The 144179-nt window shown below is 38.3% G+C and overlaps 1 pseudogene; it reads right to left on the bottom strand.

The window, feature by feature from the left end:
- Positions 1-47354: 47354 nt before the first annotated feature.
- Positions 47355-140978, bottom strand: LOC128052210 (late histone H2B.L4-like; annotated as a pseudogene).
- Between the last annotated feature and the right edge of the window lie 3201 nt (positions 140979-144179).

The raw sequence follows: 144179 nt of genomic DNA, 5'->3' as shown, positions 1-144179 counted from the left end.
CTGCACTAGAGAAGGTTAATATTTACAGGTTTTTTAAAAATTTAACTTAATTTCAATTAACTTATCAAGATTCACTTCAAGACCCTGCCCTTTTAAGTCCACCAAAGTTAAACTTTTATGTCATAAATGTTAGCAGAGACCAAACAGTTCCCCACCATGTATCACCTGCCCGAAGACCCAGACTCCAAACCCTGTAAATATCCTGTCCTAACATTTGGCTTCTTAAGACACTTTAAAGACCAAATAAGGTATTGTTCTCCCTTCGTCTGTGCTCTGCTTAGTTGCTCAGTCATGTCTGACTCTTTGTGATCCCATGGACTATAGCCTGCCAGCCTCCTCTGTCCGTTGGGATTCTCCAGGCAAAAATACTGGAGTGGGTTGCAGTGCCCTCTTCCAGGAGATCTTCCCAAGCCAGGGATCATATGCTGGTCTCCCGCATTGCAGATGGATTCTTTACTATCTGAGCCACCAGGGAAGACTTTAGTCTAGTAGATTAATAAACTTAGCCTCATTTGTCAACATATTTGATAGGGTTTTTTTGGTTTGTTTGTTTTAGAGTTTATTACTGGATAATTGATTTAAGGACTACCACAAAACAACAGGGACACATTCATGAAACTGAGAACCCTTGGTTGAGAACTGAGTTGTCCCTTTCTTGTTCTTCAAAGACATATAATTTCAACAGATACTTTTTAAAGCAACATGACATTTTTGCACTTCTACAACACAGGAAAAAGAAGGCCATCAGCCTTAGTTACTGTGACTATCAAGCACACAAGTCCAGCTGATTCAAGAATCCAATCATGCAGGGGTTTTCAGACCATGATGTATATAAGAATATCAGAGGGGTTTGTCTAAATGCTGATAAAAGCTCAATTCCCATGGCTTATTCAAAGGTCTTATTCAAAGACTTATTCAGCTTGGATCAGACATCTCCATATCAACTAAGCTGGCAAGTGATTCGAAGTCAAGAAGATTTTTATCTATTTCTTAGAATCCACAGTAGTATCCAAAATCCAGTCACCTAAAATCGTTGCTATCACTGGTCAGTTCCCTCAATGGATATTTCTTGTAACATTCAACTTTCTTTTGGCTATTTTTGTATTTATCTGGTTTTCTTTTTGTTTTTCATCTTTTTAATACATTAAGGATTTCAAATACAGTGGAGGAAGGAAGGGCGGGAAAGAGAGACAGAAACAAAAAGAGAGAACTAGAGGTGGAGAAAGATTCATCTTCAGTTTAATTCAGTCACTCAGTCGTGTCTGACTCTTTGCGAACCCATGGACGCCAGGCTTTTCTGTCCATCACCGACTCCTGGAGCCTGCTCAAACTCATGTCTAGTTAGTCGGTGATGGACTCCAACCATCTCATCCTCTGTCGTCCCCTTCTGCTGCCTTCAATCTTTCCCAGCACCAGGGTCTTTTCTAATGAATCAGTTCTTTGCATCAGGTGCCCAAAGAATTGGAGCTTCAGGTTTAGCATCAGTCCTTCCAACAAATATTCAGTGTTGGTTTCCTTTAGGATTCACTGGTTTGACCTCCTTGCAGTCCAAGGGACTCTCAAGAGTCTTCTCCAACACCACAGTTCAAAAGCATCAATTCTTGGAGGTCAGCTTTCTTTATGGTCCAACTCTCACATCCATACATGACTACTGGAAAAACCATAGCTTTAACTATACGGACTTTTGTTGTCAAAGTAATGTCTCTGCTTTTTAATATGCTGTGTAGGTTTGTCACAGATTTTCTTCCAAGGAGCAAGTGTCTTTCAATTTCATGGCTGCAGTCGCCATCTGCAGTGATTTTGGAGCCCAAGAAATTAAAGTCTGCCACTCTTTCCATTGTTTCCCCATCTATTTGCCAAGAAGTGATGGGGCCAGATGCCATGATCTTCATTTTTTAAATGCTGAGTTTTAAGCCAGCTTTTTCATTCTTCTCTTTCACTTTCATCAAGAGGCTCTTCAGTTCCTCTTTGTTTTCTGCCATTAAGGTGGTATCATCTGCATGTCTGAGATTACTGATATTTCTCCCTTCAATCTTGATTCCAGCTTGTGCTTCATCCCCAGGCCAGCATTTTGCATGATGTAGTCTGGATATAAATTAAATAAGCAGGGTGACAATATACAGCCTTGACCTACTCCTTTCCCAACTTGGAACCAGTCCATTGCTCCTTGTCCAATTCTGACTGTTGTTTCTTGACCTGCATACAGATTTCTCAGGAGGCAAGTAAGGTGGTCTGATATTCCCATCTCTTGAAGAATTTTCCACAGTTTGTTGTGATCCATGCAGTCAAAGGCTTTGGCACAGTCAATAAAGCAGAAGTGATGTTTTTCTGGAACTCTCTTGCTTTTTTGGTGATCCAATGGATGTTGGCAATTTGATCTCTGGTTCCGCTGCCTTTACTAAAACTAGCTTGAACATCTGGAGGTTAACGGTTCACATACTCTTGAAGCTTTGCTTAAACAATTTTGAACATTAATTTGCTAGCATGTGAGATGAGAGCAGTTGTGTGGTAGTTTGAACATTCTTTGTTATTGCCTTTCTTTGGGATTGGAATGAAAGCTGGCCTTTTCCAGTCCTGTGGCCAGTGTTGAGTTTTCCAAATTTGCTGGCATATTGAGTGCAGCACTTTAACAGCATCATCTTTTAGGATTTGAAATAGCTCCACTGGAATTCCATCACCTCCACTAGCTCTGTTCATAGTGAGGCTTCTTAAGGCCCACTTGACTTCACATTCCAGGATGTCTGGCCCTAGGTGAATGATCACACTGTCGTGGTTATCTGTGTCATGAATATCTTTTTTGTATAGTTCTTCTGTGCATTTTTACCACCTTTTCTTAATATCTTCTGCTTCTGTTAGGTCCACACTGTTTCTGTCCTTTATTGTGCCCACCTTGGCATGAAAATTTCCCTTGGTATCTCTAATTTTCTTGAAGAGATCTCTAGTCTTTCCTATTCTATTGTTTTCCTCTATTTCTTTGCATCGATCACAGATTCATCTTGCCTAATTTTATTTTTCTGTTATTACATGTTCTGTATTTTACAAATTATAGTGACTTATTTTCATCTTGTATATTTAACTTTTGTGTTTGTATTGAAAACGTTTAAACCAGGCTCTGAAAAATACTTCCTTAAATTACAGTTTTTCTAGCAATATAAATTACTAGCAATATAAAATTACTAATATTGTTCTTGAAAATAGTTGATACTATGTTATGTATAATGTTTCTAATAAAAGTTGTGTTATAAGCTGTAAAAATAAATAAATAAATACATTTACTAGTAATACATAAAAAATAAATTATAATCAATTGTCCGGAAATGATAATCAATTATATTTGAAAAATGTAGTAAATTTATTAGGCATTTATTTGGTTTTAGGAAATGTATTCTGTTAACTAGCTTATTATAAGGATGTCAGCAATCATTTTTCCTTTCACATCACAAAACTTCTGATTTTGTACAAGAAATAAAGAAAAATAGATTCCCTCTCTTAGACATACACTGAGGGCTAAAAAGACAGTACAGAGGAGAGAAAACATGGAGAAGCATTGCAAGCTATTGAACAGGACTCCTTCCTTCTTGAATCTGCCTGAGGCCAACTCTGAAAGCCCTGTTTGCACTCGACTTTTCAAAGCAGTTCTTCTGGACAAACGATAAGAAATGATGAAATAACTCCAGGAACATTGTAATCAATGTTTTATTTATATCTATATGACTAAAGCATCTGTTAACAACTTTTTTCTTGCAAAAGCCAATGCCTTATGTAGTTCATCCAGTGCAAAGAAGAAAAATGAAAATATTTACACATCAAAGATAGCACCTTTCTTGCAAAGCAATATGCTTCCCCACATTTTTTAACCCCTTTGGATGAGATTTTATTGTTAAATTTATTTGACACCAGCTTTTCTGGGAGCATGCTTTATTTGATTCATTTAGCAGGAACTGTACTAAACTTGCAATGCAACTTTTTGCATTATGGTTGTATTAGGTGATTGGTTTAAAGTATATATACCTACTAGCTTTTATAATGTGTAAGCCAGATAAACTGTTAATGCTTTAGAACTCTCTACACTGTATAAATGATGGAGATTTCTGCGTTATCCCTGATAAAGTTGAGGATACAAAAAACAGTTTTAATCCTTTTTATACCATGACTGTCTGTCTGAAACAAGTTCAGAGAATGGCTATACAGCACGAACAGCCATGGGACTAATTTCCAAAGCCGGGTAATATTACTTGGTCACATACTTTGTATTTATTTAAAATGTAAAATAACTAAATAAGCTGATACAGATCAAGTGACTGTTACACGAAATGAAAAGGAGTTTTTTTTTATAGGCTGAATTCAAGCCAGGTAAGATTTCTGTTTGTTAGCATTGTGGCTGTTCAAAGTGTCAACATTAAGGAAAATTCTAATCTTTCATTAAAAATAAACCAGTACTTTTTATGCTAGAAGTGACAATGATAAATATAGCCAGAGACAATCTTTTAATTGCACCTTTAAGTGTTCTGTCACCTAGATCTAATGTCTTCACTTCAGCTTTATGCTTTGCATTATATTCACCAGATGCATTTCTTCTTCTAATTACAATCAAGATGTGTCTATATGAAGTGGAAAATGTGAGCAATTATTTAGATTGTCCAAAATATAAAAGCGAGTTCCGCTGAAGATACGCAGTAAGCGGTGCAGAATATTTGAGGTGAGGATTCTATTAAGTCACCCCCAGCTCTCTGTCTTACTTCTATAAATAGTTTCTCTCTATTTTTATTTTCTTCCAGTTTATGGATTTGTCAGTCTGGCTGCAGATCCTCTTTAAATCATCTTGAGGCATTTTTCTTATAAACTAATGATAGCAAGGTTATCTGTTTTCAGACCCTACCCTCAGAAAAGTGAAGACTTCTGTGAGTGCTTGCTGGCAAGGATGCCCTGTATAACTTGTTAGCAAGATTTATATAAATAAAGCATCTCTTAAAGGAACCAGCTTCTCTTTGCCATATGAAAATATTAGTCACTCGTCGTGTCTGACTCTGCAACCCCAAGGATTGTATATGGAATTCTCCAGGCAAGAGTACTGGAGTGGGTAGCCATTCCCTTCTCCAGGGATCTTCCCAACCCAGGGACCAAATCCAAGTCTCCTGCATTGCAGGAAGATTCTTTATGTCTGAGCCACCAGAGAATATAAATGAGTGGTATTAAGAGATATTCTTTATGAGAAGACAGTATGAAGGCAAATAACTCCTACCCACACCACCCTCACCACATTCCAGATTACATACCCTGGGTCTCATTCTTTCAGGGTTCTGGGAGGTAATTGATTTCTTAACTTCCAGTCATCTTTACTCCTCACTTCCTGGCATTTTGTTTTAAGCCAGTGTTTGCAACATGACATCACTGGGAGCTCTCAGAAAACACATCTCTTGTTGAGATAGATCCCATTTCAAACTTACTGAATCAAAGTCTGCATTTTAATAAGATTCTCAGATCTTTGAAAGGACATTAATATTTGAGAAAATCTGAGTTAGATCTCATTAAGCCATAGTCTAACTCAGTTCAGTTCAGTCACTCAGTTGTGTCCAACTCTTTGCGACCCCATAAACTGCAGCATACCAGGCCTCCCTGTCCATCACCAACTCCTGGAGTGTATGCAAACCCATGTCCATCGAGTCAGTGATGCCATCCAGCCATCTCATCCTCTGTTGTCCCCTTCTCCTCCTGCCCTCAATCTTTCCTAGCATCAGGGTCTTTCCAAATGAGTCAGCTCTTCGCATTAGGTGGCCAGCGTATTGGAGTCTCAGCTTCAGCATGAGTCCTTCCAATGAACACCCAGGACTGATCTCCTTTAGGATGGACTGGTTGGATTTCCTTGCAGTCCAAGGAACTCTCAAGAGTCTTCTCCAACTCCACAGTTCAAAAGCATCCATTCTTCTGCGCTCAGCTTTCTTTATAGTCCAACTCTCACATCCATAGATGACCACTGGAAAAACCATGGCCTTGACTAGACAGACCTTTGTTGGCAAAGTAATGTCTCTGCTTTTTAATATGCTGTCTATGTTGGTCATAATTTTCCTTCCAAGGAGTAAGCGTCTTTTAATTTCATAGCTGCAATCACCATCTGCAGTGATTTTGGAGCCCCCAAAAATAAAGTCAACTACTGTTTCCCCATCTATTTCCCATGAAGTGATGGGATCAAATGCCATGATCTTAGTTTTCTGAATGTTGAGCCTTAAGCCAACTTTTTCACTCTCCTCTTTCACTTTCATCAAGAGGCTTTTGAGTTCCTGTTCACTTTCTGCCATAAGGGTGGTGTCATCTGCATATCTGAGGTTATTGATATTTCTCCTGGCAATCTTGATTCCAGCTTGTGCTTCCTCCAGCCCAGCGTTCCTCATGATGCACTCTACTGTCCTCTATTTAAACCACAGTCTAACTGGAAATACAGAGAAAGGAGCTCTGGTACTCAGGTACATTTCTGTAAATCCACATGAAATCTGTGTTCACGTTTCCTGATCCTCTACTGTGTCTCAACAGCATGGGAATATTTTAAGTGTTTTCTACTGACATGGACAACTTCTTACTCCTAATACCTGGTTCTTCTACAATGATGAGAATTTGGGATGCAAGTAAGGAAACAGGCAGGCAAGGCTTTTGAAGTTGTTCCTTAAATCATAACATAAAAGCAATAACAGAACCTACCTACATTTGAGGAAAATCTTGTTCATATTTGCATTTTTTGCAAAGGACATAAATCAATCATAACAACCAATGGTCTACTATTGTGGACTGGTCTTGACAGTGTATGCCAAGATAATGTCTCTGCATAGATGTTCATAAAAAGTCCCTCAGTTCAGTTCAGTTCAATCACTCAGTCCTGTCTGACTCTTTGCAACCCCATGAATTGCAGCACACCAGGCCTCCCTGTCCATCACCAACTCCCGGAGTTCACTCAGACTCAAGTCCATCGATTTGGTGATGCCATCCAGCCATCTCATTCTCTGTCATCCCCTTCTTCTCCTGCCCCCAATCCCTCCCAGCGTCAGAGTCTTTTCCAATGAGTCAACTCTATGTCTCCCCATTTTTTGTTGAATCTGAAATTCTTGATATTATCCTCTGAGTTCCTAGACCACACATAGATTTGATCCTCAGAAGACCATTAGTTCTTTTTACTTTATGAAAATGATGAGGAATTACTCATTCCAGCATTGAAAATAATTCTGCCAAGAGCAATTCACTTTGACTTTGCCAAAGCTGAAAAAATACAGGCAACTCTATAGTCCTTCTCACCATTATGCTGCCTGAGAGAAGTTCTTTTCCTTCCCTCTCTCTCTTTTCATTGTCACAGTCCATGTTCATCTTTTTAAAAGTAGACTATTGCTATTTTCTCCTAATATGTTTCTGTAACTCTGATTGCAAGCCATCCTCTTCACTTTCCACACTTTCTAAAATATACATCTGATCATGTCACATTCTGTTCCAAAACTTTTCAGTGGCTCTCACGTGGCCTGCTCAGTTATAATCAGACCTGATGGTAAGTCATGCAAGGGTTTGCTTGTCCAGGCCATTGTCTTTCTGTGCAGTCTTGTGTCCCTTCTCACCCTTTCTGCATAAACACCAGAAGTTTATCTTATAATTCTCTTACATCTGATCCTTTGTCTAGAATGCTCTCAAACTTTTTAAAGTACTTACTCATCTGTTAAGTTTCAATTCAAATACTGTTTCTGCAAAGCCATTCTTGGTATGTTCCAGAAATATTAGATTATCTTCCTATTACACTTTATGTATCTTTATATGACAGCATATTTCTGTAACTGCCCACAAACTGGACTATAAACACCTTGGAAGCAAGGAAAATCTCTTTTCATTATTTAGTTCCAGTTTTTGGCAAAGGGAATAGTTGTAGAGCTTAATAAATATTACAGATTGACTGCATGAGGCATTTATATGCAGTCAATAGCATATTCTGCATATAGAGATAGCTCTATATTTGATGCTGTGCAGGCCACATAAACTTATTGATCATGAATTTATTTAGTGTATGTCATCATTGGTCTGGGCATTTAGGAAACAAATATAATCTGAGATACATATAATAATTTCTGGAGAGATACAATCCTTATCCTAAATTGCCTGCATTGTTTTGAAAATAAGACTTCATTAAACCATATTCTGATTAATGTGCCCCAATTAATCTGAACCCAAATTAAGAACATATAGCACAGGGAATTTTACTCAATACTCTGTAATAATCTAAGATTCTGAAAATGAATATATTAGTATGTGTATTTATGTATAGTTGAATCACTTTCTATACACTTGAAACTAATACAAACCTAGATGTCCATCAGCAGATGAATGGATAAGAAAGCTGTGGTACATATACACAATGGAGTATTACCCAGCCATTAAAAAGAATGCATTTGAATCAGTTCTAATGAGGTGGATGAAACTGGAGCCTATTATACAGAGTGAAGTAAGCCAGAAAGAAAAACACCAATATAGTACACTAACACATATATATGAAATTTAGAAAGATGGTAATGATAACCCTCTATGCGAGACAGCAAAAGAGACACAGATGTATAGAATGGACTTTTGGACTCTGTGGGAGAGGGAAAGGGTGGGATGATTTGGGAGAATGGCATTGTAACATGTATACTGTCATGTAAGAAACGAATCACCAGTCTATGTTCGATACAGGATACAGGATGCTTGGGGCTGGTGCACGGGGATGATCCAGAGAGATGATATAGGGTGGGAGGTGGGAGGGGGTTTCAGGATTGGGAACTCATGTACACCCGTGGCTGATTCATGTCAATGTATGGCAAAACCAATACAGTATTGTAAAGCAAAATAAAGTAAAAATAAAAATTTAACAAATAAATGAAAACTCAAAAGAAAATTAAATTAAGAAAGAATGTAAAATAGAGTTCTTTCAATTCCTTTATCTTTTGGTAGTTTATCTGTGCTCACACCTCAAGTTGTATGAATGAAGATTTTGATCAATTACATCTCAGTGCAACCTCAGATACTGCTTTTGTAAGAGGCTTTCAAGTGATACCCATACTACTGGTCTATGGACCACATTTTTTTAAGCAAGGATTTAAGTTTTAAAGACAATCTTGAACCCTCCTAGGAATGAACCCTTCTCATATTACCGAAGCTCCAGAGTATTCTCATTGTGTTCTTCAGATCCATGGATCAGAATGTAGTAAAGATGGAACAAAGCTGACTGAGTGAGGTGCTGTGCTAAGGAGATGTAGAGACAATGTTTTCAAAGAAGTACTTTGGTCCATCCACCCCTGAGCAGGTGCAAGGAGGCAAAGAAAAAAGGGCAGCTGGATGATAATGAAAGTTGCTTCAGAAAGCTGCAGGGGCAGCATTCTAGAAATTAAAGCTGGTTCCAACTTAGTCTAAGCAACAGACAAAACAAGTACCCCTGGATAGCAATAAACTTATTTTAAATAGACATATCATTGTCCACCTTCTGCAGGACAATATTTTACATATATTTTTCTGCATTCCTCTCAGCACTAAAGATAGTGTCCTCCCTAAAATAGAGGTTAAATATACTTTGGCCACCTGATGTGAAGAGCTGACTCTTTAGAAAAGACCCTACTGTTGGAAAAGATTCAGGTCAGGAAGGAAAGAGGGCAACAAAGGATGAAATGGTTAGATAGCATCACAGACTCAAAGAACCTGAGTTTGAGCAAACTCGGGGAGACTGTGAAGGACAGGGAAGCCAGCCGTGCTGCAGTTCATAGGTTCGCAAAGAGTCGGACATGACTTAGCAAGTGAACAACAACAACAAATATGTGAAATGAATGAATGAATGAATTTTCTTTATTTTATAAGATAATTGGAAGCTTTCAGGGTTGAAGTGTTTTGATTGACTTATTAGCTGTGGAAGACAGTCTAGACATTATTCAAATGCTATTGATAAGCACTGTGTTATGCTGGCTTATAAGAAAATTCAAGAAAAGTACACATCATATAAACTGCCTTTTAACTGAGTGGGATGGCTGACATTTAAGCACTGTGGTTTTTATGTTCTGTTTGGCTTGTCTGCCACAGTCAAACTGAAGTTTAACGCTTAATAATGTATGTGAATTGAGATAGAATTTGCATTTATATTTCATATGGTTTGTTACCCAAATAGAACTGAGTGGCTACATTTTTCCTTTTTTGTTGTTGTTGCCTTATTTTGTTAATCATTCCAAACACATTTGTTCCATTACATAAAAGTGAGCAGCTTACCTTCCACTTTTGTGAAATCACTGTTAATCATTCTGTAATGTCTGCATTATCCCATTTAAACTGTTCCCCTGTGGTTTTACAATTCCTTCTGCTCGCTAATCCAGCAGGAGGAAAGATGTGAAAACAAGCAAATATAGAAAAACAAATGGGTCTTCCTTGTGAATCATCATTATAAGCCTCGTCAGCAAGATTAGAGTTTCTTAAATTGTTTTTTAAGAGTCAAATTATTGATACAGCATCTGAGCCAATGGACTTGAAATTTGTCCAAGGGGTGATATAAACCTGATAGAAGATAGCAGATCATTTTATATTCATGATTCATACCCACTTCCTGCACCCAACCATAATCTTGACTAATAAGATATTAATATTAAAACTTGATCATGGTTAAAGAATAATTGCAAACATATCAGACATATAATGGAAAAAGAAAATGCATATAATTTTCTAAGGCCCTCTAACTACCCAAACTCATCTCAGATGAGAAAGGATTGCACACATCTGTGTAACTGCTTCATGAGCAAATACATCAATAAATATTGCCAAATATCTGCATGGAGTATAGAAACACATAATCAGTTAGCTGGATATTTCTAAAATGATGCATCTGGATGTTTGGTATCACATAAGCCAAATATCTGATTATTTAACTAGAATTTATGATTCCATATGAGTGTTTCATATTTTGTTCACAAAAATCTGAATATGTATTTTGGACCAAAATTTGATCTGGTTTTTGGAATATATAGCTGTAACATTATGTATCATGCCACTTTTATTTTATGAATAAATGTGACAATTTACTCGATTGGTAAATTAAAGATAAGAGCATTCAGGTCGACCCTGACATATAGATGCTAATACAGTAACTCAGTTAAGTTCAGTTCAGTCACTCAGTCATGCCCGAATCTTTGCAACCCCATGGACCACAGCACGCCAGGCCTCCCTGTCCATTACCAACTCCTGGAGTTTACTCAAATTCACGTCCACTGAGTCAGTGATGCCATCCAACCATCTCATCCTTTGTTGTCCCCTTCTCGTCTCGCCTTTAATCTTTCCCAGCATCAGGGTCTTTTCCAATCAGTCAGCTCTTTGCCTCAGGTGGCCAAAGTATTGGAGCTTCAGCTTCAACACCAGTCCTTCCAATGAACATTCAGGACTGATTTCCTTTAGGATGGGCTGGTTGGATCTCCTTGAAATCCAAGGGACTCTCAAGAATCTTTTCCAACACCACAGTTCAAAAACATCAATTCTCCGGTGTTCAGCTTTCTTTATAGTCCAACTCACATCCATACATGACCACTGGAAAAACCATAGCCTTGACTAGACCAGTAATATCTATAACAAGTCCCTGGGGCTAGGGAAGAAGGAAGAACAAGAACCCTAAATAGGGATACATCCCATTTGTGCAGTTTCTTTCTAATAATCATCTGAGATATAAATATTAAAAAAAGTATTCAAGGATAGTAATAAAATAAGAAGCTGACTAAATACCAAGAGTATCAATACTACACTTAAATTCTGAAATGAAATCCTTCTCCAAGTTAAGGCAACTTTTTCATCTAAATAAAGCTTACTTTCTTTTTGCCACAATTTCAAACTCTCCTTTTCTGTTTTATGTGACTATGGTCCTTACAGTGATGTCATGCTATAATTATCCTCAAGTGTGGGTGAGTATGAAGGGGAAATATTCCCCTACCTTTTTCTTCATGCTTTGTGGGAAGTCACAGGAGGATGTCAAAGATTATCATGTATATTATGCCATGCCTCTGTCATTGACAATCATAGGAGATATTGATCCAAATATGAAATATACCACTGTTAATTTTCACTGTCACTGTATATTGAATATGGAGATAGGATACACACATAAAGTGAAGTTCTCTCAATCTCTGATGGTATCCTGAATTCTCACATTCCTTTTCAGCCTACAGCACCACTGGCATACTCATACACCTGTTCTTATATCAGTTGAAGTCTTTTATAGACAACCCTTTTCTAGGATTTACACCTCATTATAAAAATCAAATTTCTTGACTGTCAGAAAGAAATGGAGTGTGGCAAGCTGGGAACTAGTCCTCTGACATACTGAGATGGCAGATCAGCCTGGAGGTGGAACTCCCAAAACAGAAATTTGGAATTATAGATACCACCTACATTCTTTCATAAATAGAAGAAATAATGACAGTACAGAACAGTGATTTTTCAAATCATGGTGCAAACGATCCTAAGTAGTGTTTTAATTTTAAAAAATGATGTGTGATTAGAGATATCAAAATTCACTAGGATTCATTTCCCTCTTGAACCATAAATTAATTTCACATTTACCTTATTGGAAAAAAAGTATTAATGATTTAATAAAATGAGATACCATGGTTCAACTCTTCAGGAGAATCTGCCAAGTTTCTTTAAAGCTCTACTAATCATGATAACCTCATTATTCTCATTATTTAAACTTTAATCTGCCTTTTTGGCCAGTTTGAAAAGATATGTAATGTAGGCATAGCTTGTAATTGTGATTTTTAACTAGTTATGATTTAAAGTTTCTACGTAAATTGGGATCAGTGAAAAGAACTACACATTTGACTTACACCTTCATAAGTCGTGTCCTCTGCATTCATTATCTATTAACGTGCTCATTTTTTAAAAGAATCAACGGATTCTATTGTTTTTCTTCTCCTTCTACTCTTCGTTCTCTCACCATCAGCATTTAACATGCTGCTTTCTCATGAACAGTAAATGTATGTAATGAATTTATGTGTCAGTTAGAATATGTGTGTGTGTTTCTATCTCATTAATGAGAAAGGGTATGGAGTGTCCATTCCTGAAAAGCTTCAAGAAGAGAAAAAAAAAAAACCCTATGTTGTCTATGATGCATTATACCCCCAAGGATCCTGGGCCAGATGATCTCTTAAAGTCAGGTTTTGATCTATAACTAAATGATCAGTGAGCCAGCTTCAGGTCGCCCTATACTATTTAGTACATAGAGCCGCTGCTCAAGAGTACTAAATGGTGTCCCTGGGCTCTGAACAAAAATTAATGTACAACCCTTAGGGTCCAAATTACTGCCAGGGAGTGATTTAGGTATGGGAAATAAATTCCATTAATATCTAGTTAGGTGGTTAATCAGTAAAATAATAATAATAAAAAGGAGTTAAATCTGTTTTCTCATTTTGTCCTCCATGAACAGAAAATAATAACTGTTAGTCGTGCTCCTCATAAAATCTTCAATAAATTTTAAAGTAGTGCTCAAGACTTCCCTTGAGTTCTTCATCTCTAAACTAAATATGCCCTATTCCTTTAATATTTACACATAAGATCTGTTTTCACATCTTTAATCACCTTTATTGCCCTTTTCAATTTCATTTTCAGTTTATCCACATCTTTACCAATGTGATGATCCATAATATTAATCCAATGAAGGATTAGAAGATGCTGTAAAAAGTGCTTGTTTTTGCTTATATTTTTAAATGTTACATTAATCTCAGGGCAAACACCAATGTTATAAAGGCAGATCTGTAGTTTTTGCAATGATCTATTGCAATCATGAGTAGACCTTCCAACCAGTTATGATAGTACCTAAAATATCTCTGGTTTATGTGTCTAGCTTATGAACTAGCACTGTTAAAGATAATAGTTTTGGCAACAAAACATTTCACTAACCACAGGAAGGTAAGAAGATGTATGCAGTCATATGAGATGACCTACTGTAGTATAAATACATATAACACACATACACTCTTCCAAACCAATAGTAACTCTTGATGCCCAGATAAGCTCAAAGTCTTATGTCCTATCTTACTATGTTCAATCTTTTTTCCAAATGAGAGAGTTAGAGTTGAATGTATCACTTGATACAGCTATTTTGAAAGATAGTTCACCAAAATATGGACACTAGGAATTTTGTCATTGGTAAGAAGAGAGGGAAGGAAGAACAGTCAGTGAAGAAAAAAAGCAGATGGCCCTGTCCTTCTTCCTAGTTCATGTCTCCTTACTACTGTGATACAATGTCACCTATTCCTCAATGTAATTGTATCCTATTGAGACATCGTACTTCCAATCACTTCAATAGTTCCTTTTGGTTTTGAAGTTACCATCATCCTCCAAGTAAGAAAGGATTTGAAGAAAGGTGGTCAGTGAGGAGAAAATGTCAAATTATCAGGCCTACCTCCATAATTCTGTGCATGACACCAACAGCTTTATGCACATGAGGACAGCTGATTCTTCTGAGCATACTAGTAGAGAACACTTTGGACTTCCATGATGGCTCAGTTGGTAAAGAATCTGCCTGCAATGCAAGAGATCCGGGTTCAATCCTTGGGTCAGGAAGATCTCCTGGAGAAGGAAATGGCAACCCACTTCGGTATTCTTGCCTGGGAAATCCCATGGACAAAAGAGCCTGGTATGTTACAGTCCATGGGGTCACAAGAGTTGGACATGACTTAGTGACTAAATCACCATCAGAAAACACTTTGGAGAACATCTTATTGTAAAAAAAGAGCAGATAAAATCAGTCCTAACCCCATGAAGAGGGTAACTCGGGTAATAGGTGAAAAATCAGAGGGATTGACCTTCCTTCAGGGGCAAGAGTTGTGGTCAGTCCATTGCGGTTAGACGTCACTGAGGAAAGATACAAATGTACATATGTAATTAGGTCAAATAGAATCAGTTCAGTTCAGTTCAGTCACTCAGTCGTGTCTGACTCTTTGCGACCCCATGAATTGCAGCACGCCAGGCCTCCCTGTCCATCACCATCTCCCGGAGTTCACTCAGACTCACGCCCATTGAGTCCGTGATGCCATCCAGCCATCTCATCCTCGGTCATCCCTTTCTCCTCCTGCCCCCAATCCCTCCCAGCATCAGAGTCTTTTCCAATGAGTCAACTCTTCGCATGAGGTGGCCAAAGTACTGGAGCTTCAGCTTTAGCATCATTCCTTCCAAAGAAATCCCAGGGTTGATCTCCTTCAGAATGGACTGGTTGGATCTCCTTGCAGTCCAAGGGACTCTCAAGAGTCTTCTCCAACACCACAGTTCAAAAGCATCAATTCTTCGGCGCTCAGCCTTCTTCACAGTCCAACTCTCACATCCATACATGACCACAGGAAAAACCCTAGCCTTGACTAGATGGACCTTAGTCGGCAAAGTAATGTCTGTGCTTTGGAATATGCTGTTTAGGTTGGTCATAACTTTTCTTCCAAGGAGGAACGTCTTTTAATTTTATGGTTGCAATCACCATCTGCAGTGATTTGGGAGCCCCCAAAAATAAAGTCTGACACTGTTTTCACTGTTTCCCCATCTATTTCCCATGAAGTGATGGGACCAGATGCCATGATGTTCGTTTTCTGAATGTTGAGCTTTAAGCCAACTTTTTCACTCTCCTCTTTCACTTTCATCAGAGGCTTTTTAGCTCCTCTTCACTTTCTGCCATAAAGGTGGTGTCATCTGCATATCTGAGGTTATTGATATTTTTCTCGGCATTCAAATAGAATACAAGGTTAATATTTGAGAGACTTATTAAAAGAATTTGGACTATTGGTAACGGGCTTAATTTCCACAGTAAAATCAGTAAAGTCAACACAAGTATCATTGACAATATTAGACATACACACCAAGATATAGAATAATCAAATTGTTGAAAGCCAAGAGATTTTTGAAGCAACAAGAAAGAAATAACTTAATGTGTATAAGAGATCTTCAGTAAATTAGCAGCTAACTTCTTGTCAGAAGCCATTAAGGCCAGAAAACCATGAATATTGACATATTCAAAGTGCAAAAGAAAAATACTTTCAACCAAGAATTCTATATCCAACAAAACTACCCTTTAAAAATAAGACATTACCACTTTCTGTATGATGCAGGGAGCTCAACCCCGTGCTCTGTAACAACCTAGAGGTGTGGGATGGAGTGAGGGGTGGGAGGGAGGCTCAAGAGAGAGGTGACATATGTATTCCTATGACTGATCTGTATTGAAGTATGTATGGCATGTAAAGCAATTATCCTCCAGTTAGAAATAATTTTAAAAATAAGACATTCCCAGATAAGTAAAAAGTGAGATAATTTACTACTGCCAGAAGAAATACCACAGGGAATACTTCAGACTGAAATGAAAGCATACTAGACAGTAACGTTGATCCACATAAAACAATAAAGAAAAAAAAAGCTCATAAAAGCTGATTTTAAAAACTCATAAAAAGGGATAGGAAGGCTGTGGATTGAAGATCTTTATATATTCCCCTTTTTGTTAATAACCATAAAGAAATTAAACTGGATTAAAATGGCAAAATGTTCTTAGAACAATTCCCACAAATGCCAGTTTTGATTCTCATGGCTTGTTACAATGCATAACAGGTTTCCCTGGTAGCTCAGCTGATAAAAAATCTGCCTGCAGTGCAGGAGACCACAGTTCAATTCCTGGGTTGGGAAGATCCCCTGGAGAATGGATAGGCTGCCCACTCCAATATTCTTGAACTTCCCTGGTGGCTCAGACAGTAGAGAATCTACTTGCTATGCGAGAGACCTGGGTTCAATCCCTGGGTTGGGAAGATTCCCCAGAGGAGGGCAGTATTCTTGCCTGGAGAATCCTCATGGACAGAGGAGCCTGGTGGGCCACAGTCCGTGGGGTTGCAAAGAGTCAGACATGACTGAGCAACTAAGCATGCAGGCACAATGCACAACACAGCTGTCTACAAGAGATATACTTTAGGTTCAAAGACAAAAATAGATCAAAATGAAAGGATAGAAAAAGATGTACAAGGTGAACAGCAAGTAAAAGAAAGTCAGAATAGCTATACTAATATTAGACAAGATAGATTTTATTTTGAGACCATTCAAAGTAAAGGAGAAGAAGCATGAGATATGTTTTCTAAGTCATTGATTGTCTCACCCCAGGGTAGTGGCTAAGAGAGTGAAGAGCATCTGTCACCAGTTTCTACCTCTTCATTATTGTCCCCTCTGTTTCTGTGGCTTTGGGAAGCAAGAATTTCATAAAAAACTAAAATTGATTGCAAATCCTATCTAACATATAGGTGTTTTATTTGGTTTTATCTTTATTAAAATTCTGTTATATGTGAAAATATAGTCATACTTTTATCAAATAACATATACAAAAAAGAACACAATATGTAAATGTAAGCTCAATTGATTTTCACAAATGTAAGTACCCTTATATAACCAGAATCTGAATCAATAAAGGGAACATTAATAACATTTCAGAGTAACCACTTTTGTTTCCTCTCCTAGGTACTTTCTCCTTCAAAGGATCACTATCCAGACTTCTGACACTATAGATAAGTTTGATCTGTTTGCAAACTTTACCGAATGTAACCAGAGAGTGTATACATTTTTGTGTATGGCTTCTTACACTTGACGCCATATTTATGCAGGACATCCATACTGTGGTTATAATTGTAGTTAACTCATTCATACTGTAGTATTGGATTCCACTATCTGATTAACTATAGTGTATTTATTAATTCTACAATTGATAGATATTTGGTTAGTTTCCAGTTTGAAGTTATTTGTGTAGAGCTGTAATAAAAATTTTTTTATATATTGCAGTGAATATGTATAAATATTTTTCTTAAATATATAAATGAGATTAAAACTGTTGGGATAGGATAAATCGATGTTCAACTTTAATAAGAATAGTCAAAATTTTTCCAAACTTGTTGTATGTATGGACACTCCCTCCAGCAATAAATGAGGGTTTATTAACTCTATATTCACACCAATATTTGATACTGTGTGTTTTTTACTTTAGCTATTCTGGTGAGCATGCAGTTGTATTGATGGTGATTTTAATTTGCATTTTTCTAAAAAGTAAAAAAGCTTAATATTTTACCATACATTTATTGGTCATTTTGACATCCTCTTTTCTGGATACTTGCTTATTTTTTTGCTTGGGTTTTCTGTATTTTTCTTATTGATTCACAAGCATTTTCTCTCAATCTACAGACTGATATTCTCTAAATGGTATTGTTTGATGGACATTCTTAACAGTTTAATAACTTTTCTTTTATGGTTCTTGATTCTGAAGCCATATTTAGGAAATATTTCCCTATTTTCAGAAAGTGAAGATATTTTTCTATGCTTCGTCCAAAAGATTTATTATTTTCCCTTTTACATGCAGATCTGTAGTTCATCTAGAGTTGACTTTTATGTGTAGTGAGAGATATGAGTTGAGATACATGCATTTTCCTATGGAAGGATAGTCAATTGACCCAGCACCATTTATTAAAATAACCACCCTTTCTCATTGCTTTCTAGGACTACTTTCATTGTGATTTTAGAGGTCTATTATCTTTTTGAACTGTTAATGAGAATTCTGATGGTGTTATCCAGTAAGTATTGATGCACAGGAAGCCATGAATCCAGTTCTTAAAATAAAAAATGTTGATACTATTATTTCTACTATTCTCTAGTGACTTATAGTCTAGCCATGCTTAATACATGTCTTGTTCTCATGCTTCTTTTTTCTTCTTTGGTCAATAACAGTTTCTTAATAAATAATATCATTCATAGATTTAAGAAAGTAGAAAATACAAAAAATAATAGAGAAGAAAATAAGGATGACCCATAATCTTATCAACCAAAAGAAAATCACTACATATTTTTGATGTTTTTTCTTATTTTTTCTAATAAATTTACTCTTCATATTTAATAAAGTTACTAAGTACATAAAGAGCCCTAGGTTCAAATGGTAAAGAATCTGCCTGCAGTGTGGGAGACCTGGGTTTGGTCCCTGGATCAGGAAGATCCCCTGGAGAAAGATTTGGCAACCCACTCCAGTGTTCTTGCCAGGAGAATTCCATGGATAGAGGAACTTGGTGGGCCCCAGTCCATGGGGTCTCAAAGAGTTGGACACGACTGAACAACAATCACACAAAAGTATACAAAAGCCCAGGGATTTATAGTGACAACATAGAAGATTACATCTTACTTATCAAAATATATTTTCAAAAAACATTGTTTGTTGTCCCTAAGTCATACCTGACTCTTTTGCCACCCCATGGACTGTAGCCCACTAGACTCCTATGTCTGTGGGATTTCTCAGGCAAGAATACTGGAGTGGGTTACCATTTCTTCCTCCAGGGAATCTTCCCAACCTGGGGATCAAGCCTGTGTCTCCTGCATTTTCTTGCATGTTCTTTACTGTTGAGCCCCCAGGGCAGTCCTGAAAATATATATTCACTTAAAAATGCAAAAGGGAAACAAAATGATGTAAGACGTCATTCTTTCTTCCTCCCTTGCTAAATACAGGTTAAAACTCTGAAAATAATCCAACAGGGAGCCCTGAAAGGTAAAAAGAAGATAGACTAGCTAGAGACCCCAGGAATGAATAGACGACACAGAGGCCTAGGATCTTCTCACGTCCTCCTGCCCCTTACTGTTCCAGCAGAAGGTAAACTAGATCTAACTTCTGCTGATCCCTAACCTAAGAGATGAATATGGTTCAGGTAAGTTGATTCCTTCTCCAGATTGAAAAGGTGTACCACCAAACACAATTCACCTGGAGAATTGTTCTCTGCCCCTATGGCTAAGACTCCTCCCTACCCCCAAGCTCAAAGTCACAGGGCAGTCTTTTCAAGCAAGGAATGAGTGGGATTCCTGCCAACAATAGGAGACACATGGAACTTTCTCAATCCCATGAGCAAGAGTCTTCCTTCTCTCTCCTAAAGACTCGGGGGTGTTGATACAGTAGCTGGTATCAAAAAGAATCATGAGGATAGCAATGGCACTAAGCAAACCAAAGAAATTAAATAGACTGAAAATACTCAGAAAACTAAATTGGCAGTGCAACTATAGCCCACAAAATGTAGGTCTTGAGCTACATGATAAACCTGAGAATAAGATATAAGATAAAGAAAACCACAGACGGCAACAGACATGATAAGGATGACTGATAGAGCAGAAAACTTCATTAGGACCCAGAATATCCCAAAATAATAACAAAAATTTCCAGGGTACATTTGAAAATCATTTGCCATAACAAAAAACAGAAAAATCACAACTTGAATGAGAAAAGACATCAGATGACAACACTAAAATAAATAGGATACTGGAATTATTTGACAAGGATTTTACCATAGGTATCATAAAAATGCTTCTATAAGCAATTGTGAATGCCCTTGAAACAGCAGGGGAAAAGTAAAATTTCATCAAAAATTAAAAAGACCAAATGGAAATTGTGGAAATGAAAAATACAATAACAAATTAAAAATTCAGTGGAGGGGCTCAATAGCAGAATGAGTAGGACAAAGGAAAAATTCAGTAAACTTCAAGATAGAATAAGCTAATCTGAACAACAAACAAAACAGACCACACACATACACACGCATATAAATCTTCATAAATTTGTGGGACAATAATAAAAGATCAAATATTTATGTCATCAGAGTCCCAGAAGAAGAGGAGAAAGAGAATGGATCTGAAGAAATATTTGAAGAAATAATGGTTAAAATCTTCTAAATTTGGTGGAAGAAATAGATTCAAGAAGCTGAGCAAATTTCAAATATTAAGAGAAGAAACTCAAAAAGCTCTATACCAAGATACATTAAAATTAAAGTTTTATTTATTTTTGATAAAACTTTGAAAGCAAACACAGAAAAAGTAGCCAAACAACATATTATTTATGGGGAGACTACAGATATTTTTCTCATCTGAAACCATAGAGACTAGGAAGAAGTTAAACGACATTTTGCAATCACTTAAAGAAAAGAACTATTAATCTCAACTATGTCCTTTCAGTATGAAGAGAAAACCAAGTCATTTTCAGACAGAGGAGTTTTAAGAGAATTTATTAATTAGCAGAAGTACCTTTAAAGAATGGCTAAAGAGATTTCTAAATAGAATGAAAATGACAAGATGAGATTAGGAATTCCAAGAAGAGAAAGATAAACAAAGGGCAAAAATATGGTAAGACTATTTTCCTCAGCATAATTTTTAAAGATGTTTGATCACTGAAGCAAAGACCCTATATTCAATATATAGAGAGAAAATATTCAAGATACTTGTATTTTCAAAGTTGGAGGATTAAGAGACTGAAATGAAAACAATATTTCTATACCTCACTGGAAGTAGTAAAACCATGAAGACTAGTACACTGTTGATAACTTATATGTATATTATATCTAGAACAACCACTAAGAAAACTATATAAAGACATATATTCAAAGTCATTAAAAATCAAAGTGGTATCTTAAAAAAATGGTCAAGTAACTCAGAGAAGGCAAAAAAAGAGAGAGAGATGGAAAAACAGAGAGAAGCAAAAACAGCAAACAAGTAATATGGAAGACTTAAGCCCTATCATATCAAAAATTCTCTGTAATATAATTGATCTAAGTACAGCCATTAGAAGAAAGAATTGGCGGAGCAGAGAGAAAAGCATGACCCAAATATATGTTGTCTGTAAGAAATTAACTTCTGAAACAACCTAGGCAGGTTGAAAGTAAAAGGATGGGAAAAAGATATTTCACACAGACATGAGTTTAAAATAAAGATTTAGAGAGAGTTCTTTATGTGTTTATTAACATACTCAACAGTGCTCAAATAGTCTAATATATTGTGGAGCTCAGACTTTGTGTAACTGATTGATGATTACAGATTTGCAGAGTTTTTTTAGTTCTTCCTGAACCAAATTACTCAAGTATTACGTCTAGATCTTACCAATATTAAACAGAAGAGTAATAACTCTTAGTAGAAAATCATCTAGATGAACATACTGATAAGAAATTGCTGGCAGGAGGTTGCTGGTCCAAAGAGCAGCTAAAGCTAAAGGAAACACGTATGCAAGATCAGTTAGATAAATAAGAGCTCAGCTTCATATTTTGCACTTGAAAGAGAGCTTTGATGCATTACAAAAATAGCAAGAGAGGAGAGACAAGCAGGAAGATAATTTTCATCCTCAGTTCTGCGGTGTGGCTTGTGGTTCTACTCTTTTCAATATCTGTTCATTTCCATCAATATATGCCTGCGTTAAAAATTCAGGAAATTATCATTTGAAAGGCTATAAAATTGTCCACACAATGAAATTCACCTTCCCACTTGTAGTTTTGACAGCCTGGTTGATAAGTTATATCCAAATAAAATTAGTCTTCTGTAAGATGCTTTCAGGCTTCCCAGGTGGCGCTAGTGGAAAAGAACCTGCCTGCCAATGCAGGAGACCTAAGAGACAGGGGTTGGATCCCTGGGTTGGGAAGGTTCCCCTGTAGGAGGGCATGGCAACCCATTTCAGTGTTCTTGCCTGGAGAGTCCCATGGACAGAGGAGTCTGGCAGGGTACAGTCCATAGGGTGGCAAAGAGTTGGACAGCACTGAAGCCACTTAGCGCCACACGCACACATGCAAGATGCTTTCACATTACTGTAATATACTTCCTGGCACATAGGATGGTCTTCTCTGGGGCTCAGACAGCAAACCATCTGCCTGCAATGCGGGAGACCTGGGTTTGATCCCTGAGTCGGGAAGATCCCCTGGAGAAGGAAATGGCGACCCACTCCAGTACTCTTGCCTGGAAAATTCCATGGACAGAGGGAGCCTGGCAGGCTACAGTTCATGGGATTACAAAGAGTTGGACATGACCGAGCAATTTCACTTCACATAAGATATTGTTTGGAGGACAAGAAGCTTTACCCAAATGGACCTGCAAAAACTGTTGACTGAACTTTCCAGCATACAGTCCACTGAAGTGCTGGAAATCTTGGCATGAAAAATAAATGTGTCCCTTGCCTTCTCCTTTTCTCCCCTAGACCATTGTAGAAAAATGAAGCTTTTCTCTAAGCATAAGTGGAAATAGTCTAGACTTTCTATATTTCAGTCCATTCTAGGATGCCCTATGGAATCTAGAACTCATGACAGATACATTGAACCTACAGAGAAATCCAGGGGATTGCCCCCCAACTCATAAACTCCTGTATGAAAACTGCCATAGATCTATAAATGGATCAGGATTAAGTCTTCCATAATTTTATAAGAGGAGACACAAGAAAGCTTGACATGACATTAAAGAGGAAGTATGACCCTCCACAACCCTCCTGTAATCTTTCATGACCAATCATCAATCTCATTAGAAATAACTAATTTAGATGTTTAGTCTGAGAGCAATCTTTTTTTCTCTCAATTACATTCTCTCCCTAACCAGATGCAGTAAATGGACATGCGCTATGAACAGTACGATAAGCTAAACTGATTTTATATTTCTAACTCTGGATTATGCTATGAGCTTGTGGGGGGATGGGAGAGAGAGGATGATAGAGTTGGATCATCTTTTCCAGTACTTGAAATTTTCTTCTTTCAATTCAGTAAAGTTCAATTCAATTTTATAAACATTAATTGGGCATTTGACATGACAGATTCAGAGTTAATAAACCAGAAGACAGAAGTAGGGGGTCAGTCTCATAAAGGAGGACATTGAAAACAACAGTATTGCAAGATATGTCCCTCTCTCCTCTTCCTTCCTTGTTTTTTTTCTTCCTTTCCTTCATTCTTTCCTTCTTTCTTTTCTTCTGCACACCCTAGCTTTACTGAGATATGATTGACATATAACATTGTGTAAGTTTAAGGTATACGGTGTGATTTGATACTGGTAGCTCAGATGGTAAAGAAACTCCCTTAAACACACAAGACCTGGGTTTGATCCCTGGGTCAGGAAGATCTCTTGGAGAAGGGATAGGCTACCTACTCCAGTATTCTTGCCTGGAGAATTACATGGACAGAGGAGCCTGGCGGGCTACAGTCTATGGGATCCCAAAGAGTCAGACACGACTGAGTGACTTAACACACACACACACACACACATATGTAAAAGAATTATCCCAATAGGGTTGGTAAATACATACACTATCTCTCAAAACTACCATTATATGTGTGTGAGTTTGGTGATAACATTTCTTCCTGGGGCATGGTCTTCTCAAAGAGACATTAGCAAATTCAAGTAAATATTGATTTCCACCAATATCATTTTCTCTAGCATCTTCTCTAGCATTCACCAACTGACACCAATGCCCTCTTACAATAGGCATCATAAAAGCAGTCACTCCCTTTGCAGAGATCTGGAGAGCACGGAGGACTTTTCTCAAGGTCACCTTGTACTTTCCTGATGCACACAAAGCAAACACTAGCACCTCTGTTCTTGGGTAAAGGCATCTCTCATACTGCAGTTTTCTGTCACCAACTATAATGCACTACTGGTGATTTTCATCTACTTCTATATGAAAACATGATAGAATGCCCCTCTTCCCTGGGTTATTTTCATAGCTACTGTATTTATTATATTAATGTTTATCACTTGGATGTCATTTAATGAATGTCGGCAGAGGGGAGGGAGAAGAGATAGAATGTTCACTGAAAGAAGCTGTGCCATTAATTCAAACGGATGGTAAAGACAAGCACACACATTCACACGGCCATATGGGGGCTGTTTTAGAGCACTGAAGCAGTTAATTTTGCTTTAAAGACACAAGCTTAGATAAAATAGATCTTTTTGACTTTGTTGAGAATTGAAATTATAAAGCATGCAAGGCTTCAGATCAAAATGCTGTTTTATTCTCCCTCCCCACTTTATCTGAGGAGTGTAATGCCCTTACAATGGGCCACTTCTTGAACTCTTTCCAATTTCAGATATTTCCTATCTCTTTTAATACCTCATTGCTTTTGCATCAATTACAGCCTGACCTAAGGCTGCACTGGAAGTGGAAGTGATATATAGTGGAATCCATTTAAATGAATTTCTGATGAAAGAATAAAACTGTTAAAAGAATAAATTTACTGCACACAAATTTATACAAATCCCATATATGCTGTGAAATCCTCTTAAATGAAAAACTGATGAAAGATTAAAACGTTAAATGAATTAAAATCCACCATACTGGTGAAATATAATGATGATTTGACCTACTAAATGAATGGTTGAAATGAAGATATAAATTTGAAGTGCTCTAATGTATGTCAATTTTAAATGTGTAGCGAGCCAGCATAAGACAAAAATATGGCTCTCACTATTAAAGGAACACATTCTTTGTTAAACTAAACATCATTTAGAAACACCTGTGCTGGTTCTTTGCATGATTATAAAAACAGGGTAAATATCCTATTTCTTGCTGAAGGTAACATTATATATTAAACTCCCTCTCTCTTTCCTAATATTTTATCACTTTGTCTCGTTATAGTTCAGCTTACATAAAGTATGCAAGGGGTCAATAAGAATTGGACCCTCCCGTGGCCATTTCTACCATTCAGTATGGGCCCTTATAAAAACACAACTTATATCTCATTCATAGAATAAACATTAGCCCAAAGCTGATATTAGGGTATAAATTTTCAGTGAGACACGGAGTTAGCCAAGTAGTTCCTTCTAAGAATTACTACTCTACCCATCTAATTCCAAGTTTAATATTTAAAAAAACTTTGTTGTCAAGTTCCTAGCAATTAAAATAAGTTTGCAAACTCGTTTCCTACCCAGAAGAATTATAGGTCCCAACTCAGTTTAGGTCACAGGTGATATGTGTTTTGTTAGTAATAATCTTAAAACTTACTCAAACCTTGATCACTCAAAAATCACATTCTCTAGTTAGGTACAATTGGAAAGTTTTGATCATTGCCAGGAAAAGAAAATTACCCTATGAAAACTTCACCCAGAAATCTTTTGACCTATGTTCAGATTATGTTACAGACACTTGCAATTAGAATCCATGGCCAGAAAGGGGTCATTATTGCAACATAGTGCCCAAATTTCAGGGCATATAGCCAAATACATATGACCATTATTTCAAATGCAGCTCCTGACCATCAAATGATATAGAACCTGTCCTAAAGGCTTAAAAGGAATAGTGCTTGTATATCAGTTAGGTCTGGCCAATCCTGAACCTGCATCTAGGGAGAATAGAAAGTTGCTTGTAGAAAAGTTTTGAATTTTTTCACCAACTCTAGATATTCTTGAGTAGGGAATTATCCCAAGCATTGTGGTAGAATGCCTAAGGGGGAGAGAGTTCTGGGTATGGTTGCAAATGATCTGGGATAGTCTGTGGTAACAGTTCAAATAGCCTTGAAATAACTGTTGTAGCCACTGCAGCATCATTTAATTTACTGCACCTAAGAGGCCAGGTATTTTCCCTTAGTAGATAATCCTGATGTAATTTTCTGCTACATTAGTCACTACACCAGCTTGTAAAATACCTCAAGAGAGGGAGCAAGTCTCAGTTATCTTTGCAATTCTATGGAAACCCAAAACTCTCAATAAATGTTTTAAATAAATACATTTACTTAAATGGAGACTATACAGAGCAATTTTACTCTGTTTGAAGTCATAAGCAAGCAAGACTCAGGGATTCAGCACCCCTGGGGGATGCCACAGTTGACTCCCGTTTACATTTTCTCATTATTTCCTGAATATTTATGGACAGTCTCTTATGAGGTGGTCCATACAGTACTAGAAATGGAATACCTGTCCTCAAGGAGCTTGCTGTCAGAAGTGCTGAAAGGCCCTGACTTACTGTTGTCCAGGGACTATTTATACAGCAGCAGTTACTACCACAGCCTGTAGGAGGCACATAGATAGAGCAGTCAGTTCAGTTCAGTCGTTCAGTTGTGTCCTACGCTGCCACCCCATTGACTGCTGCGCTCCAGGCTTCCCTGCCCATCACCAACTCCCGGAGTTTGCTCAAACTCATGCCCATCGAGATCCTCCCAACCCCAGGGATCGAAACTGTCTCCTGTATCTCCTGCATTGGTAGGGAGATTCTTTACCACTGAGCCACTTGGGAAGCACCTACAACGGGGTGTTTAAAATGTGTGACCTAATCTACCAACTTACTTTATCTTGCAGTTTCATATGTTCTAATATCTAGATTTGGTAGTTCATTAACAATCATTTTCATTTTTTCAGATAAATAATAATACTTAGATTTACCAAGTGTTTGACACCTTTTGAATAGCTGAAGAATATCCATAACTTTGGGCTTCCCTGGAGGGCAGTGTAGAGAAGTGTTCTCCAGATATTTGTAACTGCTATCACTTCATTTTGTACCAAGTACAGAGTCCATCTGCCAAGCAGGAGGTGCAGGTTTGATCCCTGGGTCAGGAAGATCCCCTGGAGAAGGAAATGGCAACCCATTCCAACATTCTTGCCTGGGAAAATTCCATGGGCAGAGGACCCTGGAGTGCTACAGTCCCCAGAATTATAAAAGAATCGGACACAGCTTAGTAACTAAACAATAACAATGCATAGCTTATGCTTATGATTTCTTTTTGTCCATGTATCTACCAGATAGGTCAGGTGTTTCATACAAAAATTCAATAATTATTGATATTATTATCATAGTGTCATCGGAGGACTTAAAGATTTCAAGTACTTATTAGATTCAAAGTGAAAAAAAGTATTGACTTAACTAAGCTAAGTAAAGCATAGTGGAAGTGTATTAAATTACTAAAGGTAAAAAAAATCTATATTATTTACATTATAAGTAAATATTTTAAAAAACTGTTTTTTAGGTTTTCATTGAAATGAGTATTTTCTCTCAATTTTAATTGAAAATCTAGAAGTTAATTAGAATTATAGACTTGTAAAATAACATATTTTATTATTTCAAAGACTTCCTTTTCTCAAGTCATTCTTTCTTTACTTCTAGTAAATATATTGAGAATTGGAAAATGATGCAAATCTTAATTCCACATTACAGATCGCACTGTCAAACTTCCATTTGTGTGTGCACTTCATCTTTTCTACACTGAGATTGATACAAAGTGAAATGATAGAAGTTCCAAATATCTATCTGGTTCACTTGATGGTGACTCAGACGTCTCCGTTTGTGTGAGCTATCTGCTGATTCATCTTGGAACCATCTACTGCGGAGTACCTAAAAGACGGAGTTTCCTAAAGAGTAAATCCTTGACCACCTTTGTCAGAATCACCTGGAGGGCTTCAATTCAGTTCAGTTCAATTGCTCAGTTGTGTCCAACTCTCTACGACCCCATGGACTGAAGCACGCCAGGCTTCCCTGTTCATCACTAACTCCCTGAGCCTGTTAAAACTCATGACCATTGTGTCAGTGATGCCATCCAACCGTCTCATCCTCTGTCATCCCCTTCTCCTCCTGCCTTCAATCTTTCCCAGCATCAGGATCTTTTCCAATGAGTCAGTTCTTCACATCAGGTGGCCAAAGTATTAGAGTTTCAGCTTCAACATCAGTCCTTCCAATGAATATTCAGGACTGATTTACTTTAGGATGGACTCGTTGGATCTCCCAGCAGTTCAACGGACTCTCAAGAGTCTTCTCCAACATCACAGCTCAGAAGCATCGATTCTTCCACACTTAGCTTTCTTTATAGTCCAACTCTCACATCCATACATGACTACTTGGAAAATCCATACCTTTGACTAGATGGACCCTGCTGGTAAAGTAATGCCTTTGCTTTTTAATATGCTGTCTAGTTTGGTCATAGCTTTTCTTCCAAGGACCAAGCATCTTTTATTTTCATAGATGCAGTCACCATCTGCAGTGATTTTGGAGCCCCCAAAAATAAAGTCTCTCACTGTTTCCATTGTTTCCCTATCTATTTGCCATGAAATGATAGGACCAGATGCCATGATCTTATTTTTCTGAATGTTGAGTTTTAAGCCAACTTTTTCACTCTCCTCTTTCACTTTCATTAAGAAGCTCTTTAGTACTTCTTCACTTTCTGCCATAAGGGTGGTGTCATCTGCATATCTGAGGTTATTGATATTTCTCCCGGCAATCTCGATTCCAGCTTGTGTTTCTTCCAGCCCGGCATTTCTCATGATGTACTCTGCATATAAGTTAAATAAGCAGGGTGACAATATACAGCCTTGACCAACTTCTTTCCTGATTTGGAACAGGTCTGTTGTTTCATGTCCAGTTCTAACCGTTGCTTCTTGACCTGCATACAGATTTCTCAGGAGGCAGGTCAGGTGGTCTGGTATTCCCATCTCTTGAAGAATTTTCCATAATTCGTTGTGATCCACACAGTCAAAGACTTTGGCTTAGTCAATATAGCAGAAGTGATGTTTTTCTGCAATTCTTTTGCTTTCTTGATGATCCAACCGATGTTGGCAATTTGATCTCTGGTTCCTCTGCCTTTTCGAAAACCAGCTTGAACATCTGGAAGTTCACTGTTCACAAACTGTTGAAGCCTGGATTGGAGAATTTTAAGCATTACTTTGCTAGCGTGTGAGATGAGTGCAATTGTGTGGTAGTTTGAGCATTCTTTGGCATTGCCTTTCTTTGGGATTGGAATGAAAACTGACCTTTTCCAGTCCTGTGGCCACTGCTGAGTTTTCCAAATTTGCTGGCATATTGAGTGCAACAGTTTCAGAGCATCATCTTTTAGGATTTGCAATAGTTCAACTGGAATGCCATCACCTCCACTAGCTTTGTTCATAGTGATGCTTTCTAAGGCCCACTTGACTTCACATTTCAGGATGTCTGGCTCTAGGTGAGTGATCACACCATCATGGTAGCTTTACAAAATGTGTCATCCTTGTCCCACGCCAGGTCTATCAGATCAGCATTGGGGAAATGCCTGGAAAACTGAGTCTTCATGGCAACAACAAAAATGTTACTTTTGTGTACATTTCAATTTTTAATGGTGAAACTTGATAGAAGGTAAATCGCCAAATCACAGAGCCTTGAAGAAGAGTCCAGAAATTCAGTTCCCTGTTCGCCAGGAATGTGACTGAGAATAATTGAAAGATTGAAAAGAAAAAAATATAATATATATATATTATTTATATAATTATAAATTTATACAATATATAATATATTATTATATATTATATTATATATAAATGTAAACATATATGTGATTAGTTATATATATATATATATGTGTGTGTGTGTATATCCTTGGTAGCAAAGAAGCCTAGTGTGCTGCAGTCCTTGGGGATGCAAATAGTCAGGCATGACTTAGCAACTGAACCATGAAAACAACAATCCCTGGCAGCACCTAGAGAGATTGGAAGGGATTATAATGGTGACCAGAAAGAAGAGAGATTGTTTCCCAGCTAAGATGCAGCTGCAAGCAGGAAGAATTACAGTTCTTTAAAATATAAGAGAGAGTCAACATCCTGTGAGAAATCATTATCAGAAAATAGAAAAGGGACTGGAGTTCTGAAATCACACATTCCCTGGGTCAGATACAGTGTAGGAAGTGGAAGTGTTAACCTCTCAGTCGTGTCTGACTCTTTGTGACCCCATGGACTGGAGCCTGTCAGGCTCCTCTGTCCATGGAATTCTCCTGGCAAGAATACTGGAATGAGTTGCCATTCCCTTCTCCAGGGGATCTTCCCAACCCAGGGATCGAACCTAGGTCTCCCACATTGCAAGCAGATTCTTTACAGTCTGAAAAACCTAGGGGAAGCCCATACAATGTAGGGTACAGTGTAGGTCCTCAACAAATTTTTGTTGGATGGATGGATGGATGGATGGATGGAAATTCTGTCTCCTTTTTACTGTGTACTGGGAATGACAACTATAGAGATTCCAGGAAAATGGGACTTGATGTGCTTCCATCACAAAGATATCCTGCAAGTTGAATTGAAAATTCTATTAGATCACAGTTATCAATATGTCAACCACACTGACTCATATGCTGTTTTCCTAGATACCTATAGTAAACAGATAAAGTAATATGAATGCTCTGTGCCAGGACCAATCGAAAGCAAGTTTTCCCAGTATAAATAGATAATTGTGATTAATTCCTGCTTTATTTGACAGTAAATATTGGCAGAATTGATCAGATAGGCATCCTTTCACCTATGGCTTCATCCTGAACTTGATACATAGGTCAAGAGTTTGGGGATTTAAAACAGGCAGCAGATAATTTCCCTGGCAAAGTGTTAAAGTGAAAAGCTCTTGGCCTATGATTCAGAGGACAAGATTATAGTACTAATTCTGCTATTAATTCACTGTGAGAACTTGAACAGATTATTGTATGCTTATTTGCAAAAAAAGAAAATTAGACTATTATTCCAAAGGCTTATGCCAGTCATAATTGGTAATATAGTGAAGAGTAGTTAACAACTGGATTTCTATGGGGGAAAAGGTCCTTCTATTAGCATTTTCAAATTTATATGGAGTGAATACTCCCATTGTAACTGATTTCAGGCTATCAATATGATGCCACAAAATGCAGAGTTGGAAATAGATGCATGCACACAATATTACAAGCTGAAAGGAGGCAATATTCTATGGTAACATCATAATATTTCATGCACTTATCCTTCAATCTGGACGTTTACTTTTTTAAGCTCTTTGGCCCTTCTTCAAAAACTCCCAGCAGTGAAGTTTCAAAGGACTTGTGTGAACACTTTAAGGCTCTTGACTGCTGTTGAGTCCCTAAGTCATGTTTCACTCTTTGCAACCCCATGGACTGCAGCATACCAGGCTTCCCTGTCCTTCACTATCTCCCAGAGTTTGTTCAACTCATGGGTTTGCTCCTGGAGTTTTCTCAAACTCATGACAATAATTATTAAGGCTCTTGATAAATATTGCTGAATTATATTTTGAAATATTGTTAACAATTTATATACCCACAAACAGCGGGGAATGAATATTTTGCCATATGATTGCCAACTTGTTTAGTCTCAAAGTCATGTCCAACTCTCTTATGATCCCAAGGACCATAGCCCACTAGACTCCTTTGTCCATGGCATTTTTCAGGTGAGAGTACTGGAGTGGGTTGCCATTTCCATCTCCAGGGGAATCTTCCTGACCAGGGATCAAATCTGCATCTTCTGCGTTGGCAGGATAATTCTTTTATCACTGAGCTACCTGAAGGTGAAAACGAAAGTGAAGTTGCTCAGTCGTGTCTGACTCTTTGAGACCACATGGACTGTAGCCCACCAGGCTCCTCCATCCATGGGATTCTCCAGGCAAGAAGACGGGAGTGGGTTGCCATTCCCTTCTCCAGGGGATCTTCTGGATCCAGGGACTGAACCCAGGCTGACCACATTACATGCAGACTCTACCATCTGAGCCACAAGGGAAATCCCATATTACATATATTTGCTGTATCTCAATTGCTCAGTCATGTCTGACTCTTTGCAACTCCATGAACTACAGCACGTCTGGCTTCGCTATCCTTCACCGTCTCCCAGAGCTTGTTCAAACTCATGTCCATTGAGCCGGTGATGCCATCCAAACATCTCATCCTCTATATATTAATATATAGGTAGATATATTTGGCCTCTAAGTTGTGTCCAACTCTTTACAACCCCTACAGCACAGCAGGCCTCCCCATCCTTCACTGTCTCCTACAGTTTGCTCAAAATCATGTATATTGAGTCAGTGATGCTATATATATAAACTCCAATACTTTGGTCACCTGATGCAAAGAGCCAGCTCATCAGAAAAGACCCTCATGCTGGGCCAGACTGAAGGCAAAAGCAGAAGTGGGTAGCAGAGGATGAGATGGTTAGATAGAATCACCAACTCAATGGACATGAATTTGGCTAGACTCCAGGAGATAGACAGAGGAGCCTGGCAAGATGCAGTCCATGACACTTAGGTTATTTCTATATCTTGGCTATTATAAATAGTACTGCAGGCAGCATGGGGGTACATATATCTTTTGACTTAATGTTTTTGTTTTCTTCAGATCAATAACCAGAGATATAATTGCTGGATCATATAGTAGTTCTTTAAAAAAAAAAAAATTGAGGAGATTACACACTGTTTTCCATAATGGCTGCATCAATTTAAATTCTCACCAATAGTGTATAAGATTTGCCTTTTTACCATGTCCTGGCTAAAATGTGTTATTTCTTGTTTTTTGATAAAACTGTAATTTGTATTATACTTTTAAAAACTTAATCTGTGGACAATTTTCCCTTGTATTTGCCAACTTTTCTGGATTTTATTTTACATTTAATTATTTAAACCACTTGAATTTACTTTGATACATAGTATATGAAAATGTACCCTCAAATTTTGCCAATTTCTACCTATCTCTTTTGAAATATCTCTCTCCTCCCAAACTAATTTATGATATCATCTTCAGCAAATGTTAAATTTTAATATATTTAGGCATCTGTTTTTGTCCATATAAGCTTTTCTATTAAACTGTCTACTCTTACATCAGTACTTTCCTATTGTAATACATGCCATATTATAATCAATTTCAATATCTATTAGGTAAGCTCTAGAGTTAAAAAGTCCATAGTTAAAAGGAGATTTCAAAGAACTAAACTTTGTAAGGAGTAATTGATCCTGAAATGTATTTACAAAACTCGTTTATTCCATTGGGGATGTGGTGGTACTGGTGTGGTGGTGGTGGTGATGGTGATGATGGTAGGGAATCAATTTTATTTTCTTTAGACAAATGCCTATATTCAATAGTTTTCTGCTTGGTAGCAGTTATCTGCAATTTATTGAGTTGTTAAAACACAATGAAACTCAATGAAACCTGAAAAAAAATGCTATAGAATCTGGTGACCTGAAAGAATGTGTTTAGGCAACACTTAGTTTTTAGCCCATTTCAGTCTTTCATACTTTTTCCTATAGTCTCTATGGTAGGCAGAATAATGGCCCTTACTCCCCAGAGCTAATGAATATGTTACTTTGCATGGTAAAAGAGATTATACAGATATGACTACGATGTGGATCTTGAGATTGGGAGATTGTTCTGGATTATACCAATAGGTTCAATGTAAACACAAGGATCTTTATAATAAAAGAGAGAGGCAGGAGAATCTGAAACAGAGAAGGAGCTGTGATGATGGAAGCAGAGGTCCAATCAATGCAGTCGTTGGCTCTAAAAATGATATAAGGAGGCCATGAGCTAACAAATGAAAAAGGCCTCTGGTTATTGTTTGGTTGCTTAGTCATGTCTGGCTTTTTGTGATCCCAAGGACTGTAGCCTGCCAGGTTCCTCCATCTATGGGAATCTTAGGCAAGAATACTGGGGTGTGCTGCCACTTCTTTCTCCAGGGGACCTTCCAGACCCAGGGATTTAACACACGTTTCCTACATTACAGGCCGATATTTTACCTCTGAGCTACCAGGGAAGGTAGCTCTAGAGGCCCAAAGAAGGCCTCTAGAAGCTGGAAAAGGGAAAGAAACAGATTCTCCCCAGGACATCCAGTAGAAAGGCAGTCTGCTGACATCTTGCTTTTAGCCTTCTGAGACCCATTTCTGACTTTCAATCTTAGAACTATAGGATAATAAATTTGTGTTGTTTTAAGCCACTAAATTTATGATAATATTTTTATAGAAGCAATAAGACATTAATACACTCTCCAATCGTCTTCCACTTTAAGATCATAATAATCTCAAAGGATTATTCTTGATCACAAAAAAGACTGGTCCCACTATTTTTGACTTGCTGATTAACGTAGGCCCTGCAAGAATGTTAATGAACCTCTGAGATTATTTTGCAAATCTACAGCTGCACAGTATTAAACAACAGTACCTTATAAAGTTGAGTGAATTCTTCTATTCTGAGGGTCTCCAAATTTTTAAGACACCTGTACTGTAAGGAAGAGACCATCATATCACCTATAAGACCAGAATTTTGTAAGCCAATATTCCTGGGAGAGTTTTGTAGTCATGGGTTCTATAGTAATATCAACTTCTGAAAACTGACTTGTCATACTTGATTAAGCTACATTCTTTTTTAAAATGACATTTCAGGCAAATGTTGTTGTTACAAAAAATATTTGTTACAAAGTTGGTTTATCTAATTGTAATCTGGTAAAATAAAGGGCAAAGTCTTATTGAACTTAGACATAACTATACCACCATCAAAAGTGAAGATACTTCAGAGCTTTGGAATTCTAGAAAGTCAGTGAGAATCAACTATCATTTAAAAATTTTAGTTTCTAAAAAAAGCGTTTACTAAATTGTCATGGGTTACAAATAGCTTTAAAAAAAGAATGGACTTCTTCATCTACCCAGAAAATAGAAAAATAAAACAACAATATTCTAAAAAAATTACTACAATAAAAATTCCATATTGGTTCACCTTGATCTATTTAATTAATTCTTGATATACTGGATATTGGGCTACCAGTTTCATGAAACCATCTACTTTTCAACAAAAAACAGTCGTGAAAATCCACAGCAGTTCTCTGGTAGATTCTGAGAGCAAACTTTTACTGTAAGATCTCAGATAGTAAATATTTTAAGATTTTCAAGCCAGATGTTCTCTGTTGCAATGTTCAGCTCCACAGTTATAGCATGAAATTGGCCAGAGGGAACATGTAAATAACTGGGCATGACTAAGTTTCAATAAAATTTTATTTACAAAAGCAAGCAGTGGGTATTTTTGGCAAAAAGTTCATAGATCACTGAATCTTGCTATAAAAAATGTAAGATCATCCTTGATATGTGAATACTTTGAAGTACAGGCCTTTTCCTTGAGGCTCTGAAACTCTCTTTTGTTGAAGACACAAGCTCTTCCTTGTTTTTTTTTATAGCAAAGCCCCCGTGCATGCACCAGAATAAAATAAATACTACCTAAAGATGACAGAGAATTGATGGCTGTGGTTAATTTATTACTAATAATTTTCAAATGTGGAAATTTGATGAGGTTTCTGATATGAATAATGCAATTGAGAGGAGTAGATGATTGTTTCTGTGACATGAAAAATAAAGATAATAAAGCCATTCCAAAAAATACTTCCTGAGTAATGATTAAGTCTATTTTCAAAGATGTCTTTGGATGTTGTATCTGCTTTATAAAAATGGAAGAGCAATTTTAAGAGAAGAAATCTTGAGATACAGCATGCGATAATTCTAAGAGATAATATACATGATATACCAAGAATATGGGCTTCCCTAGGGGCTCAGACACTAAACAATCTGCCTGCCAATGCAGTAGACCCAGGATCGATCCCTGAGTCAGGAAGATCCCCTGGAGAAGGGAATGGCTACCCACTCCAATATTCTTGCCTAGAGAATTCCATGGACAGAGGAGCCTGGTGGGCTACAGTCCATGGAGTTGAAAAGAGTTGGATACGACTGAGTGACAAACACTTTCACTTTTCACCAAGAATACAGCAAGAATGCAAAGTAAAGGGACTCAGCGAGTCTGGAGTAGGGCCTCAACATGTGCGATATCCCTTGGCCCTGTCTTATGTTCATCTACAGTTGAGAACAGCTGGCCTAGAAGATGCTAACTTTTGTTGGGTGTGGGATTTGATTTACAAGCTGCTGAGATACGCTGTGAATGGTTTAATGGATTCTGGCAGAAGACATGAGACTCCTTGGTCAGAGACATGGGACTTTATTACTCATGTCACAGAAAACAGCATGAGCATAAAAAGTCACATGAGTTTCCTTTGTCCCAGTGTCCCACAGAGGTGACAGAAAGAGCCCAGAGGGATGCTATACATGCAGAGGATTTATGTCACAGCCAGAAGAACACTGAATTGGGGGAAATCCATTTTCTTCATAGCGAGTAGTAAGCAGGTTAATCTTGTCTCAGAGAAGAGGAACTCATTCCTCAACATTACTCATGAGAGCACAGCCCCAAGGAGGACCCAGGTGATAGAGCAGTCAAGGCCTTGAAATCTTTATGTTTACAGCAACCCACATAAGAGCACAAGCAACCTATGTCTCTTTCAACAGATTCAAATGAAAAAAGGAAGGCTATGGGGCAATAGCTGAAATTGTGACAGACGATGCTGTATTGTGGCTTAACATGATCACATAAAACACTCTAGGACTCATAAATATATGACAGATTATTCCATAAGAATTTTGATCAGTGTTTCACCAGAGGTAAAAATATATTATGGTAATCCAGGCAATGACAAAACTCTAGGGATCTGATATAAAGCACAAAATGGCTATAATATTTATATAAGCAACAATTACCTTTACAAAGTTAAACTAGTGTCTCTTCTAATCTGAAAACTTTCCCCATGCAACTCATAATAATAGCATATGAAACAAAACTAATTAGTCCTAGCATCTTTTTTTATAAGCTAAAGAACAAATCTGTGTGATTTTTCAAGGACCTGTGAAATTCCAAAGATAGTTTTGGAGCAAAAGAAATGCTGAAAATTTCATTTTGTTTTTTCTTATATTTAAGACCTGAATTTGGGAAGGTTAAAATCAAAACATTTTAAGAGGAGACTTGGAGCATGATTAAAATAAGATCATGAATGCCTGAGAAATAATACTTAGTTACCTATTTAAGTAAAGCAACAATAAAATATTTAAAAGTACATGTGGAAAATAACATGATTGTAGAAACCTTAGTTTTTTCATAGATGAAGAACCTTTGTTCTTTTTTTTTGTTTTGCATAATAAGGAAATTGAGTCAACAAAAAGCAAATTATTCTGATAAAATATAGTATTTTTTCTATCAAGTGGATTACTGAGAGGAAGATCAATTATATTTCCACTGGGAAAAATTCATTTGTATATCTGTGGACAAGAATCATTTACATTGCTATTAGTTATCTGTAGCGAAAAGAATTGTAAATAGCTCACAGACAACAAAAGGACAGAGAATTGGTGGAATCATAGAATAAGATAACCCAGGAGGATATGCTTATATACAATCTTCTTAGCCCATTGTAAAGTCTTTCATGATTTCTTCCTATATCCATAAGAGGAAGTTTTAAATTATTTTAATTTTGTTGCATTTTAAAGGCCAAGATGATCTAGAAACTATAAAAAAAAATATATTTACAAAAGAGTATCTGAATAAGAAACTATGACATTTCTGAGAAACAGAAATCAAAACTCTCAGTGAGTGACAAGGTCCCATTTGTGTAAGTGAAATTCATCTTGCACTCTTCTTAAAATGCATTATACTTATGATTTGTTTCAATTTAGCTGTACGAAGAATAATTGAAGTTATATTACTTAAAGAAATCTAAAACTGTAGATCATACAAATAATCTAAATATCTGAGTTTGAATGAAACATATTTGATTGTCATATCATGATAGAAATGCTAGCTGCCCTAATAAACACTCATATCTCAGTGTTAGTAAGTTTTATTTTCTGTTCAAAAAAATTTCTGTGCATTGGACAACTTTCCTGGCAGTCTTCTTCAACTGATGACCCAGGCCTCTGAGTGCCTTCCACTGTGTGATTCAGTCATTTGAGGTCTTTCACTTTCAGACACACGCAGCAAGCAAATGAAGAATCTCATGGGACTTTTAGGGACTAAACCTGGGGTTGACTCCGAACACTTTCACTCATATTGTCTTTGTCTGAACTAGGCACACAGCCCTAACTCAATGGCAGAGAATACAGAAAAATGGATTCATACTGTGTGCATAGAAAAATAAACAGGTTTCTGAATAGCTACCAGTCACTTCCACAGTCACTATGACTGATTTAATTAATTTTCAGCTAAAAACAATTCCTTACAAACTATGGCAATTCATTTGCCATTTTTGAATTCTTTTAATTTTTATCTCTATTATGTTAGATTCAATGGAAAATTGCCCAACTCCCTGACCCCCCTGTTACTCTGAAGACCCCATCTAGAAGACTGTTAACAGAGCCAAAGTTACATGGCATTCAGAAGAGGACAATCAGATGAAAATACACAAGCAATGGAGCCTATAGGAGTATCAACGTGTTTTTCAATGCTTCGTGCATCATCAGCTATTTATGTCAATATTTTGTATGTCATCAGCACTTTGTCTGACAGCTCCATTTGTTCGCTTTTCATACTTCTTTGGGGGTAAACAACACATGTAATAGTTCCGTTTTAGAACAGCACATTAATCTGCCCTTGTTAAGGGAAGAGTTGTCCTTGCACTTATCATCACACCTCTCCTGTGATGTGACATCATCTCCTCATTTGCTGAGATAAATTCCAAACAGCAAAAAAATCACACAGGGCTTTGAATTTCTACATTGGTCTACTTGATTTGCAGCACAACTTGGCAGTAGAGAGGGAGGGAAACTACTCATCGATTTTTTTCTTGGGACTTTTACATTTTCTACAGAGTCTGTACTCAGTGTTGAGTGATGCTGAGAGACCTAAGCTAGTTTTGTGGATCACCCAAAAGGTTAAATCAAGCTGTGCAAGGAAAGCGAAACATGCACCTATCTACAACACGGTAGACTGATGGTAAGTTTTACTTTTCCATCAGCATCCATAGGGAGTCTGTCCTCTGGAGCATTGAGTAATAACAGCCATAAGCTGATGACTGCATTCAAAGCAAGTCTGGGAGTTTTCTTTACAGAAAACAAGTCATAAAAGTTGTGATTCGTTTGTAAAATAACATGAGAAAAGTCTTATCCAAAAGATAACGCAGAGAGACTGCACATTAATAGCGTTTGTGGTTCAGAAGGGGCATTCAGCAGCCATGTTTCACTCTAAGTTAAGCACTATCATTAAGTTCCTACCAGATTCTATTTGGACCTTTAATTTGCTATGGTGACTCTGAAAATTTCAGCTCTATTCCACCTCTCACCCTTCCTGTTTGTGAGCTCAGCTTGGAATCTGACTACTCTAAAATGTAGGGGGAATTTGCTAGGTTTGGCATTGTAATGTATTACTATGAAAGATATTGCAACTGAAAAATATATGGTGAATTAAATGAAGTGAGCTGGTTTCCGAATAAGATGGCAATATAATGGTGACATAAGATAGAATAAAAATCATCTATGTATTTACTGACTACATTTTACCCATAAAACATTATGAGGTATAAAGATTTAGAAGAATAGAAAGTTAAAAAAAAAAAAACCTAAATGTCCATAAATAGAATAAATAAATTGCACTGTGCTCAAACTGTAAAATATTATGTAATACAGAAAAGGAGTAAACTATAACCTATCAACATGAAGGATTCTCATAAATATAAATGTTGAGAGAAAAGACAAGTGAAAACAAAGAACACATTGGTATGAGATTATTTACATAAATTTGACAAAGGTACAAAAGAGAATGTATATTGCCTAAGAGTACATGTGTTAGACTTGAGAGTTTCTTGGACAGCAAAGAGATTAAACAAGTTAATCCTAAAGGAAATCAATCCTGAATATTCATTGGAAGGACTGATGCTGAAACTGAAGCTCCAATACTTTGGCCACCTGATGTGAAGAACAGAATTAATGGAAAAGACCCTGATGCTGGGAAAGACAGAAGGCCAAAAGAAGAGGACAACAGAGCATGAGATGGTTGGATGGCATCACTGACTCAATGGACATGAGTCTGAGCAAACTCCAGGAGATAGTGAAGGACAGGGAAACCTGGAGTGCTGCAGTCCATGGGGTTGCAAAGAGTTGGACACAACTTAGGGACTGAACAATATATGTTGGAAGCATATTGAAAGATAAACACCAGTGGTTCCCTCTAGAGTCAGGAAAGAAGTGAAACATGATCAGAGAAGAGGTCACGAGGACTGCAGATGCATAGGCAGTGTTGCATTTGTTAAGCTATGTGACCGGCAAATGTGCCCCTTTTATTTTCCTTTATACCTTTCTGTGTAGTAAAATTTGCAAAATAAAATTTAATAAAAAAGCATGTGAAGATCTTTCTCCTTAAAAATCTAGTGTGATAATAAGAAATATATATTAGTCCTCAAGTTCTTGACATAGATTTTCTAAAACCCTTGGAATTTCCTGAGTGATAGAGATAATATGATCATATTTTGTTATTCACAAAGGTGTTTTTCAAGCATATGTGAGTTTGTGCTACTAAGGTGACTCTTGGATGGGGGCTGCTTGCCAGAGGGACCAAATATGGGCTTAGAGGAATGGAATTTTCAACCCCATCACACCCTTCTCATCCATACAGGACATAAAGAGATTGGATTCAGTCACCTATGGCCAGTGATTTAGTCTATCATGCCTAGATAATGGGACCTCCATAAGACTCTTAAATGATGGGTGTCAAAGAAACTTCAAGTGAGGTCCTAGGAGTGGGGCACACTCAGAGAGGGCATAGAGGTTCTGTTCCTCTCCCCCTCTTCCTGTCCTATACATCTCTCCCATTTCTTTCTTCCTGAGTTGTATCCTTTATAACAAACTGTTAATAGTAACTGGCTGTTTTCCTGAGTTCTATGAGGCTGGCAAATAAATTATTGAACTTGAGGAGGGAGTTGTGGGAACTCCCTGATCTTATAGCTGATTGGTTGGTTGGTCAGAATCATAGATGGAAATCTGAGACTCACTGGGACAGTCATGAGGGAATGAGCCCTTAACCAATGGGACCTAGGCTAACTCTGTGTAGTTAGTGTTAGAACTGAGGTGAATCCTGAGACACTCTGTTGTATTCAGAGAGTTGGAGAATTGTTTTGGGGGTAAAAAGAAAAACCCCCACATATCTGGTGTCAGAAGTTTTGTGAGTAGAAATGCCATTACATCTAGCTATGCAGAATAAATTTGCACATAAAAAAGCAGAAGATGATACAATATTACAAATGGTTCCAAATAGGAAAAGGAGTACATCAAGTATATTGTCAGGCTGCTTATTTAACTTCTATGCAGAGTACATCATGAAAAACGCTGGGCTGGATGAAACACAAGCTGGAATCAAGATTGCTGGGAGAAATATCAATAACCTCAGATATGCAGATGACACCACCTTTATGGCAGGAAGTGAAGAGGAACTAAAAAGCCTCTTGATGAAAGTGAAAGAGGAGAGTGAAAAAGTTGGCTTAAAGCTCAACATTCAGAAAATGAAGATCATGGCATCTGGTCCCATCACTTCATGGGAAATAGATGGGGAAACAGTGGAAACAGTGTCAGACTTTATTTTTGGGAGTTCTAAAATCACTGCAGATGATGATTGTAGCCATGAAATTAAAAGACATTTACTCCTTGGAAGGAAAGTTATGACCAACCTAGACATATTAAAAAGCAGAGACATTACTTTGTCAACAAAGGTTCATCTAGTCAAGGCTGGTTTTTCCAATGGCCATGTATGGATGTGAGAGTTGGACTGTGAAGAAAGCTGAGCACTGAAGAATTGATGCTTTTGAACTGTGTTGGAGAAGACTCTTGAGAGTCCCTTGGACTGCAAGGAGATCCAACCAGTGCATCCTAAAGGAGATCAGTCCTCAGTGTTCATTGGAAGGACTGATGGTGGAGCTGAAACTCCAATACTTTGGCCACCTGATGCGAAGAGCTGACTCACTGGAAAAGACTCTGATTTTGAGAGGGACTAGGGGCAGGAGGAGAAAGGGATGACAGAGGATGAGATGGCTGGATGGCATCACTGACTCGATGGACATGGGTTTGGGTAGGCTCCGGGAGTTGGTGACGGACAGGGAGGCCTGGTGTGCTGCGATTTATGGGGTCGCAAAGAGTCGGACAGGACTGAGCGACTGAACTATATACTCCAAGCGAATCTTAACAATAGTATTTCTGGATTCTTCAGGGAAATTTTCATGAAGAGGGTAGAAAGTCTTATTATCAAAGAGAAAGAATGAATTTGGAAGAGGACTAAGAAGAATGGCCAAATGTCCATGCAACCATAATGTATATCCTCCCACTAGGCTGCCATCTCCATGAGTGTAGGACCGTCTGTTGTATGAGGTGCTGAATGCCCAGTCCCAAATATATCCTATGTCATCTCCATATAGAATGGCTTTTATGGAAGGAAGACTGGCATTTCCTAACACACAGGACACTAGACATACAGAACACACGCACATATTGACCAGCTAGTCATGCACTTCATACAGTGGTCATCAACCCCATAGAACTCTTTCCTCCAGAGAAGACATACAGTAGATATTTTGGGGTATAACATGTATAGCTGATTTATCAACAGTGCATTAGAAAAGACACTTAAGGGTATATCTAAGAAAGCAAATATTTTGATCATTTAAAATGAACTTTGAGGGACTTCCTTCGTGGCCTATTGGTAAAGAATCCACCTTTCCATGTGTCATTTTATCTTAAATAAATGACATTTCAAATTAAAATTAAAATTATTTTAAATTTAAACTATTAAATAAATGATTTAAATAAAATTTATTTTATTTTAAAATATTTATTTTACTTCCAGTATTATATTAGTTTCAGGTGTACTGTTTACATCTATGTTCCTAGGGAGGAGTGGAGAGAGAACAGAAACAGAAAATATTGATATATTTTAAATATTTCTACGTAATGTAAAGAGAAACAAGCAAGCCTCAAGAGTCATTTGAAGGCTCTACATCACAAAATGAAATAAAAGATAAAAGGTCTAAAGTGATCTACTCAAGATATACGTCTATAGGAGGCCTAAGAAACAAGAAGGTTTGGGTCATTAAATCAAAAACTGCAAATTCAATGAAACTTATTTGTGGATTGTCTTTTCCATCTCATCTAGCTATTACTCTGGCAATAAACAGACTTGAAACTACATACACATGAGAATTAAATGTATTAGATGTATCAAAGCACCTAAAACAGTCTACCATATACTAAGTTCTTAATAAATACCGATGACTGATAAAATAGTAAGTATATTAATACTTTTGGTTTTAGATATCTAAATGTTTTTATTGTATTCATGAAAGCTCCTTCAGTGTTATCACCTGTTCTAACCATGACTTCATATCCCCTATCATGAAATCTTACCATTTACCCAGTATCCCAGGAAAAGTTTCTTGTGCCAGAATGCACTAATACCAAAGAATCTGAAGCCTGCACAATGAAGGCCATTTCTATAGTGATGAGTAAACAGTATTTATGCAATTTGGCCAACACTCAGCTTGCCAGGGTATATTCTTTAGCCTTTGTTGGTCCCACTATCTGCTGCCCTGCTCCTGCTTAGATCATCTCTATCAAATGATAGATCAAGCAAGAGAGTTGGAGTTGGGATGGAGGATGGTGAAGGAAGAAACACAAATGTATGAAACCTTCAGCCTACCACTATGGCTTCACATTACCAGTCCGAGTAGTAGACTTGTGCTAGTTGCTTCAGTCATTGTGCAGAAATACTCATAAAAGAATCAGGAGATCTAAGGCATAGTTCGAATTCTGCCACTTTCTGAATGACCTTAGGACTCATTACTTAACTTCTGTGACTGCAATAATATGTTCTAAGTAGAAAATCTTTCATATCTCTTCCACTTCTAAATTCTCTGATTAATCCCATATTTCCCAAGGTACTCAAGAATAAGCTATAAATAGGAAGGGGCAGGTCTCCCCACCACCACTATCCCATTGCTATTTCCAACATGCACTATTGCCTTGAATTTTTTTTTAATAAAATCCTCCTACAAAGCCAATGATTCCTCCATATTCATGTCCCCAACCTCTAGAAATATTTGAATAAGCGTATGGTATAACAACAAGAATTTTGGTGCTGGAGAAGACTCTTGAGAGTCCCTTGGACTGCAAGGAGATCAAATCAGTCAGTCCTAAAGGAAATTAACCTTAAATGTACTTTGGCCAGCTGATGCAAAAGGCTGACTCATTGGAAAATGAGTCTTACCCTGATGCTGGGAAAGACTGAGGGCAATAGGAGAAGGGGCAGCAGAGGATGAAATGGTTAGATGGCATCACTGACTCAGTGGACATGAATTTGAGCCAACTCTAGGAGATGGTGAGGGACAGAGGAGCCTGGCATGCTGCAGTCCATAGGGTTGCAAAGAGTTGGACATGACTTAACAACCAAACAGCAGCATAACAACCAGTTTCCTGGAACAGAAAGATCTGCATCAACCTCTGATTTTACCACTTATTACCAGTTTTATTCTAAAAATAATAGCAGTTAAAGGATTGCAGTTATATTGGAGATTTTTGTCTTTGATTTCACTAACTTTAGAGAACAAACACATCCTGAGAGATTAATGATGGGAATCTTGTGGATTTTTTTTTCAATACTTCAAAACCAATGGTTAAGAAAAAAATGTTAGTACCAAAAGATATTCTTTAAATAAAAGCCAACATGCAACTTCAATATATGATCAGATCACAATGACACCAGAACCTCAAGTATTACACTAGACCGCTCCATACCTTCCATCCTAGCCTCAAGGCTTACCAACTCAGTCCTAGAACTTGCAAAGACTCTCCTTAAAGTGGCCATCAGCATCACTTGGGATCAGAGTTGAAGAGCAGAATCTCAGATCCCACCCCAGACTCACTGAATAGAGTCTACCACGTGATGTGTGTGGTATGTATGCATAACAATGTGATAAATAATGATCTAGAATAAAATTTTAAAAACACTGAATTACCCCATGGTATCCCCCTAATTAAAGTCTCTGGCTTAGCTTTCTTATTGCCTACCTCATTGTTGAGACCCTGAGTATGAACTCATTTTGAGAGTAGACAGTTTGTAAACAGAAGGTACTCTCATTAGTTCAAGTTCCTAGAAGTTTCTGCTACCTCCCTGTTTGTGTTCTAGCTAAAATCTCCTCAAAATTCCCATTGAAAAGAATAAGTTTACATGATAAACCTATACCCATGCCTTAATTGATATTCCACAAGGAAAAAACCTTATTTGATTGAATTATAGAAGTGAAGTGAAGTGAAAGTCGCTCAGTCATGTCCAGCTCTTTGCAACCCCATAGACTATACGGCCCATGGAATTCTCTAGGCCAGAATACTGGAGTGGGTATCCTTTCCCTTCTCCAGGGGAATCTTCCCAAACCAGGGATCAAACCCAGGTCTCCCACATTGCAGGCGGATTCTTTATCAGCTGAGCCACAAGGGAAGTCCAAGAATACTGGAGTGGGTAGCCTATCCCTTCTGTAGCAGATCTTCCTGACCCAGGAATTGAACCAGGGTCTCCAACTTCTGCTGACCTAAGCCACATTCATTGACTGAAATATTTTATTGCATACCGTTTTCACTGTATACCAGGTGGGCTGAATTTGATAAGTTAACAAGTACACTATCTAGTTAACATACCTAAATTCCCTTTTCAATTAGTACGTCCTACCGCAAATATTTAAAGTCATGAAGTAAAGCCATCTTTTAAAACTCAATATAGCTAACCAAAGGTCTTCCTTTGTGGCTCAGCTGGTAAAGAATCACCCGCTATGTGGGAGGCCTGGGTTCAGTCCCTCGGCTGTGAAGATCCCCTGGAGAAGAGAGAGGCTACCCACTCCAATATCCTGACCTAGAGAATTCCATTGACTGTATAGTCCATGGGGTCGCAAAGAGCTGGACACAATTGAGCGACTTTCTCTTCACTTCACTTTGGGCTTCCCTTGTGCCTCAGCTGGTAAAGAATCCATCTGAAACGTGGGAGACCTGGGTTTGATCCCTGGGTTGGGAAGATCCCCTGGAGAAAGGAAAGGCTATCCACTCCAGTACTGTGGGCTAGAGAAATCCATGGACTGTATAGTCCTTGGGGTCACAAAGAGTCGGACACAACTGAGCGACTTTCACTTCACTTAATTTCATAGCTAAACAAAATATAGAAAAAGAGGTGATTAATTACTGAGGAACACAAATAAATAGATTGAACTACTGAATATAAAACTAAAGAAATAGACTACAAATAGGTTGACCATATCCATTTCCTAATATCATTCTCTTATCCTCTTGTATTTAAATACTTGTTTTTATCTGTAAATTCACTTCAAAAAGGCTATTCCTTAATGTTAGATTTTTCCAGCTGATAATGTGATATGCAGCAATATAGTTATTTTGACGTTTCCAAAAAGCTCAAAATCATGCAGTTAACTTGGTTTGCCACAAGGATATTTGACCCATTATGCTATTCTTGAATGTATTTTCCCTAGTCAATTAATTTAAGGAGAGAACCCACTTATATAACTGAGCTATGAAACGGTTGAATGATCTCATGATTCCCATTTCATTCTCTGATTTTTTTTTTTACTTTATGTAAGCATCATCATTAAAATACTTTAAAACAAAGAGTATTAGAAGGTGGATGGCTTTCTGTCTCTTGCTTTCTCTCCCTCTTTTACTTTCTCTCTCAATAAAACTCTCCAGATACATGCATCTACTGGGAGGAAAAGGAAGAGAGGCTAGGTGACTGATCCCCTATCAGTGTTGAATTTTCCTGGTTAATACAAAATACATGATTTCCAATCACCTGTACATATTATATTGAATCATGCAGTTACAGAATTAGATTATTACACTTACACATCCCATAGTCACACCCTGTTTTCTCAAACCTATTTTCATTTCCTTCCTCTTTTTTATATTATTATTATTAATGAGCTGTTCAGCCTTTATTAAGGTTGGGCCCCTGGGGTCACTTGGAGCTGGTGTACTTGGTCACAGCCTTGGTACCCTCGGACATTGCGTGCTTGGCCAGCTCCCCAGGCAGCCGCAGACGCACGGCCGTCTGGACCTTCCGGGACGTCACTGTGGTTCGGCCGAGTACTGGGCCAGCCAGGCGCCCTCGCCTGCCAGCCGCTCAAACACATCGTTCACAAACGAGTTCATGAAGCTCATGGCCTTGGAGGAGATGCTGATTTGGGGTGCACCTGCTTCAGCACCTTGTAGATGTACATCGAGTAGGTTTCTGTGCGCCGGCTGTGCCTTCTGGACTTCCTGTCTCCAGGACTCCTGCCCCGGGCCCCCTGCTACCGCTGTCCATACGCGGCGCTCACTCTCCTGCTCCTCCTGGCGGCCTATAGTAGTAGTAGTAGTAATAGTAGTAGTAGTAGTAGTAGTAGTAGTAGTAGCAGTAGTAGTATTGGCTTAAGTTTTCTTACTGTCTTTTTTACAGTACTGTAGAATTAAAAAAAAAAAACTACAGTAAAGTAGCATTAAAGTTTGTGAATTTAAAATGCTGGAGATGAGCAGAGACAAAGGTAAGTTTGTTCGAGCAAGATTGTGTAGAATTAACTTTTACAACCTATGTACTTATACATACACACTGTACAGAAGAAGCAAGGAATGAAATACTCACTTTTATATTGTCATTAGAGAGCATTTTAAACAAAACTGTACAAAACTTGTTTCCTATAATTAAGAACCATGAAAAGAGAGTTTATTGTTAAACTCTTAACTGCAATATATATTCTCTTCTTCCATAGATACTTTATCCAAATAATTAACTCAAATACCCAAATTTTATCCAAAATATCCAAGTAATAGATATTCAGTCTACTATGTTAAATGGCTAACATCATCAGACTCAGAGGGAATAAGACCAAAAAATAAATAAAGAAAAGAAAACCGGCCTTCACAGGCATCCATAATTTAAGTTCCTCTTGGCCTCTGGGTATCAGAATACTCTTCCAAGTAGATAACACTGGGTAACTTTGCCACCTATAGTCAGCACAGCTTGAAGAAGAAAATAATACGGAAGTGCTCCATTTGCTTGAGTTTTAAAAATAGTTTTCATTGGAGATATTAAGGATCTATCTATTCTCCAGAACTTGAGAACATAGAGCAACTTGAGGCTGTTTGAAAGTAAACTAAGTGGTCTAATTGGACGAATGCAAAATCAGCTCAAGAAAGCTGCTGAATTTGCCGTTAATGGTTTCTTAATCATATAACATACTCCTTTTCCTATGTGGAGCCAGTCTGTTGTTCCATGTCTAGTTCTGACTGTTGCTTCCTCACCTGCGTATAGGTTTCTCAAGAGGCAGGTCAGGTTGTCTGGTATTCCCATCTCTTTAAGAATTTTCCACAGTTTACTGTGATCCACACAGTCAAAGGCTTTGGCATAGTCAATAAAGCAGAAATAGATGTTTTTCTGGAACTCTCTTACTTTTTCCATGATCCAGCAGATGTTGACAATATGATCTCTGGTTCCTCTGCCTTTTCTAAAACCAGCTTGAACATCTGGAAGTTCACAGTTCACATATTGCCGAAGCCTGGATTGGAGAAATTTGAGCATTACTTTACTAGCATGTGAGATGAATGCAATTATGGCAGAAAGTGAAGAGAAACTAAAAAGCCTCTTGAAGAAAGTGAAAGAGGAGAGTGAAAAAGTTGGCTTAAAGCTCAACATTCAGAAAACGAAGATCATGGCATCTGGTCCCATCACTTCATGGCAAATAGATGGGGAAACAGTGGAAACAGTGACTGAGTTTATTTTGGGGGGCTCCAAAATCACTGCAGATGGTGATTGCAGCCATGAAATTAAAAGATGCTTGCTCCTTGGAAGAAAAGTTAAGACCAACCTAGATAGAATATTCAAAAGCAGAAATATTATTTTGTCAACAAAGGTCCATCTAGTCAAGGCTATGGTTTTTCCAGTGGTCACGTATGGATGTGAGAGTTGGACTGTGAAGAAAGTTGAGCACCAAAGAATTGATGCTTTTGAACTGTGGTATTGGAGAAGACTCTTGAAAGTCCCTTGGACTGCAAGGAGATCCAACCAGTCCATTCTAGAGGAGATCAGCCCTGGGATTTCTTTGGAAGGAATGATGCTGAAGCTGAAACTCCAATACTTTGGCCACCTCATGCAAAGAGTTGACTCTTTGGAAAAGACTCTGATGCTGGAAGGGATTGGGGGCAGGAGAAGAAGGGGATGACAGAGGATGAGAAGGTTGGATGGCATCACTGACTCGATGGCCATGAGTCAGAGTAAACTCTGGGAGTTGGTGATGGGCAGGGAGGCCTGACGTGCTGCGATTCATGGGTCGCAAAGTGTTGGGCACGACTGAGCGACTCAACTGAACTGAACTGACTGAATCATATAACTTGATAAATGCTGGAGAGGGTGTGGAGAAAAGGGAACCCTCCTACACTTTTGGTGGGAATGCAAACTAGTACAGCCACTATGGAGAACAGTGTGGAGATTCCTTAAAAAATTGCAAATAGAACTGCCATATGACCCAGCAATCCCACTGCTGGGCATACACACCGAGGAAACCAGAATTGAAAGAGACACATGTACCCCAATGTTCATCGCAGCACTGTTTATAATAGCCAGGACATGGAGACAACCTAGATGTCCATCAGCAGATGAATGGATAAGAAAGCAGTGGTACATATACACAATGGAGTATTACTCAGCTATTAAAAAGAATAGATTTGAATCAGTTCTGATGAGATGGATGAAACTGGAGCCGATTATACAGAGTGAAGTAAGCCAGAAAGAAAAACACCAATACAGTATACTAACACATATATATGGAATTTAGAAAGATGGCAATGATGACCCTGTATGCAAGACAGCAAAAAAGACACAGATGTGTATAGCAGACTTTTGGACTCTGAGGGAGAGGGAGAGGGTGGGATGATTTGGGAGAATGGCATTGAAACATGTATACTATCACGTAAGAATCGAATCACCAGTCTATGTCCGATGCAGGATACAGCATGCCTGGGGCTGGTGCACGGGGATGACCCAGAGGGATGTTGTGGGGAGGGAGGTGGGAGGGGGGTTCATGTTTGGAATCGCATGTACACCCGTGGTGGATTCATGTCAATATATGGCAAAACCAATACAGTATTGTAAAGCAAAATAAAGTAAAAATAAAGGTCAGGAAAAAAAAATAAAAAAATAAACACAAAAAAAGAAAAAAAAAGAAATTTTGAGAAAAAAAATAGACATGTTACCTATGTCCAATGAGAAGTACAAAATGTATATAAAGAAGAAAAATAAAAATTACTTATAATCCACCACCAGAGATAACCATATGTTAATATGTTGGTATACTTCCATCATTCTTTTTACTACACATCTATGTATGGATATATGGGTACATGTACATACTTACTTATATGCATGGTATATGTGTGTTAGAATTAATATGCATAGGTACTAATGTAAGTACCTAATTTAACAAAGTTGGGATGGTTCTATGTACATAATATTACAACCTTTTATATTCAAAATTGAAAACATCTCCCATATCATAAAATAGTCTCCAAAATTGGTTCTTAATGGTTACATTGTATCACTATATATTTTTTTTAACGATTTAGGCAATTAAATTTTTTTTCCAAACTTTTTGATTACCTTTTAAGGATTTAATTTTAAATGTAAGATCAAAAATTATATACATTCTTAGTTTAGAAGGGCATGGCAATCTTTTTAAAAACTTCATAAATCATCCAAAATTGATTTCTAAGAAGCATTAAATAATTACTGAAGAGAAAATATTCATGAAGTTAAGCAACTAAGTATATTAACAAATAGTCATTATATACATTCTTTAATTGAACTAGGAGTCAAGGCAAATTCATAAATCAGTGTAATAGTTGAGAATGGGCTTGAAGCCATCTTGGATGGGTTTAATTTCTCTCTACTACTTGTAGTTGGACATTATATTAGCCTGCATACCTGCTGTAACAGAATACCACAGGATATTCTGGGTGTTTTAAGCAACAGAAATTTATTTTCTCACCATTCTAGTGGCTGGAAGACCAGGATCATGCTGCCAGTCGGGCTGGTTTCTGGTGAGCTCTCTCTCCGTGGCTTGCTGATGGGCAGCTGCTTGCTGTGCTCTCACATGATCTTTTTTCTGTGTGCATACATCCCCCGGGCTCTCTCCCTCATCTTATAAGGACACCAGTCTTATTGGATGAGGCACCCACCCTTGTTCATCTCCTTAATGAAACTAGCCTTATTCATCTAGCCTTATTCATCTCCTTAATGAAACTATCTCCAAATACAGTCATGTTGAGGTTAAGGCACCAACATGCGAATTTAGGGGAAACACAATTCAGTCCATGACAGGTATGTTTGGCCACTTTACTTGTTGGTTGCATATATGGATTACCACATTTGTAAAATAAAGATAATAACACTTTATTGTCTATGATCAAATTAAAAGAGTTATTAGAGATAAAACTAAGATCATGGCATCCAGTCCAATCCCCAAATAAATGGGGAAACAATAGAAACAGTGAGAGACTTTATTTTCCTGGGCTCCAAAATCACTGCAGATGGTGACTGCAGTCATGAAATTAAAAGATGCTTGCTCCTTGAAAGAAAACCTATGACCAACCTAGACAACATATTAAAAAACAGAGACATTTCTTGGCTGACAAAGGTTCATATAGTCAAAGCTATGGTTTTTTAGTAGCCATATATGGGTGTGAGAGCTGGACCATAAAGAAAGTTAAAAGCCAAAGAATTATGATTTTGAACTGTGGTGTTGGAGAAGACTCTTGAGGGTCCCTTGGACAGCAAGGGGATCCAACCAGTCAGCCCTATAGGAAATCAGTCCTGAATAGTCATTGGAAGGACTGATGCTGAAGCTGAAGTTCCAATACTTTGGCTGACTTATACAAAGAACTGACTTGTTAGAAAAGACCCTGATGCTGTGAAAGATTGAAGGCAGGAGGAGAAGGGGACGACAGAGGATGAGATGGTTGGATGGCATCACTGACTCAATGGACATAAGTTTGAGCAAGCTCCAGGAGTTGGTGATAAGCAGGGAAGCCTGGCATGCTGCAGTCCATGGGGTTGCAATGAGTCAGATATGACTGAGTGACTGAACTGAACTGATAGATAAAAAATTCAAGGACAGTGCTTTGAAGACAACATTTAATAAATAAATAGTATCACATTAAAAATTGAGGGTTTACATACTCACTGTATACATTAATCAGTTCAGTTCAGTTCAGTTCAGTTGCTCAGTCATGTTCAACTCTTTGCGACCCCATGAATCACAGCACGCCAGGCCTCCCTGTCCATCACCAACTCCCGAGTTCACTCAGATTCATGTCCATCGAGTCAGTGATGCCATCCAGTCATCTCATCCTCTGTCGTCCCCTTCTCCTGCCCCCAATCCCTCCCAGCATCAGAGTCTTTTCCAATGAGTCAACTCTTCGCATGAGGTGGCCAAAGTACTGGAGTTTCAGCTTTAGCATCATTCCTTCCAAAGAACACCCAGGGCTAATCTCCTCTAGAATGGACTGGTTGGATCTCCTTGCAGTCCAAGGGACTCTCAAGAGTCTTCTCCAACACCACAGTTCAAAAACATCAATTCTTCAGCGCTCATCTTTCTTCACAATCTGACTCTCACATCCATACATGACCACTGGGAAAACCATAGCCTTGACTAGACGGACCTTAGTCAGCAAAGTAATGTCTCTGCTTTTCAATATGTTATCTAAGTTGGTCATAACTTTTCTTCCAAGGAGTAAGCGTCTTTTAATTTCATGGCTGCAATCACCATCTGCAGTGATTTTGGAGCCTCCCCCCCAAAAAATATGGCACTGTTTCCACTGTTTCCCCATCTATTTCCCATGAAGTGATGGGACCAGATGCCATGATCTTCGTTTTCTGAATGTTGAGCTTTAAGCCAACTTTTTCACTCTCCTCTTTCACTTTCATCAAGAGGCTTTTTAGCTCCTCTTCACTTTCTGCCATAAGGGTGGTGTCATGTGCATATCTGAGGTTATTGATATTTCTCCCTGCAATCTTGATTCCAGCTTGTGTTTCTATCAGCCCAGCATTTCTCATGATGTACTCTGCATAGAAGTTAAATAAGCAGGGTGACAATATACAGCCTTTACATACTCCTTTTTCTACTTGGAACCAGTCTGTTGTTCCACGTCCATTTCTAACTGTTGCTTCCTGACCTGCATACAGATTTCTCAAGAGGCAGGTCAGGTGGTCTGATATTCCCATCTCTTTCAGAATTTTCCACAGTTTATTGTGATCCACACAGTCAAAGGCTTTGGCATAGTCAATAACACAGAAATAGATGTTTTTCTGGAACTCTCTTGCTTTTTCCATGATCCAGCAGATGTTGGCAGTTTGATCTCTGTTCCTCTGCCTTTTCTAAAACCAGCTTGAAAATCAGGAAGTTCTCAGTTCATGTATTGCTGAAGCCTGGCTTGGAGAATTTTGAGCATTACTTTACTAGCATGTGAGATGAGTGCAATTGTGCAGTAGTTTGAGCATTCTTTGGCATTGCCTTTCTTTGGGATTGGAATGAAAACTGACCTTTTCCAGTCCTGTGGCCACTGCTGAGTTGTCCAAATTTGCTGGCATATTGAGTGCAGCACTTTCATAGCATCATCTATATACTATTAAAAACAGCTTCTATTACATAATTTCTAGGTTGGATGTCCTATTAGCCTTAATAATTATTATTAGGAATTAGTAGTTAATAGAAAAGAAATACAAACATTAAGAAAGTTATCCAGTATCAGGATTATGCAATGAATTGGTAGCATGATTAATAATAAAAATAAATATTTCAAGAAAAGTTATATCCTGTTAATTCCTTTGAAATAAAGATAATTTTCAAAAAGAAGATTGTCATCTTTTTGATGACTATTTATTAACTATAGTTGGTGAAAACACAAACTTAGAAAAGAAACAAAATTTATATCATTTGAAAGATTTGATTTTATTCAAAATTTCTAAAACTGTCTTCCATAGCAAAATAAATCTCCCAATACAACTGTTCCCAAAATATTTAGTAAGCTGCTAAACTTACTAAATTTAGTAAAGAATTTAGAAAATTCTAAATTTTCTAAAGAATAGGAAAGAATTTTCTAAAGAATTAATAAAGGATGGGAAAAACTAATGCCACGAGAGTAACAGCATTCATCTTGCCTCTTTAAAGAGCTTACTTGAAAATTGAGCAACATGTAAGTATTTACTGAGCCATGATTCATGATTAGTGGTAAGCCAGGTACCACCAAGAATGCAAAATAAGTTATGACACATAAATAGAAAACTAAGACAATACAGATATGCACACAGTACCTTGGAGTAGAGCTGAAGGACATCTAGCTCAGCATGGCAGGAGGAGGCTGAACAGGAATGCCAGTGTTACAGTGGTTATGCTAGAAGAAATGACATTAAACTGAAGATGAATAGCAGGCGGCTGTCCATGAAGGCAGATAAAAGGGGGAAGCCAGCCAGGTAAGGGAAGGGAAGTCTCCAAGTAAATAGACCACAGGACCAAAGACACAAACATGAGGAAAAAGTTATAGAAAATCACAAGTAATTTGGTCTTGCTGAACCAGAATTCCAGGAAGTGATTGTAAGCAATGAAGCTGGATAGGTAAGATCATGAATAGCTTGTATGTATTATCAAAGGAGTTTGAAATTTAGTCTGTAGATAATGAAGAACAGCCTTACTTAGTGTTATTGACATCTTAAATAGAGTTTTGCATCAGTTCTTTAGAGGATGGGCTTGAAGGTGAAAAATTAGAGGCAGGAAAACGAGTAAGAAGATCATTTCAGTCCTTGGGTTGGGAAGATCCTCTGGAGGAGGAAATGGCAACCGACTCCAGTATTCTTGCCTGGAGCATCCCATGGACAGAGGAGCCTGGCGGGCTACAGTCCATGGGGTCACAAAGAGTCAGACACCACTGAGCAATTAACACTTACCGCTTTCTTTCCACTCTGATGGTCTAGTCAGAATTGAGGTAGTGGAGACAAAAGGAAGGAGCAGAAAATGGCAAGAAGTACTTAGGCATTAAAATTATCAGAACCTATCACTGTGTAGATACAGAACTGTGGAAGAGGATGTTAATTAAACAGGAAGTATAGAAAAAGGAGAAATTTTGAGAGAAGCTGACACATTCAGTTTCTGAAATAGTAGCTTCAAGAAGCTGAAGAGTGGTTGACAGAAAACTGGATATATGAATCTAGAGAATGAGGATTAAGGCTGGGGTGTAGGGGTTGAAATAAAAGAGAGGACAAGATTTGCCACTAGATATTTGAAATGGCAAATGATTCAGGGATAGAATCCTGAGAAACACTGACTTTAAAGGATGAGTCATATGGAAGAAGTCTATGGAAGAAGCAGGCAAGAGAGGAGAACCAGCAAAACACTGGGTTAGAGAAGACAAGCATGCAAAAAAGCAGAACAGACTGGGACCCCTGATGAATGCGCATTGAATATGCCAAATAGAAAGTTATTTGTGATCTTAGAAACGCCAGTGCGTGTATTATGCATGCATGTGTGTGTGCTCAATTGCTTCAGTCATGTGAGACTCTTTGTGACCCTACGGACTGTAGACCACCAGGATCCTCTGTCCATGGGATTCTCCAGGCCAGAATACTGGAGTGGGTTGCCATGCCCTTCTCTGGGGGATCTTTCCAACCCAGGAATCGAACCTGCGTGTCTTATCTCTCCTGCATTGGCAAGCGAGTACTTTACCAATAGCGCCATCTGGAGGGACTGGAAAACCAGCCGATTGTAGTGAGTTGCTTTGAGTAAGTGACAGATCACAGAAAAGATGTTGGAATCTCTCTTGGGTTACACAGGCAGGAAGTACTGTCCCAACACCTGAATGATATCCTATGGGATGAAGTGAACGCAAGACAGAAGTGTCTGAAGTAAGGAATGTGCAGAGAAGTCTGAGCCAGATGTGAAATTATGGTTCAAGGGTAGGATTCTAATGTAGTGTCCTTATCAGAGAGAAAAAACTATTTCAAGTCCAGAACCAGTGACTGGAAGAAGCATTATCATTACAACTTGAAAACAAAGGAATCACAAGCAGAACTAGCAGTAAGCTTGACATTTAACATTGTGTCCTTCCCTGATGACTCAGTTGGTAGAGTCTGCCTGCAATGTGGGAGACTCAAGTTCGATCCCTGGGTCAGGATGAAAATCTTCACTCTAGCAGAGATATGCAAGAACACCATAACTAAATTGCAAGAATACATAAATCAAGAAAGTAAATCATCCAGAAAAGTAAGAAATGGACAAACTAAGAAAGATTAGCACTTCAGAAGTCAAAGAAAGGTGAGAGCTTTCATCTCTAGCACACACAAATTACCCCATAAGGATTTGCTGAATTAAGAACTAAATGGATAAGCAAAACAAGGGGAAAAATTATTTTTTTTACTGTGGATATTGGCAGCAGTTTTATTTTGTTCTACTTTAAAATAAGATGGCTACATAATATATATTTTTCATCTAAAATTTCCACTTTTTAAACTATATATGTATTATGCCACATTTCTATAGACAAGAGTTATTTTATAAAAGTAATCCTTTTTCCCTGGAAAAAGTAAATAGAATCAGTGGATGCCATTGATACAGAGCACTTGTAATCACTAAAAATTAGTGTTTCTCTATGACTGCACTATTTCTCAGTGTTCTCTATTAGCAGGAAGAGTATTAATCTGTTCAGTTTTATCCTAGAACCATGTTTTTACATATAATTAAAGATACAACAGACGCACAAAACATACCCTCACTAAAGGGCATACCTTAATAGAAACAGTATAACATGCTTCTATAATTAGGCAAGGTCAAGAAAAATGAATTAAAAACTGAGTAACTGCTAGAAGAGTTAAGAGAGGAAAGAAGATCTTGTCTGGAGGACAAGACAATAGAAAAATAAGTATAAAATGATGAGGTCACAAGGTGATAATACAGAGAACTGGACTTTGAGTCAGGAAGAAAAAGTTCTAGTTCTGTGATTCACTTTGTAGTCTAGGACAAAGCATTTAAGTGTTCCCAGTTCTTGCTTCCATTCTTTGCCCTTATCATTTGGTATGCAGCAGCCATAAGGATCTTCTTAAGATGCAAGTCAAACCATATCACTTTCCTGCCTAAAACTTTCGAATAGTTTCCTGTTACAGTTGAAATAAAGCCTAACCCATTCCCCACGACCTTCATCACCATATGTGAACGGAACTCTGCCTACCTCTCTGAACTCTGCCTACCTCTCTGAGCTCATGTCCTTTTGCTTTTCCCTCAGTAACTGTTCCTGGATTGTTTTATGCTCCTTACACCCCACAAAAGCTCACAGATGCTGTTTGTATAGAATACCGAGCCCCCAGTCCCACTGTGGTTGGGTGGTTTTTATCATTTAGGTGTCAACTCAAATGCTACCTCCTTAGAGGTGTCTTATTTGACTTTCTAAAGGGAAATAATTATTCCAGTGTCATCCATCTATCTCTGTCACACAACAACTTTTCTCTATAAAACTTACTACTATTAAAAATCAGATCTTTCATTATGCATGTGCTTTTATATGTGTGTCCCATCTATAAAACATTTCCTTGACTATCGTATTCATCATAGAAATTTCTGGGTCACAGTTGATGTTCAGTAAATATGTGTAAATGAAGGAGAATAAGGAAGGAACAATGAAAGGAAGGAGGCAGAGAAACAAACAATTGACAGCAAAATGAGGCAAAACTGTGGAAAAGAATATTGGAAATAACCACCCAGATATTATTTAGATACCATTCTATGCTTGAATATATTTAAATACCATACACTTGCTATGATTTAAAGGAATTACATATACTATTGTTTTCATTCTCTTGACATTTCAGAGAAACCTAAACAATGCAAAAATTTTTATGCATATGTACGGGAGCGAGTATGGATATGTATACTAATTTTCATGCTTTATTTGGGTGAAACTAGGATATACAGAAACATGAGACACCCTCAGAACACACTCAAGATGTCATCATTCACAGATCCATGTGCTACCCCTCTAAATTACACTTCTCCAGCTGGTATGGTTAATTTCGAAGTGGATAAGCTAACAGTGCCATATCACACCCAAGTAGTACAAAACTGTATAAAAACAAAATAAAACAGTGATAAACAATGGATTATTTCAATGGCATATGGCAGATACACCATCGGACCAGCCTCAAATACAACTCTTGGATTCTGTTTAAAAATCAGTGCTTGAATTATAGATTTAGCGTTCAAGGCACTCTTTGTAAGCAGCGAGCAATTATTCCAAAAAGAAGAAAGAGAGGGTCAGATAAAGGAGAAAAGGAAAACACACTGGTCATTGGAGAAGAAAGATAAACTAGAATTAGTGGGTAGTACATGCTTGACAATCTATAGGGAGTAACATAAAATGCATGAAGCATTCAACAGGAAGAGATGGCAACAAATAGACTGCAGTGGGTTGCCATGCCCTCTTCTAGGGGACCTTCCCAACTCAGGGATCGAACCCAGGTCTTCCTCATTGCAGGTGGATTCTTTACCAGCTGAGCCACAAGGGAAGCCCAATAATACTGGAGGGGGTAGCCTATCCCTTCTCCATCGGATCTTTCCAACCCAGGAATCAAACCGGGCGCTCCCGCATTGCAGGCGAATTCTTTACCAAAGAGTCACTTATATGACCATCTAAATTAGTCAAACTCACAGAAACAGAAGGAAAAATGGTGGTTGCCATGGGCTGGTGGCAGGGGAAAATGGGAATTGCTGTTCAATGGATTTAAAGATCCACTATATAACATCATGGGCTTCCCTGATAGCTCAGTTGGTAAGGAATCCACCCGCAATGCAGGAGCACCCTGTTCGATTCCTGGGTTGGCAAGATCTGATGGAGAAGGGATGGGCTACCCACTCCAGTAGGATTCCCTTGTGGCTCAGCTGGTAAAGAATCTGCCTGCAATGCTGGAGACCTGGGTTCAATCCCTAGGTTGGGAAAATCCCTGGAGAAGGGAAAGGCTACCCACTCCAGTATTCTGGCCTGGAGAATTCCATGGACGGTATGTCCATGGGGTCACAAAGAGTCAGACACAACTGAGTGATTTTCACTTTCATATAATATCATGCTTATAGTTAAAATCCTGTATTATACACTTAAAAGTCTGTAAAAAGAATAGATCTCAAGTTCTGTGTTTTTATCACAATAAAAAAAAATGATTTGTAACGTTTGCCAAAAAAGAATTTACTTACTTCATTTATAAATATGAAAGGACCTTTTAGTCTATGGCTTATTTTTATTTGTACACATCATTCAGTGACAAAAAGTAAATATTGTAAAATTAAATTATCTTGGCAAATATGGCTTCTTACAGTAGGAAATATTAACCATCACATGGTGACTGAAAAATAGAGATTCCCTCATCTCAACTCACTGCTCTATAATAATAAAATTATAAATTAAAACTTTCAACTCCTATCTGAAGCATGAAATTCCAGAGCCACTCTATATCAAGGGGAAAATTAAGTGCTTAAAGCTAAGATTCATATATTATCTCCCTGAGGGAGCTTCTGCCCTTAAAAAGAGAACCCACCACAATATAAATCATAACAAAATGATAATGAAAGGGATTTCCACAGATAATGACCTTTATTGCATTATCTCTGAATTGCCGCAGCCTAATGGAGAGTAGCCCCAAAGTTTATGTATACTGCAGATCATTGTATTTAAAAAGTCAAATGTGAGGATTCCTTGGTGGTCCAGTGGTCAAGACTCCATGTTTCCATTACCGAAAGTATGGTTTGATCCCTGGTGCTGCAAGCCACACAGCATGGTCCCCAAAAAAGTCACACATATGATCATGACAAAATGAGATAACACACAATTAACTGGTGAGCCCAATTCAGCAGGGACCCTTAACAAAATTGTGAAGAGGGAGGAGTCTGTGATTCATGGAAAAAATTTGGGATGAGCTCATGGTAAGGCTAAAGAACATATTCATTTATTCATCTCTATGAAGTCAGGAAAAGTATGCCATCCTGGTCTTCACTATGTTCCCCATGCTCTAAAAGTGTCCAGTAAAAGTTCCTTGGAGGAATGAGGGAAGGCATGTCCAAGGTTATATCTGGAAAAGGATGATTAAGCAAAAGTAGATACCTTGACAGTATATTTAAAAACCAAGCAAACAGCTTGTATTGCCATACAAGTCTTCTTTATGTTCAACATTATGAAATCTACATATTCAGAGTCTTTCGGTCTATAAAATCTACTCAAGTATTCACATAGGATTTATTCACTTATGTTTTCTTCATAAAAATGCGTTATTTAAGACTTGTTAGCTGATCCAGTGTTCTTGCCTGGCGAATCCCAGGGATGGGGGAGTCTGATGGGTTGCCACCCATGGGGTCGCACAGAGTCGGACACGACTGAAGCGACTTAGCAGCAGCAGCAGCAGCTGAATCAAAGAATTAAGGATAGGTTTTTTTTTTCCATAATTTTATACAAATGATGAAGTACATTTTAAAAATACACAGTAGTGCTGTGTGTCAATAAAACTGGAAGGGAAAAAGGGTTTATGGAGAAAGACAGTTGTAATATCTGAAATTTTATAATATAATTGCATAATTTTAGAGCAGATAGCCAATTTTGCTCTAAATAATCTGAGAACATATTCATATGCAGGTTTTAAGTTTAAATCTTGATCTTATTAAGATTGAATGTATCCAGTGGTTTATGTTTTGCAAATTTTTCTTTAAAATTCAATGAATTTATTCATTTATTGTTGTTGTTGTTCAGTAATTAATTCATGTCTGACTCTTTGTGACCCAAAGATTGCAGCACACTCTGTCCTCCACTATCTCCCAGAATTTGCTCAAATTGATCTCCACTGTGTTGGTGACACTATCTAACCATCTCATCTTCTGCTGCCCCCTTCTCCTTTTTTTTTCAATCTTTCCCAGCATCAGGATCTTTTCCAATGAGTTGGCTCTCATTAATCTCAAATGAATGAACTTATTCTCACAATTTGTGCCTTGTTAGAATTATCCAGTAATCTCATCTTAAGCAAATAACCGTATTCATTTATACAGTAACTGTTACAAACCTTTATCATTCTTCCTGAAATCACTTAGCTGGACTTGCCCACTCATTTTAAACAGATGGCCTAGCCTCCTACCTTACAGAGAAAATAGCTACCATCAGTCACAAACTCTACCCCCTATATTATCTGCATGTTCTTCATCTTTCCCCCTTCTGATTCCACCCCAGAGGATGCCTTGCCTAATTTCTTCCAAAGATAACACCGCTATCTGTATCCTTGATATCATCTTTCCCTCCCTTCCCTTTTCCTCTCATCATGGGTTCCTTCAATAAATGTTTATTGTGTGCCTTCCAGTGCCAGAATATTCAAAGCCTGGGGTTACAGTGTTAACCAAACAGACACAGCCCCTCTCCTCTTGGATTTTCCATTCTGTTGTGTCCTCCAAGCCCTTTTTAACATTCACTTCCTTTTTTATCTTCAATATATCCTCTCTCAGTGGCTCTTCTCATGCACAAGCTTGTTTAACTCACCCTCTCACTAAAAATGCATCTGCTCATTCTGCTGACCTTGAAGGCATATGTCTCCTTCCTGCGCTGCTACAATTCTAGAATAAGCTGCAGTTTCTGTTTCTACTTGCCCTACCTTTTATTTTACTCCTCACTGCACAGCAATTTTACTTTTGTTCTCTTACTCTAGTGAAACATTATTTATCTGCAGGCTTTGACACAGTCTTCCTTGCTTTGAATTCTCACGAATTCTAGGACAGAGTGTAGTTGATTTTCTTTTTGCTGCCACTTGTTCCTCTGCCTGCACCCTTACTGCTGGACTCTGCAAGATCCCTACTTTGGCTCTCTTTTCTCATTCTATCCATTTTTTCCTGAAGCATCCTACTCTGGTTTCAGCTTCTACCTATGTGCTAATGTCTCCAAAATCCTGTATATTCAGTTCAGTTCAGTTCACTCAGTCGTGTCCAACTCTGCGACCCCATGAATCGCAGCATGCCAGGCCTCCCTGTCCATCACCAATTCCCAGAGTTCACTCAAACTCATGCCCATCGAGTTGGTAATGCCATCCAACCATCTTATCCTCTGTCATCCCCTTCTCCTCCTGCCCCCAATCCCTCCCAGCATCAAAGTCTTTTCCAATGAGTCAACACTTTGCATGAGGTGGCCAAAGTACTGGAGTTTCAGCTTCAGCATCAGTCCTTCCAATGAACACCCAGGACTGATCTCCTTTAAAATGGACTGGTTGGATCTCCTTGCAGTCCAAGGGACTCTCAAGAGTCTCCGCCACAGTTCAAAAGCATCAATTCTTTGGTGCTCAGCTTTCTTCACAGTCAGACCCTCCTAAATTCTGTATCTACAATTTCATGTACCCAGAAGACATCGTCTCTTAAATGTCCACCAGCATCACATGCTAAAGAGATGGTACTTACTATTACAAACTACCATAAAGAAGCCTGGAGTGCTGCAGTCCACGGAGTCTCAAACAGTTGGACATGACTTGGCCACTGGACAACAACAACAAAGCATAAAGAAAGGGGGCTTCCCTGGTGGCTCAGAGGTAACGAATCCACCTGCAATGTAGGAGAGGTAGGTTCAATCCCTGGGTCAGGAAGATCCCCTGGAGAAGGAAATGGCAACCCACTCCTGTATTCTTGCCTGGGAAATCCTATGGAAAGAGGAGCCTGTCAGGCTACAGTTTATGAGATCGCAAAAAAGTCAGACACAATTTAGTGACTACACAACAACAATGACAACAAGCATAAAGAAAAGTATTACCAACTATAGCAACCAAAAAGCTACAAAATGTCAGTGATTTAGTGATTTAAAAGTATTTTTTCTTGCTTATGTAATATTCAGTTGGTAGCGGTGACGGCAGGATGGTATGGGGGTCAAGCTGGTCCCCGGACCTAAGTTCCTTGAGATTCTTTTTTAATATGTGACTTCCAAGCTCATTCAGTAGGACTTTGTCTGGCCAGCAGTTGGGAAAAGAGTTCATTGGATGGTGCGGAAAGTTTTTCTGCACCAGTTCTCGACATGGTATATTTCATCTTTACCTCTGTTCTATGGAACAGAATTCACTAACATGGTCCCATGTAGATGCAAAGGGCCTGGGAATGAGAGTCCAGAGCCAAGCAGCCACTTCTCAGCTGTACCAGGGGCATCAGTTTCCAGTAGACAGCCAGCATTCTCTGCCACAGAAGTCACGGGTGACCTTTACAGAGACAGACTTTTGTTTCCAGTCAGTTGAATAAGGACTGAGAAGTACAGAAGTGGAGACTCTCTGGGCACTTTCTTTCTGGAGGCACAACGGTGATGTCAAGGTGTTAATTTAATGCTTACAGAACTAAAACTTGGTTATTAAGGTAAGGAAGGGCTTAGAAAACACTTGGCCTCTCTGCCTTTTACCTTTATTCCTTTAATCCAAACTGCACATAATTCCCAAAATATCAGAGGCTTCTTTCCTAAGTTTTTCCTCTTTAAATTTATAGAATTGGATTTCTGATAATAATTTCTGGTAAATAATTAGAAATAATTAGAAATCTGGTAATAATTTATGGTAAAAAATTATAACAGATTAATGTGTGTAAACTCAGTTAATCATTTCACTCTGTGTTAAAACATTTAACAATCCTCCCAATGATTCTAAGATAAAGTACGAACACATACTGAGTCATGAAAGCCTTACAGCGGGACACCAATCTCACCTGTCTCACTGAACTGACTTGTCTCCCATCAACTCAGTGGCATTCTAGTCTCCCTAAGGTCAGAAGAAACCAAGAACAAAGAGGATGCTGGGAATATCCTTCCCATGATGCTCAATTCTGAATTAGAATCAGCCATTGAGAGGCATCACACAAGATTTGGAAGGTAAAGAGAAAACAGGGTATTATTCCTCTTTGCAATATTTTCTTACATTGCAAGCAGGTGCTTGAGTGGTTTTGAAATTTGAAGCACCTTCTGAGCAGCTTCTTGAGAATCATTCCATAGAAATTCCATATCATGATAGTCCATCTCCCCAAGGACTTCCAGTGAGTGTAAGCTTCCTAATGCCCTGAATTAAACATTTCAACCCTGCAATATAGAAAGTGCTGGTATTTTCCTGAACAAACATTGACAGATATACTCACCCAAGAGGAGCACACATATATACACAAACACACACCCTACGTACCGGCCAAATCAAAATTGTTGCCATTACTAAAATTCAATTTATTGTTTTGATATTTGCTGCCCTTTCTGCACAGTATGAACATTCCCTGACATTTCTTTTTTTTTTTTTTAGTATTAAGTTTTTTATTTTTTTAATTTTAAAATCTTTAATTCTTACATGTGTTCCCAAACATGAACGCCCCTCCCACCTCCCTCCCCATAACATCTCTGTGGGTCATCCCCATGCACCAGCCCCAAGCATGCTGTATCCTGCATCAGACATAGACTAGTGATTCAATTCTTACATGATAGTATACATGATAGAATGCCATCCTCCCATATCATCCCACCCTCTCCCTCTCCCTCTGAGTCCAAAAGTCCGTTATATTCTTGAAAAATTCCCACTCATCTTTCAAATTCACACATCATCTTCTAAAGGAAACCTTCTCTGTTTCTCCCAATTATTGACACTTTCTCCGTGGAAAGCCCATAACAGCTTGTTCATACCTCTCATAGTGTAGTTGAAACATTGTTTACATGTCCTCAACTTGTAGAGAGGAATCATGTTTTGTTATATCAATACTTAGTGGCCTCAGTTGCTAATGTAGACTGTCAGAGAGTAGGCATTCAATAGCATGGGTTATAGATGCTATTAAAAAAAGATTTGATTTTGAAATAAGATATCATTGATATAAACGAGGGCTTCTCAGGTGGCGCAGTGGTAAAGAATCTGTCTGCCAGTGCAGGAGATGCAGGTTTGATCCCTGGGTCATGAAGATCCCCTGGAGTAGGAAAAGGCAATCCACTCCAGTATGCTTGCCTGGAGAATCCCATGGACGGACTGGTGGGCATGGGATGGCAAAGACTCAGACATGACTGAGAAACTGAGCATGCACACACAATATAAATGAGAATTTTCTGCACAGCATACTCTTAACACAGAAAAAGTAAACCTGTATGTGAGCAATGAATCTAAGGCTCATGGGAACATCCCAGGAGTGGGTAAATGTGAACAGACAGATAAGCAAGTTAGCCTGCCCTGCTTGCCTGTCTCCTTTCAAATTATCACTCACAGATGTAGTTACTCCATCTACTGACATCCTAGAAAGCAAGTTTTATCCCAGTTCCTGACTCTGAGACCCTCATACATTTCACTTCCCCAAGACCTGTGGTGGAGGAAAGGGCTCCTCCATGTTGTTGCCTGAATGACACTGTGACGCTGACCCTCCCATTGGAGATGCCCTGGTTGCCCAGACAAGTGGCACCACCTGCTGTCTCAGCGGCAGCCTGGGTGCAGGGGACCATGCTCCAGCCACACATGCAAGGCCCCAGGACAGCCAGGAGAGGAGCCCCAGCTGCAGTGTCGGTTTTCCCTCATTAACACTGGGTCAACATGACTGCTATTTCAAATGGTCCCTCTTTAATTAAATTGATGCCAGCTTCTGCGTCTTGCTCCATTCTAGGAATTTTCAGTCTGCTACCGAAGGCAAAGAAAGAGAGAAAAAATTAATCTGATGCACCCTTTTGCTTGGTTTTAACTTTCAAGGGAAGCTTTATTCAGATGAAACACTTCTAAACATTTTAAACAAAAGTTAAAACCATGCATTCAATTGATTCAGCAAATATGGAATTTATTGGGCCTTGGCCTGACCAAGGTTGTCTTAGGGCCTGGAGGAGACAGATAAAACAAAATGAGCATGTTCCTTGTCCTCTTGGAGTTTATAGTCTGGGGTTTTATTGGGGGGTGGGGAAATAAATAAAAAATAAATGTGCAATATAAGAGTAAGTGCTAGGGAGTCCAGCCTGGCACTCTGGGATGACCTAGAGGAATGAGATGGGGGGAGGGGAGGGAAGCTCAAGAAGGAAGGGATATATTAATGCATATGATTATGGCTGATTGGCATTGTTGTACAGTGGAAACTAGGGCTTCCCTGGTGGTTTAATGGTAAAGAAACCACCTGCTAATGCAGGAAACTTGGCTTTGATCCCTGGGTTGGGAAACCCCCTGGAGAAGGGAATAGCAACCCACTCCAGTATTCTTGCCTGGAGAATTTCATGGACAGAGGAGCCTGGCAGACTACAGTCCCTGGGGTTGCAAAGTGTCGGACACTACCAAGAGATTAGGCACAGCACAGCACAGCAGAAACTAACATAATGTTCTAAAGCAATTAAAAGTAAATTTAGACACCAAAAGCATTTTATTCTGGGGTTTAGCTGATTAACAATGTTGTGATAGTTCAAGGTAAACAGTGAGGGGACTCAGCTTTAAAAATGAAAGATGAATAAAATTTTTAAAAAGAATTAAAACTTGGGGAATTTAGTCTCAAAAAATAAATTTAGAAAAAGAAGACTAAGTGCTATGAAGAAAACTAGAGCAGAGGAAAAGCATAGAGAGAGCCCGTAGGGGTAGATGGAAGACGCTCTTTAAGCCAGTGTGGTCCAACTCCACTGTGATGAAAAGCCCTTTGTGTGAAGATCAAATAAAGCAAGGGAATAAGCCAGGAAAGTATCTGTGAGCATTCCAGGCAATGAGAAAGGCCTGCGGAAGTAGAGCCTGGAGTGTTCAAGGAACAGTGAGAGGGCCAATGTGGCTTCATCTGAGACTGAGGAGATGAACTGGAGAGGCGGGCAGGGGCCAGGTCATTTAGAGATTTGCAGCCGGAGTCAAGGCTTTATTTAGCGAGGGTCTAAATTACCATGACACTTGTGACAGGGCTTTAATTAGGGCCGTGCTCAACATTCCTCACTTCTCTTGAGGCAAGAAAATAAATTAGCCAATCTGGAAGGAATAAAACCAAGAAAGTTATTCCTGGTGCCAATTGTTCTGTTATTTGTTATGCTATCTGTTTTTTAAAAGTAATTACCTTGTTAAAACAGCTCATTTATTTACACCCAAAGGACTTTGAATAAACTGAAGTTAAATGGGTGTGAGTGTTTTTACAAAGCTGGGGGGAAATTTCTTAGCCTGTGGTAGGAGAGATTTTGCCAATGCCCTTGTGAAATCCTTTTAATTTCCAGGGAATGCAGTCATGTTTTTAGATTTTTTGATTAAACCTTAGAAGATGATCTATTGTTTTACATGTGAGAACACTGTGACTTTTGCAAAAGTCATTCAGGTCATAGTGGCTGTTCCAATCAGATTTTGGCAACACTTCAGTATGTGGAATGGACCTGGGAGCCAGATATACCCAGACTGACACTGCCATTCTGAGTCTCAGTTTCCCCAAATTGGTTGATACTAGAATCAAATGTCTAGTGCCTGGCATACTGCATGCACTTTAATCTAGCATCTGCATTTCTTTAGTGCCAATCATTATACCTCATGAAGTTGGGCAAAGAAAACATGGCTGTACTTCTTCTCAGTAAACTATCCCCCAAGGCCACAGCACATTTTGTTTTTTCCATTAATTTTTTGCTTTCTGGCACCATCCCTCTTAGAAGCCAAGTCAGTGTAGGAAAGCCTTGCCTTTCTTCCTGTATATAACAACCTTCACACTGAAATAGGCCATTGATGTTACCAAGACCTCTACCACACCATGTATACAACAAACAAGTGGATCCCAAACCTACTTGGCAAGATTTTAACTTAAAATCTTGGGTCCTCCTATTCCATCCCACAAGGCAGCATGCTGCTACATTTTGATTTGAAAGATGTTTGTACACATGTAAATTCACTCCTAGTGGATCAGCCACTTAATCTCAAAATATGTCGCATGAGTGTTCTCTGGTTCCAGGATCCATAGAAGCAATTTATAACTCGAAGAAAGAAAATAGTACCACCTAGCAGGTATTTGTCCCTGGCTTTTTATGTGACAAAATCCTCTGGGATTTTCATTGTTGCTTCAAGTTGCTAAGCTCCCAAGGAAGCGTCTTTGAACAGCCACAAACTTGCTGATGTAAGGAAGTATTCTTGAGGTTCTTCTTCCAGATTTCACGAATCATTAAAGATCTGAGATAAACCCAACAGACAATTTTATTCACTTGCTTCCAATTCATTGTTGCTATTATGTAAAAATGACCCATCTTACAAAGGATTCAGAGCTATCTGCCTCTTTGGTCATGAGCTTCTCCAGACAACTAGAGCCTCAGCCCTGAACTGGGCTATAATATTAAATTTTGGCATTGCTCCTAGGTCTATCCTTGTCACAACTCATAAATCATTTTTAGTTTATTAAAATGTAAAACACTTATATAAAGAATTGAGTATAAAAATTTCATGTAGACACTAGAAATTTCTTAACAATGTCATTGTGTAAAACCCATTTGCTCTGTGGTGATTCCGAAGGATGGGATGGATGGGGTGGGAAGGAGGACCAAGAGGGAGGAGATATATGTCTACATAATGTCTGATGCCTGGTGGCTCAGTGGTAAAGAATCTGCCTGCCAATGCAGGAGACATGAGTCTGATCCCTGGGTCAGGAAGATCCCTTGGAGAAATTAATGGCCACCAACCTCAGCATTCTTGCCTGGGAAATCCCATGAACAAGGGAGTGTGGCAGGTTACAGTCCATGGGGTCCCAAAAGAGCAGGACGTGACTTAGTGTTTAAACAGCAGCAACAATGACTGATTCACTTTGTTGTGCAGCAGAAACCAACACAACATTGTAAAACATCTATGCCTCAATTTTTTAAAAATGTGACAAGTACAAAAACAAACAAACAGAAAAGACCATTTGCTATCTCCCATGGCCTTTGGTGCTTTATTTCTAAGCAGGGCTGCTCAGAGGGAATTTCTTCGGAATCAAATTTTCTGGACTTCAAAAGACTCCATGTAGAATATTGGAGGTATTGAGGAATATATTTTCATGCCTTCCCCAATAGGGTTCTAAGAAACTAGCAGACTGGCTACAGCTGTATTGAAGGAAACAGGTCAGAAAAAAGAGTTAGAAATTCACTGTGACATCATCGAGAAAAAGGAAAGTAACCATTTTCATGATCATCTTTTTCCCTCTTCTTTGATTAGAATTCTTTTCATCCCTTCTGAAACTTCCACTTGCTTCTATGCTTTCAAAACTCATGTCTATTGTATTTTATATGTAACTTCACCACATTTCTCACTTTTACTGAATTGAACTGAGAATGTTTTTTCAATGTCTTCATTTACAGATTCAAGCTTTGACCTTTCTCTTTTATAGCAATCAGTTCAGTTCAGTTCAGTCGTTCAGTCGTGTCCAACTCTTTGCAACCCCATGAATCACAGCACGCCAGGCCTCCCTGTCCATCACCAACTCCCAGAATTCACTCAGACTCATGTCCATCGAGTCAGTGATGCCATCCAGCCATCTCATCCTCGGTCGTCCCCTTCTCCTCCTGCCCTCAATCCCTCCCAGTATCAGTCTTTTCCAATGAGTCAACTCTATGCATGAGGTGGCCAAAGTATTAGTTTCAGCTTTAGCATCAGTCCTTCCAATGAACACACAGGACTGATCTCCTTTAGAATGGACTGATTGAATCTCCTTGCAGTCCAAGGGACTCTCAAGAGTCTTCTCCAATGCCACAGTTCAAAAGCATCAATTCTTCGGAACTCAGCTTTCTTCACAGTCCAACTCTCACATCCATACATGACTACCGGAAAAACCATAGCCTTGACTAGATGGACCTTTGTTGGCAAAGTAATGTCTCTGCTTTTGAATATGCTGTCTAGGTTGGTCATAACTTTCCTTCCAAGGAGTAAATGTCTTTTAAGTTCATGGCTGCAGTCACCATCTGCAGTGATTTTGGAGCCCCCCAAAATAAAGTCTGACACTGTTTCCACTGTTTCCCCATCTATTTCCCATGAAGTGATGGGATATCTGGTATTATAAACTAGATGTTAATAGTAACCACTGTTATAATTCATCTATAAGAAACAATAGCCTACTTGGCTGAAAAATTTCCCACCTTCACAATGTAATATTTTATATTTCTCTTTCCCCATGAAAAGGAGATAGCAAATATTTTTGGATAGACATAGGCCTATTCAATGGGGACAATTACACCACTGACAAAAGTACTTGAATACATTTTGAGATAAAGTTTTAGCAAGTATTTCCTATTTGGTTCAGTAGATTAAGCATGAGTATTTGGTACAGTAGATGAAGCATGAGATTTAAATCAGGATTTAAAAAAATTTCCCAAAACATTTTACATGCAAAAGAAACATTTGAATATTAACAATTCACTTTCTTCTTTGGCTCTCCATTGTCACCAAACCCTCTTACTGTGTTATGCTTAATGTTTATAGGGTCATATTTAGATAAAGCTAGAAAGTAAATGAGATTTGAAACAAACTTACTTGTCATTGCATTGCACACATAAGGAAATGTCCTAAATATCATTAATGACCAGGCTCCTTTCTTTCCATGCCACTTTTTTTCCCATCAGCTTTCCATTCCATGCTCATTATTTGATGGGGTAATTATAAAATAATTATAGTAATATGTATGTTACAGGTATCCCTAGAGACATGAAGCAGCAAGTCTGTGATTTTTCATAAATGAAAAAAAAATATCTAAAGAACTGGTTTCCAAAGAACGGACCCTGAAGTGGTAGTATTAACATTATTAGAAACTTATCAAAATGCAAACTATCAACCCTCCATTTCATAGAAACTAAATCAGAAACTCAAGAGTTGGCCCAGCAATTTCTGTTTTATCGAGCTCTCCAGGTGATTCTGATGCAGCTGAAAATTTGAGAACCACTGACAAAGCTTATTTAACTTAAACGCAGAGTACATCATGAGAAACGCTGGGCTGGAAGAAGCACAAGCTGGAATCAAGATTGCCGGGAGAAATATCAATAACCTCAGATATGCAGATGACACCACCCTTATGGAAGAAAGTGAAGAGGAACTAAAAAGCCTCTTGATGAAAGTGAAAGAGGAGAGTGAAAAAGTTGACTTAAAGCTCAACATTCAGAAAGCTAAGATCATGGCATCTGGTCCCATCACTTCATGGGAAATAGATGGAGAAACAGAGGAAACAGTTTATTTTGGGGGGCTCCAAAATCACTGCAGATGGTGACTGCAGCCATGAAATTAAAAGATGCTTACTCCCTGGAAGGAAAGTTATGACCAACCTAGATAGCATACTGAAAAGCAGAGACATTACTTTGCCAACAAAGGTTGTCTAGTCAAGGCTATGGTTTTTCCAGTGGCCATGTATGGATGTGAGAGTTGGACTATGAAGAAAGCTGAGCACTGAAGAATTGATGCTTTTGAACTGTGGCATTGGAGAAGACTCTTGAGATTCCCTTGGACTGCAAGGAGGTCCAACCAGTCCAACCTAAAGGAAATCAGTCCTGGGTGTTCTTTGGAAGGACTGATGCTAAAGCTGAAACTAATACTTTGGCCACCTCATGTGAAGAGTTGACTCAATGGAAAAGACCCTGATGCTGGGAGGGATTGGGGGCAGGAGGAGAAGGGGACGACAGAGGATGAGATGGCTGGATGGGATCACCGACTCGATGGGCATGAGTTTGAGTGAACTCCGGGAGTTGGTGATGGACTGGGAGGCCTAGCGTACTGCGATTCATGGGGTAGCAAAGAGTTGGACACGACTGAGCGACTGAACTGAACTGAACAAAGCACCGTTTGTTTGTTTTTTCTTTCAATTAGAATTAGTGTATTTTTCCTTACCTTTATGCATACCTGGAAGTCTTTCAAAAGTCCTATTTCATGACTAAGACCAAAGTAATAGACTTGCTATGCAAGTGGTCCAAAGATAAGTGTGGCAGTCGTCCATCAGTATAAAATATTTCAGTTGAACCTGAGTTTGTAAGTCAGAGAGGAAAATGAAGATGTCATCATAAAAAAAAAGAAAAAGAAAAATGGAAAAACAAGTGCATTTGCAGAAGTCAAAATGCCATTATTTAGATACTACTTAAAGGGCCAACTGGGCTTCCCCAGTGGTTCAGCAGTAAAGAATATACCTGCCACTCAGGAGACATGGGTTCAGTCCCTGGGTCAGGAATATCCCTGGAGGAGGAAACGACAACCCAGTCCAGTATTTTTGCCAAGAAAATCCCATGGACAGAGAAGCATGGTGGGCTATAGTCCATCGGGTCACAAAGAGTCAGATAGGACTTAGCGACTAAACAACAGCAACAAAGAGCCGGTTTGCTCAGTGGTTAGAGTGTGGAGGTACTAAATGCTACTTACATGTTCATAATTATTCCAAAATGAAACAAAAAATCACTTAGGCAAATAAAGAGAATATCACTTAAAAGATGGGTGGTAAGCAGAATTCTAGCTCTTATAATATTTGTTCATGACTCCCAGGAATATATTAGATTATATACTGAAAGGAACTTGGAAGAAGTAATTAAAATCACTAACCAGCTGACATGAAAATAGGGATATGTCCAGGTGGATCTACCCTAATCATGCTGCTTCTACTGCTGCTGCTGCTAAGTCGCTTCAGTTGTGTCTGACTCTGTGCGACCCCATAGACGGCAGCCCACCAGGCTCCCCCATCCCTGGGATTCTCCAGGCAAGAACACTGGAGTGGGTTGCCATTCTCCAATGTATGAAAGTGAAAAGGGAAAGTGAAGTCGCCCAGTCGTGTCTGACTCTTCACAACCCCATGGACTGTATGTAGCCCACCAGGCTCCTCCATCCATGGGATTTTCCAGGCAAGAGTACTGGAGTGGGGTCCCAATGCCTTCTCCAAACCTAATCATATGAGCCCTTAAAATTACAGATCTTTCTCCACCTGGTAGCGGAAGTCAGAGAGTCAAAGCAGGAGAAAGATTTGACCTACTGCTGCTGCTGCTGCTAAGTTGCTTCAGTCGTGTCTGACTCTTTGCAACCCCATGGACTGCAGCCTACCAGTCTCCTCCATCCATGAGATTTTCCAGGCAAGAGTACTGGAGTGGGCTGCCATTGCCTTCTCTGCATTTGACCTACTACTGTTGGCTTAAAAACCAAGAAGGCTATAGAAATGTGCAGAATTGAGGGTAGGAGAAGAGGGTGTCAGAGGATGAGATGACTGGATGGTATCACCGATGCAATGGACTTGAACTTGGGCAAACTTTGGGAGATAGCGAGGCACAGAAAGGCCTGGTGTGCTGCAGTCCATGGGGTCACAAAGAGTCGGAAATGACTGAGTTACTGAAAAACAATATAGAAATGGGGACCTCAGTCCTACAACGGGATTCTGAAAACTACTGAGTGAACTTGGAAGCAGATTATTTCCCCCTAGAGCCTCCGGGTAAGAGCCCAGGCTGGCTGGCACTTTGATTTCAGCACTTAGAAGATACTGAGCTGAGAGAACCTAGCTAAGCCATGCTGCACCCAGATTCTGACTTCTTAGACTAGAAAATAATTAATGGATGTTGTTTTAAGCTGCTAAATTTGTGATAATTTGTTATGGCAGCAACAGCAAACAAATACTGCTAGTTAACTTAAAGTGCTGTTATAAGTCACCCACACTTCTCAGTGAACCTTCTTCCTCTTTTGTTGGCAAAAGAACCACTTGGCAATTTAGCATTCAGAACGCGAGGTCTTCACTAGCGAGCTTTTGTAATATTCAGAATATCTGAACGATCCCTTTGGCTTCCTAAAGGCAGTCATACCTTCAGTACATTTGTCTTGAGGGCACACTCACTTCCCTTGTAGGCTAGACAGCAGCATCTAATATTCATACATCAATCTCTAGAAACTAGAAAGAGGTGCCTCTTTTTTCTTTGCTCTCCTCCTTCAGAGGAATCTTTCTATGTAAAGGAAACTTTGTTCATGGGTTCAGAGAATGGCTACAGCTAGCCCCATTGCCATTTCTTGATGGGCTTTTATCTGTGACATATTGTCAAGCCCTAGCATTTAAAGCAAAATAGAGTCTTTCAAATGTGTGTTCAGTTCAGGGTGACCCATGTAGCAAAGTCCCTAAGCCCTTGAAGAAGTTAGAGTAACAAGGAGACTTGGAACAAAAGTGGCAAGTGGTGTATCGGTTGTTAGGACTGCTATATGGGGCTTCCCAGGTGGTGCTAGTGGTAAAGAACCTGCCTGCCAGTGCTGGAGACATAAGAGATGTAGGTTCAATCCCAGGGTCGGGAAGATGCCCTGGAGGAAGGAACAACAACCCACTCCAGTATTCTGACCTGGAGAATCCCATGGACAGAGGAGCCTGGCAGGCTTCAGTCCATATGTTTGCACAGAGGTGATATAGCTGAAGCGACTTAGCACACACACAGGCTGCTATAACAAAGCACCACAGACTGCATGGATTAAAGTATAGGAATTTATTTCCTCATGGTTCTGGATGCTAAAAGTCTAAATCAACGTGGCAGCAGGGTTAGTATTTTCTGAAGGTCTAATAGGTGGCCATCTTCCCCCATATCTTCACGTGGTTTTCGTCTGTATGCTAATCTCCTCTTCTTATAAAAACATCAGTCATATAGGATTAGGGCTCACTCCAAAGATGTCATTTATTCTTCACAGTTTTCTTAAATATCCTGTCTCAAAATATAGTCACATTCCATGGTATTGGGAGCTAGGACTTCAATTCATGATTTGTGGGTAAGGTGGAGACAGGGACACAATTCATCCCGCAGCAAGTGGCATTCAGTTATCACTCCAGGAGTGTAGCCTCTTGTGTTCATGGTTACCAAGGATCCTTCCAGACACAGCATTAGAAATGTTCTCACTTTTGTTAAGGGGCTCCAGAAGAGGTTTGTCTTTTTTGTACAAAGAAGTTAATCACCATATTTGCAAAAATTAGATAATAGGAAGTTATAGACCATGATAAGGCAAAGTCTACTGATACAAAGCCCAGTGACCTTTCTATTGGGTTGTATCATTAGTACTGTTTACCATGGAAAGCTTCTCAAGAAACCATTTGCTTTCTGTTTACATCATAGTTGGGCTTCCCTGGTGGCTCAGACGGTAAAGTGTCTGCCTGCAATGTGGGAGACCCGGGTTCGATTCCTGGGTCGGGAAGATCCCCTAGAAAAGGAAATGGCAACCCACTCCAGCACTCTTGCCCGGAAAATCCCATGGACGGAGGAGCCTGATAGGCTACCGTCCATGGGGTCGCAAAGAGTCGGACACGACTGAGTGACTTCGCTTCACTTTATATCATAGTTGCTAAGACATTCATTAAATTAGAAAAACATTAGCATTTATCCATTTGACTGTTTCTCTCTCTTGTGTTCTCTCCATGCTTCCTAAAGTATCCATACAATGGAGATGATCCAATTTTATTTACTTTCATGTATTTCACTGAACATAAAAGCTAATTAAATAATCCTTGACATCAATTGCTTTTGTGTGGCAGACATTGTAACGGAGTGGTTTGCGTGAGTTATATCATTTAACTCACAGTAATCCTGTGAGCTAAATGCTATGGTTATCCCAATGTCACACATGGGTACTGAGGTTTAGTGATTCCAAATATTGCCCAAAGTCACACAACAGTATGTAACAGAGCAGGTTCTATCAAGATATATTCAAATGCCTTTCTGATGATTGGTTTCAAAATGCAACAGGCAAAACTTGTTATCACAGAATGAAGAAAAGTGGCATCATCATTCATAAGTTCCAATATGTAATGAAAAAAATGCATGGGCAAGAGAGAACTCACAAATCGTATTGCTATATAATACAAACTCTGGCCATCAACCTGTCCTTACAAAGTTTGAATGTTTCTGCATGTTAAATAGTTTATGGACTTTTGGAGCTCTTTCTATTTCATACCAAAGTGTAAGACTCCCTAGAAATAAGGTATATATAACTTAAATATAACTATATAACTCATGTAACTCATATAGCTCATATAACTAAAATGAAATTAAGATTAGAACATAATTTTCAGACAAATATCAAACTACTCTGGTACTCAGGTCAGCATCATTATTGCAATGGAATACCTACTTCTGTGTGCCTGTTCAACTCTTTGTGACCCCGTGGACTATAGCCCGCCAGGCTCCTCTGTCCACGGAATTCTCCAGGCAAGAATACTGGAGTGGGTTGCCATTTCCTCCTCCAGAGGATATTCCTGACCCAGGGACTGAACCCACATCTCCTGCGTTTCCTGCGTTGCTGGCGGCTTCTTTACTGCTGAGCCAGCGGGAGAGCCCCGACCTACTTCTGAGAAAACATTAAAAAGGAACAGGTATTTTCAAGAAGAAGAACACGAACAAGCACTACCTTGAAGAAAACAAACAGACATACATTGAAGGCAAACCTAGACCTATTCTTCCCCAGGAATGAAAGTTAATCTGTAACGGACACTTCCAAAGAAAAACAAAAAATTCATATTTGAATGACCCTACAAATTTCTGTTGATCTATCCAAGTAAACTATTACCACTTCCTAGTAACATTTTTAGTTTTCTAGCAGACTGTTAAGAGCAGCTATTCTCTTTCTTGTCAAGCCTTGAATTGAAACAACCTCATCTACAACTTCCTGGCGGGCTGCCGTCTATGGGTCACACAGAGTCAGACACGACTGAAGTGACTTAGCAGCAGTAGCAGCAGCACCTACAACTTCAGGGCCGTGACGAGGACTCCAGCTTCACTTCTGGACTGACTGTGGAGAGACACAGTGCCCTCTGCTGGTTAAAACCCAAAGTCACAGCATAAATACCCTTTGAAAAAAGTGAAATAAAGAATCCACTATCCTACATGCAGGGCAGCAAAGAGACAGAGCTAAAGAACAGACTTTTGGACTCAGTAGGAGAAGGAGAGGGTGGGATGGTTGGAGAGAAAAGCATTGAAACATATACATTACTATATGCAAAACAGATAACAAGTGCGAATTTGATAGATGACACAAGGCACCCAAAGTCTGTGTACTGTAACAACCTGGAAGGCTAGGGTGGGGAGGGAGATGACGGGGGGTTTAGGATGGAGGGGACACATGGATATCTCTGAGCCATTTATACTGATGTATAGCAAAAACTATCACAATATTGTAAAGTAATTAACCTGCAATTCAAATAATTAATTTTTAAAAAAGAATCCGGATAAATATGTGCTTCAAAAATTTTCCACTGGTAGATCTGCACTAAAGGAATGTTAAAGGCAATTTTGAGAGCAAAAAAAATTATACCAGATTGAAACTTGACTCTATATGAAAGAATGAAGAACACCGAAAATGGTAAATGAGAATAAATACAAAAGTGTCCTCATTTTTAACTTGAAGATAGTCTTAAAGATAGACGACAGGCACATGACAAGATGTTCAACATCAATAATCATCAGGGAAATGAAAATCAAAGCCACAATGAGACACCACCTCACACTCATCAGAATGGCTATGTTCAAAAGAAGACAATGGAAACATATACACTACCATATGTAAAATAGCCAGTGGAAATCTGCTGTATGGCCCAGGGAACTCAAACCAAGGCCCTGTAGCAACCTAGAAGGGGGACATGGAATGGGAGTTGGGAGGGAGGTTCAAGAGGGAGGAGACATGTACACCCATGGCTGATTCATGTTGATGTATGGCAGAAACCAACACAATATTGTAAAGCAATTATACTTCGATTAAAGATGAAAAAACAACAACAAATTCTGGCAAGGATATGAAGAAAAGGGAACCCTCGTATACTGTCGGTAGGAATGTAAATTGGTGCAGCTACTGTGAAAAACAGTATGGAATTTTCTCAAAAAACTAAAAGTAGTAGAACTACCACAAAACATGGCAATTTCACTCCTGGGTATATATTCCAAATAGAGATAGATGGTGGGAGGGGGGTTCAGGATTGGGAACTCATGTACACCCGTGGTGGACTCATGTCAATGTATGGCAAAACCAATACAGTATTGTAAAGTAAAAAAAAATAAAATAAAATAAAACATAAAATAAAAATTAAAAAATAAAACAAAATAAAATGTAAAAAAAAACAAAAACACTAATTTGAAAAGATACATGCATCCCAATGTTCATAGCAGCATTATTTACAACTGTCATGATAGGGAAGCAGTCTACATGACCACGGACAGATAAATGGACAAAGAAGTGGCATACACACACACACACACACAATGGAATATGATCCAGTCATAAAAAGAATGAAATATAATGTAATAGGAGAAAAAGCACCTGAATAGGTGCAGAAACACTATTTGACAAAATCCATCACACATAATAATAATAATAATAATAATAAACTCTTAGCAAACAAAGAATTTACTCAACCCAGTAAAAGGATTCTAAAAAGCTTATAGCAAACATTGTATTAATGGAGAAAACTATGTGCTTTTCCCATGAGACCAGAAGAAGGGAAGGATATTTTTTAAAGAACTTTATATTTTGTACCCTCTGACTACTTCAAAATTGTACTGTAAGTTCTAATAAGTACAAAAATGTAAGACATATAGCTGTCTATTTAAAAACAACATATTTATCTGTGCAGAAAGTCCTGAGGAGTCACCTAAAAACATAATAAATAAATTTAATAAGGATTCAGGATAAAAGACAATATATATAAACTATATTTATGTAGCTAGAAATGAACAACTATGAAAACAAAAAAAAAATTATACCAGTACACCATCCAAAAATATGAAATAATTAGGGAAAAATCTTCCAAAAGAAATATAAGACCTGCACACTGCAAACTATAAAACACTGCCAGAGAAATTAAAGGACACAAACATGAATTATAATCAAATGTTGATATATGTGGATATACTGACCGTTAAAAATAAAAATTTCTGTTCAATAAAAGCTGTTAGGAAATGAAAAGAGATGCTACGAAATAAATACAAAGTTCTTAAAAATAGCAACACATCCACACAAAATTTACAATGTCCAAAAGGTTTGAAAAACACTTTACAAAAGAAGATAAATGGCCAATAAGCACACAAAAAAGATGTCTAATGTTGACTCAGGTTACATAAACTGACTGCTGCTGCTGCTGCTGCTAAGTCGCTTCAGTCGTGTCCAACTGTGTGCGACCCCATAGACGGCAGCCCACCAGGCTCCCCCGTCCCTGGGGTTCTCCAGGCAAGAACACTGGAGTGGGTTGCCATTTCCTTCTCCAATGCATGCAAGTGAAAAGAGAAAGTGAAGTTGCTCAGTCATGTCCGACTCTCCGCGACCCGTGGACTGCAGCCCACGAGGCTCCTCCGCTCATGGGATTTTCCAGGCAAGAGTACTGGAGTGGGGTGTCATTTCCTTCTCCAGACATAAACTGACTAGAATGTCTTAATTAAAAAGACAGTGTGTTAGTCACTCAGTCGTTTCCAACTTTTTGTGACTCCAGGGAGTATGGACCACCAGGCTCCTCTGTCCACTGACTTCTCCAGGCAAGAATACAGAAGGGGGCTGCCATTTCCTTCCCCAGGGGATCTCCCCAACCCAGGCATCGAACCTGGGTCTCCTGCATCGCAGGCAGATTGTTTACTGTCTGAGCCACCAGGGAAGCCCAAAAAGACAATACCAAGGGACAAAGAAGATGCAGAGCAACTGGAATTCTTCTACACTGCTGGTAGGAACATAAAGTGATGCAAAGAGTTTGGAAAACAGTTTGACAATTTCTTGAAAAGTTAAAGATAGGCCTATTATGTGACCCAGAAATCCCACTCTGAGGTTTTTATCTAACAGAAATGAAAATATATGTCCGTAAGGACTTGTTCCTGAATGTTCATAAGCAGCTTTATTTTCAAAGTTTCCAAGAGCTATAAACAACCAAGATATCTAATCACAGGTAAATAGACACACAGATGGTAGTATATCATGCAATAAAATATAAGTCTATAGCAAAATAAAGAATCGGCTGTGAATGTAGCAAACATGTAGAAGAATTTCAAAAATATGCAGAGCAAAAGATAAGCACAAAAGATTACATATGTTATAATTTCATTTATATGAATTCTAGAAAAGGCAAAGCCACTTTACTGCAAGAAATAAGTCATTGTTTGCCTGGGGCAAGGGATAGAGAAATTGAATGAAAAGGATATATGGCTACTTTGAGGGGAGTGATGGAAGTATTCTTTGTCTTGATTTCGGTGGTGTATATGATTTATACATTTGTTCAAACTCATCGTACTGTACACTTAAAATGAATGCATTTTATCATATGTAAACTACATTTCAATAAAATTTGAAGGGAGGAAATCAACAAACATGAAGGTGTTTCACCAAACTTCCTTTCTCCAAACTCTGTGATCATCTTATACCCTTTACTCATCTCAATTCCCAGAAAACTCCTACTCTTATCTCATGTGTTCCTGGTATAATATTTGCCCTTAAACCTTATTCTCCTGAGAAGTCACTCCTGGTCTCTAACCTGGCATCTCCTTGTTACCATGACTCCTCTTGACCCTGGATCATTCTGGAAAGCAGGATACAGACTGCTCAGCTTTGCCCTCTCGAAGTCTGAAATAGACTAAGGTACATTTTCTTATCTCGTTTTGACTAATCTTAACTCCAATTAAATGCAGAGTTCCAAAAAATAGCTAGAAGAGACCAGAAGAACTTCTTCAATGAACAATGCTCAATAATAGAAGAAAATAACAAAAGGGGGAAGACTGGAGATCTCTTCAGGAAAACTGGAAACATCAAGGGAGCATTTTTCCCAAAGATGGGCACAATAAAGGATAAAAATGGTAGAGACCTAGTAGACACTGAAGAGATCAAGAGGAGATGGAAAGAATACATGGAAGAGCTGTATAAAAAAGATCTTAATGATCCGGATTACTATGAAGGCGTGGTTAGTCACCCAGCGCCAGACATTCTGGAGCGTGAAATCAAGTGGGCCTTAAGAAGCACTGTTGTTAATAAAGCTAGTGCATGTGATGAAATTCCAGCAGAAGTATTCAGATCCCTAAAGGACGATGCCACTGAGGTTTTGCATTCATTATGTCAGCAAATCTGGAATGCCCAGAAGTGGCCACAGAACTAGAAAAGGTCAATCCTCATCCCAATCCCCAAGAACAGAAGGGTAGTACTAAAGAATGTGCTAAGCATAGGACAATTGAACCCACCTCCCACGCTAGTAAGGTCATACTTAAAATCTTGCATGCTGGGCTTCAACATTATGTGAACCAAGAACTTCCAGATGTGCAATCTGGGTTTATAAAAAGAAGAGGAACTAGAGATCAAATTGCCAACATTCGCTGGATTATAGAGAAAGCAAGGGAATTTCAGAAAAACATCTATCTGAGTTTCATCAACTACACTAAAGCCTTTGACTGTGCAGATCACGACAAACTCTGGAAAGCTCTTAGAGAGACGGGAATGCCAGACCATCTTACCTCTCTTCTGAGAAACCTGTATGTGGTTCAAGAAGCACCAGTGAGAACCCGGTATGGAACAACTGATTGGTTCAAGACTGAGAAATGAGCTTGACAGGGCTGTCTGCTGTCACCCTGTTTGTTTAACCTATATGCTAAACACATGATAAGAAATGCTGGGCTGGGTGAGTTACAAGCTGGAAACAAGATAGGCAGGAAAAACATTAAAAATTTCAGATATGTGGATGATACCACTCTAATGGCAGAGAGTGAAGAGGAACTAAATAGCCTCTTGATGAGGGTGAAGCAAGAGAGTGAAAGAGCCAGCTTAAGACTAAATATTAAAAAAAAGCTAAGATCATGGCATCTGGCCCCATTAATGTATGGCAAATAGAAGGGGAAAGTTGGAAGTCATGACAATTTCCTCTTCTCGGGCTCCAAAATCACCACGGACACTGACTGCAGCCCTGAAATCAGAAGACAATTGCTTCTTGGCAGGAAAGTGATGACAAACCTAGACAGTGTGTTGAAAAGCAGAATCATTGCTCTGCTGACAAAGGTCAAGGCTGTGGTTTTCCCAGTGGTCATGTACGGTTGTGAGAACTGTACCATAAAGAAGGCAGAACACCAAGGAATTGATACCTTCGAACTGTGGTGCTGGAGAAGACTCCTGAAAGTCCTATGGACAGCAACTCTCTAAGGAGATCCAACCAGTCAATCTTAAGGGAGATCTACCCTGAATATTCACCGGAAGGACTGATGCTGAAGCTAATGCTCCAGTATTCTGGTCATCTGATGCAAACAGACAACTCATTGGAAAAGTCTCTGATGCTGGGAAGATTGAGGGCAGAAGGAGAAGGGGGTGTCAGAGGATGAGATGGCCAGATGAATCACCAGTGCAACGAACATGAACTTGGACAAACTCCAGGAGATGATGAGGGACAGGGAGGGCTGGCATGCTGCAGTCCACGGGGCTGCAAAGAGTGGGACCCAACTGGGTGACTGAATAGCAGCACATCTACAGGGCAAGAGAAGTAATGATAATAACCAAGAATGGAGAAAATTAGGTAATTATCAAAATTTTCACATATTACTGGAATATCCATTCTGAGGTTTATCTCAAATGATTCAAGTAAGCAGGATACTGCTTTTGAAATCAGCCTTTGCTCTGCCTTTGAAATCAGCCTACAAAACTAAGAGTGCTCTAGATGTTAGAACTATTTAGATCAATATCCTTGAGTTTGCAGGATATCTGGTATGTTTTGCCAAGTACGGTAAACTCTTGTTCTCTCCAATATCAGGTAATAGTAAAGGCTGTAAATTACTATATAGTAAAGCATACCTGAAGTTAACGTCAGTTCTACCACCTATGTGTATGACCTATAGGCAAGTAGCTTTGGATGTGAAATGACTGGGTTGCCTCCTTAAAAGACAGCAAGATTACCTTTTATGGCCACTAGAATTCAGATTCTCTCTTATGTTCTTCCTGTCACCTCCTACTCTTCTATTCATTGGAGACTTCATGTCTTCACCCTGGAAGTCTTAACATAAATCTTGAAATCATGTTACAGAGAAGCTGGCAACTATGCAATAGATGTTGAATTGATGAACAGGAGGTAAGCAAAGACAGAGTTTCTAAACAGGTGAATGATGAAAGCAAAATTTGATAAGATTTCCTTGCCAGAAACAAGAACTCTCTAAGAAGCCCTCAATTTGATAAGGTTCCTAAGTATTTCTTTTCACATTTTGTTATTTAGAAAGGGGGAAGATAGAAGAACAATAGATGAGTTAAATTTATTGCCGCTATATCTATCTATCTATATGTATATCTGAGAAATAACAATAGTCATGGGACTTTCCTGGAGATACAGTGGTTAAGAATCTGCCTTCCACTGCAGGGGACACAGGTTTGATCTGTGGTTGGGAACTAGGATCTTATATACCACAGGGGAACTGAGCCCGAGCACCACAACAAGAGAAGCCTACCCATGCTGCAACTAGAGAAAGCCTACACACAGTAAGACCTGTGTGTGCAGCCTAAGTCACTTCAGTCATGTCTGACTCTTTGCAACTCTGTGGATTGTAGCCTGAGGTCTCCTCTGTCCATGGGATTCTCCAGGAAAGAATGCTGGGGGGGGGGGCGGGGGGGGGGTTGCCATGTCATCCTCCAGGGGATCTTCCTGACCAAGAATCTAACCCATGTCTCTCATGCCTCCTGCATTGGCAGGTGGATATTTTACCACTCCTGGCACCTGGGAAGCCCCAACTAAGACCTAGTGCAGCCAAAAAATTAAAAGGAAAAAAAAAAAGAAATAATAGTAGTCATATAATCTCTTATTTGAAAATCTCCACATGTAAAAATTAAAGAATTTAAAATTAAAAAAATAAAAAAACAAAAACATTTTAAAAAAAGAAAAGAAAAGAAAATCTCCGGTGCTTCTTCAGTTTTTAAAAATCAAAGCCTGAATTCCATTGTCTAACATTCAAGATTTCCACACTCTCACCTGAGCCTGTTTTCCTCGATGTGCCTTATGCTCCATTAAAGTTAAAACGCTTATTGTGTCTCATAAATATCCCATGGTTTCCCATCTCTGACATCATAATATTCTAAGATGAATCTTACCTTCTTGAAACCTTGTAAAGTAAATCCTTCCCTTCTTCCAGGTCCAATTCAAATGTCAGTTCCTCCATAAGTCTTCCCACCACCTCCTAAAACCAAAAGTCTCTACTTTTCTCTTAGGATTCCCACCACCTTTTGCACATTTCTTGTTCTAGTCCAGGGATCTGTCTCTTCCTTGTCAATATCCTCTCAGTCCTTATGCAAATAATAATTGGTGGGTGAACAAATGAATAAAGATACCACAGTTCTAAATAGCCATTGTACTGCAAACCTTCTGATGTCAAACTTTTATAACATGTACCACACTTCTCTTTTTTAACTTATGCTGCTCACACCATCTAGCCTATTGGTCATCCATCATGTAAAGACGGTGGTGGTTTATTCACTAAGTCGTGTCTGACTCTTGCAACCCCATGGACTGTAGCCCACCAGGCTCCTCTGTCCATGAGATTCTCCAGGCAAGAATACTGGAGTGGGTTGCCATTTCCTTCTCTGAGGGATCTTCCCAACCCAGACATCAAACCTAGGTCTCCTGCATTGCAGGAAGTTTCTTTCCCAACAGAACTATAAGGGAAACCCTTATGTAGAGATAGAAAATGTAACTTATGGATATTCTTCATATTTGAAAGTCATTTTCCTCATTGCTTTCATATGTATAAAATGATGAATATCATCAGCCCCTTTTTTAGTAGGGAGTTCAAGGGGACAGCCTGTCCTATTGTTGAGAGTCATGACATATTTTCTACATGACCGTTTCACAGTTTATATAGCGTACTAATCAGCTTTAGTCAAAGAGGTGACCTACTGGAAAGCACCCTGATTCTGGGAAAGACTGAGGACAGGAGAAACGGATGACAGAGAATGAGACAGTTGAATGTCATCACTGAATCAATGGACATGAGTTTGAGCAGAATCCAGCAGAGAGTGAAGGACAGGTATACCTGGCATGCTGCAGTCCATGGGGTGGCAAAGAGTCAGACAGGACCTAGCGACTGGACAACAACAACAATCAGCTTTGGTTATGGGAAAAAAACAACTCTAAATCTAAACAGTTTGCAACAATAGACACACATTTCTCATTCACAGGTCTGAGTTACTACAACTCTGCTCAGCTCTCTTCCGTGTATCTTATTCTAGGATTCAGGTTGTTGAAAGGCTATTTCTGCGAGTGTGCAAAGTCACGTGGTCAAGCTTAACAATGATGTGGGAAGTATATTCTGCCTAGTAGAAGGCACTGACAGTCACATGGCAAAAGGAATGGATGTATACCTTTTCAAGATGGAGCACACGGTTGGAAACAGTAATACAGTCCACCCCGTATGATTAATTAAGCTGGAAGAGTATCCCCACTATTCAGAGCAAGGCTACACTCTTTCCTGCTACTCTCCTCAAGCCATCCACAGCTAATGGCAGTGGATAAAGAAATCATCACTCCATTCATATATTTGTATAAACACTTACACTCAACTTCAAAATGCAGGCTCAGAAACATATGGAAAGAGAAAATAAGGCAGTTCCTGGAAAGAGACCTTGGGGCTGTGGCTTGCCTGCTGTTCATCAGATGCCCAGAATCAACTATACAAAAATCTGGTCAAAACAAGAGTAAAGCCTAAATACTCTTTTATTCATCTGTCTGAGTGAAAAATATATGCAATTTAAATGAAACAAAATTCCTCCAGCCAAGAATGACTAGTTTAATAAACCACTAATTGATATGTTAAGCTTTCTATTTTCATCAAGTTTTCAAATCTTATTATACATGTCAGCTGGTCATGGAGATAATCCAACTGTGACCTTCCTTTAACAGTCTATTGGAAATGATCCCAGTTTTAGCCAATTCTTCTTTTGTTCACAAAAGAGAGGTGAGGAGTCCTAAACTGTGCAATAATTGTTTTTTATCCAGCCTTGGATGCAGATGAATAGCTATGTAAGCATGAACTCTAGAGGTGAGATGATATAAAATGAATTCTACTACCTTATATAAATTTCCTCAATGAGGCCTCCTTTCAACCCGCTTTGTAGAGAGATTCAGAATCTTGAAGGGCTGTTCAAGCAGACTAAAGGGCTCTGTGGAGAAAGCCATGGGAAAAAATAAGCAAATGTCTGCTAAGACCAGAACCTTTGCTGTTTTACCAAGTAATTAATAAGGTAAGGACTTACTGAATTTACAGGCAAGTCTCACAGACATCACCATTCAGGGCAGGGGATATAGGCCCAAAAGCCTTAGGTAAAGGCTTAGCAACTCTCTCTGTCAGCAAGTAAGGGGGACAACTTTTCCTTGTTCTGCAAATTGGCTCCCCACGGTCCCTGCCTCCTGCTACTCACAATCCTGTAACGGATCCTCTCACTTCATCCCAGAGTTGGTATGTATAAGCAATCAGATACAGTAAAAGTGATGGCTTTTCATTGGCAAGACTGAGTTATAAAGCCCTGTGGCCCTCTCTCTCTCTTGCATTACTTACTATAGGGAAAGCCAGATTTTATGTTGTGAGCTGCCCCTTAGAGAAGCTAATATAACAGGGAACTGAGGAGGCCACTGGCCAACAGCCAGAGAAGAAGTGGTGCTCTCAGTGCAACAGCCTATGAGCCAGTGAGGCCTCTCAGCAGCATGTGAATGATGTCAGAAGCGGACTTTATGCCAGTCAAGCCTTCAGATGAGACTGCAGCCCTAGCCAACAGCTTCACTGCAAGTACACGAGAGACCTAAGCCAGAATCCCCCACTAAGTCACTCCCAAAATTTGTGAGATAATAAATGTGTGTTCTTTTAAGCTGCTAGGTTTTGGAGTCATTGTTATGTAGCAGCAGATATTAACATTTAAAATGCCCTAACTTTTGAAGTATGTCTGTTGGATCTTTAAAAGACAAAGGAAAAAGAATGAACCTGTTGTTTTGTTTCTTACTTGTTTCTATTTTTCTTTACCATTAAATTAATATCAGTATATTATGATACATGCCTTCTAATTTCTAAAAGCACTGGAAATCTTAAATTATATATATAAATGCACACACACAGACACACATATATACATATATAAAAGTTAGCATCTATCAGTACAGAATTTCCCTTTGTACAGTGGAAGTTTAGAATTCTTTTTCCAGTTGTAATTCACTTTGCTGGCAGTGAGCAATACAATATGAAATGATAAGATTCTGTTCTCATTGCTTCTGTTAGATTAACACAACAGACTCCAAGCTTTTCCAATCTTTTAATAATTGTAATAGAGAAAAATCTAGTGTAATATTTATATAATCATTCTATGTTACTTATCAGCATTATTTCAACACTAATTATATTAACTTTTTAAAGTAAAGTGTTCTCATTAAATACATTTCATTGAGAGATCCATATTTTAAAAAAGACAACAAAACTGAAAGTAAAATGGAAAAGAAACAGAAAATAAAATATTTTTAGTTGTTAATAAGACAACTTATCCAGGTCAGGAAGCAACAGTTAGAACTGGACATGGAACAACAGACTACTTCCAAATAGGAAAAGGAGTACGTCAAGGCTGTATATTGTCACCCTGCATATTTAACTTATATGCCGAGTACATCATGAGAAAAGCTGGGCTGGAAGAAGCACAAGCTGGCATCAAGATTGCAGGGAGAAATATCAACAACCTCAGATATGCAGATGACACCACCCTTATGGCAGAAAGTGAAGAGGAACTAAAAAGCCTCTTGATGAAAGTGAAAGAGGAGAGTGAAAAAATTGGCTTAAAGCCCAACGTTCAGAAAGCTAAGATCATGGCATCTGGTCCCATCATTTCATGGGAAATAGATGGGGAAACAGTGGAGACACTGTCAGACTTTATTTTTACGGGCTCCAAAATCACTGCAGATGGTGATTGCAGCCATGAAATTAAAAGACATTTACTCCTTGGAAGGAAAGTTATGACCAACCTAGATAGCATATTGAAAAGCAGAGACATTACTTTGCCAACAAAGGTCTCTCTAGTCAAGGCTATGGTTTTTCCAGCAGTCATGTATGGATGTGAGAGTTGGACTATAAAGAAAGCTGAGCGCAGAAGAATTGATGCTTTTGAACTGTGGTGTTGGAGAAGACTCTTGAGAGTCCCTTGGACTGCAAGGAGGTCCGACCAGTCCATTCTAAAGGAGATAAGTCCTGGGTGTTCTTTGGAAGGAATGATACTAAAGCTGAAACTCCAGTACTTTGGCCACCTATGCAAAGAGTTGACTCATTGGAAAAGACTCTGATGCTGGCAAGGATTAGGGGCAGGAGGAGAAGGGGACGACAGAGGATGAGATGGCTGGATGGCATCACTGACTTGATGAACGTGAGTTTAAGTGAACTCTGGGAGTTGGTGATGGACAGGGAGGCTTGGCGTGCTGCAATTCATGGGGTCGCAAAGAGTCGGAGATGACTGAGCTGAAACTTTTAAAATTAAAACTAAATTTTCCATAATCTAATGTTAGTGAGTGGCAGAAAATTAACACCCAAACTGTCTTTCTCTAGAAGCCTAGTTTTACAAGGGTGTAGTGTGGTTTTCTACCACCTGACTGAGACTCTGCTTTCTTTATTCTTCACTATCATTCTTTCATTTAAACTACTATAACACTAAGTACAATCTTTGCCAGATAACAGAGAACCAATGCTTCTGCTGATAGTTTCACATACTGAGTCCTTAATATGTTTCTAATAGTTAATATTTGCTCTACAAGTATTTTTTCAGTTAATCCTTACAATGACTATGATAAAATATATATGGTATGATAACAGTGCCCATTTTACAGAAGGATAAAATGAGACACAGACATCTTTTATTATTTAATGTAAAAAGGAAAAAGAACCCTATAATGAAGCCCTAAATCTGCCCCCCAAATCCTATAATTCTGTGAATAGCTAAAATCACATAATTTCCTTGTTTATAAAGCAGTTAAATGAGAAACAAAAAAATTGTATTAGCCCATACAAATATGTCTTATCTACCTGTAAGAATCTTGAAGTCTAGAGCTATATTTGATTATCTGTTTTCTCATTAACTGCAAAAATAGAAGCAGCTCAACAAATGCTATAGAATGCCTATGAGCTTTCACTTAGAAGGAAATAAAAATGCTTGCCTCCATATTAGAAGCTTGCATCAATCACAAGCCCTCTTTTATGATGTTCTTGAACAATAGATGTCTCCTATGATATCCTGACTCCTATAAACAATATTAGGAGACTTCCCTGGTGGCTCAGACGGTAAAGCATCTGCCTATAATGCAGGAGACCTGGGTATGATCCCTGGGTTAGGAAGATCGCCTGGAGAAGGAAATGGCAACCCATTCCAGTACTCTTGCCTGGAAAATCCCATATACAGAGGAGCTTGGTAAGCTACACTCCATGGGGCCACAAAGAGTCAAACATGACTGACTGACCTCACTTTATGAACAATACTGAGTTAGACAAGGTTGTGATCCACGTGATCTGCTTGATTAGCTTTTATGATTGTGGTTTTCATTCTGTCTGCCCTCTGATGGATAAAGATAAGATGCTTCTGGAAGCTTCCTGATGGAAGAGACTGTGTGGGGGATTCTGGGTCTTGTTCTGATGGGCCAGGCCATGCTCAGTAAATCTTTAATCCAATTTTCTGTTGATGGATGGGGCTGTGTTCCCTCCCTGTTGTTTGGCTTGAGGCCAAACTATGATAGGGGTAATGGTAGTACCCCTCCAAAAGGACTTAGGCACACACTGTTGTATTCAGTGCCCTTGACTCCACAGCAGGTCATTGTTGACCCATGCCTCCGCCAGAGACTCCTGTACACACAAAGGCAAGTCTGGATCAGTCTCTTGTGGAGATACTGCTCCTTTCTCCTGGCTCCTGGCGCACACAAGGTTTTGTCTCTGCCCTCCAAGAGTCTGGTTCCCCACTTCTGTGAAAGTTCTGTAATCAAGACCATCCCTAAGAAAAAGAAATGCAAAAAGGCAAAATGGTTGTCATAGGAGGCCTTACAAATAGCTGAGAAAAGAAGAGAAGCTAAAGGCAAAGGAGAACAAGAAAGATATACCCATCTGAATGCAGAGTTTCAAAGAATAGCAAGGAGAGAAAAGAAAGCCTTCCTCAGGAATCAATGCAAATAAATAGAGGAAAAACGTAGAATGGGAAAGACTAGAGATCTCTTCAAGAAAATTAGAGATAACAAGGGAACATTTTATACAAAGAGGGGCACAATAAATTGTTGGGACAGAAAAGACAGGACAGAAATGCTATGGACCTAACAAAAGCAGAAGATATTAAGAAGAGGTGGCAAGAGTACTCAGAAGAACTATATAAAAAAGATCCTCGTGTGCGGTGTTAGAAAGTGATCTAGTTTCATTCTTTTACAAGTGGTTGACCAGTTTTCCCAGCACCACTTGTTAAAGAGATTGCTTTTACTCCATTGTATATTCTTGCCTCCTTTGTCAAAGATAAGGTGTCCATAGGTGTGTGGATTTATCTCTGGGCTTTCTATTTTGTTCCATTGATCTATATTTCTGTCTTTGTGCCAGTACCATACTGTCTTGATGACTGTGGCTTTGTAGTAGAGCCTGAAGTCAGGCAAGCTGATTCCTCCAGTTCCATTCTTCTTTCTCAAGATTGCTTTGGCTATTCAAGGTTTTTTGTATTTCCATACAAATCTTGAAATTATTTGTTCTAGTTCTGTGAAAAATATCTCTGGTAGCTTGATAGGGATTGCATTGAATTTGTAAATTGCTTTGGGTAGTATACTCGTTTTCACTATATTGATTCTTCTGATCCATGAACATGGTATATTTCTCCATCTATTAGTGTCCTCTTTGATTTCTTTCATCAGTGTTTTATAGTTTTCTATATATAGATCTTTAGTATCTTTAGGTAGATATATTCCTAAGTATTTTATTCTTTTCATTGCAATGGTGAATGGAATTGTTTCCTTAATTTCTTTTTCTACTTTCTCATTATTAGTGTATAGGAATGCAAGGGATTTCTGTGTGTTGATTTTATATCCTGCAACTTTACTACATTCATTGATTAGCTCTAGTAATTTTCTGGTGGAGTCTTTAGCGTTTTCTATGTAGAAGATCATGTCATCTGCAAACAGTGAGAGTTTTACTTCTTTTCCAATTTGGATTCCTTTTATTTCTTTTTCTGCTCTGATTGCTGTGGCCAATGGATTAAAGATCTAAACGTAAGACCAGAAACTATAAAACTCCTAGAGGAGAACATAGGCAAAACACTCTCAGACATAAATCACAGCAGGATCCTCTATGATCCACCTCCCAGAATTCTGGAAATAAAAGCAAAAATAAACAAATGGGATCTAATTAAAATTAAAAGCTTCTGCATAAGAAAGGAAAATATAAGCAAGGTGAAAAGACAGCCTTTTGAATGGGAGAAAATAATAGCAAATGAAAAAACTGACAAACAACTAATCTCAAAAATATACAAGCAACTTATGTAACTCAATTCCAGAAAAATAAACGACCCAATCAAAAAATGGGCCAAAGAACTATATAGACATTTCTCCAAAGAAGACATACGGATGGCTAACAACACATGAAAAGATGCTCAACATCACTCATTATTAGAGAAATGCAAATCAAAACCACAATGAGGTACCACTTCACGCCAGTCAGAATGGCTGCGATCCAAAAATCTGCAAGCAATAAATGCTGGAGAGGGTGTGGAGAAAAGGGAACCCTCCTACACTGTTGGTGGGAATGCAAACTAGTACAACCACTATGGAAAACAGTGTGGAGATTCCTTTAAAAATTGCAAATAGAACTGCCATATGACCCAGCAATCCCACTGCTGGGCATACAAACCGAGGAAACCAGAATTGAAAGAGACACATGTACCCCAATGTTCATCGCAGCACTGTTTATAATAGCCAGGACATGGAGACAACCTAGATGTCCATCAGCAGATGAATGGATAAGAAAGCAGTGGTACATATACACAATGGAGTATTACTCAGCCATTAAAAAGAATACATTTGAATCAGTTCTGATGAGATGGATGAAACTGGAGCCGATTATACAGAGTGAAGTAAGCCAGAAAGAAAAACACCAATACAGTATACTAACACATATATATGGAATTTAGAAAGATGGCAATGATGACCCTGTATGCAAGACAGCAAAAATGACACAGATGTGTATAGCGGACTTTTGGACTCAGAGGGAGAGGGAGAGGGTGGAATGATTTGGGAGAATGGCATTGAAACATGTATAGTATCATGTAAGAATCAAATCACCAGTCTATGTCCAATGCAGGATACAGCATGCTTGGGGCTGGTGCATGGGGATGACCCAGAGGGATGTTGTGGGGAGGGAGGTGGGAGGGGGTTCATGTTTGGGATCGCATGTACACCCGTGGTGGATTCATGTCAATGTATGGCAAAACCAAGACAGTATTGTAAAGTAAAAGAAAGTAAAAATAAAAATTAAAAAATAAAATAAAACCACAGCCAGAATGGAATTCACAACAAAAAAATAAATAAATAAATAAAAAAGATCCTCATGACCCAGATAACCATGATGGTGTGATCACTCACTTAGAGCCAGACATCCTAGAATGGGAAGTCAGGTCGGCCTTAGGAAGCATCACTATGAACAAAGCTAGAGGAGGTGGTGGAATTCCAGTTGAGCTATTGCAAATCCTGAAAGATGATGCTGTGAAAGTGTTGCACTCAATATGCCAGCAAATTTGGAAAACTCAGCAGTGGCCACAGGGCTGGAAAAGGTCAGTTTTCATTTCAATCCCAAAGAAAGGCAATGCCAAAGAATGTTCAAACTACTGCAAAATTGCACTCATCTCACACACTAGCAAAGTAATGCTCAAAAATTCTCCAAGTGAGGCTTCAACAGTACGTGAACTGAAAACATCAAATTGCCAACATCTGTTGGATCATCAAAAAAAGCAAGAGAGTTCCAGAAAAACATCTACTTCTGCTTTATTCACTACTTTAAAGCCTTTGACTGTGTGTACCACAACATATTGTGAAAAATTCTTCAAGAGATGAAAATACCAGACCACCTTAACTGCCTCCTGAGAAATCTGTATGCAGGTCAAGAAACAACAGTTAGAACTGGACATGGAGTAACAGATGAGCTCCAAATTGGGAAAGGAGTACATAAAGGCTGTATATTGTCACCCTGCTTATGTAACTTATATGCAGAGTATATCATGTGAAATGCTGGGCTGGAGGAGGCACAAGCTGGAATCAAGATTGCAGGGAGAAATATCAATAACCTCAGATGTGCAGATGACACCACCCTTCTAGCAGAGAGCTAAGAGGAGCTAAAGAGCCTCTTGATGAAAGTGAAAGAGGAGAGTGAAAAAATTGGCTTAAAACTCAGCATTCAAAAAATGAAAATCATGGCATCTGATCCCATCACTTCATGGCAAATAGATGGGGAAACAATGGAAACAGTTTGAGACTTTATATTTTGGGGCTCCAAAATCACTGAAGATGATGACTGTAGCCATGAAATTAAAAGATGCTTGGTCCTTGAAAGAAAAGCTATAACCAACCTAGACAGCATATTAAAAAGATGAGACATAAATTTGCTGAAAAAGGTTCATCTAGTCAAAGCTATGGTTTTCCAGTAGTTGTGTATGGATGTGCGAGTTGAACCATAAAGAAAACTAAGCACTGAAGAATTCCTGCTTTTGAACTGCGGTGTTGGAGAAGACTCTTGAGAGTCCCTTGGACTGCAAGGAGATCCAACCAGTCCATCCTAAGGGAGATCAGTCCTGAATATTCATTGGTAAGACGGATGCTGAAGCTGAAGTTCCAATACTTTGGCCACCTGATGGCTATCTGACTCATTGGAAAAGACCCTGGTGCAGGGAAAGACTGAAGGCAGGAGGAGAAGGGGATGACCAAGGATGAGATGGTTGAATGGCATCACCGACCTGATGGACACGAGTTTGAGTAAGCTCTGTTAGTTGGTGATGGTCAGGGAAGCCTGACCTGCTGCAGTCCATGGGTTCACAGAGTTGGACATGACTGAGCAACTGAACTGAACTGATGAACAATGTTTCTTTCAACATAGTAATGCATCTTCTTACTGATTTATTTCTATGTATAATTAAAATCCAAGAAATTTATGTAATTTTCTATTAAAAGTCAGCATACTATTTAAATGGGTTTTTGGCTCCTGGGTGCTAAATATTTTCATTATTATTTATCTAATTTTGTGTCTAAATCTATTTTTTTTAACTTCAAAGCCAAATTCTGCAGAGCAATCTCTTATCTTACAGGTTATTAGATTAAATGATTAAATGCTTTTCTAAACACTGAATAAACAACATTGTAAAATAAACTGCCAGTGTCAATCTGCCACATAATTTCTTCATAACAGTTAGGGTTAATCAGCAAGAATCCCATTCTTCTAAATCTAAATAGGTTTAACCTAGTAAAGAATGGATCAATTACTAGATGTTAACACAAGAACATGAATCTAAATGATATATTTTAATGTTTGGCATGATGTCAAAAAATCAAGGTCACCAAACATGACAAAGACTAATTACAAGTTTCAAATGTAAAATATGTGTAACTGAAGAAGTGAGGAAGTTCTCTTTGTATAATTGTTCAGATATTTAATCCAAACCTTTCAGAGCCAGTTCAAAGTATATTTCTCTATTATGACATATATTTCTGAGTAATAACTAGGAATAAAAAATGAAATATTAAAATCTGTATCTTTATAGAAGGCCCTCAATAAATGATGACTAATCTCAAACATATAACAATAAATACTTAATAATCTCAATGACAAAAATAGCAACAGTGTTAAGTATCTGTTAAAAAGATAGAGATATACATACTTAATATTTAAATTATATATAAGCTTTAGCATCTCTGTTTAAAAAGTGCTCCGAAAATCTGAAAAATAAACAATATTTTATTATATAACTCATGCCAAATTCCAAGCAATTTAATGCATTATTTCACTTTACATGTACAGTACAATTATTCTCATCAAATACATCTGACAACTTGATTTTTACTGATTCTCCAAAATTGTTTATATGCCTTAGCTCTGTCTGAAATGTCTTTACTTCCATCAGACCTCATGATGAAAATCCTTCATTATCCAATTCAAATGTCACTTTTTCCATGAATCTGATTTCCCATCACGTCCTGAAACCAGAAGTCTCTACTCTTTCTTCAGAATTCCCAACATCCTTTGTACATTACCCACTCTAAAATCCAAGAATCTGCCTTTTCTATAATATTGTCTTTTTCATTCTCATGGGAAAATAATTGACAGGTGAATGAATGAGTGAAGATAAATGGTTCTTCTAAATAAGGCACCTGACTGTGAATGTCAATGTCTAATGTCAGATCCTTATAATAGAGTATCATATACCACACGTCTCTTCTTGACATTAAGCTGAGCATATATTAAAATTAAGAAAAAACATACATGAGATTTAGCTAATAAAGCATTACAAAAAAATCCCATCATAAAAATTTCCCAATAAAGCTTAAAACCCTCAAAATGATCAATCACATGCTCTAGAAAAATAACTGTGTACTTGAACATAATTTATCATTTTATTAACAAAGATCATAAAATCTAGACACTCAAGAATGTTAGCTCAATAATGTCCATCATCTAATTAAAAATTACCAGATATTGTAAAGAAGATGAATCTGGAGAAGTAAATGGCAATCTGCTCCAGAATATTTGCCTAGAGACCCACAGACAGAGGACTGCAGGCTACACTCCATAGGGTTGCATGAATTCAGACATGACTGAAGCAATTTAGCATGCACGCAAAGAAGAAAAATAAGTAAATAGGCCCAGATGCCAAAAAGGAAAAAAAAAAAATCTGTAATTACCAGAGACTGTAAAGCAGTGATTTTCATGATTTTCATGATTTTATTGACATGTTTAAAGTAAAGTATACACATAATAGGGAAATAGAGAATCTCAATAGAGAATAGAAAATATGCTATAGAATCTGTTTAGCAGATTAGATACTGGGAGAGAAAAGATTGGTTAACTTAAAATCAGAACACTAGAAAATATCTAAAAAAAGCAGCAGAATTATTAGGTTGGCACAATTATTCAGTTTAGTTCAGTCGCTCAGTCGCGTCCGACTCTGTGACCCCATGAATCGCAGCACGCCAGGCCTCCCTGTCCATCACCAACTCCCGGAGTTCGCTCAAACTCACGTCCATCGAGTCAATGATGCCATCCAGCCATCTCATCCTCAGTCGTCCCCTTCTCCTCCTGCCCCCAATCCCTCCCAGCATCAGAGTCTTTTCCAACGGGTCAACTCTTTGCGTGAGGTGGCCAAAGTTTTAGAGTTTCAGCTTCAGCATCATCCCTTCCAATGAACACTCAGGACTGATCTCCTTCAGAATGGACTGGTTGGATCTCTTTGCAATCCAAGGGACTCTCAAGAGTCTTCTCCAACACCAAGTTCAAAAGCATCAATTCTTCGGCACTCAGCTTTCTTCACAGTCCAATTCTCACATCTATACATGACTACTGGAAAAACCATAGCCTTGACTAGTCAGACCTTTGTTGGCAAAGTAATGTCTCTGCTTTTGAATATGCTATCTAGGTTGGTCCTAACTTTTCTTCCAAGGAGTAAGCGTCTTTTAATTTCATTGCTGCAATCACCATCTGCAGTGATTTTGGGCCCCCCCCCAAAAAACCGTTTCCACTGTTTCCCCATCTATTTGCCATGAAGTGATGGGCCCAGATGCCATGATCTTCATTTTCTGAATGTTGAGCTTTAAGCCACCTTTTTCACTCTCCTCTTTCACCTTCATCAAGAGGCTTTTTAGTTCCTCTTCACTTTCTGCCATAAGGGTGGTGTCATCTGCATATCTGAGGTTATTAGACAACATAATTGCAGTTTTAGACAGTGAATATTAAATCATTATAACTAGATTCAAAAACATCTTTATTAATCAAAATATAAACCATTAGAATCAACACATTTTTGCCAATGAGAAGTAAGTGGGTTTATTCCTGTAGCATAAAAAATTTATGCTTTGGGATTTGACAGACTCTTGGAAAGCATTTTCTGCCTCCTACTGGTTGTAGAAGTGTTTTCTCTGCAAAAAGTTGTTGAGATGCTGGAAAAAGTGGTAGGTGGTTGATGAGAGGTCAGGTGAATAAGGTGAATGAGGCAAAACTTTGTAGCCCAATTCATTTAACTAGTGAAGCATTTGTTGTGACATGCAATTGGGTATTGTCATGGAGAAGAATCGGACCCTTTCTATTGACCAGTGCAAGCTGCAGGCATTGCAGTTTTCAGTGCATCTCATCAATTTATTGCCGAGCATACTTCTCAGATGTTAATGGTTTTGTTGGGATTCAGAAAGCTATAGTAGATCAAGTGGGCAGCAGACCACCAAACAGAGACCATGACCTTTTTCTGGTGCAAGTTTGGCTTTGGGAAGTGCTTTGAAGTTTCTTCATGGTCTAACCATTGAGCAGGTCATCTCTGGTTGTTGTAGAAAATCTACTTTTCATTGCATGTCACAATCTTATCAAGAAATGGATCACTGTTGTTGTGTAGAATAAGAGAAGACAACACTTCAAAATGATTACTTTTTTGATTTGTGGTCAGCTCATGAGGCACCTAGTTACAGAACTTTCTGATTTGCTTCAAATGCTGAATGACTGCAGAATGGTCAACGTTGAGTTCTTCAGCAACTTCTTGCATAGTTGTAAGAGGATCAGCTTTGATGATCCTCTCAGCTGGTCATTGTCAACTTCCAATGGCCAGTCTCTACACTCCTCACCTTCAAGGCTCTCATCTCCTTTGCAAAATTTCTTGAATCACCACTACACTGTATGTTCATTAGCAGTTTCCTGGGCCAAATGCATTGCTGAGTTGTAAGATGCTTTCTGCTGCTTTACAACCCATTTTGAAGAGGAATAAGAAAATTGCTCAAATTTGCTTTTTGTCTAACATCATTTCCCTAGTCTAAAATAAATATAAAATAAACAGCAAGTAATAAGTCATTGACTTCCCAGATTGTGCTAGTGGTAAAGAACCTGTCTTCCAAAGCAAGAGACATAAGAGACACAGGTAAGATCCCTGGGTCAGGAAGACCCCCTGGAGGAGGGCATGGCAATCCACTCCAGTATTCTGCCTGGAAAATCCCCATGGAATATCCTGGTGGGCTACAGTCCACAGGGTCACAAAGACATTAGCGAAAAAAAGTGAGAAATGTACATTAAAATGATATATAACATAACCACATTTATTTAAGAATGTATTCCAATATCAAATGGCAAAATTCAACAATGCAAAATCAGTTACTTTTGCACCAACCTAATATTAGAACAATTCCACAGGGAATTCTTTTAAACTATGATTAATATGTTAGGGGATTGGGTGTAAAAGGCAGAAAACATTAACAAACAGATGGGAATTTCATCATAAAAATAGAAAATAGAAAAGTTTAAAAGAATTCTAAAAATAAAAATCAATGATAGCAGTAAGAAAAAATGACTTATCAGTAGACTTGACATAGTCAAAAAAAGAATCATTGGGTCTACAGATGAGTGAATAGAAATTATACAGTTTAAAAAAACAAAGATTTGTTTTAAAAAGAGGAGAAAATAAAAATAAAACAGAATAGAACATCAAAAAGCAGAGATTAAAACATCAAATAATCTAACGTAAGCATAACTGGAATTCCAGAAGGAGAATACAGAGAAAAGGGGCCAAGGAAAAATAAATGCCCAAACATAGGCATATCAAATTCAAATGGCTGAACATTAAAGACAAAGAGAAAATATTGAAGACAGCCAGAAAAAAATACAAATTATATACAAAGAAAAGTAAGAGAGTAGAGCAGAAAATTTAATAGAAACTAGGCAAGCCAGACTAGAGTGACTGAAGGAGAATAACTATCATGCTAGAAAAAAGATTAATCAAAAGTATTCATCAAATTTATTTTCAGGACAACAATGGAGAAACAGACATAGAAAACAGACCTAAGGACATGGAGGGAGGGGAAGAGGGAGAGGGTGAGATGTATAGAGAGAGCAACAGGGAAATTTATAATACCATATGTAAAATAGTTAATGGGAACTTGCTGTATGACTCAAGGAACTCAAACACGTGCTCTGTGACAACCTAGAAGGGTGCAATGGGAAGGGAGATGGAAGGGAGGTTCAGGAGGGTGGGGACATGGATGTACCTATGGCTGATTTTTGATATACGACAGAAAACCACAAAATTATGTAAAGCAAATATCCTTCAATTTAAAAAATTAAGTGGCAAAAAATTCATCAAAAATATCCTTATTTCAAAAATAAGGATAAGTATCTTTTTCAAATTAAACAGAATTGAGAGAATTCATTACTAATAGACCTGAACTGAACTACAAGAAATGTTAAATGAAGTTCTTTAGCAAGAAAAAAAAAAAAAGTGACATAAAACAAAAATTTGGTTCTATAGAAAAAAAATAAAGATTGCTGGATATGTTGAAATAAAGGTAAATAGAAAAGATATTTTAATTGCACTAAAAATATTAACAGATTATCTAAAGCAGGAATCATCAAACTTTGCTTTAAAGCATTAGATAGTAAATATTTAATATTTTCATCTTTGCGGGTCATAAGGTCTCTTGTAATTACTCAACTATGTCCATGTAGCATAAAATTGCTATAAATTATACAAAAATGAATGAATGTAACTGGTTTTGGCCTGAGTGCTGTATTTTTCCAATGCCTAAAAGATATCTGGGCAATAATAGCAAAGGAAAGTGAGAGGGGTGATTTGGAAGTATACTGTTGTAAGTTTCTGACATTATACATGAAAAGTGTGAAAGTGTGAGTCACTTCTGACTCTTTGTGACCCCAGGGACTGTAGCCCATCAGGCTCCTCTGTCCATGGAATTCTCCAGGAAAGAATACTGGAGTGGGTTGCCATTCCCTTCTCCAGGGGATTTTCCCAACCCAAGGATTGAACCCTGGTCTCCCACATTTCAAGCAGATTCTTTATCATCTTAAACTGTGATTAATCAAAGATGTATTTGTAAATCTTACAGAAACAGTGAAAATAATTTAGTAAGATGTATAAACAATGGTGGCTCAGCAGTGAAGAATCCACCTGCCAATGCAGGAGATGCAGGCTCGATGCCTGGGTGGGGAAGATCCTCTGGAGAAGGAAATAGCAACCTACTCCAGTATTCTTGCTTGGGAAATCCCAAGGACAGAGGAGCCAGGCTGGCTACAATTCATGGGGTCACAGAGAGTCAGATACAACTTAGTGACTAAAACAAATAAACAATAAGCCAATAGTGAAGTTAAAATGGAATCATGCTAATAATTCAAAACCAGGCAAAAAAGGAAGAGTAGGAATGAAAAACAAGTGAAATACACAGAAAACAACCAGCAAATTGACTGGATTTTAATCAAATAACACATAGAGTTACATATATAACTGTAAATGATCTAACCACATTAATTAATCTGTGGAGATGGCCAAATTGAATAATAAAGTAAGGTATAAATATTTATGGTCTACAAGAAACTCACTTGCATATGAAGACGTAGGTTAAAATGTAAAGGATAAGAAAAACTCACTGTGCATACAGAAATCAAAAGAAAACTGTGGTGGCTATATTAATAACAAAGTAAACTTCAGAAGATGTCATATTACCTGGGATGAAAGAGGAAATTTCGTAATGATAAACAGTTAGATTCACGAAGAAGAAATTAAAATCCTAAATATGTATGAACTTAGCAACAGAACTTCAAAATACACGAAGAAAAACTGATAAAATTAAAAGAAAAAATATACAAATCCATAATTATTGATGGAGATTTCAACACAACTCTCTTAGAAACTGAGGTTCAAATTACTCTCAGAAACTTACTGAAGTAACAAAATCCACTGATTTAAACTCACAGCAGCACATTAAGCATTCTTTTATCTGTGCCACAAAGCCAACCTCAACCAACTAAAAATGACTGGTACACACAAAGAGTCTTCTCTGATCATAAACTGGACATCAATACCAGGAAATTATTCATAAAACCACCAAATACTTGGAGATTAAATAACATAAATATCTCATGGGTCAATGAGCAAGTTGAAAGGAAAACTAGAGTATATTTTAAATTGTAGGAAAACAAAAGTCGAATGTATCAAACTAACTGGTAAGGTGCTAAAGCAAAGCATGGAGGGAAAAATGTATAGTGTAAAATGCTCATATTGCAGAAAAATGAACAGTTCTAAGTCATTAAGAACAATAACGCTAATACCTGTTCTCTTTTCCTTTCCATCAGAGTGGATTATCTTAGGAGGCTACAGGAGTCCACCAGATAGATTTTCCAAACCCATGCATGTGCGTTTTGAAGTCAGACATTATAATCAATTAAGATGAATTCCTAGAACATCTGGTAACCAGGTAGGCATCCAACTTAGGAAATACCACTTTAAGCGTTAAATGCAACTGCTTTCAATAATATGTTGCTCCCTTCTTCCTTTGAAAGCAAAAATGTCTGCTTCAAAACAATAGTTTTATAATTTGAATAAAAGGTTATTGTTTACTGCTTATTATTCTTTAAAGATAAAGATCAAAAAGGGGGAAAAACCTATGATAGGAAAATATAATTAGCATGTATATAATAAAGTGATAAAGATATGATTATAAATGATGTGTCTTGAACCTTGGGTGGCCAACCATGACTAATTGCTTGAGTTCAAAGTGATGCCATTAAGGTGCTGCACTCAATATGCCAGCAAATTAGAAAACTCAGCAGTGGCCACAGTACTGCAAAAGGTCAATTTTCATTCCAATTCCAAAGAAAGGCAATGCCAAAGAATGTTCAGACTACTGCACAATTGTACTCATTTCACATGCTAGCAAAATTATGCTCATAGTCCTTCAAACTAGGTTCCAGCAGTACATGAACCAAGAACTTGCATATGTACAAGCTGGATTTAGAAAACGCAGAGGAACCAGAGATCAAATTGCCAACGTCCACTGAATCATGGAAAAAGCAAGGGAACTTCAAAAACCATCTACTTCTGCTTCAATGACTACATTTAAGCCTTTGCGTGGATCACAGCAAACTGGAAAATTCATGAAGATGGACTGTCAGGCTACCTCAACCGCCTTTTGAGAAACCTGTATAAGGTAAAGAAGCAGCAGTTACAGCTGTTCACAGAAAAACAGACGGGTTCAAAATTGAGAAAGGAATACATCAAGACTTTCTATTGTCATCCTGCTTATTTAACTCTCTTGGAGAGTCAGTTCGGTTCAGATCAGTTGCTCAGTCGTGTCTGACTCTTTGCAACCCCCTGGACTGCAGTACACCAGGCCTCCCTGTCCATCACCAACTCCCAAAGACTGCTCAAACTCACGTCCGTTGAGTCAGTGATGCCATCCAACCATCTCATCCTCTGTCGTCCCCTTCTCCTCCTGCCTTCAATCTTTCCCAGCTCAGGGTCTTTTCAAATGAGTCAGTTCTTCGCATCAGGTGGCCAAAATACAGGAACTTTAGCTTCAACATCAGTCCTTCCAATGAATATTCAGGACTGATTTCCTTTAGGATGAACTGGTTGGATCTCCTTGAGCCCAAGGGACTCTCAAGAGTCTTTTCCAACACAGTTAAAAAGCATCAATTTTTCAGCACTCAGCTTTCCTCATAGTCCAACTCTCACATCTATACATGACTACCAGAAAAACCATAGCTTTGACTAGACAGGCTTTTGTTGGTAAAGTAGTGTCTCTGCTTTCTAATATGCTGTCTAGGTTGGTCATAGATTTTCTTCCAGAATACATCATGCAAAATACATGTATGTGTATGTGCAGAATACATCATGCGAAATGCCATGCTGCATGAAGCACAAGCTGGAATCAAGATCACAAGGAGAAATATCTACAAGCTCAGATATGCAAATTATACCATTCTAATGACAGAAGCATCACTATGAACAAAGCTAGTGGAGGTGATGGCATTCCAGTTGAGCTATTTCAAATCCTCAAAGATGATGCTGTGAAAGTGCTGCACTCAATATGCCAGCAAATTTGGAAAACTCAGCAGTGGCCACAGGACTGGAAAAAGTCAGTTTTCATTCCAATCCCAAAGAAAGGCAATGCCAAGGAATACTCAGACTACCACACAAGTGCACTCATCTCACATGCTAATACAGTAATGCTCAAAATTCTCCAAGCCAAGCTTCAGCAATAAGTGAACTGTGAGCTTCCAGATGTCCAAGCTGGTTTTAGAAAAGGCAGAGGAACCAGAGATCAAATTGCCAACATCTTCTGGATCATGGAAAAAGCAAGAGAGTTCCAGAAAAACATCTATTTCTGCCTTATTGATTATGCCATAACGTTTGACTATGTGGATCACAATAAACTGTGGAAAATTCTGAAAGAAACAGGAATACCAGACCACCTGACCTGCCTCTCGAGAAACCTGTATGCAAGTCAGGAAGCAACAGTTGGAATTGGACATAGAACAACAGACTGGTTCCAAGTAGGAAAAGGAGTACCTTAAGGCTGTATATTGTCACCTTGCTTATTTAACTTATATGCAGAGTACATCATGATAAATGCTGGGCTGGAAGAAGCACAAACTGGAATCAAGATTGCTGGGAGAAATATCAATAACCTCAGATATGCAGATGACACTATCCTTATGGCAGAAAGTGAAGAAGAACTAAAAAGCCTCTTGATGAAAGTAAAAGAGGAGAGTGAAAAAATTGGCTTAAAACTCAACATTCAGAAAATGAAGATCGTGGCATCTGGTCCCATCACTTCATGGGAAGTAGATGGGGAAACAGTGGAGACAGTGGCTGACATTATTTTTGGGGCTCCAAAATCACTGCAGATTGTGATTGCAGCCATGAAATTAAAAGACGCTTACTCCTTGGAAGGAAAGTTATGACCAACCTACACAGCATATTGAAAAGCAAAGACATTACTTTGCCAACAAAGGTCCATCTAGTCAAGGCTATAGTTTGTCCAGTGGTCATGTATGGATGTGAGAGTTGGACTATAAAGAAGGCTGAGTGCTGAAGAATTGATGCTTTTGAACTGTGGTGTTGGAGACGACTCTTGAGAGTTCCTTGGACTTCAGGGAGATCTAACCAGCTCATCCTAAACGAAATCAGTCCTGGGTTTTTATTGGAAGGATTGATGTTGAAGCTGAAACTTTAATACTTTGGCTACCTGATGAGAAGAGATGACTCATTGGAAAAGACCCTGATGCTGGGAAAGATTGAGGGCAGGAGGAGAAGGGGATGGCAGAGGATGAGTGGTTGGCTGGCATCACCGACTCAATGGACATGAGTTTGGGTAAACTCCAGGAGTTCATGATGGACAGGGAGGCCTGGCATGCTGCAGTTCACTGGGTCACAAAGAGGTGGACATGACTGAGTAACTGAACTGAATGATAGAAAGCAGAGTGGAACTAAAGAGCCTCTTGAAGGTAAAAGAGGAGAGTGAAAAAGCTGATTTAAAACTCAACATTCAAAAAAGACTAATATCATGGCATCTGGTCCAATCACTTCATGGCAAATAGATGGGGAAAAAGTGGAAACAGCAACAGACTTAATTTTCTGGGGCTCCAAAATCACTGTGGACAGTGACTGCAGCAAAGAAATTAAAAGACATTTGCTCCTTAGAAGAAAAGCTGTGACAAACCTAGATAGCATATTAAAAAACAGAGACATCACTTTGCCCACCAAGTTCTGTCTAGTCAAAGCTATGGTTTTTCCAGTAGTCATAAATAGGATGTGAGAGTTGAACTGTAAAGAAGGCTGAGTGCTGAAGAACTGATGCTTTCAAACTGTGGTGCTGGAGAAGACTTTTGAGAGTCCCTTGGACTTCAAGCAGATCAAGACAGTCAATCCTAAAGGAAAACAACCCTGAATTTTAATTGGAAGAACCGAGCATGGAGTTGAAGTTCCAATACTTTGGCCCTGAATCAAAGAGCCGACTCATTGGAAAAGACCTTGAAGCTGGGAAAGATTGAAGACAAAAGAAGGAGGCCACAGAGGATGAGACGGTTAGATAGCATCGCTGACTCAATAGACATGAGTTTGAGTGAACTCTGGGAGATAGAGAAGGACAGGGAAGTCTGGCATGCTGCAGTTCATGGGTTGCAAATGGTCAAAGACAATTTAGTGATTGAACAACAACAAAGGAATTCTGAAAATATGGAACTTGAACTGCTATTAATAAAACTGGGAAAGTCCTGGGGAAATCAATACAAGTTAAAGATCCTGTCTCGTCTATACTCAGAACATGTTTATTTTTAAGACATGGAAAAGAATAATTGAATCAGGCATACATCTGTAATGAACCATAGAGGTCTATTTTAACAATCTAAAATACAAACTTATCAAATCTCTAAAAACAAAGTAATCCAATGCCTTAATATGTGTTAAATTAACTTTTTGCTTATTTTCAGGGTATCTGTGGAAACAGTGGCTGACTTTATTTTTCTGGACTCCAAAATCATTGCAGATGGTGACTGCAGCCATGAAATTAAAAGACACTTGCTCCTTGGAAGGAAAGTTATGACCAAGCTCAGTCAGATCAGTTCAGTTCAGTCGCTCAGTCATGTCTGACTCTTTGCGACCCCATGAACCACAGCATGCCAGGCCTCCCTGTCCATGACCAAATCCCAGGGTTTACCCAAACTCATGTCTATCAAGTCGGTGATGCCATCCAGCCATCTCATCCTCTGTCATCCCCTTCTCCTCCTGCCCCCAATCCCTCCCAGCATCAGGGTCTTTTCCAGTGAGTTAACTCTTTGCATAAGGTGGCCAAAGTATTGGAGTTTCAGCTTCAACATCAGTCCTGCCATTGAACACCCAGGACTGATCTCCTTGAGGTTGGACTAGTTGAATCTCCTTGCAGTCCAAGGGACTCTCATGAGTCTTCTCCAACACCATAGTTCAAAAGCAGTAATTCTTCAGTGCTTAGCTTCCTTTATGGTTCAACTCTCACATCCATACACAAATACTGGAAAAACCATAGCTTTGACTAGACAAACCTTTATCCACAAATTTATGTCTCTCCTTTTCAATATGCTGTCTAGGTTGGTCACTGCAGATGGTGATTGCAGCCATGAAATTAAAAGACGCTTACTCCTTAGAAGGAAAGTCATTACCAACCTAGATAGCATATTAAAAAGCAGAACAGTGTGGAGATTCCTTAAAAAATTGCAAATAGAACTGCCTTATGACCCAGCAATCCCACTGCTGGGCATACACACCGAGGAAACCAGAATTGAAAGAGACACATGTACCCCAATGTTCATCGAAGCACTGTTTATAATAGCCAGGACATGGAAACAACCTAGATGTCCATCAGCAGATGAATGGATAAGAAAGCTGTGGTACATATACACAATGGAGTATTACTCAGCCATTAAAAAGAATACATTTGAATCAGTTCTAATGAGATGGATGAAACTGGAGCCGATTAAACAGAGTGAAGTAAGCCAGAAAGAAAAACACCAATACAGTATACTAACACATATATATGGAATTTAGAAAGATGGTAAGGATAACCCTGTATGTGAGACAGCAAAAGAGACACAGATGTATAGAATGGACTTTTGGACTCAGAGGGAGAGGGAGAGGGTGGGATGATTTGGGAGAATGGCATTGAAACATGTATACTATCATGTAAGAAATGAATTGCCAGTCTATGTTCAATACAGGATGCAGGATGCTTGGGGCTCGTGCACGGGGACGATCCAGAGAGATGATATGGGGTGGGAGGTGGGGGGGGTGGTTCAGGATTGGGAACTCATGTACACCCGTGGTGGATTCATGTCAATGTATGGCAAAACCAATACAGTATTGTAAAGTAAAATAAAGTAAAAATTAAAATTAAAAAAAATAAAAAATAAAAAGCAGAGACATTACTTTGCCAACAAAGGTCGGTCTAGTCAAGGCTATGGTTTTTCTATTGGTCATGTATGGATGTGAGAGTTGGACTCTGAAGAAAGCTGAGGGCCGAAGAATTGATGCTTTTGAACTGTGGTTTTGGAAAAGACTCTTGAGAGTCCCTTGGACTGCAAGGAGATCCAACCAGTCCATCCTAAAGATCAGTCCTAGGTGTTCATTGGAAGGACTGATGTTGAAGCTGAAACTCCAATACTTTGGCCACCTGATGCAAAGAGCTGACTCATTTGAAAAGACCCTGATGCTGGGAAAGATTGAGGGCAGAAGGAGAAGGGGACGACAGAGGATGAGATGGCTGGATGGCATCAATGAATCAATGGACATGAGTTTGGGTAAACTCCAGGAATTGGTGATAGACAGGGAAGCCTGGCGTGCTGCGGTTCATTGGGTCGCAAAGAGTCGGACATGACTGAGTGACTGAACTGAACTGAACAATATATTTGTTGATAAATCCACAGATTTTGTCTCATAACCTTAGTCCTGGGCCCATTGATCATTCCTAGACTGGCTTTCTGTATTTGCCACCTTTTCAGTTTGTTTTCTCTCTCTTTCTCTTTTTCACAGTTACCACTTTTATTTCTTGGAATTACTAGCCAAGATTCTTGGTCAAAATATAGCCAGAATTCCTAGTTTTGCTTGCCTCAGTTTCTCAAATGTGTTATGGAATAACCAAAATAGGACAATTACTGAAAGTATTTCCTTTTTTCTCCTTTTAGGTGGTATAGTCAGTGTAGTGATCCTCAATGGATCTGTGTTGTAGTGTGTAACACTGTATGAGGGTGAGCTGTGGGGGCTACCACAACCAGCAAAGGACTTCTATAGATGAGCAGACTCTCACCCCAAAAGAATCTACTAATTCCTAGAGAATTGGGATTGGAAGTAGCAAAGAATAATTTGAAAAACTATAATTGATTCTGATAGATCTAACTCCCCCAACTCCCCAAGGTCTACCAACATACATACATACACATGTGAGTGCACACATACATACATACACATACCCATCATTGGAGTCCTGATATAAGCTAATTATCTATTAATATCTCATTCCTATAGTAGGTTCTCCAAACTTCATTTTCATCCTAACTCCCTCACACCCATTGTCGACACACACACATACACACACACACACACACACACACACGTGTACCATAAAGGTATTTCTCTTTGAGAAGAAAAAAAAATAGTGAAATAGTAGGCAACTCACATGATGGTAGGTTGATCTTAGAAAAGTTCTACCATCCAGCTGCAGTCTAATAGCACTGAAGAAAGACTCTGCTATGTAAAATAAAGCCGTAAGTTATTAGTAACTCACAATAATTCTAAGAGAGAATTACTGTTCTCAGCCTTACTTTATAGAAAGGAAAAGTGACATACAGAGACAGAAAGTAGAATAGGGCTAAAGGGAGGGGAGAGTGAGAAGTTATTGCTTAATGGGTACAGAGTTTTAGATTGGGTGGTGGAATAATTCCATAAATGTACAAGTGGTAATGGCTGTATAGAAATGTGAATGTATTAATGTCACTGAACTGTACGCTTAAAATGGTATCAAATAATAATACTGTTGAATACAGGTTATTTAAAATCTTAGTTTGGCTCTCATATTTTCAAAGCAACATATATATACTTTATACTTTCTTATTTTTATTTCTTTTTTTTTTGATTCGCTTAATTTTTTTCTATTTAAAAAAATCTTTTCCCTAGGGTATAGTTGATTTACAATTTTGTGTTAGTTTCAGGTGTACAGAAAAGTGAATCAGTTATATGTATACATATACAATCTTTTTTTTAGATTTTTTTCCTACATAGGCCATTAGTGTTATTAGTTATTTATTTTATATATAGTAGTGTGTATATGTCAGTCCCAATCTCCCAATTTATCCTCTGCCTACTTATCACCTGGTAACCATAAGTTTGCTTTCTATATCCATGACTCTACTTCTGTTTTGTAAATAAGTTTATTTGTACCCTTTTTTAAAGATTCCACATATAAGCAATATCATATGATATTTGTCTTTCTATATCTGACTTACTTCACTCAGTGTAACAATCTCTATGTTCATTCATGTTCCTGGGCATGTACCCAGAGAAAACCATAATTCAGAAGGATACATGCACCCCGATGTTCACTGAAGCACTATTTAAAATAGCCAGGACTTAGAAGCAACCTAAATGCCCATCAACAGAGGAAAAGATAAAGAAGTTTTGGTACATGTGTACAATGAAATATTACTCAGCCATAAAAAGAAACAAAATAATGCCATTTGCAAAATATATACACTCTTAAAAATATCTACTCATTTAAAAACCATGATACAATTCAATTCTGCCCACTACAAGCGTTTATTTCCAGGTAATCTGAAAAAAGTAGTATACGTAACTGACTCTGTAGTCAGACTACCCAGATTGACTCTTTCACTACTTTCCAGCTATGAGGATGGACAAGCCTCCTATTCCTCAGTATTTCACTTTCAGTTCAGTTCATTTCAGTTCAGTTCACTTTACCCTTCTATAACTAGATGCTGAAAACAGTAATTACTTATTAGGTTTATTGTGAAGTAACATATACAAACACTTTAAGCAGTTCCTGGCACATAGCAAGCATTCAATAAATCTTGGCCAGTATGTTTTGTAATGGTGTAAAAGCTGAAACTCCAGTACTTTGGCCACCTCATGCGAAGAGTTGACTCATTGGAAAAGACTCTGATGCTGGGAGGGATTGGGGGCAGGAGGAGAAGGGGACGACAGAGGATGAGATGGCTGGATGGCATCACTGACTCGATGCACGTGAGTCTGAGTGAACTCTGGGAGTTGGTGATGGGACAGGGAGGCCTGGAGTGCTGCGATTCATGGGGTCACAAGGAGTTGGACATGACTGAGGGACTGAACTGAACTGAACTGATAGGATGAATTTTTAAAATAATATGCAAGAAAAACCTTTAATAATAAGAAGAATATGCTAAAGAATTTGCAAAAAAATAAAGAAAGCTATTCTAGTTGTACATGTTTAAAGTTTTATAGATGATTTATTTTTCCATTGTTCAATGATTCTACAACTCAGGAATAATGTTATGTATGTATGTCCTGTGAGTAGTAGACCATGTGCAGTAAGAAACAGCCTTCAATACTTTTCACTTGCAGACTATTAATGGGCAACAACTTTAGTTGCTATTTATCTATGTTTAAAATTTAATGAAGGTGTGAATAAATTTAAATTTTTGCTCTATGTACAAAAGGAATATTAGATTTGCAATGTTATCTAGCCATTTATTTCCTAGAAGTATATAAAAATAATTTATCACAAAAACATTTAATAAAACATGAATGAACTTCAATATTAGGAGTGGCCATTACATATTAAAACCATCACTTATCACAAAAAAGGAAATAATATACTAGAATCCCTATTTCTGTTTTCACAAATCTTATTCAGGGGTCCAGCCTTCTGATGAACTGACACTAATTGTTTACTGTCTATATCAAAATTGTTTTGAACTGTTGACAAATCAATCACAAGGGTACACAGCAGGGGATGGGACCATTTCTTCTACTAGTAATTTAGGCAATTTCTCCTACATATCTTGGCAAGAAGCCTGTAACAGTTTGAGCAGAGTTGTGCACAATATGGGCAGTGCAGCCAAAACTCATTAAGTGCCTTTGTCTCATGCATCTTGTGAAATACAATATTACACCCCTGATGAGCAATGCTTCCAAATGTTATGCTAACATTAAGATCACCAGAAACCATTAATTTACTAGTCAAATTACATCTCTCAGAAGCATTTAGACAATGTTCTAGGGAATGATCTGCCTATTACGAAATATAAATGAAAATTTAATGATTGTCTTCCAGGTGCTTTAGACACAGGTTAAGAAAGTGTTCTAGAATATATTTAATGACATTTGCTATGGCATTAGACTTGATTTTAAACTTTAATTTAAATGAAATACATTTTATATAACTTTTCCTGGACCAAACAGGGTCTTCACAGCACTCTGAATTCATTAAAAGACTGTTTTTCTACTTTCCTCCAGAGAATTAAGGAAAGCCTTCAATTTTTAGTTCCACATTCTACTTTTTTTAATTCAAGTATAATTATATCGGTTTAGGCATACAATATAGTGATTTGATATTTTTAAAAATTACAAAATGATCACCACAGTGTCTACTTACAATCTTTCATCATTAAAAAAATTATAATATTACTGTATGTATTTCTATGCTTTACATAACATTCCCATGATTTATTTATTTTATAACTTGAAGTATGTATCTCTTTATCCCCTTCCACTATTTCACCCACCTTACAATAACCTCTCCTTTGGAAACCACTATTTTGTTCTCTGTACCTATACATCTATTCCTGTTTTGTTGTTTATTTGTTTGGTTTGTTTTTTGGATACCAAATGTAAGTGAAATCAGAAAGTATTTGTCTTTCCCTGTCTGACATTTCACTTAGCATCACATTCTCTATGTCCATCCACATTTGTCACAAATATTAAGATTCAATCTTTGTTAAAACTGAGTAATATGACACAATGGTGTATGTGTGTATGTGTGTATGTGTGTAAACTACATATCCTTTTTTTTTTTTTTTTTACTTTACAATACTGTATTGGTTTTGCCATACATCAACATGAATCCTCCATGGGTGTACATAATTTCCCACACCTGAACCCCCCTCTCCCACCTTCCTCCCCATATCATCCCTCTGGGTTATCCCATTGCACCAGCCCCAAGCATCCTGTATCCTGCATCAAACCTAGACTGGCGATTCTTTTCTTATATGATATTATACATGTTTCAATGCCATTCTCCCAAATCATCCCACCCTCTCCCTCACCCACAGAGTCAAAAAGTCTGCTCTGTACATCTGTCTCTTTTGCTGTCTCGCATACAGGGTTATCATTACCATCTTTCTAAATTCCATATATATGCGTTAATATACTGTATTGGTGTTTTTCTTTCTGGCTTACTTCACTCTGTATAATTGGCTCCACTTTCATCCACCTCATTAGAACTGATTCAAATGTATTCTTTTTAATGGCTGAGTAATACTCCACTGTGTATATGTACCACAGCTTTCTTATCCATTCATCTGCTGATGGACATCTAGGTTGCTTCCATGTCCTGGCTATTATAAACAGTGCTACGATGAACATTGAGGTACACGTGTCTCTTTCAGTTCTAGTTTCCTTGGTGTGTATGCCCAGCAGTGGGATTGCTGGGTCATAAGGCAGTTCTATTTCCAGTTTTTTAAGGAATCTCCACACTGTTCTCCATAGTGGCTGTACTAGTTTGCATTCCCACCAACAGTGTAAGAGGGTTCCCTTTTCTCCACATCCTCTCCAGCATTTATGGCCTGTAGACTTTTTGATCGCAGACATTCTGACCACAATATTGGAAATAAAAGCAAAAATAAACAAATGGGACCTAATTAAAATTAAAAGCTTCTGTACATATTCTTTATTCATTGATCAGTCAATAACCACTTCAGTGTCTATCTTGACTATTTACAACATCGCACTAAATAATGCTGCCATGAACACTGATGTGTGTATATCTTTTCAATTAATGTTTTCGTTTTTTTTGGGTAAATACCCAGAGTGGACTTATTTTATTAGATTGTATGATAGTTTCATTTTTAACCTTTTAAAGAAACTTCACATTGTTTCCATAGTGGCTGAAAAATTTACATCCCACCAATACTGCACAAGGATTACCTTTTCTCCACATGCTTCCCAATATGTGTTATTCAGTTCATCTCAGTTCAGTCACTCAGTCGTGTCTGACTCTTTTCAACCCCATGGATTGTGGCACGCCAGTCCTACCTGTCCATCACCAACTCCCAGAGTTTACCTAAACTCATGTCCATTGAGTCAGTGATGCCATCCAACCATCTCATCCTCTGTTGGCCCCTTCTATTCCTGCCTTCAATCTTTCCCAGCATCAGGGTGTTTTCCAATGAGTCAGTACTTCTCATCAGGTAGCCAAAGTATTGGAATTTCAGCTTCAACATCAGTCCTTCCAATGAATATTCAGGACTGATTTCCTTTAGGATGGACTGGTTGGATCTCCTTGCAGTCCAAGGGACTCTCAAGAGTCTTCTCCAAGACTACAGTTCAAAAGCAGCAATTCCCTGGTGCTCAGTTTTGTTTATGGTTCAACTCTCACATCCATACATGACCCCTGGAAAAAACAAAGCTTTGACTGCTGCTGCTGCTAAGTCACTTCAGTCGTGTCCAACTGCCGTCCCATAGATGGCAGGCCACCAGGCTCCCCCATCCCTGGGATTCTCCAGGCAAGAACACTGGAGTGGGTTGCCATTTCCTTCTCCAATGCATGAAAGTGAAAAATGAAAGTGAAGTTGCTCAGTCGTGTCTGACTCTTAGCGACCCCATGGACTGCAGCCTACCAGGCTCCTCCACCCATGGGATTTTCCAGGCCAGAGTACTGGAGTGGGGTACCATTGACTAGATGGGCCTTTGTTGGCAAAGTAATGCCTCTGCTTTTTAATATGCTGTCTAGGTTGGTCATAACTTCTTCCAAGCAGTAAGCATCTTTTAATTTCATGGCTTCAGTCACCATCTGCAGTGATTTTGGAGCCCAAGAAAATGAAGTCAGCCACTGTTTCCACTCTTTCCCCATCTATTTGCCATGAAGTGATGGGGCCAGATGCCATGATCTTTGTTTTCTAAATGTTGAGTTTTAAGCCAACTTTTTCACTCTCCTCTTTCACTTTCATCAAGACACTCTTTAGTTCTTCTTTTTCTGCCAAAAGGCTAGTGTCATCTGCATATCTGAGGTTACTGATACTTCTCCCCACAATCTTGATTCCAGCTTGTGCTTCATCCAGTCCAGAGATTCTCATTATGTACTCTGCATATAAGTTAAATAATTTGTGTTACTATCTATTTGATAATCAGCATTCTGACAGATATGAGGTGATATATCATTTTGTGTTGATTTGTATTTCCCAGATGATTAGTATTGAGCATCTTTTTATGTGCCTGTTGGCTATATTGTATATCTTCCTTGGAAAAGCATCTATTCATGTTCTCTGCCCATTTTTAATTGAATTTTTGATGTTGAGTTGTATGAGTTTATGGATTTTAGATACAAACTCTTTATCAAGCATAGCATTTGAAAATATCTTCTCCCATTCCGTAGGTTGCTTTTTTGTTCTGTTGATAGTTTCCTTCACTTTATATTTTATAAATGATTTAATGTCATCACATTTGTATATTTTTGTTTTTGTTTTCCTTTCCTAAGAAGATATATCAAAAAAAAATTATTGGTAAGATTGATGTCAAAAAGTGGACTACCTTTGTATCTTTCTAGAATTGGGATGATTTCAAACCTTACATTTAAGACTTTAACATTTTGAGTTTATTTTGTATATGATGTGAGAAAGCAGTTCAGTTTTACTATTTTCCATCTAGCTGTCCAGTTTTTCCAACATCTTTTATTGAAAGGACTATCCTTTCTCCAATGTATATTCTTGCCTCTTTTGACGTAGATTAATTGATCATGTGTGTGTGGATTTATTTGGGGGCTCACTGTTCTGTTCTTCTATGTGTCTGTTTTTATGCCAATAGCATGCTGTTTTGATTACTATAACTTTGTATTATAATTTGAAACCAGGGAGCTTGATATCTTCAGCTTTGTTGCTCTTTCTCAAAGCTTTTTTGGAATAGCCAGTGTGTGGTGTGGTTCAATTCAAATTTTAAGATTATTTGTTCTAGTTCTGTGGAAAATTCTGTGAGTATTTTGATAGAGATTGCATTGAATCTGTATATTGCTTTGGGTAATTTGGACACTTTAATAACAATAATTCTTACAGTCCATATCAGTTTTATCTTTCCATTTAACTGTGCCATTTTCAATTTCTTTTATTGATAGCTTACAATTTTCAGAATATAGATCTCTCACCTCCTTGGTAAATTTATTCCTAGGTATTCTTTTTGATGCAATTAGAAATGAGATTTTCCTCATTTATTTTTCTGATAGTCTAATACAAGTGTATAGAAATGCAACAAATTTCTGCATATTAATTTCATATCCTATAATTTACTGAATTCATTTATTAGTTCTAATAATCTTTTGGTGCTGTCTCTAGGGTCCTCTACATAAGGATCATGTCATCTTCAAACAGTGATAGTTTTACTACTTTCTTTCCAATTTAGATGCATTTTATTTCTTTTCTTTTTTTATTGCTGTAGCTAAGACTTCCAAAACTAAAAGTGGTGAGAGTAAGCATCCTTTTTTTGTTCCTAATCTTGAAAAGCTTTTAACATTTTATTATTGAGTATGATGTTAAAAAGTTAAAAGACAAAAATAGTAAAATCAACTCTAGCTACAATTAGTGGATAAGGAATACAAAAAGCCAAAAGATGTATATATGATATAAAAAACATAAAATATGCTGGAGGAGTAAGAATGTAGTGTTGTTAGGATGCATTTGAACTTAAACAACTATTGGTTTAAAGTAAATTGCTCTCCTTATCAGTTGATATATATGAACTTTGGGCTTCCCTGGTGGTTCAGATGGTAAAGAATTCACTTGCGATGCAGAAGACCGAGGTTCAATCCCTGAGTTGGAAAGATCCCTTGGAGAAGGGAATGGCTAGTCACTCCAGTATTCTTGCCTGGAGAATACCACGGACAGAGGAGCATGGAAGGCTACAGTCCATGGGGTTGCAAAGAGTGGGGCACAACTGAGCAACTAACACTTTCACTTTTATATAAACCTTTTGGTAACTGCAAGCAAAAACTTATATAGATACACAAAAAATGGGGAAAGGAAACAACAAAACATAACCCTTCCCAAACCTTGAAGGAAGAGACAAAGAAAAGACAAGAATTCAAAGGAACTGCAAAAGCAATCAGGAAACAGCTAAATGGCAATAAATGTATATTGACTAAAAACTACTTTAAATGTAAATGGATGAAATGTTCCAATCGAAAAATATATGGTGACTGAGTGGATGAAAAGACAAGGCCCATACATATACTTCCTACAAGAGACTCCCTTCAGTTATAAAGACACATTCAGACTGAAAGTGAAGTGAAAGAAAGATTTTTCCATGAAAGTGGATACGAGCAGGAAGTTGGTAGCATTACTCATATCAGACAAAATATACCTTAAAACAAAGACTGTAAAAAAATTAGACAAAGAAGAGCAGTGCATAATGATAAAAAGGTCAATTCAAGAAGAGGATATAATATTCATAAATATTTATGTGCCCAACATAGGATCACCTTAATATGTAAAGCAAATATTAACAGACATAAAGGAAGAAATTGATAGTAATACAATAATCATAGGGAACTTTAATAACCCTATTTATATCAGATGGATAGATCTTCCATACAAGAATCAATAAAGAAACACTGGCTTTAGACAATACATTATACCAGATAAACCTAATAGATACATCCAGAGTATTCAATCCAAAAACTGCAGAATTTACATTTTTTTCAAGTGCATATGGAACATTTTTCAGATGAGATCACATATTAGGCCACAAAACAATCTCAATACATTTGGGAAGAATGAAATATCAAGCATCTTTTCCAACCAGCACAGTATGAAATTAGAAATCAACTACAAGAAAATAAGTGAAAAAACACAAACATGTGATGGCTAAACAACACGCTACTAAACAGCCAAAGAGAAAATTAAAAAATACATTAAGACAAATGAAAATTAAATCACAAGCTTCCAAAGTCTATGGGATGCAGCAAAATCAGTTCTAAAAGAGAAGTTCATAGTGATACAGGCCTACCTCAAGAAATCTCTCAATAGTCAGTCTAACTTTATACCTAAAGGAACTAGAATAAGAAGAACAAACAAGTTTAAAGTTAGTAGAAGTAAGGAAATAATGCCAGACTGGAAAGAAATGAATAAGAGTTCCCCTTCTATTAATTTATGTCTATTGCCAGGTCCACATTTTACTGTGCTCCTGTGATATTATTTCCGTGTGTCTTCCCATGTTAAAATCTAGTCCTAGAATATATTTATTATCCCAAATAAAGCCTCACTTCACTTCACTTCACTTCACTTCCGTCACTCAGTCCTGTCCGACTCTTTGAGACCCCATGAATCGCAGCACACCAGGCCTCCCTGTCCATCACCAACTCCCGGAGTTCGCTCAGACTCACGTCCAGCGAGTCAGTGATGCCATCTAGCCATCTCATCCTGGGTCGTCCCCTTTTCCTCCTGCCCCTAATCCCTCCCAGCATCAGAGTCTTTTCCAATGAGTCAACTCTTTGCATGAAGTGGCCAAAGTACTGGAGTTTCAGCTTTAGCATCATTCCTTCCAAAGAAATCCCAGGGCTGATCTCCTTCAGAATGGACTGGTTGGATCTCCTTGCAGTCCAAGGGACTCTCATGAGTCTTCTCCAACACCACAGTTCAAATGCATCAATTCTTTGGTGCTCAGCTTTCTTCAAAGTCCAACTCTCACACCCATACATGACCACTGGAAAAACCATAGCCTTTGTTGGCAAAGTAATGTCTCTGCTCTTCAATTTGCTATCTAGGTTGGTCATAACTTTCCTTCCAAGGAGTAAGCGTCTTTTAATTTCATGGCTGCATTCACCACCTGCAGTGATATTGGAGCCCCTCCCCCCACCCCCCCAAAATAAGTCTGGCACTGTTTCCACTGTTTCCCCATCTATTTCCCATGAAGTGATGGGACCAGATGCCATGATCTTCGTTTTCTGAATGTTGAGCTTTAAGCCAATTTTTTCACTCTCCTCTTTCACTTTCATCAAGAGGCTTTTTAGTTCCTCTTCACTTTCTGCCATAAGGGTGGTGTCATCTGCATATCTGAGGTTATTGATATTTCTCCCGGCAATCTTGATTCCAGCTTGTGCTTCTTCCAGTCCAGCTTTTCTCATGATGTACTCTGCATAGAAGTTAAATAAGCAGGGTGACAATATACAGCCTTGACATACTCCTTTTCCTATTTGGAACCAGTCTGTTGTTCCATGTTCAGTTCTAACTGTTGCTTCCTGACCTGCATATAGGTTTCTCAAGAGGCAGGTCAGGTGATCTGGCATTCCCATCTCTTTCAGAATTTTCCACAGTTTACTGTGATCCACACAGTCAAAGGCTTTGTCATAGTCAATAAAGCAGAAATAGATGTTTACTAATAGCTATTTCCCTCTCTTTCCAACTTCTATAAAAATATGCCCCATTGGTGAATTATCTCTGACTACAAAGAAGGCAAAGTGACCTCTCTAACTCCCTTTGTTAAATATTATCAATTGACTCTTGATACCACAAAATACATTTATACTTTCTTGTTCCACATATATAAATATATTTATTATTTCAACTTACATTTTAAAATTATGTTGATTTTTTGGTCCTACATTATAAACTTAAAGCTCTCAGGTTCTTTGCCTGACTTTGCACTGGCACGGAATCTAGATCATCACCGTATACTAAGAGGCATTTACCAAGTGCAAATCTACAAAATTTTATAAATATAAGTAGCCAATCTGATTAAACAAAATAGTAAAGTATTATGTTCTTCAATATCAATGAGTTCTTTAACTCAATGTTCTAACTTTCTTATTGTCTATCTGAGACATATCTCTGATTGATAGTTAAACAATCCTTTATCTTTCAGTGACAATATCAAATAAACTGCATGACAACCTGAACAATAAGGCAAAAATTGATCCTTAAAACTGCTCCAAAAACACCAAATCAACAAGAAATAGATCAATTTAGTCATTAACAGTAGACAAGGCCATAACACCCAGGTCAAAAATTCAACTGCATTTGATCTAATGATCAAAGGTCATTTTTTCCTTTTGCCTCTTGCTAAATTCTATCATTCAACCTCTCTTAACTCAAATTTTAAAAATATTTTAAGACAAAGTTAGCACAACACTTATTGATTTCGAAGATAGTTCCAATTTATAAAATAGCTATAACACAAGCACATCTTATTTGCTTTTTTAAAAATAGACAGTGAGCTAAAATTCAAAAACACATTTTACAAGTATGAAGTCCTAATATTTGCACCATACACAAAAGAAAATTCTGCCTCCTTATTTATTGAGAGACAATATTAAAGAAGAAGGCAAATAAAATGGTTTGAACAAGTATCTAAGCTCATCGTTCAGTAGAATCCATAAGAAAGGTAAATCGTGTGCCACAATGGTTATTTCTAGAAAGCTGAACATGGCAATAATATAAGATGGGCCTTATTCAGATCTTGTGACTGGTGATTCAGAAAAAGTTAGGCCGGAAACAAATGTAGGCTGGATACAACTTTTCAAAAGATAATGTGCTGAGAATTTTGTAGCAACTGCAATTTTTTATTATTTAAAAGTTCTTCAAGGCCCCCATAAAAGTTTGAAAACAATATCAAAGTTGAATGCTTGGTGTCCAAAAAGCAAAATTAGACAAAACAATCAAATAGAAACTTACATCAAAGTACAAAGCTGAAACATGACAATTAAAGGTTGATTCTGAAGCCAGACTGCTTATGCCGGGGGCCAGCATGAGGAACTCCGCCCATGGCAAAGGTCATGAGGAAAGAGGCTTGACATGCGCAAAGGCGTGATCAAGCCTCAGGAAACCCCCTGTTCCCGAGCATCTAACCCCAAAACCAGAGTCTGTTTTATGCTCTCTCCTACACCTCTGACTTTACGGGGGGCTCTCCCCCATAACCGTTTCTCTCAGAGAAGGAGTAAACGTTCAGCTCCAAGGCAATAAAAATTCTTGGGCCTGACAAGAGTGTTTCAGCTTACGGACTCCTCTGAAGGTTATCTAGCCCACCTGTACAGGTTCGTCCGGCCACATGTGATTGTTTACAGCCTCCCAACCTGAGAGGCACGAGATGTTTTAGACTTACTAAAGGCAAAATCTTTTGGGGAGTTGGAAATTATTAGTATAATGGGTTGGTTAGGAATTATATTGGTGAAGGGTTTTTTCATTTGTTGTGTCAATAATTGTTGCTAATTCCCTGCTCTGGGTGGGACAAGGATGTCTCAGGTCAAACCTCTCTGCTGACAGACTAGCTTGTGTGACAGGATTATCCATACTGCTGCCACAGGATTGTTTACTACCTCTTAACCATAAACAGCACAGAGAGTTTTGGATTACTTTGAGAGTCTTAATTAGCATAGCGCTTTTTCTTCTTGTTGAGTCAATGATTGCCGACAGGCCTCCATATCCTTAGGCACCTGGGAATATATTAATCAATGTATTTGGAATATAGCAAAGGAAATATAGTAGTTTTTGATGTTAGCAATACTAAACTTTTTGAGTTAATGGATTTTCTCTTTTGTAATAGATCACTGTACTTTGTTATAAATCACTGTGTCCTTGCTATGTAAGAATGTAACTTTATCATATCTTAAGACTAAATAGATCTTAAGGGGAGCATTGGTGAAAGGATTTTTAGTTGTTGGGCTGATGTTTGCTGCTAAATTTCCATGTTCCCTACTCTTATAATGAATATAACTAGCATATAGGAAGAAATAAGTATTAACCTTTAAGCATATAGGAGAAATAAGTATTGACCTTTAAGATTAATCCTGTTAACCTTGGGTTACATAAATTCCTTTCTTGATTGTAACTCACTACACCCTCACCCTATAGGAATGCAACTTTATTTGGAGGGTGGTTCCTGGTTTAAGAGAAAACACCCTTGGGAAAAATAAGATTTTTGGTTATCAGAAAGAAAGGATCATAAAATGTCAGCAGGTCTCACTCATGGCCAGAAGATGATGTACCTTTTTTATACATTTATGTGAAGTACCTGATTTTGATAAAGGTCAGGACTGCTGACCCCCGCGTGACTCTGTATTCCTCCCTATGTGTAACAAAAGGTATATAAGCAAACCCAAAAATAAAGAAATCGGATCAGTTTCCGGAAAGACTGATCCCCCATGTCGCTTCTTTCTTGCTCTCGTTTTTCTGGCTGAATTCCCATCTGGAGCATGGATGCTATTCCACGTAATCCATTATTCAGCCTCTTTTTCTCCACTAATCTTCCTACTACACTATCCATTTCTAATCTCTCTATATCTGTGATTAAATATGTATTTTTCCAAAGACGCCGACTCCGTCCCCCCACCTTTGAATCACCCTGGATCCACCGGGGCTGGACCCCGGCAGCTTGGGAGCAAATTCGAGTTCTAGCACCTGCTCTCTGAGTAGTTAGAAAAGTTTCTTAACCGATAGTGCCTCCTTTCTCTCAAGTGAAAAATAGGGACGATAATATTACTTACTTCAAAGGCTTCTGTGTTAATACAGGTACAGCTATTTGAACAGAGCTGGGTACATAGGAAGTGCTACATATAATGATGTTGATGATGATAATGATGACAACGATGACCTATACAATTTTCTGTCACATTTTCTAAAAGCATCATTAGATTAGTTTCTGTTTGTTTCTTTCATTGAGTTTCTTTGCTCTTAAGCCAAAAGAGATAAGTAGCTGCTTGTTTTCTGACATTCCTTAGGAGATGAGACTTATCCAGTGAAGCATTTGTTTCAGAACAGGTGAAATTCCCCAGCATGAGTCCTCCAGGGGAAAATTATTGTCTTAAAATTTAAGTAGAAAAAGGCTTTTCGAGGTATTAAAAGTGCTAGGATGATGTCTAAAATTTAAAATGATTGCAAAAGATAAAGCCATTTCTAATATGGTAATTATTGTCTGAAATGAGTGTCAGTGAGAGGTCGGAGAAACCTACAAAAGACTGTGTATTCTATACATTACTAATTTGGTTACCTGGGAATGACAATGTTTGTATGAATATTGTGCAAATAAAACATACTGCAAACATATTTCTCTGGCTATGTTACCCACTTTACTGCTGCATACGAATAAATAAATGAATTCTACTCATTATTAGCCTGCAGGACTGGCATTTGCTTTACAAAGGAATTTCAATACGGGAAGGGGAGATCTCAGAATTTATCCACGCTTCTAATCAGCTCTTTTACTACTGCCACATGGACTAAAAAAGCTACCCAACATACAGTCATAAGCCACGTGTGTGCTTAGTTACTCAGACATGTCTGACTCTTTGTGGCCCCATGAACCGAAGCCCACCAGACTTCTCTGTTCATGAGGTTCTCTAGGCAAGAATATTGGAGGGGGTTGCCATTTCTTTCTCCAGAGGATCTCCCCGATCCAGGGATCAAACCCCCATCTCTTATATCTCCTGCATTGGCGGGTGGGTTCTTTACCATCTGAGCCACCAAGGAACACTGCAGGCATGAGATATAAGATGGTTGATTAAGTGTTCTGATAAATGTATTTTGAACAAGAAAACATTTCAAACCCACTTTGCTGTGTCCTAACGTTTCAAGCTCTTTACCCAAATACTCTTGCCGTGTAAGTACTCTCCACTGGGATGCATTGGTTCAGGATATTTCAAAATATCATTTTAAGAAGCACAGTCTTGTTTTTCCCTTATCTTGTAAGCTTTAATTTCAAAGATCTTTGATAACAGGTGCTAATAAAGTAGTTATTATCACAACTGACTTATATGTTTATGCATATTTAAAACTAAGTATTAGAGAATATAGTGATGATGAAACATACTATCATGATTATTTATTTCCCATTATGTTCTGGAGTGTCTATTGCCTTTAGGAAACATTACTTGGCAAAAAAGCACAATACTCTCTTGCACCACTTTTGCTGTAGTTTTCTAGAAATGCCAAGTGCTGCAAGCCTCCTGGGGATGAAAATGGTTTTGCAAACATGGATGAGTGCTTCATTTAGTGGCTTTTCACTTAACAGTCCTCAACAGAGCCACTTCTGCACTGATTATTTCTGGTGCTCTTCTAGTTTGAAATGATTTCGCTATGAAATTTATCATGGAAAAATCGCAAAGACAAGGAAAATGTCTGTACCATAATGCATTATTTAATGGCATTTTCTCTGAGGGACGTGCCAATTATTTTTCCTTCAGGAATATTCTTCTCATCAGTTCAGTTCAGTTCAGTTGCTCAGTCGTGTCCAACTCTTTGTGACCCCATGAATCTCAGCACACCAGGCCTCCCTGTCCATCATCAACTCCCAGAGTTCACCTAGACTCATGTCCATCGAGTCCATGATGCCATCCAGCCATCTCATCCTCTGTCGTCCCCTTTTCCTCCTGCCCCCAATCCCTCCCAGCATCAGAGTCTTTTCCAATGAGTCAACTCTTCTCATGAGGTGGCCAAAGTACTGGAGGTTCAGCTTTAGCATCATTCCTTCCAAAATATCCCAGGGCTGATCTCCTTCAGAATGGACTGGTTGGATCTCCTTGCAGTCCAAGGGACTCTCATGAGTCTTCTCCAACACCACAGTTCAAAAGCATCAATTCTTCAGCACTCAGCCTTCTTCACAGTCGAAATCTCACATCCATACATGACCACAGGAAAAACCATAGCCTTGACTAGACAGACCTTAGTCGGCAAAGTAATGTCTCTGCTTTTGAATATGCTGTCTAGGTTGGTCATAACTTTTCTTCCAAGGAGTAAGCGTCTTTTAATTTCATGGCTGCAGTCACCATCTGCAGTGATTTTAGAGCCCCCAAAAATAAAGTCTGAGACTGTTTCCACTGTTTTCCCAAGAACTATTTTAGAAATGTAGATATATTTTTTATAAATAAATTATGATAGGATTTCTATGGAGATGGTAAGTTACTTATATGAGAACCACTGTTTCAGATTTTGTAGAGATTTGGAAATCCTACTCTGAAGAGAAAATCAAAAGAGAACATTGCAGCCAGGATCACTCTGGCTAACTGGAAACCAAAGCAATTGTCTTCTGTGTGCATGTGTGCTCGGCTGCTCAGTCATGTCAGACTCTCTGTGACCCTATGGACTGTAGCCCACCAGGCTCCTCTGTCCATAGGTTTCTCCAGGCAAGAATACTGGAGTGGGCTATCAGTATCACCTTCACGTGATCTTCCAGACCCAGAGATCAGAACCCGCGTCTCTTGCATCTCCTGCATCACCAGATACTTTTGCCACTGAGCCACCTGGGAAGCACAGAGGCACCTTATCCTCAATTCTGTAGATCACTAAAAATGATGTTTGGAGTTTCATTCAATGAGAAAGCCCTCACCTTTCCTTCAGCTCTTTGACTATATAGCCTTGACCTTACATATCACAGAAGAAATACAGGCTTCAGATAAATGAAACGAAATTAACACATGAACATCTAGTGTTTCCAATTCCAGTGATTTCTTGGGCAACTAGCTTTTACTTCATTTTACCTCTCTGTAGATAAGAAAAATAATTATCAGTGATATATTAATAAAATAGCTTTAAAATCATGTATCTGACAGTTTAAGGTAAAGTTTATGCTACGTGAGTTCAAATTTTACTGCCTTTTTAATAATTTGTAAATCATGTTGACACCCTGAAGAAAAATGTCCATATTATCTAAGTCTACATTTTATTGCTTTATTATTTCTCTTATGTATTTTGGAAATGGAAATCTTTTGACCTTAAATAACCAAGTAATAAAATAAAGTAGTAAAAGAAATTGAAAAGCCATGCATCTGACTCTTTATTTCAAACCATTAAGATAAAAGTCTGAAAAAAATTTGATGACTTAATTCATAACCAATAGAACAATGGAAAAGATCCCTCTTTATACTGAAGTATATAGCTAGATCAGTATGAATAAAAATGAGTAACTTCTGGTTGGTCAAGATAATGGGTAGTTATTGTTGTGATGATATTTTTGATAGTTTAACCCAGCACTACCTTTCTTTGTCTGTTTTATGTGAGAAATTACTTGGCTATTTACTAAACTTATTTCCCCAAAGAATGCTTATTATTCTGGGAATGCTACTTTACAAACACTGTATCATAAAGAAAAATAGGGGAAAAAATGTCTTTCTCTTTGAAATCTCAGTAACATTTTAATGTTTAAAATGATTTGCTTTTTCCTGTATCAGTGGTAACACAAATACAGGCATACTTCAGAGATATTGTGGGTTTGGGTCCAGATCACTGCAACCAAATGAACACTGCAATAAAGCGAGTCACACAAATTTTATGATTTCCTGGTACATATAAAAATCATGTTTATATTATACTATAGTCTATTAAGTGTGTAATAGCATTATGTATAAAAATATGCATACTTTAAAAATACTTTATTAATAAAAAATGCTAACCATCATCTGAGCCTTTATAGAGTCTTAATATTTTTGCTGATGGAGGTGTTGCCTTGATGCTGATGGCTGCTGACTGATTAAGGTGGTGATTGTTGAAGGCTGAGATGGCCATGGCAATTTCTTAAAATAACATGACAGTGAATTTGCTACATCGACTGACTTCCTTTCATGAATGATTTCTCTGTAGTACGCAATGCTATATGGTAGCATTTTACCCACAGTAGACCTTCTTTCAAAATTGGAGTCAACCCTCTTATGCCCTGCTGCTTTATCAGCTGGGTTTATGTAATATCCTATATCCTTTGTTGTCTTTTCAGCTATCTTCACAGCATCATCACCAGCAGTAGATCCATATTAGGAAACAACTTTTTTTGTTGTTCATGCATAAGAAGCAACCCATCATCCATAATGTTTAATCATGAGATTGTAGCAATTCAGTCACACCTTCAGGTTCCACTTCTCATTCCAGTTCTCTTGTTATTTCTACCACAACTGCAGTCACTTCTTCCACTGAAGTCTTGAACCCCTCAAAGTCACCCATGAGAGTTGGAATCAACTTCTTCCAAATTCCTGTTAATGTTGATATTTGACCTCTTCCAATGAATCACAAATGCACTTACAGATATCTAGAATGGTGAATCCTTTCCAAAAGTTTATTCAATTTACTTTGCTCAGATTCATCAGAAGAATCAATAGTGTGTGTGTGTGTGTGTGTGTGTGTGTGTATCTATAGTGTGTGTGTGTGTGTTAAGTCACTTCAGTCATTCCAACTGTTTGCAACCCTCTCCAGGGTCCTCTGTCCATGGGATTTCCAGACAAGAATACTGAAGTTGCAATTTCCTTCCCCAGGGAATCTTCCCAATCCAGGGATCAAACCCAGGATCAAATCCATCTTTTATATCTCCTGTGTTGGCAGGATTTTTGTTTGTTTATTTGTTTGTTTGTTTTTTACCACTAATGCTATAGCCTTATAAAATTTACTTCTTAAATAATAAGATATAAAAGTCAAAATCACTTCTTGGTGCATGGCTGCAAGATGGATTTTGTGTTAGCAGATATGAAAACATTAATCTCATTGTACATTTCCATCTGAACTCTTGATGATCAGGCGCATTGTCAATGGGCAGTCATATTTTGAAAGGAATCTTTTTATTCTGAGCAGTAGGTTTCAACAGCAAGCATAAAATACTCAACAAGCCATGTTATAAATAAGTGTGCCACAATCCACAACTTGTTATTTCATTAACAGAGGATAAGCAGATAGATTCAGCAAAATTCTTAAAGGCCCTGGGAGTTTCAAAATGGTAAATGAGCTGTGACTTCAACTCCAAGTCTCAAGTTGCATTAGCCCCAAACAAGAGTCATTCTGTCTTTTGAAGAGTTGAAGTCAGGCGTTGATTTCCTTCTTTAGCTATGAAAGTCCGAGATGTGGCATCTGATTCCAATAGAAGTCTCTTTCCTCTACATTGAAAACCTGTTGCTTAGTATAACCATTTAAATTAATTATCTTAGCTAGATCTTCTGGATAATCTGCTGCAGTTTCTCCATCAGCACTTGATGCTTCACCTTTGACTCTTATGTTATGGACATGGCTTCTTTCAGAGAGACCACTTTCTCCCCTACAAATTCATCAAAAAATCATTTGAATGTTGAGAAACTTCCACAAAACAACTTCTGAACATTGGAAGAGGACACCAGACACCCAGAAAGGCAGTCCAGTCTCTTCATAAGGAGGTAGGACAAAATATAAAAAAAACAAAAACAGAGACAAAGGATTTAGGGATGGAGACCCACCCCAGGGACGGTGTCATGAAGGAGGAGGAGTTTCCACACAATAGGAAACTCTCCAACAGGAGAGTCTGTGGGGAGCTTTGGAATCTCAGAGAGCAATGTAAATGGGAAAAAGAAAGAAACAACACAGAATGCACCCACCGGCAACTACCAGAAGATAAGCAGCTCAGACAGTTGCATCCACCAGCAGCAAGTGGGGGCTGGGCAAGGAGGCGTGGGCTGCAGCATTGGTCCTTATGGTAGGGACTGGGCTTGAATGCCCTGATGACAATCGGAGGGTGCTAATGTGACATAGCAACCCAAACTGTGGGATTGCCAGAAAGCCAAAAAAATAAATAGAAGGACCTCTCCCTCAAAAGGCTCTAACGCCAGTCGGTGACCCCTGGCTCATTCACAGGACAAAGTCTTGTGCCCTATCAAATACCAGAGGAGAAGAAGCTGGCTGCCATTTTGGGCTCTCCCTCCCCAGAGGCAGAGAGGCAGGTGTGCAATAGCCAGAAGTGGAGGGCAAGGGGCTGCTTCAACCTCAGACCCAGAGACCGCGTCTTCCACCAAACTGAGCAGTTGCTAATCACATCTTCCTGGGATCCTAGATGGTTCACATTAGCCAGGAGTGTCACAGCCTGAGATTAGCTCTCCAGAAGAGACACATGGCACACCTGGGAAATGGTGGCTGGGACTAAGAAGGTGAATAAGGTGCACGGCCCACCTGGGACAGTGTGCTCACCAAGCACTCAGTCACCTGAGCACTTGGACCTGGGAAGGGCACAAAATGCACAGCCTTCCTGGGTCTGTGCTCTTACAAAGCACCGGAGAACCTGAGCAGCTTAGGACTGGGAAGTGAACTAAACACTGGGTCCACTTGGGACAGTGCCCTTGTGGAGCACCCTGGAGCCTGAGCAGTGTGGACCCAGGAAGTACACGCCACCTTAGACCATGGCAGTCCCAGTGTGGCCCCTCCACTGCAAGCACTACCCACACATGCCCAGTGTTTGTTTGCAGTGTCCCTCCCTCTCCTCAGCACAACTGAGCAAGTGAGCCTAAATAAATGGCCACCTTCACCCCCTCATATCAGTGGCAGAAATTCGACAAAAAGAGACTTGCAAACAGAGGAAGTCAAAATAAACAAAGAAGGGGGAACCACCCCAGAAGTGACAGGTGCAACAGATTAAAGCCTTGCATTTAATACTGGAGACATTTGAGAGGCACCTGTAGACCTTGAGAACAAGTTCAACCTGGAACAAGGGACTATCTGACACTGCTCTGACCACACACTGCCCACAAAAGCTCCAGAGAAATTCCAAGATATAGTTTTACTATTATCACTTTTTAATTTTTGTTTTAGTTCTTTATTACTCCTTCAACTTTCATTTTTATACCCTACTACCCTATTTTTTAAAAATAAATTCCATATATATTCTTTAATTTCTGATTGATTTTGTTTTATATTTTTATATTGTATTTTTGAAAGTCTAACCTCTATTCTAGATTTTTAATCTGTGCTATTTGTTAACAATTTTGTACCTTTAAGAATCTAATCTTCAGTATCCACTTTCACTTTGACCACTGGCTTCATTTCTCTCTCTTCTTTTGACCCTCTTTTTTCTCTTCCTGGTCACTTCTATCTCCCTTTTCCTTCTTCTCTTCTCCATGTAACTCTGTGAATCTCTCTGGGTGTTCCTGGCTGTGTAGAGTTGTTTCACCATTAACCTAGGGGTTTTGTCTTCTGTGCTGTATGGGTGGAGAAGTCTTGAGGCTACTGTAAGATGAGGACTGAAACCCAGAGGCAGAAGGCTCAACTCCAGGACTTTAGAACATCAGAGAATTCCTGGCTCCAGGGAACATTAATAGACAAGAGCCCACCCCAAAGTCTCCATACGTACACTGAAACCAAGTTCCACTAACTGAAGCTTGAAACCAAGCATCACCAACTGAAACCAAGCTCCAAGCCAAAAAGTTCCAGCACAAGATGCACCACACTAATTCTCCAGAAAAACAGGAACACAACCCTGAACAGTAAAAGATGGGCTGCCAGAAGCCATACCAAACCCATTAGTTCAGTTCAGTTCAGATCAGTCGCTCAGTCGTGTCTGACTCTTTGAATTGTAGCACACCAGGCCTTCCTGTCCATCACCAGCTCCTGGAGTTCACTCAGACTCATGTCCATTGAGTCAGTGATGCCATCCAGCCATCTCATCCTCTGTGTTCCCCTTCTCCTCCTGCCCTCAATCCCTCCCAGCATCAGAGTCTTTTCCAATGAGTCAACTCTCCGCATGAGGTGGCCAAAGTATTGGAGTTTCAGCTTTAGCATCATTCCTTCCAAAGAAATCCCAGGGTTGATCTCCTTCAGAATGGACTGGTTGTATCTCCTTGCAGTCCAGGGGACTCTCAAGAGTCTTCACCAACACCACAGTTCAAAAGCATCAATTCTTTGGTGCTCAGCCTTCTTCACAGTCCAACTCTCACATCCATACATGCGCATAGACACCTCAAAATTCACTCCTGGACACTTCATTGTACTCCAGAGAGAAGAGCTCCAGCTCCACCCACCAGAACACCGACACAAGTTCCCCAACCAGGAAACCTTAACAAGTCACTGATCCAACCCCACCCACAGGGAGCAGACTCCACAATTAAGAGAAATTGTGACCTTCCAGCCTGCAGAAAGGGCACCCAAACATAGCAATCTAAACAAAATGAAAAGGCAGAGAACTATTAAGCAGGTGAAGGAACATGATAAAAACCCACCAAACCAAACAGAAAAGAGGAGATAAGGAGCCTACCTAAAAAATAAGTGCCAGTCTATGTTTGATACAGGATACAGGATGCTTGGGGCTGGTGCATGGGGATGATCCAGAGAGATGATATGGGGTGGGAGGTGGGAGGGGGATTCAGGATTGGAAGCTTGTATACACCCGTGGTGGATTCATGTCAATGTATGGCAAAACCAATACAGTATTGTAAAGTAAAATAAAGTAAATGTTTGTTGTATAAATAAATGAGCAAATTAAAAATAAAGAAAAAAATTCAGAATAATGATAGAAAAGAAGATCCAAAATCTTGAAAACAAAACAGAGTTTTGTTAGATAAATAGACTAGAAACAAGGGTTGAGAAGATGCAAGAAATGTTTAGCAAGGACCTAGAATAAATAAAGAAAAGTCAATCAATAATTAAGAATGCAATAACTAAGATTAAAAACACTCCGGAGGGAACCAACAGTAGAATAACTGAGGCAGAAGAAAGGATAAGTGAGGTGGAAGATAGAATGGTGGAAATATATGAAGTAGAAAGGAAAAAAGAATTAAAAGAAATAAGTACAACCTCAGAGACATCTGGGACAATGTTAAATGCCCCAATATTCAAATCATAGGTGTCTCAGAAGATGAAGATGAAAAGAAAGGGCATGAGAAAATACTAGAGGAGATAATAGTCAAAAACTTCCTTAAAATGGGGAAGGAAATAGCCCACCCAAGTCCCAGAAACCCAGAGAGTCCCAAGCTGGATAAATCCAAGGTGAAACACCATAAGACACATATTAATCAAACTAACAAAAATTAAACACAAAGAGCAAATACGAAAAGCAGCAAGGGAAAAGCAACAAATAACACACAATGAGCAAGGGAAAAAAAAAACAAATAACACACAAGGGGATTCCCATAAGGATAACAGCTGATCTTTCAATAGAAACTCATCATGTCAGAAGGGAATGGCAGGACATTCTTAAAGTGATGAAAGGGAAAAACCTACCATCAAGATTACATTACCCAGCAAGGGTCTCATTCAGATATGAAGGAGAAATCAAAAGCTTTACAGACAAGCAAAAGCTGAGAAAATTCAGTACCACCAAACAGCTCTTCAAGAAATGCTGGAAAAACAGGAAAAACAAAAGAGGTTTATAGAAATGAATCCAAAACAACAAAGTAAATGGTAATGGGATCATACTTATCAATAATTACCTTAAATTTAAATGGTTAAATGTTCCAACCAAAAGACAAAGACTGGCAAAATGGATACAGAAACAAAACCCCTAGATATGCTGTCTACAAGAGACCCACCTCAAACCTAGGGACACATACAGACTGAAAGTAAAGAGCTGGAAAAAGATATTTCATGGAAATGGAGACCAAAAGAAAGCAGGAATAGTAATACTTGTATCAGATAAAACAGACTTTGAAATAAAGACCATGATAAGAGATAAAGAAGGACCCTACATAATGATCAACGGATCAATCCAACAAGAAGATACACCAATTACAAATATATATGCACCCAACATAGGAGCACCTCAAAAATATAAAGGCAAATGCTGGCAAGTATGAAAGGGGAAATTAACAATAATAGTGGGGGACTTTAATACCCCACTCCCACTTATGGATGGATCAACAAAACAGAAAATTAGCAAGGAAATACAAGCTGTAGTGATACACTGGGCCAGGTTAGACCTAAGTGATATCTACAGGACATTTCATCCCTAAACAATGGATTTCACCTTTTTCTCAAGTGCTCACGGAACATTCTCCAGGATAGATCACATCCTGGACCACAAATCTAGCCTTGGTAAATTTTTTTAAAAATTGTAATCACTTCAGGCATCTTTTCTGATCACAGTGAGGTAAGATTAGAGATCAACTACAGGAAAGAAACTGTGAAAAACACAAACATATGGAGGCTAAAAATCACACTTCTCAATAGCCAACAGATCAAAAGAAATCAAAATATGCATGAAGACAAATGAAAATGCAACAACCCCAAACCTATGGGATTCAGTAAAAGCAGTGCTAAGAGGGAGGTTAATAGCAATACTAGCCTACCTCAAGAAACAAGAGAAGCATCACATAAACAACCTAACTTTACATCTAAAGTAACTAGAAAAAAGATCAGAAAAACCCTGAAGTTAGCAGAAGGAACAAAAATCATAAAATTCAGAGCAGAAATAAAAGAAAAAGAAATGAAGGAGGCTATAGCAAATAGCAACAAAAAGAAAAGCTGGTTCTTTAAGAAGATAAATAAAGTAGACCAACTATTAGCCAGACTCCTCAAGAAAAGGAAAAAAGGAAAAGAATCAAATCAGTAATATTAGAAATGGAAATGGAAAAATCACAACAGAGAACACAGAAATACAAAAGGTCATAAGAGCATATGGGCAAATATATACCAATAAAATGGACAACTTGGAAAAAATGGACAATTCTTAGAAAAGTATAACCTTTCAAAACGGAATCAGGAATAAATAGAAAATCTGAACAGACCAATCACAAGCACAGAAATCAAAACTGTAATAAAAAATCTTCCAACCAACAAAAGCCCAGGACCAGATGCTTTCACAGGTGAATTCTACAAAAAATTTAGAGAAGAGCTAACACACTCCCAAACTCTTCCTATGAGGCCACCATCATGCTGATACCAAAACCAGGCAAAATGCCACCCAAAAAAAAAGGAAGCTACAGGCCAATATCACTGATGAACATAACTGCAAAAATACTCAACAAAATTCTAGCAAACAGAATCCAACAACGTATTAAAAAGATCATACATCATGACCAAGTGGGATTTATTCCAGGGATGCAAGTCTTCTTCAATATTCACAAATCACTCAATGTGATACACTGTATTAACGAATTGAAAGATAAAACCATATGATTATCTCAAGCGATGCAGACAAAGCCTTTGACAAAATTCAACACCCATTTATTATAAAAACTCTCCAAAAAGCAGACATAAAAGGAACTTACCTCAACATAATAAAAGCCATATATGGCAAACCCACAGCAGACATTATCCTCAATGGCAAAAATTTGAAAGCATTTCCTCTAAAATTAGGAACAAGACAAGGGTGCCCACTCTCACCACTACTATTCAACATAGTTTTGGATGTCCTAGCCACAGCAATCAGAGAAGAATATGAAATAAAAGGAATCTAGATTGGAAAAGAAGAAGAAAAACTCTCACTGTTTGCAGATGACATGATGCTCTACATAAAAAATTCTAGAGATACCACCAGAAAATTACTAGAGCTGATCAATGAATATAGTAAAGTTGCAAGATACAAAATTAATGCACAGAAATTCCTTGCATTCCTATACACTAACAATGAAACAGCAGAAAGAGAAATTAAGGAAATAATCACATTCACCATTACAATAAAAAGAATAAAATACTTAGGAATAAATTTACCTAAAGAAACAAAGGCCCTATATAAAGAAAACTATAAAACACTGATGAAAAAAATCAAAGATGATCAAATAGATGGAGAAATATATCATGTTCATAGATTGAAAGAATCAATATAGTGAAAATGAGTATACTACCCAAAGCAATCTATAGACTCAATGCAATCCCTATCAAGCTACCAATGATATTTTTCACAGAACTAGAACACGTAATTTCACAATTTGTATGGAAACACAAAAAACCCTGAATAGCCAAAACAATCTTGAGAAAGAAGAATGAAACTGGAGGAATCAACCTGCCTGACTTCAGACTATACTACAAAGATACAGTCATCAAAACAGTATGGTACTGGCACAAAGACAAAAATATAGATCAGTGGAATAAAACAGGAAGCCCAGAGGTAAATCCATTCACCTATGGACACCTTATCTTTGACAAAGGAGGCAAAAATATACAGTGGAGAAAAGACAATCTCTTTGACAAGTAGTGCTGGGAAAACTGGTCAACCACAAGTAAAAAAATGAAACTAGAACACGTTTTAACACCATACACAAAAATAAACTCAAAATGGATTAAAAATCTAAATGTAAGACCAGAAACTATAAAACTCTTAGAGGAAAACATAGGCAGAACACTCTAACATAAATCACAGAAAAATCCTCTATAACCCATTTCCCAGAGTAATAGAAATAAAAAGAAAAATAAAGAAATAAGTGTTACTTAAACTTAAAAGCTTTTACACAACAAAGGGAACTATAAACAGGGTGAAAAGGCAGGCTTCAGAATGGGAGAAAATAATAGCAAATGAAACAACTGACAAAGAATTAATCTTCAAAATATACAGGCAGTTCAATACCAGAAAAACAAACAACCCAGTCAAACTTGAGCCAAAGGACTAAACAGATATTTCTCCAAAGAAGACACATAGATGGCTAATAAAGACATGAAAAGATGCTCAATATCACTCATTATTAGAGAAATGCAAATAAAAAACACAGTGAGGTATCATTTCACTCCAGTCAGAATGGCTGCCATCAAAAAGTCTACAAACAATAAATGCTGGTGAGGGTATGGAGAAAAGGGAACCCTCTTACACTATTGGTGAGAGTGCAGACTGGTACAGTCACTACAGAGAACAGAGTGGAAATTCCTTAAAAATTTAGAAATAGAATTGCCATATGACCTAATAATCCCACTGCTGGGCATACACACCAAGGAAACCAGAACTGAAAGAGACACACATACCACAATATTCACTGCAGCGCTGTTTACAATAGCTAGGATGTGGAAGCAACCTGGATGTCCATTGGCAGATGAATGGATAAGGAAGTTGTAGTGCATGTACACAATGGAATATTACTCAGCTATAAAAAGGAATGCATTTGAGTCAGTTCCAATGAGAGGGATGAAACAGGAGCATAGAATACAGAGTGAAGTAAGTCAGGAAGAGAAATACCAATACAGTATGCTAACACATATATATGGAATTTAGAAAGATGGTAATGACAATCCTATATGCAGGGCAGCAAAAGAGACACAAATGAAAAGGATTACATCCTTTACAAAAAATAAAAAATAAAACACTCAGACTTTTGGACTATGTGGGATAAGGCAAGGGTGGGATACTTTGAGAGAATAACATTAAAACATGTATATTACCATATGTAAATAGATGAACAGTGCAAGTTCAATACATGAATCAGGGTACTTAAAGTTGGTGCTTTGGGACAACCTAGAGGGATGGGGTGGGGAGGGAGAGGGAGGGGGGTTCAGGATGGGGGGACACATATGCAGCTGTGGCTGGTTCACGTAGATGTGTGGCAAAAACCACCAGAGTAGTATAAAGTAATTATCCTCCAATCAAAATTAATTAATTAATTTTTAAAAAATCTCATGAACCAACCTATGCTAGCTCCAAACTTTTCTTCTGCACCTTTGTCACTTCTATCAGCCTTCACAGAACTGAAAAAGTTAGGACCTTTCTCTGGATTAGGCTTTAGCTTATAGAAATGTTGTTGCTTGTTAGGTTTTCTATCCAGACCACTAAAACTTTTTCTTTATCAGCAATAAGCCTGTCTTGCTTTCTTACCATTAGTGTGTTCACTAGAGTAGCACTTTCAATTTCCTTCAAGAAGTTTCTTTGCATTCATTACTTGGCTAACTGTTTGACACAAGAGGTCAAGCTTTCAGCATAACTCAGCTTTCAACATGCCTTCATCTCAAAGCTTAATCGTCTTTAGCTTTGGATTTAAAGTGAGAGACAGCAACATTTCCTTTCACCAGAGCGCTCAGAGGCCATTATTGGATTATTCACTGGCTTAGATGCAAAGAACTGACTCATTGGAAAAGACCCTGATGCTGGGAAAGATGGAAGGCGGGAGGAGAAGGGGACGACAGAGGATGAGATGGTTGGATGGCATCACCGACTCAATGGACATGAGTTTGGCTAAGCTCCAGGAGTTGGTGATGGACAAGGAGGCCTGGCATGCTGCAGTCCATGGGGTCCCAGAGTCAGACATGACTGTGACTGAACTGAACTAAACTGAATATTATTGTGTCAGGAAATAAGGAGGCCTGAAAAAAAGGAGAGAGACAGGGAACAGCCAGTTGGTGTTCATAACACACATAACTCTTATCAATTGAGTTAATCTTAAATAAGAGTGGTTGGTGATGCCCCTAAACAAATGCAATAATAACATCAAGGATCACTGAAAACAGATCAGCATACATATATTATAATAATGAAAAAGTTTGCAATATTGTGAGGATAACCAAAATGCAACACAGCGACTTGAAGTGAGCAAATTGGAAAAATGGTGCCAATACTTTCTCAACACAAGGTTGCCACAAACCTTCAATCTATAAAATTATGATTATCTGTGATGTGCAATAGAGTGCAAATAATTGTGAAGTAAGCCTGTACTGAAAAAATCCTACTTGACAGAAATCCAGCAAGAAGCTGAAGCAACAGGCAAGCATGTGTCAAAAGCACTGTGGGGAAAAAAATGACAATAAAAAATGCAGGAACCCTTTATCCAATAAATTCTTAGCATTTTAACAGAAGGCTTTTTTATTGGCACTCACACATTATTTCAGCAATTACCATACTGTCTGCTAATCCTTGCTTACTAAAATTGGTAAGGATAAAAATGATGCCCATTCCTGTGAAAATATAGTTGACCCTTGAACAATATGGGTTTAAACTGCAGGAGTTCACATATACATGGGTTTTTCCCAATAAATACATACTACAGTACTATACAGGCCAAGCATGGGTGAATCCAAGGGTATAAAACCACAGATATGGAGGTTAGTGCCCTTAACCTCCACGTTGTTCAAGAGTCACCTGTAATCAGTTAAGCTCAAAAGTCTGATACCTTTGTTAATATTACTTATTACATATTAAATCAAATAAAAAGTAAAACTAATCCTCAGAAGTATCCCCTTGAAATATAAAAATACCTCATCCAAATCCATTTCTGCTCTGTGCCTGTATTTCTTCAAACTTGGCTCCCTGTACAAGTCTAATCTATGCTCACACTTATTAAAGCATATCAAACTTTTGAGAGTTTAAATATGAAACTTATCCTGTTGCTCAAGCTTTTCTTACTAACATGCCTGGCTTCAAAAGTAAGCAGACCCCAAAGGATAGCCTTGTCAGAGAAAGATTCTTCAGGGCTACCTACCCCCTTCAAATTCATCTCATTGGAGTAAACAAGCCACAAAAGAAATGTCCCATTCCTAAAATATTGCTAGTTTGGAGTTGGCCTATAGGGTATTAATGATATTCAGACAGAGTTGCAGTCAGATTTCCCCTGTGTTGGTTTCCACTACTAACTCTATTATATGCTATTCTTCTCAAGCTTGTTGCTGCTGCTGCTAAGTTGCTTCAGTCGTGTCTGACTGTGTGCGAACCCACAGACAGCAGCCCACCAGGTGTTAATAGAGGATGCTTTGAATTACTCAACCACTGAGCAGACAAAACTCCTAAGCTCAATATATTTTTGTCTTCTGTGTATTTATGGTCCAAGATTGTCCTTTAATTTAAAATTAAAAGAATCAAGTGAGGCAAAGCATCAAAAAATGTATTGCAACTCAATTTAGGGTTTAGTCTAGAAGACCAAAGAGATTTTCACTTAAGAGAAAACTTTAGCCTCTCAACAAATCAAAATTAATTTTCTCTGACTAGCTCCTTAACTGAAATGAAAAGAAAATTTGGATCATTTCTTGAACATACCCAAGCAACTAGCAAATTGAGTCAATCAGCCATAAGAGATATTGATAAAACAAGCATTAATGCAATGAATATTAATCATATCCACTGTAATTATGTAAATATAGGTTGGAATGCCATGTGTCATTTTAGTATGTTACCACTGCTTTTGAAAAACTTATGAATTTCTAAACTCAAAGCCACTAAGAATGCCTGAAAAGTGTTGACATTGTCATTGCTGTGTTCCAGTTGACTTCAGTATTAAAATTCTTGACTTAAAATGGATTACATCCTGATAAATCCATCAAAATTGAAAATATCCTAAGTCAAAAATGCACTTAATACACCTAACCTACCAAAGAACACTGCTTAGCTTAACCTACCTTAAATGTGTTAAGAACACTTTCATTAGCCTTAGTTGGGCAAAATCACCTAAGCAAGAGGCTTCCCAGGTGGTACTAGTGATAAAGAATCTGTCTGCCAATGTAGGAGACTTAAGAGACACAAGTTCGACCCCTAAAATCACCTAACACAAAGCCTATTTTATAATAAAGTGTTGAATATATCCTGAGACGTATTGAATACTGTATGGAAAATTATATAAAGAATGACTGTATGGGAGTGAATTCAGAAAGGGAAAAACAAATATCATATATTAATGTATATGTATATATGCAATCTAGAATGATGGTATGGATGAACCTATTTGCAAGGAAGCAATGAAGACACATACATAGAGACCAGACTTAAGAACAAGAGTGGGGGTGGGGAAGGAGCACATAATATAAGTGGAGAGAGTAGCATAGAAGCCCATGCACTACCGTGTGTAAAATAGACAGCCAATAAAAATTTGCTGTCTGACTTAGGAACTCAAACTAGAGCTCTTTAATAACCTAGAGGGGTGGTATAGGGTGGGAAGAGAGAGGGAATGTCAAGAGGAAGAGGACATATGTGTACCTATGGCTAATTCATGTTGATGTATGGCAAAAATCAAACCAATATTGCAATGCAATTATCCTTCAGTTAAAAATAAGTAAATTTAAAAAAAATAAAAGAATGACTATATGGGTACAGAATGGCTGAAGTGCAGTGATTGGTTACCTTTGTGACACAGCTGACTGGGAGGTGTGGCTTGCCACCACTGCCCAGGATCATGTGAAAATACCATTGTACATTGTTAGCCTGGGAAAAGACCAAAATTCGAGCTCTGAAGTACAATTTCTACTGAATATTTTATCAGTTTCACATTATTGTAAAGTAAAAAATTTGTAAACTGAACCACCATAGGTTGGGGACCATGTGAATAGGCTAAAAACTACTCTTGCCCCATCTCACGAATAAAGCTGTGAGTGAGTCCATCCTAGCCTACTGGTGAAGCACAATTCGATGAAATTTTGTGCCTTTTATTACATTAACAACTGATGAATTGCGGTTCTTCATTTGGACACAGGGGCATGAGAGGAAAGGAGGGACTGAATTGTCCTTCAGAATGTGTGGCCTTGAAATCTATTTTTGTAGACGAGCCCTTTGAGATGCCTTCTGAATAAGGGCTCAAGTGATTAAACCAAATGATTTCCTTGTCTATGGAAAGGAAAGAGTTTGACTGTGTATTTGAATGAGACAAAACAGAAACCCCTGGGTATTAAAAGAATACTTTAATATTAGGATGGAATTCTCTTGTGGCTCAGACATAAGAGAAGGTAAGGAGTCTGCCTGCAATGCCAGAGATCTGGGTTTGATCCCTGGGTTGGGAAGACCCCCCGCCCCTCCGGAAAAGGAAATGGCAACCCACTCTAGTATTCTTCCCTGGAAAATCCCATGGATGGAGGAACTGGGCAGTTTACAATCCACGGTGTCGCAGAATCAGACATGACTGAGTGACTTCACTTTAATATTAGGATAAAAAAATTTGTGTCTGTCACATTTTACAAAAATGTAACTACAGGAGTATCCATCTCAGTTTAAGGTCTCGCAATTTAAAGTTTCACTCAAAAAACATCACTCAGTCATATCTTGCTCTCTTCCTGTTGCACAGATACGTCTCATTTGATGTCACAAAATGAAGGCTATTCAGGTAGCTGCTCAAAATAAAAGGTCTCTAAAAAGCAGTAGATTCAGCTCTATCAAACCTTCCCTGTGGAACCATATTCAAACACATGAGCCAAACTCATATCATGCCTCTTATTTCTCTCATATAAATGAAAAGCAAAACACTGGGGGGATATGGGAGAGACAATACAATAAAATCAACACTAGGCCTAGCAAGTCAGCTTAATTATTTAAACACAAATTATTGAGTCTTATGTAATGGACTTACCCCAAATTATGTACTCCTATAAAACAATCATCTTTGATAACAGAGTTTGTTATTTAACTTATGGCTCATTTTCAATTATGAATCTATGGGTATTTAATGTCACATGCTTTAGACAATAAGTGAACCCTACAATATGAATAGAGAGCATCAAAAGTGCAACCTGCCTACCCTTCTAATCACAGACAGCTCTATTGTAGAGATCTAGGAAGTCATCAAGGACTCCATAGATGACGTTTCAAGTTAATACAGTTGATTTTACTCCCACCTCACTGAATTAAGAATAAAGTTTAGTTCTCCCGATGTCTGATAAAATAAGTACTTTTTGTTCATTCTATTAGAATTTTAAATAACAAGATAAGCATGTCACACACATACAAACAAGAATATTATGAACTCACAATATGGCTTTGGTTGAAAGTCTTGCTAACTCTAGGCCTATCTTTATTTCAAAAGAATAATATTTGAGAAAAATGATTACCCTACATGACTGGGCATGTACCACATACACAAATGATATATATCTGGCCATATTCATCAGAGCTATGGATTTCAGTTAAGAATTTTGTCATTTTATTTTACTCACCAAATTCTTTAGAACTGAACCAATTCACTTATATCATATGTATAAATGGTGATCAATGGCTTAGAAAAACTGAAAAGCTGAAGACACTTGTATTCCTCAACCCAATGACTCAAGTCTTGAAAATTTATCCCATGGAAAAATAACATAAAATTACATAAAAAATAAATAACATAAGAAATAGCAAAATAAGAACATGCTCAATGAATGGAAGCACATGCTCAATGCAGGAAGAAAATATTTCTGAATATTTAATTAAATTATTCTATATTCACTACATGACATACTATATAGCCATTAGAATTATGGAAAGCTATATATTTTATATGTAATAAGCAAGAGATAATATTTGAAAGTGCTGTTTATACTTTCTTACTTTTAGTGCTACCTGGTCTTCTTCCTCATCTTTCTTGTGAACTTCTCGCACCCTGGTTACCAATAATTTCCTAATTGTTAAATTCTGGGCGACCATCAACCTGTTTGACCGACAAGCGGCAGAAGGAACTCAGTCTTCCTCCATTCCCTCCCTACAACATAGACTTTGCTCCTCTTCCTATATGCTCTAGTGGGAAATTTGGGATTCATTCCCTTTTCCCCTGGAATTATCTCTTAAGCATCTTTTAGAATCCTGGGTTCCTCTCTATCTCGTGTCCCACGGTGCCTGTGTTCAGGTTCTCACGACCCTTTCCTAAACTACTGCAATTGGCCCCCTACTCATCTCTCTGCACCCAGTGCCTCCTCCGTCTACTTCATTCTCTACATCCCTGCCAGGCGCTCTTTCCATAAATATATTTTTCACCATGTCACTTTCCCTTTAAAACCAATGATGTCTTCAAATTAAGATAAGCTTGAATAATTTGCAGGACATGCAAGGACTTGTATCTCTCCTTTTCTCAACGGCTTTATTTCACAGGGCCATGTGCTGCCACTTACACTGAACCACTTGCATCACCCCTCAGTTCTGCCCCCATTGGAATCCATGCCTGCAATGTCCTTTCTTACCTCCTTCCTCTCACTGACTCACTCATATCTCCTTTTATTATTTCAGGGCACTCTCCACATACCTTTTTTCTAATTAATTTTTACTGGAGTATAGTCACTTTACAATGCTGTGTTAGTTTCTACTGTACAAAAAAAATGAGTCAGCCATACATAGACACATATCCCTCCCTTTTGGACCTCTCTCCCATTCAGGTCAACACAGTGCATTAAGTAGAGTTCTCTGTGCCACAAAGTATGTTCTTATTAGTTATCTATTTTACACATAGTAATAGTAGCGGATATCTATCAATCCCAGTCTTCTAATTCCTACCACACCCCCTTACCCCCTTGGTATCCATACATTGGTTCCCTACTTCTGTGTTTCTATTTCTGCTTTGCAAATAAGATCATATATACTTCCAATTTAACTGTTAACATATGCATCACTTCCACTATATCTTGACTTCCCCTGGTTAGGCACTGCATCATATTCATTTTTTTATTCCCAACTATGTTATAGCCCCTGGTATTTAGCATAGGCCTAAGAAATACTTATTGAATGGATGAATGAGTGAAATGGGTAGATGAAAGGCCTACAACTATGTAAAATATGCATGCATGTAGCAAAGATTAGAAAGAAATGTGGAAAAATAAAATCTTTAATTTCTAATAACTGATTTGAAAGTATTTTTCTATTTTTAGTTATTTTATGAAAATATTACAATAATAAAGATCTTTCAATCCATAGTAAATGTCTACTACAGAAATTTCCATGATGAGTAAATGCAGATTAGCAATATGCTCATTGCTTATAGTACTGGTAACTTCATATGTACTAGTGTAATATAAGTAGAATTTTTTGACAAAATTTTAGGCCATAGAATTCCTATATTTAAAAAATGATTGGTCCAAAGTCACAGTATTCAAAGTCATTCAAGATATTAGAATCTTGGGAACTTATTCTTATTTAAAATGGACAGGCAATTTCTGAAATGTTAGCTTAAGGTTTCCATCCTAAGCAGTAACCTTTGCAAGTTCATATATGCAGTTCTGTCCATATGCAGAATATGAAATTGCAAATGGGAATGAAATGCTCATCAATCAAACATCAAATACTAACAGAATTCCAGAAACACTTTGCATTTCCAATTATGCTATATCACTTTACATATCCCAAGCTCCCTAACAGATAAAACAGCTTCTTGTGAGACTAAAATATCATACTTGCTTAGAACATCTGTATATTTATATATATATATATATGCATGCTTAAGTATACACTTCAGTCATGTCTGAACCTTTGTGACCTCACGGACTATAGCCCACCAAGCTCCTCTGTCCATGGGGATTCTCCAGGCAAGAATACTGGAGTGGGTTGCCATGCCCCCCTCTAGGGGATCTTCTTGACCCAGGGTTGGAACCTGTGGCACATGAATTCTTTACTGCTGAGCCATGAGGGAAGCCCCGTTGAGGTAAACACACACACACACACACACACACACACACACACACACACACACACACAGTAGAGAAGAATAGCAAGAATGTGCAGAGATAATCTCTTTTTAATCTACCATGATTAGTCATGTATCTCAAGTGATACTGCTTTCTGTAAGAATCATTTACCCTTTATTCTTACAGTGAGAAAAAAATCTATGACTACTGATACATAAAACCGTATAGAAGCACTATCCTAAATAGTTCCTATATATTTTACTGCTTACTAGAAAAACCACATGATATTAACAAGCTCCCTCTATGCTGGTTGAAATTCTCCCATAGTAACCTAAGGAGTTTGGAACTATAAAAGACTACAGAGATCAACTAGTGCTTCTAACTCTTGCACATCCTGCTACATAGAAAATGATAATATTTAAGCTAAATACTCTGGGAGGAGATTACTATATGGTGGACCCCTACAGAACACTACTCAAATCTTGGGCATCAAAACTTCAAGAGTTCAACAAAGGAGCCATACAAATCTGGTTATGTAATTTCAACCACTGTAAAATTTTGAATGATTGTAAGAAAACAAAGTTAAACCAAAACAGATGCTCAAATATTTAAAGAAATTCTGCCCCGGAAATTGTATAATGTTAATAGCAAGCTCCAGCTCCAGAGCATTTTAAATACAACCTTTCATTTCAAAATCTGAGGATCTAGGTAGGTTGTAGCCTTGGCCTGGCCTGTGGTTACTGGGATTGGAGAATGTACGTGGCTATTCCTTCAGATCAGCTAAAATCTATCTGAGCTTCACCTCGGTCACTTTCTGGCTCTCTTTCTCTCTGGCCACTGATCAAGGGCACAACTCAGAACTTGAATTCTCCTTCCTCAGCCCCCTCTCCAGGCACCTCTGAACCCTGCAGGATTCTGTCACTTGCAGCAGCCATGCTGGCCTCTGGGTAGTTGGTTGTTAGGGCTCTGTGCCCTCTCTAGTGGAGAAGACAATGGCACCCCACTCCAGTACTCTTGCCTGGAAAATCCCATGGACGGAGGAGCCTGGTGGGCTGCAGTCCACGGGGTCGCTAAGAGTCGAACATGAATGAGCGACTTCACTTTCACTTCTCACTTTCATGCATTGGAGAAGGAAATGGCAACCCACCCCAGTGTTCTTGCCTGGAAAATCCCAGGGATGGGGGAACCTGGTGGGCTGCCGTCTATGGGGTTGCACAGAGTCGGACAAAACTGAAGC

Source organism: Budorcas taxicolor, chromosome 1 (assembly GCF_023091745.1).
Source record: "Budorcas taxicolor isolate Tak-1 chromosome 1, Takin1.1, whole genome shotgun sequence".
NCBI lineage: Eukaryota > Metazoa > Chordata > Mammalia > Artiodactyla > Bovidae > Budorcas > Budorcas taxicolor.
Note: the sequence above shows the minus strand (reverse complement) of the source record. Positions and strands in the feature narration are given on the sequence as shown.